The following is a 144,179-nucleotide window of genomic DNA, read 5'->3' as shown; positions in this document are numbered from 1 at the left end:
ATGGCCGCGCCCATGGACCGGAGGACAGCGCTTCCTGGAGGTAGTCAGCGGGGGCCAGCGGTGAGCAGGAGCCGGCGTGGGAGCAGCACAGCAGCGGGACCCTCCAGAGGACAACAGCGTACAGCGCGGGAGCCGGAAGACAGCGCGGGTCAGCGCCCGCACAGGTAAGCGACGGGGTCTGATTCTGGGGTCTCCAGGCCGGCGTGTGACAGTACCCCCTTCTTCAAGAGTGGCCACCGGACACTTCCTTGGTTTATGAGGAAATTTCACATGGAACGCTTTGACCAGACTGGGTGCATGGACATCGGAGGCATTTATCCAGATTCGTTCCTCCGGACCATAATTCTTCCAGTCGATAAGGTATTGAAGACGGTTGTATCGACAACGGGAATCTAAGATTCTGTCAACTTCGAACTCCTCTCCCTGCTGTGTTTGAACACTAGAAGCTTTAGGCAGGACCTTCTGAAATCGGTTTAAGACTAGTGGTTTTAAAAGAGAAATATGGAAGGAACTTGGAATGCGAAGAAATGGAGGAAGCTTTAACTTGTAAGCCACAGGATTCAGGACTTTGATGATTGGGAATGGACCAATGAATCGCGGAGCAAATTTCATCGAGGGTACTCGGAGTCTTAGGTTTCGGGTAGAGAGCCAGACCATATCCCCAGGTCGGAAATTTGGAATCGCTCGTCTTTGGCGGTCAGCAAATCTCTTGTACCGGGCTGACGTTTTAGTCAGAGAGGAACGAACCTTTTCCCAGATGTTGGAGAATCGTTGAAGGGACATTTTGGCCGCAGGCACATCTAATGTGGGAAGAAGAGGGAAATCTGGCACTCGAGGATGTTGACCAAAAACTGTAAAAAAAGGAGTTGAGCTGGTGGATGTGTGATAATGATTATTGTGGGCAAATTCGGCCCAAGGAAGAAGTTCAATCCAGTCATCTTGGGAGGAGGAGACAAAAGTGCGCAGGAACTGTTCCAGGTCTTGATTGACCCTTTCGGTCTGACCGTTGGTCTGGGGATGATAAGCGGTAGAAAATTTGAGTTTTACCTGAAGGGCTGAGCAGAGTGACCTCCAGAACTTCGCTACGAACTGTACTCCCCTGTCGGAGATGATCTCTTGAGGAAGGCCGTGGAGCTTGAAGATCTCTTTTATAAAGCTCTGGGCGAGTAGAGGTGCAGACGGAAGCCCAGTAAGTGGTACGAAATGAGCCATTTTAGAAAAACGATCCACGATAACCCAAATTGTGTTGTGGCCCCGAGATGGAGGAAGATCAGAGATGAAATCCATAGATAGGTGAGTCCATGGCTTAGATGGAATTGCAAGAGGTTGGAGTTGACCGTGTGGAACCCGCCAAGGTATCTTGTGTTGGGCACATTTGATGCATGAAGACACATAAGACCTGACGTCCTTTTTCATCGCAGACCACCAATAGGACCGCTGGATAAATTCTAGGGTTTTATCCATACCCAGGTGACCAGAGAACCGGGAAGCATGAGCCCAATGCAGTAACCTCTTGCGGAGTTCCGGAGCGACGAAAGTCTTCCCAACCGGGGGTATAGAAGATAGTTGAGTAGAGGCGAAGGAAGCGGAATTCAAGATTGGTTGGGGCTGCTCCATGGGTAGATCAGGGTTGCTCGTCATGGAACGGGAGAGTGTGTCGGCTTTGAGGTTTTGTGAACCGGGGCGATAGGAGACTTTGAAATTAAATCTGGAGAAAAACATTGCCCACCGGGCTTGACGAGGGTTCAAGCAATTTGCAGATTTAAGATAAAGGAGGTTCTTATGGTCAGTAAAAATGGTAATGGGGTAATGAAGATATCGCCATTCTTCGAGGGCTAGTTTCATGGCGAGTAACTCTTGATCTCCAATGGTGTAGTTCTTCTCTGCAGGCAAAAACTTCCGGGAAAAGAAACCACAGGGATGAAGTTTTTCATCTTTAAATCGCTGGGAAAGCACTGCACCGACACCTTCAAAGGATGCGTCCACCTCCAGGATAAAGGGCCGGGTGGAGTCTGGTTGCTTTTAAGATGGGAGCGGAGATTAAGGCTTGCTTAAGAAGTTGAAATGCAGAGGTAGCTTCGACGGGCCATATAGTTGGATCTGCTCCCTTGCGGGTGAGGGCTGTAATCGGAGCTACCAGAGTCGAGAAACCTTTTACAAACTTGCGATAGTAATTGGCAAATCCTAGGATTCTTTGTATGGATTTTAAGGAAGAAGGAAGAGACCAATCAAGAATGGCTTGTAGTTTTGACGAATCCATTTGAAGGCCTGTTCCGGAGATAATGTATCCCAGGAATGGTACACTTGAGACCTCAAACAGACACTTCTCTAATTTGCAAAACAGTTGATTGGACCGCAACCTCAGAAGGACTTGTTTGACCTGGTCTCGATGAGTTTGGAGGTCTTGAGAAAAAATCAAAATGTCGTCTAAGTAAACGACCACACACTTGTACAAGAGGTCCCGGAAGATTTCATTGACGAAAAACTGGAAGACGGCCGGAGCATTACAGAGGCCGAAGGGCATAACGAGATACTCGTAGTGCCCATCCCTGGTGTTGAAGGCCGTTTTCCATTCATCGCCTGGACGGATACGAATTAAATTATAGGCTCCTCTTAGGTCGAGTTTGGAAAAAACTGTGGCTCCCTTGACTCTATCAAATAACTCTGTAATGAGAGGAAGAGGGTAGCGATTCTTAATAGTTATTTCATTAAGACCCCGGTAGTCAATACACGGGCGCAAGCCACCATCTTTTTTTTTTACGAAGAAAAATCCAGCCCCTGCTGGAGACGTGGAAGGTCGAATGAAGCCTTTATTTAAGTTTTCCGTAATGTACTCCGACATGGCCTGAGTCTCAGGGAGAGATAGAGGATAGGTTCGGCCCCTAGGAGCATTCTTCCCGGGAATCAGATCTATGGGACAGTCCCAATCACGATGGGGAGGTAACAGGTCTGCGCTCTGTTTGCAAAAGACGTCCTGAAACCCATCGTAGGCTTTGGGCAGGTCTGTAAAATCCTGTACAACGGAAGATCTGATAGGTATTACCCGCTGAAGGCAACCTTTGAAGCAATTGGAACCCCAGGAGATTATTTGCATGGTGGTCCAATTGATTTGAGGTGAATGTCTCTGTAGCCAGGGTAATCCGAGGACTAAAGAATTAGAGGCTTTGGGAATCACTAGGAAGGATAGTTGTTCGGAATGGAGCACCCCAATGGTAAGTTTAAGTGGTGTTGTACGATGGGTGATGGTTCCACTAGAAATGCGACTACCATCGATGGCGGTTAAAGTGATGACTCGATGCAACGCTTCCATGGGGATTTGATGCTTCTGGACAAATTCAGTAGTGACAAAGTTCTCTGCCGCTCCGGAATCCAGGAGAGCTAATACAGCTTTGGAACCTCGAGGACACTTTAAATGAGCCTGGATGGTGGAATCAGACTTCCTTTGTGATTCAATGGCAACTCCTAACTTAACCTCTCTTTCATAAGTTAGGAGGAGGCATTTCCCGGACGAATGGGACAAGTTTTAACTAAATGTTGAGGAGATCCGCAGTACATACAGAGGTTCTGCCTCCGCCTTTTCTGACGCTCCTCAGCCGATAAATGAGAGCGGTTGACCTGCATGGGTTCTTCGCCCAGAGGAGGAGAGGGTAAGCGGGAAACTGGACGTGGCCTTCCACGATCAAATCTGCCTCTTTCCAAGGCATGCTCCCTGTGACGGAGATCCACCTTGTTGCAGAGGGAGATTAACCCATCCAAACTGGTTGGAAGGTCACGGGAAGCCAGGTCGTCTTTGAGCCTTTCAGAAAGGCCACTCCAGAAGGCAGCGATGAGGGCATCCTCGTTCCAATTGAGTTCTGAAGCCAGAGTCTGGAACTGGACTACGTATTGGCCGACGGTCCTGCTGCCCTGACGGAGGCGTAGAATATCAGCTGATGTGGAGGTGGTTCTTCCGGGTTCATCAAAGATTTTGCGAAATGTAGCAACAAATTCGGGGTAGTTGGAGAGCAGGGGATCCGACTTCTCCCAAAGGGGCGAGACCCAATCGAGTGCTTGGCCAGAGAGTAGAGAGATGATATATGCCACCCTGGTTCTGGCCGTCGGAAAGTTGGCGGATTGTAGCTCGAATTGGATTTCGCATTGATTTAAAAAACCCCTGCATAATTTGGGGTTGCCATCGAACTTGCTCGGAGGGGAGAGCTGAAGACGAGCAGGAGGTAGAACCGGAGGAGCAGGTGACACCACAGGAGGAGAGGCGGCTTGGGAGCCAGCGGGAGCGGGATGAGCCAGTAAGGACTGGATGTTGTCCAGGCGTGACGACATATCTTGGATAAATTGGATCAGCTGAGCCTGAGAGGTCTCCTGTCTTTCCAGATGGGATAGTACATCCTGCGAGGCTTCTATCCCAGATCCTTGACCACTTGCCGAGTCCATCTGGCCAGTGCAAACTGTCACAAACGTGGAATTTGGGAGCTGTGTTCCCGGACTGGGCCTTGGATCTGTATTATTTGGCGCAGACGCTCGCTGGAGGAGGCTTGGCTTAATGAAGTTTCTCCGCATGAGAGGGTGCAGCGAACTGACAGGAGTTTGAGGAATGCGGCAGTAACGAGATAGCTAGGAAGCTACGTGGAGCGGCTGGATAGCCTAGGGTAGACGTTGGTAGCTGAGTGGCTATGTGGCGCGGCTGGTTAGCCGTGGGTAGACGTTGGTAGCTGAGTGGCTACGTGGAGCGGCTGGATAGCCGTGTGTAGACGTTGGTAGCTGAGAGGCTACGTGGAGCGGCTGGATAGCCGTGGGTAGACGTTGGTAGCTGAGTGGCTACGTGGAGCGGCTGGATAGCCGTGGGTAGACGTTGGTAGCTGAGAGGCTACGTGGAGCGGCTGGATAGCCTTGGGTAGACGTTGGTAGCTGAGCGGCTACGTTGAGCGGCTGGATAGCCGTGGGTAGACGTTGGTAGCTGAGCGGCTACGTGGAGCGGCTGGAGCGCAGTGGGAAGGCTACTTAGCTAAACTAAGAAACTAGTTGCACTGGCAACTTGTGTGAGCATTGGGGATCCTTTTATAGTGGACACTGGGAGCTGACAGGCTGAGAGAGAAGGAGAAGGCTCCTCATTGGTGGAAGTGGGGTCACATGGGCAATCCAAGATGGCCGCGCCCATGGACCGGAGGACAGCGCTTCCTGGAGGTAGTCAGCGGGGACCAGCAGTGAGCAGGAGCCGGCGTGGGAGCAGCACAGCAGCGGGACCCTCCAGAGGACAACAGCGCGGGAGCCGGAAGACATCGCGGGTCAGCGCCCGCACAGGTAAGCGACGGGGTCTGATTCTGGGGTCTCCAGGCCGGCGTGTGACAGTCACGTTTCTTGGGTACGTTATTTCCCCCCACGAGTTTGCTATGGAACCAGAGAAGGTTAAGGCCATTCTAGACTGGGTCCAGCCAACCACATTTGAAGGTCATTCAGCATTTCCTCGGCTTCGCCAAATATTACAGGAGATTCATTGGCTCCTTCTCCGCTATCGTGGCTCCCATCATTGAGCTCACTAAGAAAGGCATGGACATCGCTCACTGATCGGACAAAGCAGCACACTCATTTGTAGACCTTTTTAAGAATGCTTTTATCAGTGCTCCAGTACTTCGTCATCCAGATCCGTACCTCCCTTTCTTGGTTGAGGTAGACGCTTCTGAGGTCGGAACAGGAGTAGTTTTATCCCAGAAGGATCTCAATGATGGCAAGGTCCATCCGTGCGCCGCCTTCTCACGAAAATTCTCCTCGGCTGAGAGAAACTACGACGTGGGGCACCATAAACTATTGGCCATCAAGTGGGCCTTTGAAGATCGGAGACATTGGCTGGAGGGGGCTAAGCACCAGATCTCAGTCTACACTGGTCACAAAAATCTGGCATACATCGGGGCAGCCAAGAGACTTAGGGCTTTATTCAGAGGTGGCCGTACGGTCTACGACCGCACAGCCGCCTCGATGTTTGTCTAGTGCGCATGCGCATGAGGGAGCCGGCTCCTTCGTGCGCATGCGTGAGACCCACTATGACCGACAGCGCCGGTTGTAGCGGGTCTCTTTCCAAAGGGGGCGAGCTGTCGATGTTGATTGACAGCTAGCCCCGTTTAGGGGGCGGGCCGGGGGGGGTGGCAGCCCAAACTGATGCATTCCCATGGGAACCCCTGCCGTTTGGGGGAGGCCCCACTGACATCACTAGCCAGAAGCTCTCCAGGGCTTACGACAAGTGAGATCCTACCCTAGGGTCTCGTCGTAATCCCCGATGGTCGCGATGGTCAATGACCATCGCAACCATCACCCTAGTGGTCTTTAGAGCTGTGGGTGTTAGGCTGTTGATTAACGACCAAAACAGAGGCGGCCGGTCTGGATGCAAGCGGCCGCCCTGTTTCTGAGCGACCGCTTGCATCCTCCGACCGCCTCTGAATGAGGGCCTTAATACCAGACAAGCTAATTGGGCACTATTCTTCACTTGTTTTAACTATACCATCTCCTTTAGACCTGGGTCCAAAAATGTTAAAGCAGATGCTCTCTCCAGGAGTTTCTCCTCCATACAGCAGGATGAGGGTCATCTTGAACCTATTCTGCCCAACTCTTCTTCACTTGGCAATTACCCGAGGTTTAGCGGAAATTATCCGTGCTCATCAAATATGAATCACCTGCTGACAAACCTCCACACCTGCTCTTTGTGCCCGAGAGACTCAGGCGACAGGTTCTTCTGGACTTTCATGACCGACGAGCCTTTGGACACCCGGGTATCCTCAAGACCACGGAATTTCTGTCCCGGTCCGTGTGGTGGCCTACCCTTCCCGCCGATACCCGTGAATTTGTCCTCACTTGTGAGACATGTGCCTGTAATAAAACTCCTCGCACCGCTCCTTCGGGCTTCCTGCTGCCATCTGTTCCCAAAAGGCCATGGTCCCACATTGCCATGGACTTCATTGTGGATCTTCCCATTTTTCGGCAGGTTGTTCCATGATTTGGACAGTGGTGGATAGGTTCAGCAAGATGGTTCATTGTATTCCGCTGCCAAAGCTTCCATCTGCTAAAGAACTGGTGAACTTGTCAGTCGATACAACAACATGTCAGTCGATGTGGTTTCCGACCGAGGGTCGCAATTCATTGCAGTTTTCTGGAAACATTTCTGTTCTGCCCTGGGGATACATCTTAGCCTGTCATCTAGATATTGCCCACAATCTAATGGGCAAACAGAGAACCAATCAGACCCTAGAGTAATATCTGCAGTGCCAAAATGACTGGGTGTCACATTTGCCTTTAGCGGAATTTGTCTATAACTCCTGCCATTCTGCTTCTGCGGTGTCACCATTCTTCTGCATTATGGGTCAACACCCTAGGGATAATTCATTTGATGACAGCTTCTCTTCATCCACGGACCCTCCTGTGGTCTCCAAATTACGGTGCATTTTTTTGTAAGGTCCATGCGAATTTGATCAGACTCAGCCTGGGCCAAGAGGATCGTGGACAAACTTAGAAAGCCCTGTACTTTTCAGAGAGGAGATCTGGTCTGGCTTTCTACCAGGGACATCAGACTTTGTCAACCCACTAAGAAGCTCGGTCCCAAGTTCATTGGTCCTTTTTGGATCATCACACAGGTCAACCCAGTGACTTTCAGACTTCAGTTACCAGCTTCCCTCAGAATCAACAACTCCTTCCACTGCTTCCTTCTCAAGGCTGTTTCCACCTCTGCCAAGTTTGGGACTCCTCGGGTATCCAGACACGGACCAGTGGAGGTTCAAGGCCAACAAGAATTCATTGTTGAAAGAATCCTGGATTCCAGGGTTTTCAGGGGTCGCCTCCAGTTTCTGGTGCATTAGAAGGGTTATGGGCCTGAAGAGCGGTCATGGGTGGCAGAAGACTCCTTACACGCTCCAGGCTGAAGAAGGCATTTTTCCGGGACTTCCCATTTAAACCAGGCTCTAGGGGTTTTTCAACCCAGCGTCAACAGGGGGTACTGTTCCAAGTCCAGTCCAGGACTTGTACATGGCTCAAGATCCTCTTGCTCCTGTTCCTGTTCCCACTGGACCTGCCTCCAGGAGATCCAGACATCTGAGACCTGGGCTGGGTTCCTCCCATGTCACCTGATGAGTCCTTCCTCTATTTAAACACACTGGACTTTGTGCTCTGCTGCACGGTCAGCTTTTCTCCTGCCTCCCAGCTACTTCACCGTGGACTGCTTCCTGGACTCCAGCAGCCATTCTTCTACGTCTGCACTCCTGGCTTCCAAGTCATTCCAGCAGCCGTTCTTCTACTGCCGGCCTCCTAGCCATTCCAGCAGCCGTGCCTCACAGCCTGCATCATTGGCTCAGTAACAGCTACATCGGCCTCAGGCAGCTCCACTCAGCCAAATCTCTGGCAACTTGCCACACCATAGACCCACGAGTCGGACCATCGGCTCAATGGCCACTACATCGGCCTCAAGCCACTCCACTCAGCTACTCTGCCAAATCTTCGGCAACTTGCTGCATCGACTCCCAAGCCGCAACATCGGCCTCAGCCATAACATCTGACTTAAACCACAACATCGGCCACAGCCGCAACATTAGCCTCAGCCACAATATCAGCTCAGTAGCCGCTACATCAGCCTCAAGCCGCTTCGCTCAGTTACTCAAACGTTTCTGCCTGCGGTTAGTTGTGTGGCATTCAGCCAGTTGTCCGGGACAATAATTTAACAATTTTTTCCACCTTGCCTGTTCCTCTCTCCCACAGGGATTTCGGGGTGTCTGATCCCTGACATTCATAACAAGTGCCCTGGAGAGGGAAACACCTTTATTGGAGGGGTGTCCAACTCCCCAGGGATCCCTGGCTTGGGCGGACTAGTGGTCAGGGCTGATGCTGGGGGTGCCTGGTGATGGGGGTCCCCCCCATCACCATTGGTCCCCCGTTAGAAAGGGTCCAGGGCTGGTTCTGTGAATTACAGGGAAACCCCACGCAAATTTTTCCCTGTAATTCCAGAACCAGCCCTGGGTACCATAACCCAGTGCTTGTTGTACTGAGTACAGGGAGACCCTATGCAATTTTTTCCCTGTACTTGGCAAACCCAGGTCTAGTTGACTAAGTCCGGGGCTGATTCTGTTGTGAGGTCCCCCATTCCCCCCATCCCCCCCGACCCCAAAATCATTTTTTTTTTTTTTTTGTTTATAACGATTTGGTTGCTTGTTAGTCACATGCAGGCATCTCACTGATGTCTGCATGTATCTGTGTGAGAACGAACTGCTCATGCTGAAAGTGAAAGCATGAAGAGTTCTATGCTGTCTGGGATTTGCAGTTCGTTTTGAATTGCCATTTCGATTTGTACATGAACATGCCAAATCGAACAGCAAATCACTGTTCAAAACCGACTCAAATCAAATTTGTTTTGCAAATTGCAAAACAAATCGAATACGTAGTAGTAAATCTGGCAAAATCACTGGTTTTGCAACATTCGATTTGAGTCTGTTTGAGAAGAGCTATATCACTTTTCAAATCGACCTGCAAATCGACCTTTGATAAATTTTACCCCTGTGACACCCAAACTAGTCAAAATCTAAGTTTTTAGTTTGTTATAGTCCTTGGCATCAGTAAGGTTTAAGTCAAATATGCCTTTTGCAGTTCTCCTGAGAGGAATGGTGCCAAAAGGCCTGCTCATAGATTTGTAGGCAAACTTTCTCTCCATTGGTTTTTCAAAAGTTGACGATGACACCAACAGGAATTTCAGAACATAACAAAACATTGGGTGTATTTCGCTTTACAGTTTTCACATACATTTTTTTTTGGCTACAATTTAGGTGCAATGCTTGCATTTTGCACCGTGTGGCAAGATCAGGGTAAGGGTGCTGTCTTCTGGGTTAAACTGTTTCACCTGTCATTCAGCAGTTAACCAGGGCCTTGGTACAAGTGTCCACAGCTAAGTTTATTAGCAGCACAAAAATGAACTAAACATAAAAGTAAATCCTGGCCTGCCCAACTCTTACTAAACAAGATGATTCCCTCTCTGAGTGATGTTACCTAACATACCTCTCACAGAACAGAAGTCTTTAGCACAGCACTTGCATTCAGTAATCACATTGTCTCTTAACAAGCCTCTGACCTGTTCCCCAGGCAGGGAGAGATTGACTACAAAGATTGGCACACCTTTTATCAGCCTCTCACATGTGGTCCGGCAATCAATGCTGCTAATCAGCTTCCTTGTACCAGTCAGAATAATATATATCTCCCCTTGACAACCCTTTCAGTGTTTTTGTCACTTTAAGGTATATTTCCAGATGTCTTGATTTGTGTTTAATTCCATCCGGTATCTCCTATCCACTGTTTAAACTCGATGCTGTGTCAATGGTGTAAGACAGTGGTTCTCAAACTCTGTCCTCAGGACCCCACACAGGTCACGTTTTCCAGGTCACCCCACAGGTGTAGTCATTACTCACTGACACATTTTAAAATATCCACAGGTGGAGCTAATTTCACTTGTGGTTCTGTCAGGAGATCTGCAAAACATGCACCGTTTGGGGTCCCGAGGACCGAGTTTGAGAACCTGTGGTGTAAGAATAAGTCCCACCTTCTAAAAGTCAGTGGAATAGGTTCTGGCAATCATTTGTTACACAAGTAGACATTGGTCCTCATTCAGAGCCACTCGCTATTTGCGGTCGTTCGTTCTAAAACAAGGGGTGGCTATTCAAATGAACCGTTCGCTGTTTGCGGTCTGTTCACGCCTCTAGGTCTGAACGAGCGAACAAAACTTGCGTTCGTTTTTTGGAAAAATACGCCCCCTGGCCGCTCGCATCCTACGTCATGTCCGCTATTTATTAGATTAATCGAGTACATCGACCAGGGTATGAACTGCTCGCTATTCTTGTGGTTGGTTTTTGCTACCACAATTTTGCGAGCAGTTCTGGCTATAAAAGAACCCTGTGACGTGGTCAATGACGCTGCTGTTTTAAATATGCACACCCATAAAACGCCCGTTTTGACCTTTAAGCACGCCTGCGATCGGATCTCCACTCCCCGTTTCAAGCACCTTCCCCTGTTACCACCCACATACGCCTCTTTCTGTCACTCAAATTATCAGGCATTCGCTATTTTGCGAGCACATGAATTTCGGCCGCACTGAGTGGTTCGCGCATGCGTATTACGATCCGTACGCATGCGCAGTTGGGCAAACATCGCTCGGAGCGAACGAGCAACCACTTGCATCCGGCTCTGAATCAGGGCCCTTGTTTTAAGACTTGATGGTATTGGGTCCTGTTACCATTATATTTTTCAGGAAGCTAAATCAGCAGTTCTGTCTTGTTTATTAATAGGCAAAATAGGTACTATCGATACTGCCTGGGCCTGAACCACATGAGCTGCTTGTGCTTTCTCAACTTTAATTTGCATTGTGTTGCTTTCTAAGTTTGAACCAGAGGCACTTTAGTTGTTTGGGGTGAAGCTTCAGCACTGTGCATTATTTAATCTAGGTGATTTTGTCACATGAAAGTGGTAGTGATGCTACCTAGTATATCTGGGGAAGGAGCTAAATGACCAGAGCACCCTTTTTATATTAGGCTCGAGGTATAATGTTGTAAGCAGATGATGTAAACAGACAGATCTTACTTGTCACACATTTTTTTATAAAATTAACATATTGCCCCAGGAATAAGATGAAGCAGGTATGATCTATATCAACACCTAAAGACAAAGGGTAAAATTTACTAAGCGGCGAGTTCTAAACCCCGGCGGTTTGACGGCGGGTTCTAAACCCCGGCGGTTTAGTGGTGGTTTTTGACGGTGGTTTCTAAAATTACACCAAAACCACTGACTAGTAATTTTAGCCCTAGCCATTTTCTATTGTATTCTAAAATGTGTTTTGACAGAGGTTTTGCTGCGATTTTGGCCTTAGTTAATCTACAGATGGCAAAACCGCCACCAAACCGCCGAGGTGTAGATCCCGCCGCTTAGTAAATTTTGCCAAAAAACTTAGGCAGTGTCCACAGATCAGGCAACTTAGGCTACAATCCAAGAGTCTGATACAATTGCTGGCTATAGTTGTTAAACTTGGATGTAGCATAGTATAATTCTAGCTGACAGTTTTGTATTTGCAGGTAACAGTGAAAACACAAAGGTGTAAATGTACTAAGAATCATGTTGGCCCCGAGTTGCATTCTCAGGCAAAAATATAACTTTTTTGCATATCGGGCATTTACTATCATTAAAGTCGGGTGATTTCTTCATCTTTTGGGATTGAAATCGGGTGGTTTAATGGCGCAAATTCGGCAGTTTTGAACAATAGAAATTGTCACCATCGGCTCAATTTCAGAAGTACTTTTTCACTTATTTCTACCTAAATCGGGAATTTACCATTATTCGTTTTGCTAAAGTCGGCAATTTTATACTCAAATCGGGGACTCAATAGAAGCTTTAAATGTACCACCTCCAGAGCTGTGAGTTGCCATCCAACATACACAAATCAGTGTCAATTGTGTATTTTTATGAATGGAAAGTGTGTTGTAAGGGTTAATGTTTTTTTTTAAATATGACGTATCTGGCTCCTGACAGTTCCCCCGTACCCACCGCTCCAGGAGTGCGGGGAAGAGCCCCTGGCTTCAGACTAGCCTGGGGTTTGGGAGAGGGGGGACCCCTTTTTATTATCTGGATAATATGTAACTATTTGGTGTGTAAAAGGTAAGAGGGGGACCCAGAGATACATGCTCCCCTTAATCTGGTTGGCGGCAGCCAGCCCTGTTTGTGCTGTGACGTCACGTTGCACCTTCCCGCATGGTGCAGCTGTGTCACAGTGACAGTCTGCCCGCGGCCTGGCTTGTGTGTAGAAATAATAAATTGGCATGGACACAGCCAGGGCACGCTCCACTATGTGGTGCCGTACTCTGGTGCATACCATCGTAATTCTAGATCCTGCCCTGCCTGTGAGTCTAATATTAGTCATTCACACTGATCAGAAAAAAAACTAGCTAGACAAGAACTATTTCTTTTTTAGCTTCTGTTATCCCTCTGTTTGCTTCCCTTTCTGAAAAATTAGATATGTCTTCCCAGGATGTGGGTTTATGTGTGCTTGCTTAATATGAGAGGTGTACATATTGTTTACCCTTTCTGAACATCCTACTTCTTTCACGTTTCTTGGTAGTTTGTTCTCATCCATAGTGCCCCAACTGTATACTGAATTCAATTATTTGCTATCATTACAGTAATTCTGTTAATATATGAAGTCCATATTTTAATAATATCATGGGGCAGATGTAACCATAAATCTCATTCTCTCATATGGGATGTTATCTTCTGTGATATGAGATTGATTTAGGGGATTGTCAGATCTTGGTTATTTATGTTCCTAGACTGAGGTCTAGAGTAAGAGTTGGGGTAAAGGCTGTAGGCAGGAAGCTGGACGGTCTAATGAAATTCCTGCACATGGAAGGTGAGTGTGAATTGCTAGGGTAATGCTAAAGGGGGAATGGGTATGAAATACCGCTGGCCGCATGGCCGGCGGTTCGATTCCCATCAGCGGCAGCCCGACAAGAGCAGAGTTAGAAGCAGCGGAAGCCCGACAGCGCTGGAAATCCCGATCGTGGATAGGTAAGTATCTACTAACCTAACCCCCCTAACCCTAACCCTCCTTAGGGGTGCCTAACCCTAACTTCCCCCCAAGTGCCTAACCCTAACCACCCCCTACTCACTGCCTAAACCTAAGTTCCCCGGGGGGGTGCCTAACCCTAAGTCCCCCCCCGGGGGTGCCTAAAGGTAGGCACTGGCGGAAATGTAGGATCTGGAGACAATAGACTGTAAGGAACTAGGGGCCTGATTCACTACGGATCGCAATATTGCATACACACGCAGTTCAACTGCGATGCCAAGCACTGCGATCGCAATGCAAACTCAGCAACACATAAGGATGCCCACATCCATAATGTTTTAGCAGAATAGTGAAACCATCGGTACAATCTAGTACCATCAGACCCATACGCACACTTGCACAAGCCCTGACCTTACTCAGAATTGCTAACAGACCTCACACTGCATATGGCTTTGCATTGGATAATTTATGCATGCCCCTGTAGCGGTATGCGAATGCAGTGGCATGCCTGCGTTCAGCCAACCCCATCTCCCATCACCAACCACAAACTGCACTTCCTGTCAATCACTCTGCGATGGGTCTGCGTATCCTCTGTGTCAAAGCCGGATAATTAGCTGAGACAGGACCAGTTAAAAATTAGATCGGAGCAACACCATCTTGCGAATGGTGACAAGACTCCTTCTTAAAAATGAGATCTGCACGACTCCATCTTGTGAATGGCCGCCCAGCGCCATTTTAGCAAAACTCACACTTAAGTACATATGGCGATGCTATTATTAGCATCGTGCGATCACATATCTCATCATACCCCATATACACATTAAATACACACAGTTGCGCTGTTAACACAATACGCACATTAGCGACTGCATAATACCCTGCATACGAATGCTGTTTATTAGTTTCATGCGTCCGCAAGTGCCCCAAGTTAAAAGTCTTCACTACATAAATACAGACGGTCACTAAAAAATACAAAGGGATAAACCCTGCAAAACACGTACCATGGTGAACTCTAACTAGCGTCCTTTCCCGAACCCCTAATACTTACACTCTGCACACTTACATAAAAGGTTCCATGGCTCCAAAGTGTAATATGCAAGGTTTATTCATTTATTCCTAATGTTGCGAAATAAAGATTATTTGATATCTAAGGTTTAGTACATGATAAGCAGACCGTGTTTGGTGTTGTACTGATCTACTCTGTGTCAACAGCTTCCCGGTGTCATCGGTGAGAAGATCGCAACATGCGTCCGCAACTTATGGACTATAGAGAGTTAAAACACTAAAATGTACTATGCAATGTTAGCAGCTTAGATTTGTATGCAGTGGGAAAAAGGACACAAAAGGCTGTCGGAGGCTGACCTGTGTCCATTTGAATTGACCTGTTAACTGACCTGTAACAAAAGCATCGTGACGGAGAACCAATGGAATCATGCCAAACTTGCCTATTGTATTGCCTATCCCTGTAAGAGTAATATATGTGCACTCTCTGACCCCAATCGGGAGTCTTCTTGCTGATGCTGTTGACGGAGGTTTCTAGCTGATGCCGGTATCTGGTCCCAGAGCGCGTGCGTATGTAACAACTGTACCTTGGGTCTGTATGATATATTTGCGCTAATTGTCTTTAGATCACAGCGTGTAACCTTCTGTTTTATGTTGAATAATAACCTTTTGTGCGTTGGAAATGCATTCAAAGTCTGAAGACATTTATTTACTGTATGACTCATTATGCTAATAGCGATAATTTTTGAAGGTATAGGCAGGATCGTATAAAGATGTAGAAGGTATAGGCAGGATTGCATAGAGGTTTTTATGAGGTATCGATAGTTGCGATCGCAGTGGCCATCTAGCGCATGCACACTGCAATGTGTGCGCAGAATGCAACAATATGACTATTGCGTGCGTATTATCAACTGAGATCCAAGCTGAATCAGGCCCTAGAGATTAAGAATTTGACTTGGACCGGTAATACATATCTCTGGAACCGGGCTAGGATCAGTAATGTATAACTCTGGAACCGGACTACGATCGGTAATGCGTATCTCTGAAACCAGGCTGGAACCGGTAATGCATATCTCTGGAACCAGTCTGGGACTAGTAACATGTATCTCTAGAACCAGGCTGGGACCGATAATGCATATCTCTGGAGCGGGACTGGTAATGTGTATCTCTGCAACCGGGTTGCATCTGGTAAAACATAATACTAGAACTGAGTTGGAAGCAATGTCCCAAAGGATCAGTGGTACTGGTAACTTAGCTGAAACTAGACTTGCTAACTGGTTTGGAACTGGTGATGCTATAGACTAGGCTGGATCTGGTGGATTTGTTTACCGGACTGGGACTGGTGACACTGGAGACCTGCCTGGAATCAGTGGACTTGTTAACCGGACTGAATTCTGTGACGCTGGGAACTGGACTGGAACCGATGAACTGTGGTGAAAAAAACAGTTAGGACACAGTAAAGCACAATCCTGAGCCACACACTGCTGATAAGGAGCGACATTGTACTGGCAATCAACCAGCCCTTTAGGAAGTCTTCTTATGGGGCTAGTAGTTGTTGATTGGCCATTGGAGTTAGGTGTCCTGGGAACAATATTGCATTGGTGGTGCAGTCACCATATGACTGGACTGAACATGGCAGCGCCCAGAGACCGGAGCTGGTGGGAGCTGCATAATGGAAGATGCTGGAGTTGTCTGCAACTTCACTATGCAGGTACTGGCAGGAATCAGAGCTGGAGAGGGCAACAGCAGAGATGGAATGGTGGACCCCCCCAGAGATCCCTGCAGCAGCCGCGATTAGTAAGTAATGTGGTCTGGGACTGCGTTGGCCTGTGACAGGGATACTCTGGGCCAAATGTAATTTAGTGAGACTTCAGAAAATGTAAGGGTTTTCTCACACTTTTTAAACTCTCCCAATGTAATAGGGTCCGAGAACAAAGCAACAGAGCAAACTCGCAAGTTTTTCATACTCAGAAAACTCTCACAAATTAAATTCTCATCCAGATGTTTCCCATTTTGAAGATAAAACTCGACCAATGTGAGTTTACTGCTAAACTTTCACATTCTCTAAACTCTCCCCCTATTACATTTGGCCCTATGTCTTTATATGTATGAATTTGTGCACAGCAAACCGCAACATTATTTCTTGGTGAGACTGAATGATAAACAGTTACATTTATATTACAAACTTTTATACAATTGTCCCCATTCTTTAATGATAACCAATGCAACATTAATTTTGGGGCTTGTATATAAATACTGTATGTGTGAAAATCCAATAATTATTAACTATGCTTTTTTTGCTATATGGCAAGTTATCATCTGCATTATGTGATATGATACCTTGCCATGGCTGGAGGCTTAGCATATGTTTACAACTGTATATAACTGAGGGCCTGATGCAGCACTGATTGCAAGTGCTAAGACGCACACACTTGGCCGATTTTCGCGATCTAAGCATGCGTATATAACAGTGCGCATGCGCGAACCAGGTGCTGCGATCAGGAATGCGATCACAGGCAGTACGCAGACCCATTACCTGAATGACAGGAAGTGACGTTTGTGGGTGGTGATGGGGGGGGGGGTCGTACGAACATAGGGTTGTCAGTGCATTCGAACGCCATTGCAGAGGCGTGCATAAATTATTCACAGTGAACCCATACAGAACCTGAGTGCTCACTGCGTGCAGGAAGTTTAGCAATTCCTGCAGGATGGTCAGGTCAACCATTATTCTGCGTATTGATCCGATGGTTCTCGATTGTACCAATGGTTTCGCTATCTTGTACATTATTATGGATGTCAGTGAAGGTAAGGAGGCATCTTTATGAAGTGCTGGGCGTCTTCATTTTATCGTGTGGTGGCAGTGCGTATGCATTAATTAGCATATTTTCGCAGTGGCCAGGTACGTGCCATTGCAGACTTGCGATCCATGCTGAATCAGGCCCTGAGATCTCTGCATTGCTATTAATATGTAGGATGTAAAGCTCATTTGCTTGTCTATTGCAGTGTGCTGAGGGAACTTGTTTTTACTTGCCTAAGATTAGCCCCTTCCTTACATACACCTGTGATTTCCCAGGAAATTGATAGAACAACTGCCATTTTGTGTATCACCTTTCCTTTATAGCCAGCATTACCTATTTAGTACTTTTTGCAACAGTAGCTCTTCTGTGGGATCGTCGCAGATGGGCTAACCTTCGCTTCCCACATGCCTGGTTCAACAGTTATCCATCCTTGGACAATTTTTTTGTAGGTACTAACCACTGCATAATAGGAACATCCCACAAAACTGCCATTTTGGAAATGCTCTGACCCAGTCAGAGATGCTCTGATGGAATCGGTATGACATACCACCGAACTAAATCCCGGCGGATGTAATACCGATGCTGGAAGGCAGAAGAATGAAGATTCCAACAGGGGAAGTGTTTAAGCTATACCTAACCCTTCCCTCCACTAACCCTCCCTTAGGGGTGCCTAACCCTAACCTCCTCCCTAGTGCCTAACCCTAACCTCCCGCCAGGGGTTACTAAACCTTACCCCTCCTCCCCTAACCCTCCCAGGTGGTTGCCTAGCCCTAACCTCCCCTCGCGGGTGCCTAACCCTAACCACCCCTTCCACTAGCATAACCCTCCTGGGGGGCTGCCTGACCATAAATCCCCCCAGGAGCCCCTAACCCCCTCCCCTGTGGATATCCGCTCCTGACGCCCGGCTTACCTTCATTCGGTATGCCAGGCATCAGGATTTCGGCATAGAGATAATGATGGGCGCTGGGATTTCCACGCCTATCATTAGTCCCATGCCGGGATTTCAGTCGGGAATCCGGCGGTCGGAATTTCGACTGCTGGCTTCCTCACCGCATACTGCTCTGACCTAGCCATCACAATTTGGTTCTTGTCAAAGTCCCTTGTCAAAAGTCACTCAAATGCTTATGTTTGCCTATTTTTCCTGCTTTGACAACATCAACTTCAAGAAAGTGTTCAGTTGCTACCTCATATATCCAACCCCTTGACAGATGCCAGTGTAACAAGGTAATCAATAACATCTACTTTATCGGTCTGTGGTTTTAATGTTATTGAATACTCTTACTGAAATGTATTTAATACTTCATACAAAAGCCTTTGTTGGTAATGACAACTTCAAGATGCCTCCTGTATTGGAGAAACTAGTTGCATGCATTGCTCAAGTGTGATTTTGGCCCATTCTTCCACACAGTCTTCAAATCTTGAAGGTTCCATGGGCCTCTTTTATGAACTCTGGGCCCGATTCAGACCCGCTCGCTAGATGTGTTCGCACGCAGCCAAAGTCTGCAAATCCCGTGATCGCAATCCAATAGCATGCCCACTGTCTTGGCGTGCGATCGCGTTGTGTATTTAGATTCCCACCAGCCTGTCTTAAGATGCCCACTTTCCCTTAGTGATGCACATCATCTCCAGGAAGTGTATGCAACAATTGGTAACATCGAACCCATACGCAACACTTGTGGCTGACCATACCCTACCGCAAGCATTGCGAGTGCTCCAGTGTGAAATTCAGCCATGTGACGTGTATTACGATGCTGCGTCTTAATTATGCACGCCTCTGAAATGGCGTTAAGATGCTCAGACACGCCTGCGGTTGCACCACCACTCCCGTTTCCATCGACCAACCTGTTACCACTCACAAACTGCTCATCCTGTCACTCAAGCTAGCGAGGCTTCTGTGTACAAGGGGCGATCGCTTCCAGATAGCATGGACTGGTTTGCACACGCGCGTAGCATTTTATGCACAGATGGCAAACATCGACAGGCTATGTTCGAATGCAGCCTAGCGAACGGGTCTGAATCAGGCCCTCTGATCTTTAGTTCTTGGATTCAAGTCAGGTGATTGGCTGGGCCATTCTAGCAGCTTTATTTTCTGTCTCTGAAACCAATTGAGTGTCCTTGGCTGTGTGTTTGGGATCATTGTCTTGCTGAAATATCCACCCTAGTTTCATCTTCAGCATCCTGGTAGATGGCAGTAGATTTTTATCAAGAATGTCTTGGTACATTTTTCCATTCCTCCTTCCTTCAATCACATGATGTTTGCCAGTACCGTATGCTGAAAAACAGCCCCACACTATGATGTTCCCACCTCCAAATTTCACTGTTGGTTTGGTATTTTTGGGGTGATGTGCAGTGTTATTTCTCCTCCAAACATGGTGTGTATTATGGCATCCAAAGAGTTAAAGTTTGGTCTCATCTGACCAGACTATGGCCCTCATTCAGAGGCACTCGCAAGAAGCGAGCGCTCATTCTGAATGAGGGTGACTGCTTCATTTTTGAAGTGCGGCCTCCTGGTCATTAGGTAAGCTGTGGGTTACCACCCACAGCTTAACGACCGACCAGGTTGTTGGTCGCAATGGTGAACATTATCGTGACCATCGGGGCTTGTGACGAGACCCTAAGGTTGGGTCTCAGCAGCCGCAAGCCCCAGGGAGCTTCCTGCTCTGAAACAGCCGCCCACAAAACAGCCTCCATTTTGGAAACCACTCCCGGCCCACCTACAAAACGGGGCGAGCTGTCGATCAACATCGACAGCTGCCCCTTTTGTAGAGATCTCTGGAGCGAGAGTTTCTCTCTCGCTCCAGGGATTGCGCACGTGCAGTGTGGCCGCTGCGCATGCGCAGGGCTAACTATCGACCCGGTTGTGAGCAACCGGAGGGGAATGGGATTGAGACACAGTGGCAAGGAAGTGTCCTTGCAGGACTTGCCAGGGTCAACAGAATGATGGGAACTTGATAAATGCATTTGAAAATGTTGTAGAGATAAATGGTAGAGTAATCATGGCTTTACCAGCAGACTGTGTACCATACTTTGCATTCAAAAATGATTTGTTATATTGTGTAACCTATTTGCAGGGTAAGAGTAGACCAATTGTTGGTTCCCCGGAAACACTAGCAGTTGGTGTTCAGGGCGGCTCATACACACCTGTGGGGTGGCCATTTGGGGGTGGAGAAAACTCTCCAGGGTATTCAGTTAAGATTCTTCTGGCCCGGCATTCATGCGGCAGTAAACAGGTATTGTAAGGAATGTCCAGTGTGTCAGAAGTCTGCACCCCGGCCAGGGTTTAGGACACCCTTGTTTTCACTCCCTGTCATTTCTGTACCTTTTTGAGAGAATTGGTATGGATCTGATGGGGCAGTGGAAAAATCTGCTTGTGTGCATCAATACATATTAGTGGTGGTAGATTATGCCACAAGGTACCCGGAGGCCATCCCCGCTACGTAACATGAAATCTAGCACTATTGCCCGGGAATTGTTGATGCTATATACCGGCTTGGGAATACCAAAGGAGGTCTTAACGGACCAAGGTACCCCTTTTTGTCTCTAAACTTATGAAAGATGTGCCGACTGTTAAAGGTGGATAGGATTACTACCTCAGTTTACCACCCGCAAAAAGATGGGCTTGTTGAACGATTTAACCAGACCCTTAAACAAATGATAAAAAGGGCAGTGTCTGAGGAAAGCGAGATTGGGACTTACTCCTACCCTATTTAATGTTTGCAATGCGAGAGGTGCCCCAATCCTCTATGGGATTTAGGGCCTGATTCAGAACCGGACGCTATTTGCGGTCGTTCGTCCAGAAAATAGGGGTGGCTATTCAAATGAACCGTTCGCTCTTTGCGGTCTGTTCACGCCTCTATGTCTGAACGAGCGAACAAAACTAGCGGTCGTTTTTTAAAAAAATACGCCCCCTGGCCGCTCGCATCCTACGTCATGTCCGCTATTTATTAGATTAATCGAGTACATCGACCAGCTTATGAACTGCTCGCTATTCTTGTGGTTGGTTTTTGCTACCACAATCTTGCGAGCAGTTCTGGCTATAAAATAACCCAGTGACGTGGTCAATGACGCTGCTGTATTAATTATGCACACCCTTAAAATGCCCGTTTTGACCTTTAAGCACGCCTGCGTTCGGATCTCCACTCCCCGTTTTCAAGCACCTTCCCCTGTTACCACCCACATACGCCTCATTCTGTCACTCAAAATAGCAGGCATTCGCTATTTAGCGAACAAACGATTTTCAGCCGCATTGACTGGTTCGCACATGCGTATTACAATCCATGCGCAATTGGGCAAACATCGCTCGGAGCGAACGAGCGGCTCTGAATCAGGCCCTTAGTCCCTTTTGAACTCTTCTATGGGAGGCAACCTAGAGGGATTTTAGATCTGTTGAAAGAAGGGTGGGAACAACATTCATGCCAAAAGCCTAACATCGTTCAGTTTGTGACCAAATTGTATGACCGTTTCAAGGCAAATTGCACCACTCGTGAACAAGCGCATGGATAGGGCACAACAGCGGCAAAAAACGCTGATCTGACATGACTGTGGTTAATCAGTCTTTTTAAACCGGGAGACAAGGTACTGGTTCTGGTACCCACCACTGAAGGCAAAATGTATGCCCAGTGTTATGAGATCATAGAGGCAATGGGACCTGTTAATTATAAGGTTTGACAGTAGGGTAGAAGGAAAGAAGTGCAAATTTACCATGTAAACCTGATTAAAACCCTGGAAAGAGTGCTGGCCAGCCCTTTTTGGTTGCCAAGAAAACCCCAGAATGTCAGGTACCCATTGAAGTTACCCTTAATCCCCACCAGAAACAGGAGGCAGTGAGTTTAGTAGCATGGCACCAAGATGTGTTCTCTGTCATTCCGGGAAAAACCCAAATTATCCAGCATGACAAAGTTACTCCTCCCAGGGTGGTAATATAGTCGAGGTCACTGTATACCCGAGGCAAAGCAGGCAGCGGTTAAATAGGAAGTAGAGGAAATGCTGCACCTAGGGGTCATAGAGTATTAAATAGCGAGTGGAATAATCCCATAGTTTTAATGCCTAAGCCTTCAGGTGCTTTAAGATTCTGCAATGATTTTCGCAAATTAAATAAAGTGTCACAGGTTGATTCTTATCAGATGCCCCGGGTGGACGAGCTAGTGGAAAATTTAGCAAACAGCCAGTATCTTACCACACTAGATTTGACAAAAGGGTCTAGGCAGATTCCTTTAACTGAGGCTGCTAAGACCAAAACAGCCTTCTCTAGCCCAGAAGGTTTGTTTCAGTATAAAATGCTGCAGTTTGGTCTGCATGGGGCTCCGACAACCTTACAGAGGGCTATGAACAGGTTGCTGCGACCTCACAAGGAATATGCAGCTGCATATCCAGATGACATAGCCCTCTTTAGCCCCGACTGGGAGTCACACCTAGCAAGAGTAGAAGCAGTGTTGCAATCTTTACGGGCACATGGGTTCACTGCTAATCCTGAGAAGTGTGCCATTGGAATGGTGGAGGCAAAATATTTGGGATATATTGTAGGCAGAGGGCAGGTAAAACCTCAGCCCAGTAAGGTGTAGACGGTCCTCACATGGCCTAAACCCAAATGTGAATCCCAGCTCAGAACATTCCTTGGCCTAGTGGGTTACTGCAGATTCATTCGTGATTTCGCCACTAGGGCAGCACCATTAATGGAGTGTATTAAAAAACAGTCATCAGACAAGATACTGTGGTTTAGAGCAGTAGAAGCTGCATGGCTTGTGTGCAGAAACTGTTTTGCAGGCTCCTAACTTTAAAAAGCAGTTTATATTGCAGACAGACTCCTCAGGTACAGGATTGGTGGCAGTCCATTCCCAAATGGTAGAAGGGGAAGAGAAACCCATCCTTTACCTCAGCCGGAAATTTTGCCTAAGGAGCGCAAGTACTCCACTGTGGAGCAAGAGCGCTTGGCAATCAAGTGGGCAGTAGACTCGTTAAAATATTATTTGTTGAGGCGGGAGTTTGTGTTTGGTTACAGATCATGCCCCTTTACAATGGATGCACATGAACAAAGAAGTGAATGCTCATGTAACCCGCTGGTTTTTGTCTTTGCAGCCATTTGAGGGTCAGCATTGTCCGGGCACACAGCACCTCAATGATTATGCCCTATCCAGGAAGTTTGTTGGGCCCGATCCTCCAAGCAACCCTATGGTGAAGCTAGAGGAGGAGGAAGAGGGTGAGGATAGCGAACTGTGGAAATGGCAGAGAGCTGTGTACCTGGACGGATGGCTCAAATAGATGTGGGCGAGGCAGATAGATCGCCTGAAAGTGTTTTAGCTTCACCAGGGTGGTTGAAGCTAAGGGGGAAGGAGTGTGACAGGGTCAGCATAATGCCACATTAAGTAAATGTGGAATATCCAGATCTCCCAGTTTTGGCAGAGCAAAGGCAATAGGATTGTGTATATGTCCAGTTCAGGTGTTGCCTCAATCAGTGCCTGGAAAGGCAGCTGATTAAAGACACATGTGAGAAGCTGGTTTAAGAACTGCAGAGACACTGGGGAAACTGAGCCTGATGGTGAAATAGTTGCCCAGCCTCTAGGCCTGGGGGTGACTAGTGTTAGGGTTCCTGGACCTGTGAATCCACTGAAGAAATATTGCTGTATTGGAAGACTTTGTATGCCATCTTGCCTGTGAAACTGCCTTTTCATGTGTACTTGCCTGTGGTGAGCAATAAAAGCTACTGATTGATTTTACCTGGTCTATGTGATTCTTGATATAGATATATAATATATATGTCTCTGAATCTAAAAAAAACGTCATTCCCCCATAGAGAACTCCCGAGGGGGGAGGCATGGTGTTTAAGAGTCTACACCTCAATTTGGCATGGTGCTGCATGCCAAATTTCAGGGCAAAACCATAAAAATTAGGATTTGGGAGTAATCTAAAGCTCCAAATGTCAGTTTTTTGTTTTTTTCCTGACACTCAGGAATACTTTTCTGCTGTTCTCTATAAAGGAGTTTGGGAAGGCATAACTCAGGGTAGGGGGTGAATTTAGACTTGAGGTTTGTTTTATTAGGTAGCGATTGTTCCAGGGTAGGTGCTTTTGGGGTCCAGGTAATTGAGAAATTTATAGTTTTTAAACTATTACCTCACTAATCCGTCATTATAGAGATAGGAAGTCAACTTGTTGTTGTGCAGCCTCAGTAGGTGTCTCCAGCAAGTGGTGTATGTACTGTGGCTTCATTTGGGAGCACAAACATAGCTGCATTTTAGTTATTAGGCAGCCACACATACCTGAGCACACAAAGACATAGAGTGACCAAAGCGATCCAGGGAGGCTCCATTGCGCTACCGTGACACCTCCTGTGAGCCGCTGGTGAAGAGGAGACTAGAGGGGCCCGCCAGCCGAAACCGTCGGCTTGCGGGAGTACGGCAATTCCAACGCGATCTGGCTTGTGGGGCAGCTGGAAGATATCGGAGAGGCAGCCAAGGTTGGCCAGCAGCAGCGGGAATCTGACAGTACAGCCAGGCGTGAGCAGATCGAGGGTGGCAGCCCATCGCAGACAAGGAATCGTGCTTCGGGGCATCAACCTAGGAGCTGGTAATTACAGCGCCCCACTTACCCTTGCTCTTCCCCCTCGGTCACCCAACGCCCAGTGCCAGCTCCCAAGGGCCTCCTCCCACCTCCGGTCCCTCTGTTCCGGCCGCAGACTGGGACATCCAGTGGCAAGACTCCCCAACCCCCCCAGCTGCTCCTGGCTTCCAGCTTGCATATACAACCACCTGTCATGATCCAGCAGTTGCTCGTATATACATCCCAGACCCTCTCTGCTTAGCAAGCCTCCGCTTCCTTTGCCCAGCTGGCCCCCGCTTCTTATCAGCAGCTGGTGTGGCTGTGTCTTCTTCCCCACCCCCCCCTGGTGCCGGCTGCGCCCCTCCACCAGGAGCAGCCCCAGGGTGATTATTTCCACTACCAACAGGCGGCCTACCCACAATGGCCTTCTGCCCAGCAGCTCCCTGCCCCCTACCCTCCCAGATTTCCGCCTACCAACAGCAGGCTCCCCCCCCCCCCACCCCTCGCAGGCTCCCACCTTCTAGCTTCAGCAGACCTCCCTTCCTACCCCCTACAAGATCAGTCACCCTAACGGCAGCTAGCGTCAGCCTCCTATATGTGTGTGACAGGCCGCCTCCCAACCCCCCTGTGTGTGGCAGGTTGCCTCCCTCCTGCATGTCACATCACGTTTGGTGCGTGTCCCTTTAAATTCTTCTGCACCTAGGGGAGCTGCGACTGTTTGCAGCCGCAGCACAGCCTTCGATGGAGCCGGAAGCAGGTACTCAGGCAGTGGTCCCTGGGAACTTCCTGCCCGCAGCCTATTGCTGCACGGGACTTCAATGTTGCCGGTCCCAGTAAGTGGCTGCCAGTGTCCGGCACAGTGTGACATGTTGTAACGACATTCCCCTCCCTCACCTGTATAGAAATACAATCCCTCCCTCATACCTGTAGTAACTTACTCCAGAGGTGAGGAAGGGGTATAAAACATGCCCCTCCCTCACACCTGCAGTAACACATTATCACTGCTCACCCCTGTAGTAAAACTTTCCCCTCTCGCCCATGTTGTAACACATTCCTTTTGACACCTCGTAGTAACACATTTGACATTTCTCTCCCTCACCTGTGTAGTAACACATTTCCTTCCCTGACTATTCAAATAGTGGAGCCACACCCACTGCCAGTGATGCACTTGGGATGACAGGTAGTGGTTGAATTCTGCACTGTTCTGCAGCCACAATGAGTCAGTCAGACAGGACAAATATCTTTTTATTTTAGTTTTCAGACAAGAAGAAAATACAAAAAGGTAACAAAATACTCGAGTAAGTATAACAAAAATAAGCCATTAAATATGACTGAGTAAATACAAACATACTGCTCAAAGATATAAAGACATAAAAGTCGACCAGGAAACAAACAGTCATTACCAAGTATCTCAGACTGAATACAAATGAGTTCGAACAATGTAGAAATAAGGAACTCTAAAAAAAAAAAAAAAAAAGCTCCCATTTCAAAAATCACATAAAAACTGTAACGATTGAGAACTTCAAGGCTCCAGATTCTGGTATTCTATCAGATAAAACACTTCATATCCTTAGCCAACTAATACAAAATAATACAATAATATAAAGAAAAACTAAAATAAATAAATAGACAATATGCATAATGAAGAAGAAAGAGAGGGAATAGAATAGGGGGGGGGGAGAGATAAGTATGTTTAGGAGTTTCTAGGACTGAATCTTCTATAGTAGAGACCTTTTTAATAATTTAATACCGAAAATTTGCACAAAAGTCTTCCAAAATCCTCAAGGAAAACAGACATAATATATGAGTTAAACCAATTTTTGGTGTAGGTACCATGAAGTGGTTTCAAAAATGTTGTTAATATGGGTTTGAGTGGAGTTATCCAAGTGAGATATATATAAAAGCCCCATTTTCTCTGGAAACGTTCCACCCCCTTCTCTATATCCGGGAGAGTATCTCGCCGGTCAAAATAAAGCACTTGAAGTATCATACGTTTGACATCACCAAGAAAAGGAGGGGTCCTTACTGTCCAATTCATGAGAATCACTTTCTTAGCGATCGTCACTATTGTCGCAAGGAGTGGAATAACTGTTTTCTTATTATGAGGGAATACATTCCAATTACTAAAATTCGCAAGAATTAAAGCTAAGGGATCTTTTAGTAGATGTAGTGATAACAAATCATTTATAAAGCACATAAGTTTATCCCAGAATTTGCGGATGCGTCCACATTCCCATATATTGTGCCAGAAGGTGGCTTTAGAGGCTTTGCACTTCACACATTGTCCAGTCTCCTCTACTACCATATGAGCTCTGCTACTCTGTGAAATATAAGCCCTGTGTAAAATCTTCACATGGACTTCCTGTAGGCGTGCTGAGTGTAACATTTTCAGGGTGGATTCATAATAACTTAAAAGAATTTCAGGAGAATCTATTGTGGGGATATCTACGGCCCATCTCATCGCGCATTTATGCCATAGAGATTTTGCTTTAGAAGAAGTGAATTCAGTCGTCAAAAATTTAGTTTTGTAATTATTTTGCATTGTGAATGTAAATATGGAATCTAATGCATCTTTTGCATTTGGGTCCGTCAAAGCAGGAGATATGTGTTTGAATAAAATGTCTGACTTGGAGATACATAAAAAATTGGGAGTTAGGAAGATTGAATTTATCCTTAAGAATTTGAAAAGAAAGAAGGGTGCCCCTTGGGTCAAAAACATCTTTGATTTTTGCAAGGCCTTTAGCCTTCCAAATGAGGAAGTGGGAATTATCTAAACTTGGGCTAAACATCGGATTACCCCAGAGAGTGATGTATTTAGTAGAGCAGGCGTTTCGGTTGAGTCTCTGGTTAATGTTCCACCATGCCTTGCAAGTGTCACAAAAAATTATATTACCTAAAATGAGATTAGGGAGTTTGGGTTTAGGTGTGTGTAAAAGGGCACTTGGAGCAAAAGGAGAAAGTAGTTCTGTCTCCAGAGACAGATCCGTATAGATACTACGTCCAAGACACCAATCCAACACATATCTATAAAATACAGCTTCAGATCTGGAATGCCCAAGCCACCTCTCCCTCTGTCACCCTGAAGCTTAGCAAGAGCTATTCTGGTCTTCCCACCCCGCCATAAAAACTTGGAGGTAGCCTTCGAGTAAGCATTAATATAATTTTGAGTAAGAGCAATAGGAAGCATTTGAATCAGATAGGACACAGTGTACCAGGGTCTTTTAATGGAAGCAGACACTGTTCTTTAGCAAATACAGATAATAGCCTGGAATAGCAGGCCTAGAAATCAAATAAACAGGTGTACTCAAATAACCCAGCACCAAAGTCTCTAGAGTTCAGTCTGCTGCCATGCTTTCCAGCACAGCTATTCAGTCGGTCCCTGGCACTAATCACACTCTGGCCCACTCGCTGGCCACTATTTGGCATCAGTGGCCAGAGCACTGGGTGAATAGAAGTTTTAAACTCTTCCTGTCTTTAGTAACGACTTGCAGCTGGGCTTGTGCAACCTTGAAAACCCATAGTTCCAAATCTCCATTTCTGCTGCAAACTGCACAGGCTTTGCTTTAGAGGGTGCTGATCCCACCAGAATGTGGGTAATTCAGGTGAGAGACAACCACTCTGACCACAATATATAATGTTTGTTCCTTGAAATGGGTAAATGAGTCGAGATAAGCTGCTAGGTTGTGGCCTAGGATCGGCTGTTACTCACGTCAGCGCCGGCTTCCCCTGACCTCTCGAGCGGTCAGACGCCAGGTGCGGCGGTGAGTGACTCGCTGAGGATTATACCTGGGGTCTGCTAGGACATCCATGTGCTCTCTCTGTGATTTGGTTTCTGTGGTTACTGTCATGTACGCAGCCATGACAATTTACATTACCTGATTAGCCTTTTACCCAACGGTAGCATTGGTTGCTGTCAGCTGACACTATCCTCCAACAGACTGCTACCTTAGGGTATTTAACCGGGCTTTGGACAACAGGTTTTTCTTTTTTGCTCCTCTCCCTGATGTCACACTGAGATAATACATACCTCAGTTTCTTTCTGGGTGACTAAGATATACAATATTGAAAACGTATCCAAATTCATCCCGTAGTTTTTGCATGATGTCTGCATGAACAGACAAACAAAAATTCAGAATTTTTTTTTTCGTCTCCACAGTTCATGCACAGTCCCAAAGAGTACATTTCTGCAGAAAAAAAATCTATATACAGACACAACCATTACAACTTCATTATAAGTACAGATAGAAGATATATACTGCAGCAGTTGGACTGTTTTCTACTGAACTCCCTGATTGAAGCTCTAGAATTTATTCAAAGCTTAGGGATCTATTTACTAAGCAGTGTTATGGTGCATACACACGGTCAGATTTTTCATCAGATTTGAACGAGAACGATTTTAAAAATCGTTCAAATCTGATGAAAAAATCGTTCATGTATACATACATGGACGATGAACGATGCGCGTTCACGTTTGTCAGAGAACGATATCTGAGATCTGACATGTTTGCAGTCAGATTTGTCAGATATCGTTCTTTTTCTTCAGATATCGTTCAAATTGTTCACTGTTGCTTGTTTTGAACGATTTAAACAATTTTTTTCATTGGTGGCCACTCCCCAAGGTTCCATTTTGTGATCAGCGCGACGCAGAGCCAGCAGTACAAGCCGGTGGCGCAGAAGAAGACGCCCAAGACACTCAAAATAAGGTAAGTGTATTTTTTTTTTTTTTTTTAGGAGCAGCATTTGAAAGCACTGGGGGCCGGCAGCATGGGGGTTTAATAAGGATACCAGCGGGCCATCAGCAGCGGGGGGGAAGGGGGGGCTGGAATGGAGGACACACGCGGGGACATTGATTTCGATATGACCTGCGGGCCATCAGCTGCGGGGGGGCTGGAATGGAGGACACACACAGGGACATTGTTTTCGATATGACCTGCGGGCCATCAGCAATGGGGGCAGTGCTGGGGGGGCTGGAGTGGAGGACACACAAGCGGGGACATTGTCTTCGATATGACCTGCGGGCCATCAGCTGCGGGGGGGGAGGGGGGGCTGGAATGGAGGACACACAAGCGGGGACATTGTTTGGGATATGAGCTGCGGGGGCAGTGCGGGGAGGGGGGCTGGAATGGAGGACACACAAGCGGGGACATTGTTTGGGATATGAGCTACGGGCCATCAGCTGCGGGGGGGGCTGGAATGGAGGACACACAAGAGGGGACATTGTTTGGGATATGAGCTGCCAGCCATCAGCAGCGGGGGCAGTGCGGGGGGCGTGGCTAGAATGGAGGACACACAAGTGGGGACATTGTTTGGCATATGAGCTGCGGGCCATCAGCAGCGGGGGCAGTGCGGAGGGGGAGGGGGGGCTGGAATGGAGGACACACGCAGGAACATTGTCTTCGATATGACCTGCGGGCCATCAGCTGCGGGGGGGGGGAGGGGGGGCTGGAATGGAGGACACACAAGCGGGGACATTGTTTGGGATATGAGCTGCGGGCCGTCAGCAGCGGGGGCAGTGCGGGGGGGTAAATGTTGGACACACCAGCGGGGACATTGTTTTTTATATCAACAGCGGGGGCTGGGCGGGGTGATGGGGGACATGGAGGCGACACCAGTTGTGGACAATGTATTCAGCGGGGCATCAGCGTTGCCACTGCTGCAAAACCTGGCATGTTGTTATTTTATCATCTGCGATGTTATGGGAAAACCTGGCATGTCATATAGGACCTGCCATACTGCAGCAAAACCTGGCATGTTGTTACTTTATCATCTGTGGTGTAATGGGAAAACCTGGCATGTCATATAGGACCTGCCATGCTGCTGCAAAACCTGGCATGTTGGTTATGTGACAGAAGCCCTCACAGGTATCACGGGTAGAGGCACAGCACGTGCTAGCGCATAAATGGATCTCAGCGACATAGGATATAGTATTTTTGATGGGCCAGCTTTTTTTTTAATATTAAGATAATTGATATACGTGTTTTTTTGAATGTCTCTTTGAATCTTTGTATTTCAGACATGCCTGGTAACAAGGAATACTGGACAGGATTTCTTGAAATCTACCAAGCCAATGAGTGTCTGTGGAATATGCAATTGAAAGATCGGGGCTTGAAACACAAGGCCTATGTGAAACTGCAGGAGTATTGCAAGGCCCTGAACAAAAATGTAACCATTGACTGGGTAAAGCAGAAGATCAATAATTTCCGAACAACCTTTATGCGGGAGCACACAAAATATGAGAATGCCAAACGTTCGGGAGCTGGGGCAGATGAGGTGAAGAAACCAACATTATGGTATTACGACATCCTGTCCTTCGTCCTGACGAAAGAGGCGGAGACACAGTCAGTTAGCTCACTGGAGGTGAATCCTCCTATTGAAGTAGCGGAGAATCAGGATTCTGTAAGTTCATGGACTATATAGTTTTTTAAAATATTCTAGAACCTGTTAAATATAGTTTTCCAATACTATGTAGTGATGTAGGTGTTTTTTTATTTTTTTTATTTTATACATTATTTTGATTTAATTTTTTAAATTTTTTGTTTTTTTAATAATAATTTGAAATTAATTCATATTTTCTTTCCTTGCTTCGTCCTACGGAGGAAGTGGATCCTGAGCCTCCAACCAGTGAGCTAATGGAACTTGAGGCAAGCATTGTGGAGGCGCCACCAACAACACCGCAGCCCCAGCCAGCGGCGAAGAGGCGGAGGTTGGCAGCCAAGGGGGCGCAAGCCTCAAGTTCCAGACCTGATCGGGCTGAAAGATTTTTAACACGTACTGAGGAGGTTCTTCAGACAAATTCGGATGACTTAACAGTTTTCGGTATCAACATGGGCAATGAGTTGAGGAAAATGAAGCCCCGAACCCAATTTCTTTGCCGGTGGCTTATATATGGGCTTATTTATCATGGTATGACAGATGAGGTGGATGAAACCACGACGATAAGCCCATACATACCCCAGCAAAGTCTTCCCACGGAAATAAGTACCAGTCACCTCCATGCGCCAATTCCCCCAATTCCTCCTCCACAAATGTCTCCCCGTTCTGCGTCGGGATCCCCTCCGTCACCGTCAAACCTTCCTGGGCCGTCCTCAATTGCCCTTCACTCTGCTGTTGGGAGTGCATTGGCCACTCTTGCCCATGAGGATATTTTGGATACCTAATTTTTGTAGACACGTTTTTTTATGGCATGTTTGTTCATTTTTTTTCTGCCCGATTTCTCCTTCTCTTTCGTCTGGATGTTGGACACTTGCTCATAATACCATAATGTTGGACTCTCTTCACCTTATCGTTGCCCTTCCTTTGGAATGTTTGGCATTCCATATTTTTTGTTGACTTCCGCTGACATTGTTCGGAATATTTTTTGATCTTCTGCTTTACCCAGTTTGGGTTGCATTTGTTTTTTGGCCCATGCAATACTTCTGCAGCAGCTGATGAAGCCTTGTAGCCCCGATCTGAGTATTCTTTATTTTCAAGGCACTCATTGGCTTGGCACTACCCAGAATATCCTGTCCAGAATTCCTGGACGATTTTTTTTTTTTGGATAATAAAAATTAAAAATTATATTTATTTTAAAATTCAAAATTCGTCTGTCTTTATTTAAAAATGTATTTTAATTAAATATTATTAAGCAAAACAATTAATGTCTTTAGTATTTGCAATTTATAACTATTGTTTTAAATCTGTGACTAGACAGTGGGGCCGATTTAGTCCCCCCTTGCACGCGCAGAATGCCTACAAGTGGGTCGATGTTCAATCATCCTGGACGCTTGCTAAAGCTGTGGGTGGTCACCCACAAGTTAATGAGCGGCCAGGAGTATGGTTTTAATAAACACATTTTCCACCCTGATTCCGAACATTTGTAGATGATTAAAAACAATGTTTTTGGACATATTTTACAAAATACCCAAATTGGCTCTGGGGGGCTGGCTTTGCGAAAAAGGGCCCTAGATATTTTAATAATTGCGTATATTTGCAGTAGGGGGGAAATCCACACTTATTTAACTATTTATTTTACAGTGAACTGACAGGTGCCACATAGCTGCTAGCACTTGTAGTTCCACAAGAGCATAATGACAGGCATGCTGGAACTTGTAGTTCAACTGTAAGAAAAATTAAGATAATTTGCCCAACACATTATACCCATACACAACACTGAAAGGGATAGGGAGAAGAGTGCAAGGCTTCAGCGTAAGCCGGGGGTGCTGGGGAGGGGGGTAAACTTCTTTGAGGGGTTCCCCACTCCCCCAAAATCCCTGGCTTACCCTAAGTGATTTAGGGTGGTAATGCTTTGGACCTAGAGGCCAGGAGTTTGGGTCTCTGAAGCTTTGGAGTTACTACCAGGTCTGTATAATTTTGTAATGTACAAGAACAAAAAAAGTAAAGCGACAACTTAAAAAAGCCAACACAGGAAAACATACAACAAAGAAGGGTTCAATTTATTTTTCCTGGTAAATACAAATTGTATGTCATGTAATTTTTTCCAAACTTTTAAGCACGGTCTGCCAGCCAGGGAACGGCACCTTCACCATTAAAATAAGAGACGTATCGGTCCCTGATTTGCTTGGCCCCTGCTGTGACACCTTGGGGAAACAAGGGAGGATTGACAGAGGACCAGTTTGGAAGTGCCAGTTCAGTGGAAACTCCTGTTGTCAAACTGGGTTGTCCTTGGGTTTTACGCAGCAAAAGGTTATGTAAGACACATGCTGACAGAAACACCCAATTTATCATATCCACACGCAGATTTATAGCCGTGTGGAAAACTCTAAAATGATTACTCAAAATCCCAAAGGCATTCTCCACTGTTCTTCTGGCTCTGGATAGACGATAGTTGAAAATTCGCCTTTCTGGTATCAATGTTCTTCGGGCAAATGGCTTAAGGACATGTTTGTGCAAGGCAAATGCCTCATCACCCACAAATACAAATGATAACCCATGTGAACAATCATTAGCAGTAGGAAGTTGTAACATGTTCTTCTCCATCCTTTCATAAAATGTTGTGTTTTTAAATGATCCACCATCGGAGGCTTGACTATTCTTTCCTACATCAATGAAGATAAATTCATATTTGGTAGAAACTATTGCCATTAGGACGATACTGAAGTAGCCCTTGTAATTAAAGTACAAGGAGCCAGTATTGCTGGGTTGGGTAATCCGGATGTGCTTGCCATCAATGGCACCACCGCAATTTGGAAAATCCCATCTCCTTTCAAATTCCGCAGCAATGTTCTGCCAATCGGCAACTGTAGCAGGGAACTGAAATTAAAAACATAAAATATGTTTCAGCACATTTAATTCTTAATTTGATGATCAAAAAATAACAGTATTTACAAGGGTCAATTTACTATGCAGTGTTTTCAGAGACAGAGTGAAACAACAATAAAGGTGACGGGCAATTGGGGTGTTTGTGAAAAGACAATGTGAAACTGTTGAAATGCCATCCTTACATAAAATCAAACTTGGTGTCCAAAATAATACATCCTAAAAAAACAACTTAGCAAGGCCGGTTTAATGGGGAGGGAGGGTTAAAATGAGTGTTTGTACAATGGCCCACAATCACATGGGTTTACCAAAACTACTGGCCCATGTCTCAACCTGCCGCTGGTGTGCCCTCTGCTTGCGTCGTGTAAACTGCAGGGAGCGCAGGATGAAAAAAAAAACTACATACATCCAGCCACCAGCTGCCCCACAATCCATTTTCTCAAGGGAACGGCAAATGAAGAAAGACGTGATGACTTATACTGCAGTGCAATAGAAGAGTTGAGTCTTGGCGAAGGGTAAATTACGTTTGTGTCAGGTGCGTGAATTAAGCTATTTTTCTGACCATTATTTTTGATGTATGTCATAGGGGCACTGTCAATGCATTAGAGTGGTGCAAAAACAGGCATTACAGTATACGGTGGCCACTATAGGGAGAACCATATAGGGGGGCCACTTCATGGGGACACAGCATAGGGTGTACTAATATCGACGACAGAACTTATTAGTTTTCAACCATGCAGGGCCGGTGCTTGCACTAGGCAAGCTTAGGCATTTTCCTAGGGGCGGCCCCCAGTAGAGAGCGGCCAGCCCACGGATAACCCACTCCACCAAATTGACGGCTGCCCACTGACATTGTGTTACCATCGGGCACCTGGCTCCTCCTCTACCCCCCCCTGCCCCCCGCGCCGCCGCCAGCAAAAGCCGGAGAAGGGAGCTCACTCCTGAGCTCCGTTTTCTAGGTTGCACAGTGCACTATGGGAGTGACATCACCCATGATGTAACTTCCGTATTGCCGAGGAACGGACGCCGTGGATGGACGGCAAGTCTGGAGTGTGTTTTTTTTTTTTTTTTTTTTGGATGTGTGTGTGCGCCCGGCTGGGGAGGGGTGGTTACTACAGGGGGCATTCCTTTTGGGGGCACTACAGGAGGCCAAAGTGCAGGGAGCATTACTACATAGGGCACTAATAGGGCATTAGAACTGCCATCACTACAGGGGCCTTTACTACTGGGGCCACTGCAGGGGGCATTACTACTGGGGGCACTAATACAGAGGGCATTATTACTACTGGGTGCACTGTATAATGGCCACCATTACAGTGGGCAATGCATATTGACAATTGACATTGTCATATTGCAAATTGACATTTCCCACATGACAGTGCCCATCTGACATTACCCATGTGGTAAATGTCTTATGCGGTAGACAAACAGTGGGTCTGATTCAGAGCCGGACGCTGTGACCAGAGCGCTCGCTCTGAATCAGGGCCATCCTACCTATTATTGGAGCGGGCTCCTGGCCGCTCGCATAGCTGACCACCCACAGCTTATGCGAGTGGCCAAAAAGATGGTCGCGATGGTCAAGACCATCGGGCTTGCAACGAGACCCTTGCGGTAGGGTCTCATCTGCCGCAAGGGTGGAGTGCTTTTGGCTCTATCATAACCAAAAGCACTCCCACTGACATCGCTTGTGATGTCAGTGGGGCCGGCCCCAGGCAGTAGGCGTTCCCATGGGAACACCTCCATCTGGGCAGCCACGCACCCGGCACGCCCACCAAAGGGGGCATACTGACAATCACCATGGACAGCACGCCCCCTTTGGTGCGAGACCCATAGCGACGGCTTGGCCATCGCTATTTGGGTCTCGCGCATGCGCACGACGGAGCTCCTTCCGTCGTGCGCATGCTCACTAGGGCAACATCGACACGCTTGCCAGCGCTCGCGAGCGGGTCTGAATCAGGCACAGTGTCCGCTGTACAGTCAGTGCGGACGCTGATGGGCTGGCGGAACGTGCCAGCTACGTGCTTGGCCCATCAGCTGGCATTCGCAAGCTATCGGTATGTGTGGTAACACACATACAGATAGTGAGTCCGTCTGGACGGCATTCTTTTTTTTGGTTGTCAAAGTTCCTGGGGATGGTGCGCAGACCAGCGCCAGGATATAGGTGAGTATATTTTATTTCACTTGCAGGGGCAATCATTAAGGATTCTACTAGAGAAGAGAACAGACCGGCTGGTATAGGTAAGTATGTGTGAGTGCAGGGCCGTAGCTAGGGTGGTGCGGCCGGTGCCGTCGCACAGAGTGCAGTAGCTCTGGGGGTGGAACCAGCCACCCACAATTACTATACGCCGGACGCCGCTGCTATATATATTAATTGCGGTAGGGACGGATTGCACTGCTGGGCCGGCCTCCTCTCTCCTCAGCAGCCGCTGTCACACACACACTGACAGCTGCGCTTAGGGCACGGCTCTCTCTATGAGCAGCAGCGGAGGCAAGGGCCAGAGATGTCAGTCTCTGGTCACTGTGACTTACGGCATTAGCGCTGCGCAGTCTCTATAGCTACAACGCATGGCCTCGCCCCCTACCTATCTCACTAGAGGTGGTGTGTCTTCTAACAATGAATACAGCGGAAGCACTACGGGACACGCGCCGCCCCTCCTTCTATGGCGCTCACGTGGGTGTGAGCCTGTGGTGCTCACAAAATCAAATGCACAGGGCAGGGCACCACACATATCGGGGCTGAACTTACCACCAGTCTCAAAGTGTGCTGTGCAAATCAGCCCTCCTCTACATCATGACCTGCACCTCGCCTGAATCACTGTTGTTTTTACAGAAGAAAAAAAAAAAAAAGGTACCATGAGGGCACTGTGCGTATTGAGGGGAAACTTGGGGACATTGTGTGTACTGGGGGGTAATATGGGGGCACTATGTATACTGGGTGGTAATATGGAGTTGCTGTGTGTATTGGGGGTGAAATAGGGGTGCTGTGTGCACTGGGGTGAAATGGGGGCAGTGTGCTGTGGGTGAAAAGGGGGTACTCTGTATACTGGGGAGTAATATGTAGGCACTGTGTGTACTGGGGCAATACGTGGGCACTGGGGATAATACGGGGCCATTGTGTATTGGGGGCTATACGAGGGCACTGTGTACTGGGGCAATACATGAGCACTGTGTACTGGGGCCATACGTGGGCACTGTACTGGGGGGTAATACGGGGGAACTGTGTGTACTGGGGGGTATTTTGGAGTTGCTGTGTGTACTGAGGGGTAATAGAAATAGAGACACATATTGAGGGGTAATAGAAATGTTTTGGGTGATCCTGGGCAGCTACAGGGGGCTGGATAATCAGACCCACGTGTAACATAGTAAGGCTGTGTTATTGGAGTGACACAGGTGTGTTGCTGAAAGTGGTTGCTCACAGAAATGCTGAATTGCTCACATTGGAGGCCATACTCAGACGATGATCTGCACCTTGCATAGGGCTGGGGCAAGTTTAAATGATCCGACCGCTGGTGGCATCTGAAGACACAAAAGCATGATTGCAGTGTCTGTAGACGCGAAGGGGTATATTTACTAATGTATGGGTTTTTACAAGTGGAGATGTTGCCCATAGCAACCAATTAAATTCTAGCTTTTATCCTCTAGAAGCTCCCTAAATCATATCAGGAATTATTATTTATTTATTTTTGGGGGGGGGGAGCACCGATGCTCCTTCTCGCACAGGGCACCAAAATGTCTAGCTACGGCTCTGTGTGAGTGGGTAGGGGTATGAAATAAAGTTATACTTGTCACGGTGTGTATGTTTTGTCTTTATTTAACAATGTATTTTACAGTGGGGTACAGGTGCTGCATGCCTGCTAGCACTTGTAGTTCCACAAATGCAAAAAACAGACATTCTGGAACATGTAGTCCCACTGTACAGTACAAAAGTTTTACATTCTTTGCCCCCCCTTATTACCCCCATAGCCTATTAGTCCCTGCAGCCTTGGTTTGATTTCTAAAATACGGTTGACCCCTACACATTTTGTTCACCTTATTTTTAGAAACCACCCCTGGCTGCACCCCTAAACACCAAAATCTGCATTTTTTTTAACCTGCTAAAGGCTGGCAAAAATGTATCCCCCTATTTTACATTGACTTTTCACCAGCTAAAAAAAGTTTAATTAAATGTAATTCAATTAAATTGAATACGGGGATAATGAAAATCGGCAAACATATAACGTCATCGCCGATATTTTTGAGCCGATTCCAACCTTTTCCCTACAAATTTAGTACCCCAGTCACTTGGTTAAAAAAAAAAAAAAACAAAGTATGTCATTACATGCAAATAAAAATAATAATTTTAAATACCTTTACGTACTGGGGCTGGAGGGCTTGGTATATGGCCTTGCACGTCTCCGGTATGATGACGCCCAATGCCTGAGGTGAAATGAGGGAACCAAATTTCAGGTCAGCCAAGGATCTTCCGGTAGCCAAATATAGTAAGGTAACACCAGCCTCTCCTCAGCCGATATGGCCCTCCTCATATTCGTCGCTGAATAACAGGAGTCACAAGCTGCAGCAACTCCTGAAAGACGAAGTCGTCCATCCTCAAGAAATTCCGGATTATTCTCACGGATTTCCATGAGCAAAGGCATATGGGACATGGTATCCCTCCGCAAAAGCCACTCCTTTGTCCAGCAAGAGCAAGGCCTCGTCCTCCTCTCAGCCCTCTCCCTCCCAGACAAAATTGCGACTCCTGCGTAGGCCACCAACATTCGCTGACGAATGGGATCCATGTCACTATAGCACAATAAACACACTTTGTAAAAGGCAAGCCAAAAACAAAGCGGAGCAAATTAGCAATGCAACGACGTTTAGCTGGTATAAACCGAACCAAACTAGCCACAGAGCAAGAAATGTAAAGCTTTAAAATGGCCCCTAGCTTTTTATTCCCTCATGCTAGTCACACCCAGCATTTCCCTGTCAATCATTAACTTTGGACCAATCTTACTCATTTGAATTTCCACCATTTTTTTCTGTCAGATTTGTCCAATATCGTTTAACTCGTCCATCGTTTATAAAAATCGTTCAAATCGTTTACTACATCGTTACAAAAATCGTTCAAATCGTTTTAAAAAAAAAAAAATTGTTCGAACGATATCGTTAAAAAAAAATCTGACCGTGTCTATGCTCCATTAGGAAACAGAGTGAAAAGTGATAAGGTGCCAGCCAATCAGCTCCTAACTGCCATCTCACAGGCTGTGTTTGAAAAATGACAGTTGGGAGCTAATTGCCTGGCATCTTATCATTTTCTTATCACTTTTCACTCTGTCTCCTAACACTGCTTAGTAAATAGACCCCTTAATCCTATACAAAGAATCTAACCCCCTTTTGAATCCTGGATCCATTTTAAGAACAAGTTCACACTACATGAGAATTGACATTTAAGAACTTGATTACCCCTGAAGAAGTCCGGTGCGGATGAAATGCGTAGGGTTTTTATATTCAACGTGATTGCTGCTATTTAAAATGTCTTTTGGAAAAGCCTTAAAAAAAATTATACGGCATCTTCTTATTAGTGGCATCACAACAATATTATATTTTATATAAGCTGTATTTTAAGTTATGTGAATTTTATAAAATCATTATTTGATTTCATTTTGGCATTGGCCATTTGTTGGGTGATCATCTTCACGAACTGTGGAGTTTTTATACATATTGATTGGTACAAAGATCAGTGTATTTTATAAGATTGTTGTACAAATTATGGTGTTTTGGCATCTTCGAAGGTACCCTCTTCCCTATAAACATTTTACTTTTGGGTCCCACTAACAGGAGATCCTCCTCCGAGGTGCAGCTGATATTAGTAACGGGCGCAAAAAGAGTTTGTGTGTGTGTGTGTATATATATATATATGTATGTATGTATATATACAGTCAGGTCCATAAATATTGGGACATTGACAGAATTTTCATTTTTTGGCCTCTTTTCACCACCACAATGGCTTTGAAATGAAACATACAAGATGTGCTTTAACTGCAGACTTTTAGATTCAATTTGAGGGTAATTACATCCAAATCAAGGTGAACGGTGTAGGAATCTCAACGGTTTCTATATGTGCCTCCCACTTTTTAAGGGGCCAAAAGTAATGGGACTATCAACTCAAAAGCTATTTCATGGACAGGTGTGGGCTATTCCCTCGTTATTTAATTCTCAATTAAGCAGGTAAAAGGTCTGGAGTTGATTCTAGGTGTGACATTTGCATTTGGAATCAATTGCTGTCGACTCTCAATATGAGATCCAAAGAGCTGTCACCATCGGTGAAGCAAGCCATCATTAGGCTGAAAAATCAAAACAAACCCATCAGAGAGATAGCAAAAACATTAGGTGTGGCCAAATCAACTGTTTGGAACATTCTTAAAAAGAAAGAACGCACCGGAGAGCTCAGCAACACCAAAAGAACCGGAAGACCACGGAAAACAACTGTGGTGGATGACAGAAGAATTATTTCCCTGGTGAAGAAAAACCCCTTCACAACAGTTGGCCAAATCAAGAATACTCTCCAGGAGGTAGGTGTAATAGGTGTCAAAGTCAACAATCAAGAGAAGACTTCACAAGAGTGAATATAGAGGGTTCACCACAAGATGTAAACCATTGGTGAGCCTCAAAAACAGGAAGACCAGATTAGAGTTTGCCAAACAACATCTAAAAAAAGCCATTACAGTTCTGGAACAACATCCTATGGACAGCTGAGACAAAGATCAACTTGTACCAGAGTGATGGGGAGAGAAGAGTATGGAGAAAGAAAGGAACTGCTCATGATCCAAAACATACCACCTCATCAGTGAAGCATGGTGGTGGTAGTCCCATGGCGTGGGCATGTGTGGCTGCCAATGGAACTGGTTCCCTTGTATTTATTGATGATGTGACTGCTGACAAAAGCAGCAGAATGAATTCTGAAGTGTTTCGGCCAATATTACATGCTCATATTCAGTCAAATGCTTCAGAACTCATTGGACGGCGCTTCACAGTGCAGATGGACAATGACCCGAAGCATACTGCAAAAGCAACCAAAGAGTTTTTTATGGCTAAAAAGTGGAATGTTATTCAATGGCCAAATCAATCCCCTGACCTGAATCCGATTGAGCATGCATTTCACTTGATGAAGACAAAACTGAAGGGAAAATGCCCCAAGAACAAGCAGGAACTGAAGACATTTACAGTAGAGGCCTGGCAAAGCATCACCAGGGATGAAACCCAGCGTCTGGTGATGTCTATGCGTTCCAGACTTCAGGCTGTAATTGCCTGCAAAGGATTTGCAACAAAGTATTAAAAAGTAAAAGTTAGATTTAGGATTGTTTAGTTTGTCCCATTACTTTTGGCCCCTTTAAAAAGTGGGAGGCACATATAGAAACCGTTGTAATTCCTACACCGTTCACCTGATTTGGATGTAATTTCCCTCAAATTAAATCTGAAAGTCTGCAGTTAAAGCACATCTTGTTTGTTTCATTTCAAAGCCATTGTGGTGGTGAATAGAGGCCAAAATATGAAAATTCTGTCAATGTCCCAATATTTATGCACCTGACTGTATATATATATATATATATATATATATATATATATATATATTCCAGCTGGCACTCCACAAATTAAACATCCATACTCGCCCTGGTGCCATCCGAGGTGTAGTGACCTTACATGCAGGGAAAAGAAACAGCAGCACTCACGGGATTTACAAATAAGACACGTAACACAGCAGTGTAGTACGTTTGTTTCAGTCAGTGAAGACTTTTATCAAGAATGCTGTTACACACACACACACACACACACACACACACACACACACACATACACATATATATACCTGTATATATATATCTCTATCCGTAGCAGAGATTAGAAAGGCTCTCTCAGACGTATATGCAAATAAACCATCAACACTGCATGTGTATGCCAACGTTTCAGAGGATTTTAACCTCTTTTATCAAGAGGTTAAATAAAAGAGGTTAAAATCCTCTGAAACGTTGGCATACACATGCAGTGTTGATGGTGTATTTCCATATACGTCTGAGAGTGCCTTTCTAATCTCTGCTACAGATATTGTTACAGTCTCAGGACTGTTGGAAGGAGCACCCAGCATCTATACATTTAATAGGAGTGCTGGGCAAAGGACTGCATATATATATATTATAGTGTGTGGACAGCGCCCAGAAAATTTTCCCTGTAGTGAATAATAATGTAAATATTTAAATAAAATGATGAGTGAGCAATAAATATAAAATGCAATTAAAGTCAAATGAAAGGTCACTGATTCTTATGACCACAGTCAATGATCCTTGAAATAAAGGCGGCAGCAGCCATCTTGGGGTCCCGTTTGGCCAAAGGTTAGGGTAATTCTGAAAAGAGGGTTAAAAAGACATGCGCCTGATAGTGTAATATTGTTGATAACCGTGAAGGTAGGTGCTCGAGATAATTGTGCGTACCAAAAGAAAAATCTTCATAGCTTATCTGAATCCCAGCGGTACAGGGGCTTCACACTGGATGGGGTGGACAGGATGTCATCTGCTGGATCACCTTTAAAAAGAGCTCATTCAAGCCCAGGGGGAAAGGGGTGACATTGGCCCTGATTCAGAGCCGGACGCTCTGACCAGAGCGCTCGCTCTGAATCAGGGCCCACCTCCATTAAAATGGAGCGTCCTCCTGGACGCTCGTATAGTTGTGGGTCACCACCCACAGCATATACGAGCGTCCAACAAGATGGTCGCGATGGTCAAGACCATCGCGACCATCGGACTTGCGAGTGAAACCCTGTGGTCGGGTTTCTCAATCGCAAGCCCTGGAGTGATTTTGGCTCTATCAGAGCCAAAATCACTCCCACTGACATCACTAGTGATGTCAGTGGGGCCGGCTTCAGACGGTAGACGTTCCCATAAGAACGCCTCCGTCTGGCAGGCACGCCCCCGGCACGCCCAAAGGGGGCGTGCTGTCAATCAACATCGACAGCACGCCCCCTTTGATGCGAGACTCCGAGCGAAGGAAAGTCCTTCGCTCGCCGGGTCTCGCGCATGCGCACGACGGAGCTCCCTCCGTCGTGCGCATGCGCAGTGGGGAACATCGACCCACTTGCGAGCGTACTGCCGCTCGCGAGTGGGTCTGAATGACCCCCATAGTGTAGTATTTCTTAAAAAGTAGCTGGACAGGACTACAAAGAACTGCATACCAGATATCGCTGTATAGATAGCCTGTAGTGAGTGCTTCTGAATAATCTCCTAGTATCCCTTTTTCCTCAGTAGTTTTTGGGAGTGTGTGTAGTAATTATACATGCTGTGGAGCTGAAAGAGAGTGTATGTGTATGTATGCTGGCACAGTGTGTTTGTGCCTCACAGGTAGCTGAACGTGGGGTTACACTGGGGACACGCTGCACGGCTGATCTGGAGTTTTACTCAATAAGCCGCTGATTGTACAGGTGTGTACCCAGCTTTAGTAACCACGTCACCAGAACGATTTGATAAAGCTGCACAGGACAGCAACGAAACGCATCTGTTCATCCCCACTTACCTCAAGAACCTACCCACTGTGGAATCGCTTGAACCAGCACTGGACTTTACGTTACAGCACCTTAATTGACACTACCTTCTGATCATTGTGAAATATTCCTTTGCCGATGGATGAGGCCCCACTTCGCAATACTGGTGAGGACGTACTGATTCTATTTATACCAACTTTTATGGGACATTACCCTCCAGCGGTGTATTTGTGAGAAGTACCATCTCTGTGGATTATGCCCCCACGAAAAGAGGAGCCCTTAGTATCAATTTACGTTGTTTCAATCTGGCCCAGTGTTATAAATAGGAACAAGCAAGACTGATTTATATATATATATATATATATATATATCTATATATTATATATATATATACCCCACCTCTTGGTTCCGAGGTTTTACAGCTGATTATTTTTTATAAAACTGAATATTCTTTTATATATATTTACTGATTTTATTATTATTTTTTTGGATTATGAATTTGTATGTATCATGACCATTACTTAGTGCATTTGTTTGTTAATTAAGTCGAAGTTCAGAGCTGCTATTTTCTCTACAATTGTTGTTTCTGTTTTATATTGGAGCTGACTACTCCACTTTTTAGTAGCTGTTTAGAACGAATACCCATTCTAGCGCCTAATTATACCTTAATTGGTTAATTCCCCTTGATTCCCCTCCCATAATGTCGACAAGCATGCTATACATTCATTGGGCTGTTATTTCAAGAGCGAGAGAAGTCGTTGGATTGTATAGGTGTGTATGCTGTCCCAATGCAGGAGTGTTAGCCGATAAACAGCTTATAACTCTCCTGTAACGGTCGGGATCGGGTGGTTGAAACTCATGTGTTGTTTAATATTCATCCGGCCGACCACCAGATAAATATTAAACAGCACATGAGATTCAACCAGCTGATCCCAGAGAGGCCCGTATACACAGTGGGGTAGATGTATGATAGCGGCACTTAACGTGCCGCTATACCACTTCCTGCTTCGCCTCTTTACCGAGGTGAAGCAGGAAGCACTACCGATGAGATGTCAGAACATCTCATCGGCCGGAGAGGGGGAGCGTTAACTCCCCCCTCCGGCGCTACCCGTTAGAGACAGCAGCGTATCAGCCTAGTGCTGATGCGCTGTGTCTCTTCCCGGCCGGCTCCACTGAGCATGCGCGGGATCTCGCAAATATCGCGAGATCACCGCGTGGAGCCGGCAGCAGGGACAGCGCTGTCCCTGCTGTGGAGATAGGCTATCGCCAGGCTGTAGCTGTCAATAACGACAGCTACAGCCGGCCGAACGGTCATGCGTTATGACCGTTCATACATGGCCCTGCCACTCGGCGCTGCTATCTTGTAGATAGCAGCGCCGATAATGACAGGGGCGCATAGCGCCCCTGTCATTTACCGCCCAGACCCCCGATCATACATCGGCGAGAAGCGGTATCAGCGCACATAACGTGCGCTGATACCGTTTCTGGGCTTCGTACATCTCCCCCACTGTGCTATATCTGCACAGTGTGTATGTGCCTCACAGATAGCTGAACGTGGGGTTACACTGGGGACACGCTGCACGGCTGATCTGGAGTTTTACCCAATCAGCCGCTGATTGTACAGGTGTATACAAGCTTTAGTAACCATATGTGATCAGAACGATTATCATCTGACCCCAACTATGGTGCTTATGAAATATGGACATTTGGCTTTAAACGTGCAAGAACAAATGTCAGAAGTGTCCCTACCCTGAGAGAGGAGATCAGAACAATGTAATGTATATATCCCTTTACAATTACCATGGTAACCGTCTGGGCTAGGCAAGCGATCTGCCTCACCTATCATGGCGGCACGTATAGTACGTGACGTGCTTACGTCTGCTCAGCGGAGAGGGGCGGCACGCGCTGTGGTGAAACCGCATTGTTTGTTTCAAAGGAAGAGTCTGGGCCGAGCCGTGGCCGCCGTGCACCCGGGGCTGAGCCAGGCGAGCATACCGACAGGAAGAAGTAGAGGCCGCGGGGGACTCCGGGACTCCTCCCTCTCCCACCGCCCAGCAGAGGGCGTCCGAACCGGAAGACCTAGAGAGGAGGGGAAGCCTATTGTGATCGGTCCGTGGCGGTGGCCGCAGGTAGCGGCCAGGTCGTTGCAGCGATCATTCTCATCTAACTTAACGAGTCAGCAGGCTCCGCTACCAGTAGGTAAGGGCCCGGCTCCCAGCTCCATTCCGTCCTTCGTACCTGTGGCTGCGCAGAGCCCCTGCTCTCTCTCCTCCCCCATCTGCTGCCGGCGTCAGGGTAGGAGGATCGCTGCTCCCCGTCCCTCCTGTGTGTGTACTCTGCTTTGTGCTGTTGTGTTGTCGGACGCCATGTTTGCAGCGCTCGGGGTCGGGCCACAGGGTGTCTGGGCTGGGCGAGCTGGTGACACAGAGCGGGCCTGCCCTCCTCCTCCTCTCCCGGGGCCCGCAACGGCCACCCATTGATTTGAACGGGCCCGGGAAAGGGGTTTGGTGCAGTGACGTCATGGCGCTGGATGTGTTTATGGGGGGAATGGAACCACGTACTGGCCGTGGCAGGGAGGCCGAGATGCGGTGCTAAGGCCCTCTCCAGAGCCCGCACAGCAGCGCACTACTGTATACCTCTCCGTGTTGTCATCGGGGTTTCCGGAGGCAGCACAACTTTCTTGTAAAGGAGACTTCGTGCCTCACACTAGCTGCGCTGTCTTCATGCACTGCTGCTTCTATCAGTGGCAGTGCTGATATCCTTGTAATTGTGCAGCATCTCGTCAATAGTAATGACACAACTGCTGCCAGTTATTTATACACTCTGACAGTCAGTATCACCTTTGTGTCTGTGATGACTTGCTAGTTGTAAATGACTTAAACAGATTGACTGTATGATCATCGATCCACACCTGACACCGTGACACCTGCCTTCATTATGTTCTGCTTACTACCAGTTTCATGTAATGCACCTATGTTACAAGCCACCTATTTGAAAATGTAATAGACATGCATGCTATGCAGATGCAGCTTATAACCAAACCTCGCCTAAATCAGTGGTTCTCAAACTTTTTTTAATCATTGCGCCCTATGGTATCTGCATTTTTTTCACAGCAACTACTAGGCCAAAAGTTTGTTATTGAGAAATAAAGCAAAAAATATTAAATTGTGGTTACCTGTCATCCTTAGGTTCTGTAGTGGTGACAGTGTTGCACTTCTGTTTGTCCACATTTTATGATTTGAAGCCACCAACACAGGTTTTGCCCATACATAATATGATTTGGTCCTGGACCAACTACCTATTGCACCCAGTTTGGAAACCATTAACCTAAATTATTTTTAAAAGGAAAAAAACACTTTGATGTTAAATGAATGAAACAAGTGACATTTCATGGGAATCTGCTCAAAATTAGTACTTTTTTTTTTGTTTCACTTTCCTGCCATTGCCATCTGTATGCTCATTATTGAGGCAGTGACCTCAAAATGTTACGGATAACGCAAACTGCTAGGGAATGTATTGTATACATGCAGTACTGTAACTGACATACATTCTCTATTACTGGTGTGTTCTGAGGCTGTAGTAATGGATGTATACAATGGCAGCAGCACGGTATAGTGTTTGAAATTGTTTCAAACCTCTTTAAGGCACAGGTTCTCAAACTCCGTATACAGGACCCCAAACAGTGCATGTTTCTATGTCTCCTCACAGAATAACAAGTGAAATTAGCTCACCTGTGGACTTTTTAAACTGTCTGTGAGTGATGAATGCACCTGCTAGATTACCTGGAAGTTATGACCTGTGTGCGGTCCTGAGGACAGAGTTTGAGAACCATGGTTTTAAGCTATGCTGTCACTCCTGTTTTGTTTGTATAGCATTTTATGAAAAATTTCTTATTTGCTTGTATATGTTGTAATTTAGATTTCTTTTCTTGGTGCAAGGCAAATGTTGTAACAACTATGAACGTAGCTAACTCCTGTACTGAATAAATGGAATGTTCAATACAGTTTATTGCTAAAACCTGCCCTAATGCTAGTGCTATAGAAAATGTTTTTGACAGATTGCTACAGTTATAATGCGGGGAGGGGTGGAGTTACATGCAGTAGCTATATTTTAGCTGATCTAGCTAATTAGTTCCACCTGAAAGTTGGTAATCTCTAAATCTAAAGCTGGGTACACACCTAAAAGATAAATCTGCAAATTGAGTGATCTTTAAGGCCCCCATACATCAGCAATCGATTGTGGCAATCTAGCAATTTGCAACCGATTGTGTATAAAAATTTTGCAATGTATGGGCATCACAGATCGCAGATTGCAACCAAAAAGTGATTGGAATTGTAAAATCTGATTGTCCAACATGTTGGATTTCACAGATGGATTCGGTCTGTAAATTGCTAGTGTATGGACATGATCAGCAGATTTGCAGACCGTTACCAGTAAAATGATGGGCCTTTCAAGATTGTCCGATCTGTGTTTTCTGCAATCGATCTGCAAATCACTTAAAAAGATTGTAATGTATGGGTGCAGATTGCTAGATTGGGAAATCCTAAAATTGGGCAATAAATCTTCAAATTGTTCAATTGTGGTTTTCAGATTGCTGATGTATGGGGGCCTTTAGATACATATGCAGATTATTATTGTTCATACACACTGCGGGTTCCGCTGGCAGTGGGTCGTGTCGCACCACGCTCTCCGCGGCCTCAACTGCAGGTTTACGGACGTTCGGCTGACCTCCTGTATCTGTCCCATCGTGCTATGTGTACATCTGCCATCGGCTGTGCTGCACAGTTGACGCGATATGTCTGCGAACAACGTCTTTCACAGACATATCGCTGGTACAGACTGGCACACGATATTTTGGCCGATCAATTTTTTTAGTTCATCGATGATGAGGTGAAAAGGACGTTAGCATAGGGTTTCATGCAATTGTTTGCACGAACAGCCCCATGCTAGTTGTGTTGGATGCATTATCTATTTCATGCATATTGATTGCATAGTCTAATGCACAGTCTTAGCAGTGTTATGTGGCTGCTCCTGTGCTAAGTGTCAGGCGTGCTGCAGTTAAGGCGCACTTGTGACAAGCCCCAAACCCCTTCTGTACGTTTATTTCAGCTTGCAGCTCAGGAGAGTGTGAGCAGAAATCCATGTTAAGTGCATCCTTGGGGCTCATCGGCCAAAACAATTGAATTAGCTCTTGGCAACTTTAGATGGGAGCTAATTCTCTGAAACAATTGAATGATTCCCTATATGTCAAATGTTTATAAGGTGGGCAGTTTTCCTATATACATTAATGTTGCTGTGGCACCTAAAATGTCATTTTATGTTTTTTCAGATGGAAACCAAATTATTTCTCTTAAGCCACAAATGCACTTCTGTAGCTTAGAGTGCCACATTTTTGTTTTTTAATATTTTTGGTTATGTTCTCTTGATGCTATTTTTAAACAGGATGTAGTTATGAGACATTGGAATCCCGGCAAGGGAATTAAGATAGGTGTCAAAATACGCCTATCTTCATCCTAACGCCGGGGACGCCATCCCGAATGAAGGTAAGTCTGGGGCACCCTTAGCTTTAGCAGCGGGGGGAGGAGTGGAGTTAGGATTAGGGGCGGTTAGGTTTGGGGGGATGGGATTAGTGTTAGGCACCCCCAGGGAGAGATTAGTGTTAGGCACCCCCGGGGGGGAGGTTAGGGTTAGGCACCACTAAGGGAGGATCAGGGTCCTTGCCTGCCGCAGTCGGGATCTTCATCCTGTCGGGCATCCGCTGTCGGGATTTGAACCGACGGTATTTCAATCCCGTTACTTTTAAACTAGCTACCATAACTGTGTATTAAATATAAATAAGTGCTTGAACTGGACATGAAATCTTACTGGAAGATGCAACTTATATGAAAACCAATATTTTTCTGTCGTCTAGTGTCGGTTGATAGGAAATATTTTAATGGAAGCCATACAATTGTACCTTAAGGGACTGATTTAGAGTTGGTTCAAAGTCTACTTGAGGGACATTAAAATAAGTTCACATACTAAAAAATCTGTTTATTTAGTAATATATAGCTTGTATTTACCACCCATATATGCCTTTTAAAGATGAATCCAGGTGAATACAAGAGCAAGTTGAGTACAGTAAAGCTGGGTTCAAATTTGTCGATGTATATTATTTGTTCATTCGATGAACGATATATTGTGAGTGCATTGGCAGGTGAGTGCATACACCAGATATGTCTGTGAACGACGTAGTTTACAGACATATCAGGTTTTCCCTGCAACACAGTCGATCCTACATAACTTTACGACCGACCTGTACACTGGCATCATAACTGAGCGGGCAAATTTAAATGTCAGGCCACACATATCGAGCGGCCGATTGGTAAGTGTATAGCTTACAAATCAGCCACTCAGACGGTGGATCGGTCTGCTGACCGATCTGTCTTTTCAGTGTGTAAAGAGCATAAGGGTGTGCACATGTTAATTGTGCTTCCCGAAGGTGCAGCCTGAGTACTAAATTGTTATTAGCACCATACAGTGCAGATGGTTTAATTGTTGGCATTACTGCCTCAGCGCTGAGGTCGTGGGTTTACTTCCTACTACGGCCCTAACTGTTTGGAGTTTGTATATTTTCCCTATGCTTGCGTAGTTTTTCTCTGGGTATTCCGTGTTCCTTAGGTAAGAGGGCCCTGCTTGAAAGGACTTGCTTTCTATAGGTACACTACATATTAATTTACAGTACATCTAATTGTAGGCCTATTCTGTATTGTGGGAGTTAATTTGTGGCAACCTTAGCCTGTTTGTGCACTGATTGGTGGTTTATCCTTTCCTTTTAGCATAGCACTAACTGGCTCTGTGATAGAACTGGTAAATATTCCTTTATTAGAGATTTAGAGATTGTATGTATAATTTTTTTTTTTTCATTCTAGTACCCTGCACCTGCCACCACACATGCAGTTCCTCTTTCCTGCCTGGGGTGTTGCTCTGGTGCTTCGAACGCACTCAGGTGATGCAACAAACTTCTGATATACAGACCAGTGTGCTAGAAGCACCAGAGCAGAGAGCAAACACCCCAGGCAGGAAAGAGAAACTGCATGGTGTGTGACAGGTGCAATATTTAGTGTTTCTGTAATTTTCAGTATTAAGTTTCCTCTATATTCAAGGCATAAAGGCCCCCATACACTGCATGATATACGTGCCGATCTGATGGATCCGCACGATATAGGTCATATCGTGCTGCGTGCTCCCACGGGCTCGTACATCGCATCCCCAGATCTTCCTGCAGAACCATCTGATCTGGGATGCGATGTACGATCCCATTCATATGGAGGAGGGGGGAGCTGGCATATCGTGCTGTCAGCGGGGACCGCATGATTGCCAGCGGTGACCACACAATCTGTCTGCCAACGGATCGGCAGTCGCCCTACTTGGTGCATGTCAACGTGTATGGGCACCTTAAGTTGCTATATAGGTTTTGTTTATATATTAGTCATCCCTACCTTACACTTAAAAGGTCAGGCATACTTTTTTTTTTTTTTCCCCCCACACTATTCCGGTGTGCGTAATAATCTTCTGACCAGGCTAAGATAACAGGCCCTAGTAACACCAGAAGTTTTATTATCCACACATGGATCAGCCTGTCACTTAGCTTGTGCATGAAGACCCATTTCCAGATATTCTAAAGAATATAAAGATGTGATTTTTTAATAGTATGTATGCCATCCATGTCGGAGTGTCGTTGGGTAGACATTTGATAAGCATATTTTACTTAATGTAGTGATCATAATGACTTATCTTAAGCTCATCCTAAGTTGCAAATTGTGTTGAATGTTCACATTTGCTTAGATATTCGTTTTAGAAAGTAGTCTTCTTTTAAATGTTAACCCTTTTTTAATATGGTGTATTTTTTTTTTTTTTCTTTTCTTAGTTCATCGATGATGAGGCGAAAAGGACGTTGGCATAGGGTTTCTGCCCCCAGATCATCTACTTCACCGTGTAGTATTAAACATTCTCCTACAAGAGAGACCTTGACTTATGCCCAAGCACAGAGAATGGTTGAGATTGAAATAGAAGGCCGATTGCACAGAATAAGTATATTTGATCCTATAGATATTATTTCTGATGATGACCCTACTGCTCAAGAGATAACTGAATGCAATAGCAATAAAGAAAACAGTGAGCAACCACCCCAGGTTTGTCTACGGTCTAAAAGGTATAAAGCAAGTAATGGGAAAAAGAAAAGTGAAGTTCTTCCAACCACTCATGGACATGCTACTACCAGCACTCTCCCAGAGCCCAAAGTCCGTATCGTAGAATGTAGTCCTCCATCTGCTCCCAATAGGCCTGCTGCATACTATACATTTCAGGAAAAGTCCTCAGAAGAGCTGGATAAGGAAGTGGAGTACGACATGGATGAAGAAGATTATGCATGGCTGGAAATAATAAACGAGAAGCGAAAAAGTGATGGTTTCTCTGTAGTGTCCCAAGACATATTTGAATTCCTTATGGACCGATTTGAAAAAGAATCTTATTGTGAAAACCAAAAGCAGGGAGATCAGCAGTCATTAATTGATGAGGATGCAGTATGTTGCATTTGCATGGATGGAGAATGTCAAAATAGTAATGTTATCTTGTTTTGTGATATGTGTAATTTAGCAGTACATCAAGAGTGTTATGGTGTGCCATACATACCGGAAGGACAGTGGCTCTGCAGGCATTGTCTTCAATCACGGACTACAGCTGTTGATTGCGTGTTGTGCCCAAACAAGGGAGGTGCCTTTAAAAAGACTGATGATGATCGATGGGGTCATGTCGTCTGTGCTCTCTGGATACCCGAAGTGGGATTTGCAAATACTGTTTTTATTGAACCAATTGATGGTGTACGTAACATTCCCCAAGCGAGATGGAAACTAACTTGCTACCTCTGTAAGCAAAAAGGTGTTGGTGCCTGCATTCAGTGCCATAAGGCTAACTGTTATACAGCTTTTCATGTAACCTGTGCCCAAAAGGCTGGATTGTACATGAAAATGGAGCCTGTGAAGGAAGTGACTGTCAGTGGCACAACGTTCTCTGTAAAAAAGACAGCATACTGTGATGCACATACTCCATCAGGGTGTGTAAGGAGGCCACTAAATATTTATGAAGAGCCTGAATCTAAAAATGGTATTTGTAGGAAAGGCTCTGATAGACCCATCAGATCAACATCTAAAGTTAGGAAAAAAGCTAAGAAAACAAAAAAAGCTTTGACTGAAACTTGTACAGTAATACCAACAGTCAGTGTCCCTGATATTCCACCTCAAAGGTAAGAAAGTAAATTGTACCTAGATGCTAGTAAAATGTGTTCTCTTTTGGTAATTAACTTTAAATTTGCAACCACATTCAATACTTATTCATAGGAGGGTGGTTCAATAAATAAAGTAACAAGACTACCTCATTGCATAAATTTGTTCAACTCGTACATAAACCTATAATCAATAGTATGGCCGTGGTACAGATTATTTTTCCACATAGTCCCCATATTTTTTTTAAGCATTTGTTCCAACGGTACACCAAGGGATCAATTCCAGCATAGAAGAAATAAGTGTCAAGTGCCTGAAGCCTGTACATGACTGCTTGCTGAACTTCACCGTCAGTTGCGAATCGCTTTCCACCCGGGTGCTTCTTCAGTTGTCCAAAGATATGGAAATCACTCTGCCAGGTCAGGGCTTTAGGGAGGATGGTCCGGTACTTCCCAATGGTAGCGCTGTAACAACTTGCACGTGTAGTTGGCTAAATGTGAATTGGCATTATCATGCAGCAGTATGACGCCTGTTTGTAGCAACCCAGGTTGTTTTCTATGATTTGTCATCCGCAACTGGCTCAATTGTACCACAGTATCTCCGTTGTTGAGGAAGTCAAGAAGAAGCATGCCCTTGTGGTCCCAAAACACTGTCTCCTTTGCTGATGGAGTTATTTTTGAATTACTTTAAAAGTGGGAACGATGCGTGTTTTCATGTCATGGATGCATTGCTGTCTCGTCACATAATGCACCCATCTCCTGTAACAACAATACGCTGGAGGAACTGCACTACCTCCTCATAGTACCGCGTCAAGTGCATGATAGACAATCCAATCCTGTTGGTTTTGTGAACTTCTGTGAATTGCACTGGCACCCAGCGTAAACACTTTTTTTCCTGTACTTCAGTTGCTCCTGAACGATGTGCACAGTACCCACTGAGATGTTCAGTAAATCAGTAATATCACTCGAATGCATCTGTCCTCTTGAATCAGACGTTCAGTGCTGCACAAATTGTCATCTGTGGTGGATGTGCTTGGCTGGCCGGATTGCTGCTCATCTTGAACGTCTGTCTTGCCGTTATCAAAGGCAGCGCACTAAACCTGATTCCATGACATTATCACTGTATACTTTGATAAACTGGCGATGAATTTCAGCTGCTGATATGCCCTTTAGACACACAGATCTGATCACTCTACGCATCTTAATGTTTGTCCATGTTTTTGCCAGCCCCGCCATCTTACAACTGATGATGTGCCCATATGACTGATATTGAGGCGCAGTCTAATGGCCATGAGCGGAAGCAGTGGTCTACCTGCTCTGGCATGGCGGGAAATTAGAATGAAATAGAGAACATTACACACGTGAGAGGTATTGTTACCTTACTTATTGAACCACCCTTGTAAATGCCTGACTGTCTTAATATATATAAAACTATTGTATGTTCTGCTTTTGATAAACGCTGAGGTCACCAAATGGTGTTAGGTGTGTATTTTGCTTGACTTAATGAAAGTAGATGGAGGGGGAATTTTTTAAAAAAAAAAAATTGCATCAAAGTTTTCTGGGTAGTATAAAGAAAAAAAAAAAATCCTGCTGCAAACCATCATTGCAAGAAAAGGTAAAAAATAAATAAATATTGGCACCATCTGAGTTGCAATTTGGTACAGGTCTTTGGTAACTAAATGGTGATTTGTGTCCAAAAATGTAGAGGTAATTGAATAGGTGAAAATTGTATTTTTTTTTCGCTCAAGTTTTAATTGGTTGAGGAATGTTAGTCCACCTTTGTACTACTATTCTTCTTTTTACTTTCGTTAGTTTGTCTGCTTTCTTCTGTAAATTACTTGCTAGTGATGGTCATCAATGGGTTCATTGATGGTGCCATCAGTGATTAACATCGATGGCATGTAGCCATCAACAGTGAATCATGGGTGGTTTGCTGCCATCAATGGATATCTCTGCAGAGTCTATATATACGAAAAAAAGTACTGAATCTGCGCAAACAGACTGCAGCCAATGGAAACTCGAGAGGCTCCTTACCACTCTTTTATACAAAACTAATAATCATATATAGAGTCCCATTCGGCGCTGTCAGTGACAGCAGAGGGCAATGGCAGTTGGCAGGCCAATCATTGAATAGCGGCCGGGCTTAGTGGCGCAACGGCCAGTATAAAATTATATATATATATATATATTTATTTATTTTCTCCCCATCACTAATACCAACCTTAAAAATGTCTTGACATATACTCCACAACTGCATTATAAATTACATAAAGTAATAAGTATCAATTAGTGTGTCATGTTAATTATAATGCTGTGATGTTAGTAATGCTTATGCATAGTATCTGCGATTGGTGTATGTCCTCTGGCAACCAAAAGGAGCTACTCAAAATGAATCTTTGAGGCAGGCTTCCACAAAGGGACACTGATATAGCTTTCCTTGCAGGGGACCATAGATGCTCAAAACTGCGTCACAGGGATATTCTCTCTTGGCATACAGTGCCATCTACCTACACACAATGTTCTAGCAGACACAAAAAACTACAATAAAGACCACATTTTAATTGGGAAGACTTTTTTTTTTTTTTTTTCTATTTAAAGATAACAGAATGAGCATCACTCAGCTTATTATGGTATTGACATGTATTCTGTACAAAGTTTTTAAACCTCTAAGCATTATTTGTAAAGTAACTGAACAGTCACATAACTGTTATTACCAACTGTAGGTCATGTAAGCCAGTCACTGATTGCATAGAGTTGGTTAAAAGTAAAGGCATACGTTATTTTTTTTTTTGGACATGCCCCGTTTAAAACCAAACTTTTTAAGAGCATTTTCTTCTTCAGGGTCCATGGGGATATTCTGGTTGGAGACCAGGCACCAAACAGCAAAATCTTCAGCTCCCAGGATGCCTCTGGTCCTCCTCCATATATACCCAGCCCCTAGCCATAGGACTTCAGTTGTTCGTTTGGTGCGGCAGGATTAAAACGCACCTTTGCAATAGGGGCCTGCTCTACTCAGTCCTAAGCTTTTTATTTTATGTTTTTGGGTTGGCAGTACGAAGCGTCTGAATTAAGACGCATATACTGCGACCCCATCTACCTTCGCCGGGCCGCAACACCAGTAACTGGGCTGGTAATTTTGGCAGGTCGCGACTAAGCTTGCTAGCCGCAATGCTGTGACCTGGACTGCAACCATACGCACACAGAGATGTCAGGTAAGGCGAGTCTTCGCTTACAGGGAATCGTGCGCGGCAGTCCTTGGTTCTGGTGTCATATGCACCAGAAGCCGCTGCTGTCAGCGCCCGGGAATGTCCACGTTCTCGCTACACCATCGGGGCCTTATCGTCTGACGCCGGGGATCGGTAACCGATTTCTGCTGCCATGAGGCCAGCGTACCTGGCTGGTTAACGCAGCTTAGGGGAGGTTAGGCGATCCCTCGGCAGGTTCGACCCAGACGCAGTCCCTACAGAGGGTTTCGCTTGTCTAGGTTGCTTCGCCTACCCTCTGTGTGTATGAGATGCTCACGGTCCACGCTCAGTGCGCCCTGTATCTGTTGGTCTCAGGAGGGTTTGGGTCAGTCTCCATGTATACCTATCCCTTGGTTAAGGTGTATATAGTGCTCTATATCCTACCATTCCTTTGTGTAGTTGATTTACAGTTGATTGTAATTATATTACATATGCATTGTATGTGACGGTTTGCTAGCTGCTGTATTGACACGATCTTATAATTGACAGAGAGAAATAACTCCGTTTTTTTTTTCTCTCATCCTCTTGGGGTGGAGGTTTTTCTCTTTTCTCTGAGTACTTCACATTCATTTAAAGTTTGAAGGCTGTCACATAACATTGCAATTATTGCCTTTACTGAACATGTCAAAATATAAAGGGATACAGGAGGGGGAGCCCTCTGGTTTCATATAAATTATGTATGGCTTATTTGTCCCCTCAGGACATTAAGGATGGTTTGTGTGTTGTCTGTCATAAAGAGCCACCTAACCAGTCCAGTTTACATGTTCCTGGATAAGAGCCTTCTTGGGTATCCTCTTTGTCCCAGGTAATGAAGCAGTTTGTGGATTGTATGGGTGCTCCCACTATGCCTCTTTGGGTGGGGTGTCCACAACATGCTATGTTTGCACCTCCAATGCATTTTTTGATTGAAGCATGTCTTAAAACGATCTTATCTGGAGCAGTTACTCGTCCAGCTATGGCTGTAGCCTGGGTAGTCAAAGCTGTTGAAGAATTGATGGGAGTATTGGCAAATTCTCTACCAAATGCTACCAGAGAGCAGATTATGTAAATCTCCCATATACGGGAAGCGGCTTCCTATCTGGTAGGAGCTGCTGTAGCTGCTCTAATTTTAGCTTCTAAAGCTTCAGCAGCTTCAATAGTGGCATGCAGGGCCCTTTGGTTAAAATCCTGGAAAGCTGATACAGGATCAAAGAAGGCTCTGGAAGTTATAACTTTCTATGGAAAAGTATTTTTTGGAGCAGAGTTGGATAAAATAGCTACTCTGGCAGCTTCAAAGTCAGCAGGTCTGCTATCTACGGCAACTATAAAGTCTAGGCAGGTTTCTTTTTGGTCCTTCCATCCTCAGGGACGAGCAGGGGGAACAGCCTTCCCCTGACGTCTAGTTTTCTCAAAATATCAAGGCGACAGACTAAAAGGTCTTGCCAGACAAGACGTCCAGCTTCTAAACCGGACGACAAACCCTCTGCCTGATCGGCCGGGCGTCCTCCTGGGGGATCCCAGGGTGGGAGGCCGACTTCTTCAGTTAGCGGTTTGTTGGTGTCAAACAGCAGATGCCTGGGTCTTTTTTTTGCACAGATCCTCCAGCAAATGTGGTAAAGGCTTTGGCCCTTCAGTAAGCCATTCACTCCCTGCTGCAGGCGGGGGTAATAGTCCCGGTTCCTGTGCTTCAACAGTGAAGGGGTTGTTATTCTAATCTATGTTCAGAATCTGAACAGGGTTATCGCCCTATACTAAATCTGTAAACCCTTAACAGGTTTATCAATGTAACCAAGTTTCGTATGGAAACTCTTTGATCAATTATTTTGACAATGGAGCCTGGGGATTACATGGCTTCCCTGGAAATTCAGGATGCATATCTGCATGTTTCTATTATACCATCCCACCAGCAATTTTTATGGTTTGCTGTCCTTCAGCAACATTACCAATTTCAGGCTCTACTCTTTGGCCTATTTACGGCTCCCTGGGTATTTGCCGAAATAATGGCAGTCATGACAACCTATCTCAGGCATCAGTGAGTCAGAATTCTGCCATATGGATGACTTTCTGATAATGGCACAAAACCATCTTCATCTGACCATAGCCTGCTTACAAAAGCACGGCTGGATCATCAATTGGAAGAAATCATCACTTTCTCCAACACAGCAGATGGTACATTTGGTAGCTCTTCTGGATTCTCTGGCACAGACAGTGTTTCTGCCAGAGGACAAGATGGTGGCCCTAGCGTTGCGAATATGCCAGCTGCTTTGCAAGCGAAGGGTATCCATTCTGTTAGCAGTGCAGTTCCTGGGATCAATAGCATCCACCTTCGACATGGTGGGGTATGCTCCGTTCCATTCCAGGCCTCTGCAAAGATTGATACACTCAAAGTGGAATTGACAGTATCATCGAATAAAGTCCCAGAGAATCCTTCTTACTCCAGAGGTTTGTCACTCCCTTCTGTGGTGGTTGAGAAAGGATCATCTGAACAAAGGGTGCCCATTCTGGATTCCAAATTGGGTTCTGCTCACCATAGATGCCAGTCTTCGCGGATAGGCAGCAGTGACAGGTTATCACACCTTTCAGGGAAGATGGACAGAGAGCTCTCATGGCGTCACGTCACAACCACAAGGTCCCCAGGTATAGGTCCAAAGCCCCATCAACAACCATCGTGGATGCACTGGCAGTAAAAAGAGACTTCAAGATGGTGTATCTCTTTTCTCCGATCTCCCTCCTCCCAAGAGTTCTCAGGAAATGCCAGCAGGAAGATGGAACAATAATACTGGTGGCTCTGGCTTGGCCCAGACGTCATTGGTTCACCGACATACAGAATCTGTCAGACAGTCGTATCCTCTTCCTGGATGGCAGGGTCCCTGCCGGCATCCGGACTTTCCTCGTCTGGCTTTGACGGCATGGCTCTTGAATCTTCCATCCTAAGAGCAAAAGGTTTTTCCAATTCTTTAATTCAAACAATGCTTAGGGCACGGAAGGCCTGCCTCTGCCCTCATATATTAGAGTTTGGCATTCTTTTGGTCAATGGTGTTCCCACAGAAAGTATGATTCTAAGTTGTTTAGGATTTCCAGGATACTGGCTTTTCTCCAGGCAGGTCTAGACCATGGTCTCCGCCTGGCTACTTTTGAGAATGCAGGTTTCTGCTCTGTCAGTCTGGTTCCAGAGGAAGATTGCCTCATTACCAGATGTTAGACTTTTTTTTTTTTTCCAAGGAGTTCTGCTCTTCTCGCTATCGCTTCTGCTCGCAGAGTCTCTGATTTGGCAGCGCTTTCTTGTTGCCCTCTCCATTTTAGATTTTTCACCAGGATAAAGTTCTGCGTAAGAGGGAGGGTTACCTTCCTAAGGTAGTGTCCAGTTTTCATGTAAATGAAGTTGTGGTTCCAGCTTTTCAGGCTCCAGAACTTTCTGTAGATGAAGCCTCCTTGGATGTATTTTGTGCTCTCTTATCTATGTGGAGCGCACAAACTCTGGGCCTAATTCAGACCCGCTCGCGCTTTGGTGGGCGTGCCTGCCCAGACGGAGGCGTTCTCATGACCTATCGCACATTTGTCATGTCTGAGGGTAAAGGTGAGAAGGGTGAGCCTCCTGTGCTCAAGTCATGTAAAGCCTGTTTGGCAGGCCTGTCTGAACAGGATTTTTTGCAGGATGGATTGTGTAGTGCCTGTTGTAAACAGCCACCTTTCTTATCCGGAACACCTTCACCTATACAAGAGCCATTGTGGGTAGCGTCTTAGTAGCAGGTTTTGTCACATACGGTGGATTCAATCGCAGCGTTGTGTGCTCTTACCACAATATTGCCTCCTACTGTGGGATACCCACAGCAGTTGCATCCTTCTATGTACATGTCCCCTATGAATCCCTGTTGGTTTGATTCTTCTGCTCACTCTAGTCAGAGTATGCTGCCGTCTATAGCCCCATAGCAGGTGATGCAGGCGGATAGACCAGTGGCAGTAACGAAGCTGGGGCATAAGAGAGGTTCTCTTCAGATGTTGCCTCAGGATACTGACCCACCCTCTTCATCGCACTCTGATACTCAAAGTTCTGGGTCTTACTCAGTGGAAGAAGGACAATCAATCCTCTGTGGGTGTCCCATCTCTGGTGAGAGCGGTTAGCTCTGTCCTCAGTATAGAGCGGTGGTTCTCAAACAGTCCTCAGGACCCCACAAAGGTCATGTTTTACAGGTCACCCAGCAGATGCATAGGTGTAGTAATTACTCCGACACATTTTAAAAGATCCACAGGTGGAGCTAATTTTACTTGCGTTTCTGTGTGGAGACCTGGAAAACATGCACTGTTTGGGGTTCTGAGGACTGAGTTTGAGAACGTGTGGTATAGAGGAAGAAGAGGTACCGCCGAAAGCTAAGATTCCGGTCTTTAGGCATCAAAATTTGGCTAGAGATTATTTTCCTCAGTCTGAGCAACTGACAATCTCATGTCTGAAGCATGGTCCACTCCAAATAAGCATTTCCATACTACAAGGAATTTAACCTCTCGATATCAATTTGCTCAGGGTGAATGTAGCAAATGGGAAGTTCCTTCATCAGTAGATGCTTATGTGACTAGATTTATCAAGAGCTCTATTTTACCTATTCCTGCAGCATATTCTTTGAAGGAGGTTACAGATAGAATACTTGAAAACTGTGATTTTTAATAGTTAATATTATCTGGAGCTATTACCAGGCCAGCTATGGCTGTAGCCTGGGTAGCCAAGGCTGTGGAAGAATGGACAAAGTCTCTGGGGGATAGCATGCCTAATGCTACCAGAGAACAGCTGTCTTCCCTCTGTCAGATGCGAGAAGCAGGTATCTTGGCTTCTAGGGTATCTGCAGCATCAGTTGCAGCTCGAAGAACCCTTTGGCTAAAAACCTGGAAGGCTGTTACATGTTCCAAGAAAGCTCTGGAATCCTTGCCTTTTGTGGGGAAGGTATGGTTTGGGCCAGAGCTGGATGACCTAGTGTCTTCTCTGACGACATCTAAATCTGCGGGCTTGCCATCTACGACTTCCCCTAAGTATAGGCAGCCGTCTGCTTGGTCCTTTCGTCCACAAGGTAGAGCAAAGGGACAGTCTTCCTCTAGACAGGATAATTCCCACAGGAGACGGCAGACCAAGAAATCCACGTCAGCCAAGCTTCCTATTTCCAAACCAGATGGTAAGCCCACTGTCTGATGGGGCAGGCCTCCCCCTGGGGGGTCTCAGGGTTGGAGGTCGACTCCTGCAGTTTTCTCAGGCCTGGCATCAGACCACGACAGATGCCTGGGTTCGAGAGCAACATTACCAATTTCAGGCTCTACCCTTCGGACTGGCCACAGCCCCTCGGGTATTTACCAAGATAATGGCAGTGATGACTGCTCATCTCAGACGATAAGTGGTCAGGATACTGCCATATTTGGACAACCTCCTGATATTCGCACAATCGCAGTAGTAATTACAATCTCATCTGCAGATGACCATTGTCTGCACGGCTGGATAATAAATTGGAATGCACCTGGCCTCAGTTAGGATCTGTTCTTTGCTTTTTTGTATCACTGATTCACTCTTCGTATTTTGAGTGTTTATTGGGTACATTGTACTTCCTTCTCGACTTTCCGTCTCTTGCCGTTAGGCTTGTTTACAAACTGCCTGTGGCTGGAGGCGGGCTATATAGGGAGGAGGACCAGTGCACGCTGGGAGCTTTAAAGCTGTAGCTGTTTGGTGCAATGGATCTCTACAACTACATACCCCAAGGTAGATAACTTTTTCTTCGAGGCTCATAGGGTCCACAGAATCTAAGGCAGTGCTTGACGAGTCCTGGGGGCCAGGTTACCATGGTGACCAAACTTTGCAGGGAGGGGGCGGAAGCAGACCCCTGTCAGCTCTAGTGCAGGTTAGTGTCTGTAGTATTGCAGAGGTCATTTCATGCACAGGAGTACATGTTCTGAGAGTCGCCTGCGGTGACTATTGTCTGTCCATCCTGGCCTGCGCTGGCTTCTCCTGTACGTCCCATCCTGCACTGACGACTCCTCTCCATCCCATGCCTGCGCTTGACTCATCCTCTCCATCCTGGGCCTGCTGTGATTCCTGCTGTCTGCCCCTCTGTGCTTATCCTCCTGTACGTCCCAGCTGTCTGCTGTATCCTAACTCCGGCTACATAGAGCTCTCTGGTAAGAGGGTCTGTGTGGCCAGGGATTGCGTAGCGGCTTCAGTGGGATAGTGGTGTGACCACTAGGGGGGGGCATGGCTGCAGAGGAGTGGTTTGCTGGCAGGTACCCCCCTAGTTGTTTCTATTGAGGGGGGGGGGGTTGGCCGAAGATAATGCACATGCACTGCCATGCCATTACTAGAGAATGATCCGATGATTCCCTCTTTGAAAATGTTGTGATATTGTAGGCTTCAGGCTTTGATGGCTATTCCCTTCAAAAGATGACATTAACTTTCAGGTCTTAAGCTCTGAGAAGATGAGCTTTTATGGAGCTTGATACATCTGTTCAAATCATAGTCCCCATAGACACCTATGCGGATTTCTCTGCCGAATGAGAATCGGGAGTGCAGCTGATATCGCCATTATATTTTGCGGATGGTCATACATGTTGGAAATGTGCAAAGTCTTTATTAAGTTATTCAAATAGCGACAGCATTTGTCTTTGTTATACAAGTGGGAACAGAACCATAATAAAACGAGCATGGGTAATAAGAAAAGGGGGAATTCAATTAAGAGAGGGGATGTAGCTACCGGGATCAGTGCCTGGAGCTATTCAATTGTAAACCCACTCAAGCTGGGAGCTGCAGTTAAGTGCGATTAATGCATGTTCAGACTTAAGTGCACGGCGCAGTGCTGTTACAACACGCAATAACATGCGGCAACACCGCGACTAGCCCTGAGGCACTAGTTAGTGTGGATTTCTACTCGCACCTTAGGAGGGTGCCAGCAGAAATTGCTAGTCGCTGGATTATAGCATGGGCAGTTGAATAGCTCTTGGCACTTGAGGTAAGAGGGCCTTGCTTGCAAGCTTGCAATCTATAGGGAAACTTAAGTTATTTTCCACAAATGTGTGTTAATGCATCTGTCCCCTGACTTTTGTGGCTTTTGGTTTTGCTCCAAAATAATAGGTAGCACAGTTAAGTTGACCATAGTCGAAGATTTGGTTCACTTGGCGTGATCATTGATGCCAGGTATGTGCACAAATATGCTGGACAGTACTGTACAAATTTGGGTATGTTGGCAATCATTTGACACTACTGTCCTGTTAGCTTGGAAGAAGAGCTAATGGATCTGCACGGTCTTTGCACATCTGTTGAAATTGGGAGAAAATACTTGATTTCTAAAGCTGCATACACACACAACGATTTTGTTACCAACGATTTTCTGTCAGATTTTTTAAAGTGTAATGAACGAATTTTTCAACTACAAACGATTTTTGCAACTTCCCTCAATGAAAATGGTTCATTTGGTCAGTCGGAATGAACTACAAACGGGAACGCACATGAACGATAATCATTCATTGTTATAACTCCGAAACTGAACGATTTTTTTCAACGATTGAACAATAATGACGTTATAGTTAAATCGTTCAAAAAATCGACAAGTGTGTATGCTCCTTTAGTTCTGTAATGGGTATTAGACGCTTCGACAAAAAAGGCTAATCTTTGGGTGAAAATGGGTAGGTTGTACATTTTATGGGGGCCATGGGTAGGCAGCCTCCTGAAGTGGCAAACAGGAATGTGCTATAAGTTATCATTATGGCTGCCCAAAGCAGTGATTTAGACTGGTTTAGCTGCTTAGCGTGGCTAAACCTGGTGGTGTGTGTGTAAACACGCAACATGGGTCCCATAATGGAGCAACAATTGAATTGCTCAGTCAGATGGCCATTAGTTAAGGCGCCCAATAAAATAATTGAATCGCTCCCTTGGGTGCACACAGAGGCGCCGAGAGGGGGTGGCGGGTACTGATTGCCTGGGCTGCTGAAGGGGCCTGGCGCCGCTCCCCCTCCTTAAATCACAGCAGCCCGGCTGCAGTGGGAGATTGCTTGTGCCACAGCAGTCTCCTATGCTTGTCTCCCTGCAGTTATGTGCCAGGCGTGGCTACGGGGGTGTGGCTACGCCTCTTGCAAATAGGCCACACCACTTTCTTTCACCTGGGCCCGGTGGCTTCTCTATGCCCAATATAGCATGTGCCCGTCCAGTGATCGCGCTGAGCAAAAAAATGTGTGGGTCCCAGGGCCCCTCACTTTAAAAAATATTGGGGTCCTACTCCACTGTTTCTGGGTCCCATCACAAATTACGGGGGTGAGGGCAGGCAGCAGTTGGGGCAGTGCTGGGGGGAGGAAGCAGTTTGGGTAGAGCTGGGGGTAGAGGCAGGGAGAAGTGGTGGATAAGGGCAGGCAGTGCTGGGGGCAGGGAGGAGGTAAATGCAGACAGCAGTTGGGAAAGTGCTGGGGGGCTAGGATAAAGCTAGGGGCAGAGTGCTAGGGGTAGGGGGGCAAGAGTAGAAATCAGCTGTGGCAGCATTAGAGCAAGGAGGGTGTTAGGGGCAGGCACAACTAGGGATAGTGTTTCTCACTCCCTCTTCCTCTCCCTCTCAATCCGCGCTATAGCGCATTTTTACGTGTTACAGGCTGATGGGGACCCAGTTTTGAAAACTAAGAGCATCCTGCAGGATGCGCTGTGTGCAGTGTCACAGCAGCCAATCGTCTCTGTCCTCACAACTAATAGCCGCCAGCTGTGTTTCCTCATCTAATGCCCTCCCCTCCGATCCTCACCCGATCTCCAGGCATCTCCGAAAAGCCAGACAACGGGAATGCCAGGCTCCACCCACTCCCTAGGAGAAGCAGCAGCGCCTCCAGCCAATCACTAGCTACCTGTTTCCCCAGCCAATCAGCAGTCTGCAGTGTCTTCCCCCCTCTCAGCCCACCAGCACAGCTCTTTGATCTGCTTAGGGCTCTTTCCTCCAGCTCAGGTCAGTGAGTCTCCACAACGGTGCCTCTGCATCCTCTACAGGGCGCACTGGCCCAGGGACCTGCTGGCAGCAGCATGTACCTATGCCGCAGAGACTGGCTTGACTCACCCAGTGCAGTGCAGCCACTCTCCTCCTTTGCAAAGGTAAGTGGTAGTCTCTGTCACTGCCCCATGATGTGTGCTCTGTGTATGGGCAGTGAACCACCGTGACACCCCATGACTGCCTACACTTCCCTGCCTTGCATCTGTTCCCGGAGAGACTGTTAGACTTATGGCTGTGACCCTGTAAGGTAGAGAAGTCTCTCACCCCTGCAGCAGTGTGTGTCCCCTGTGCCTGCAGTGCCTTAGAACCTACCCCCAGTACTGCCTGTCCCTAAGCACCTGCTCGCCCCCCAGTCTTGCCCCAGCTGCTATCTACCCTTGCCCCCTCCCTACCCTCAGTACTGCCTGCCCCCAATTCTATCCCTGCCCACCAGTAATATCCTAGCTGCTATCTACTTCCTCCCTACCCCCACAGCACTGTCCCTAGTGGTGCCTGCCCCTAACAACCTCCTTGCTCTAATGCTGCCACAGCTGATTTCTACTCTTGCCCCCCCTAGCTCTCTGCCCCTAGCTCTATCCTAGCCCCCCCAGCACTTTCCCAACTGCTGTCTGTATTTACCTCCTCCCTGCCCCCAGCACTGCCTGCCCTTATTTTGCCCTTATCCACCACTTCTCCCTGCCCCTACCTCCACCCGAACTACTGCTTACCCTTAACCCCCTCTACCCCAACTGCTACCTGCCCCCAGCATTGTACTATAATATGTGGCAGGACACACAGTGTAATAGGACCCCCATTTTTTTAAAGTGAGGGGTCCCTGGGACACACACACTTTTTTGCTAAGTGTGAATATATATATATATATATATATATATATATATAACAGAGGGGTGACATTAGGGGTTAACACTCCTCTCATCACAATGGTACATAGCGTTCCCGCTAGGCTGTTTTAGCGGGGCGCGGCGCCCTGCCCTCCTTCTGGAGGGCAAAAAGCACCCTGCCCTCCAGGAGGAGGGCAAAAAGCGCCCTGCCCTCACAGCCTGCGGGAGCCGTTCTCACCCGCGGGACGCAGTGTCCCGCGGGTGGAGAAACATGCGGTGACCCGGCGTCTATTCTCCCTGTCTGCAGGGCTTGGGGGCTGCCCGGCGTGTCTGTAAGTGCCGGGCACGCCCCCAAAAGTGACGAAAAGGGGACGCGTCTTATAGACACGCCCCCTTCTCGCCTTCGGCGCGCGCGTGCTTTCCCTCTAGCTCCGGCGCCCTCCCTCCCGCCGGAGCTAGAAGGAACCCTAGGTACACACTAGTCCCTCGCTTCTCACTGGTCCCTTCACTCACAGCACACACATGGCTAGTGAGTACGGGGTGAGAAGATATTACCTCTATCCTGTGTCGCCTGCAAATACCCTAGCCGCACCGCTCCTCTTTAGCCCAGGCAGCTTGTTACGTACTCTCCAATCTGCCTCCATTTTAATCTCCACCTCCCCAGACAACTGCAGTCAGGACATGAGAGCACATGCTCCGGCCTCTGTCTCTCTGGGTTGGCTCCAGGCTCCTCATGCACAGTCCTCTGCTCCCCTTCCCTTCCGGCGGCTGCTGTGTGCTGTACAATCCAGGGTCGGCTCTGCTCGTTGTGTCCTGCAAATAGCTAGGGGGCGGCGAGCCGCGGGCGTCATCCTCATTGGATAAAGAGATTCAACCGCCCGAAGCCGATTCCAGACATATTGCATTGCTGTGTTGCACAGCCGATGGCAGATATATCTGTCCATCGTGCTGTGCATACGGGCAGTCAGCCGACCACCCGTACACTTGCCGCAAAAGCCGTGGGAGGGGGCCAGATGACAGATAATGGTTGTTCAGTGTGCATGAACATCCATAATCTGCAAATCTCTCGATCTGCAGAAATAGCTTTGGGTGTGTACCCAGCTTAAGATGTGTTTGCAGTTCATATACTTCTGAAAAGGCATTTTAAAAAGAATGTGTACAAAATATATACATAATTGAAGATTTTTAATGTAAGTTATTTTTGGTAAAGTGTTATGCATCTTCCTGCGGGATACCAGGACATATGGGAAAGATTCCTGGACTGCACACCCTGAAAATAAATATCTATCCTATCTATCTATCTATCTATCTATCTATCTATCTATCTATCTATCTATCTATCTATCTATATTATGGAGGTGCTACCTGATGAGACTAGTTGCACTCACAAAAACAGACAAAATCTCAGGTGCACAACTCCAAATCACTGATATTATATAAATGCAATAAAATGTTGCAATCAATAGAGGTTTTTAGCATAATCATGGACAAGGTTATGGGCCTACCCACCATATCCAGGTAACTTCTTTAGGGTAGGTCCCTAACATACTAGGATTCAAATCCATAGCGCAGGACACCCCAAACTGGCCCAGCCAAGCTGCCCAAGGGCACCGCCACAGTAAGAAAAGTGAAGGGTAAAAGAGCTAGTTAAGAGCAGCCACTGCATATAAAGAATGAAAATAAAAAAGTGAAGTACATGTATAATAAACAAACAGTGAAGGGTTAATTGTGTTATAAAAGAAAAATGTGTTTTAATGCGGTGCCCTGAAACAGATCAACCAAAGCAATCCAGGGGGACCCACGCCCCAAAAATGAACCAAAGTTGCACTACAGTATATAACTTGTAGGACTTACCTAGAATTGTGCCTATTACCAGTGTGCATATACAATACCAGACTCCATGCTTTTAAGCTAATAAGGTAGGGGTGCTAATCCAGACTGAGGACGTCTCCTTTCCCTCAGGTGTGCAATAAAGCACATTAAATGGAGTATAGGGGAAAGATTCCTGGACTGCACACCCGGAATATATATAATAGGAGGTGCTACCTGATGAGACTAATTGCAGGCACAAAAGCAGACAAAATCTCAGGTGCACAACTCCAAATCACTGATATTATATAAATGCAATAAAATGTTGCAATCAATAGAGGTTTTTAGCATAATCTTGGCCAAGGTTATGGGCCTACCCACCATATCCAGGTAACCTCTTTAGGGTAGGTCCCTAACATACTAGGATTCAAATCCAGAGCGCAGGACACCCCCAATCTGGCCCAGCCAAGCTGCCCCAGGGCACCACCACAGTAAGAAAAGTGCAGTGTAAAAGAGATGACTAGAATAACATGTGAATGTCACATGTTCATTGTAATTTATATGCATTAAGAGCTACATTTTATGATCAGAAATACATTTTGATGTACGTTTCATCTTTGCAGTTGTTAATGAAGTAAATATGTAAAAATTCCACTACCTCCAAGAGTATGAACCCAACTCGTGGACTTGCATGATCTTGTGCTTTTGTCTTTAACTTTTTTATCAAGGTGTCAACTGCAGCATAAATGATTGATTTATTAAGGTGGTAGTGCCTGTTCAGACGCTAATGAAAGGCATGTTAAGGCACCTTGCCCTCTTTCTTTAAAACATGAACTATTTCTCTCTTGAATTAGTATTTATTCTCCCTCACTGATGATGCTCTGATCCTAAATCATTCTACTTTCCTTGTAGAGTACATGTGTGTACTTGTGGGTTTTGGCTGGGTGCTCATGTTTCCTTCTGCAGTGCAAATACAAACCGGAAGATAATTGGTTTGTCACTAAACTGGCCTCAGTGTATTAATGCGTTTCTGTTTTGTGGATGGGAGTTTAGCTTTTAAGCGTCACAGCAGCAGGGAGTGACTGTATTACTATGATTTTAGTACTGCAGCATATGCTGGCACAGCAGATTAAAGCCTCTGTACCTTTTGATGTAGTACTGCCATGTCATGCCAGCTGTGGCTTTTCAAAACTTCCTAGCCGGTATCCTGCTGCTATCCAGTTAAAATTATCATTTTTTTTTTTTTTTTTTTATAATGTTGCAGAATATTTTCTCTTCCTTCCCTGTAATAAAACTTGTTCTCCCTCCCACACTTGTCTCCTATAAAGGAAATTTCCAGTGAATTATTTAAATGTGTATGTTACTGCTACTGCCGGTTTTACATTTTTAATTTGAGAATGTTTTGGGATTAGTTTATCCTATTGCGGAAAAACAGATTTTGTTTTTAGACAATAGTTGAAGTTTAGTGCTCAGCAACTACTTCATTCCGATGATCCCATCAGGTGTTACTGTCACAAAAAAGTAACAATAATTTTGCCTTTATATCCTATTATACAACAATCTGCAATATAGAAATGTGAATTGCTAAATCAATTCATAAATTCATAGCAGGTGATAGTTATCTTGAACTGAAGAAAACAATCTGCACACTTCTGTGACCCATTAATAATCTGCTGTTCTAGTTCTGTATAACATGAATGACTCTAAACCATCATACGTTCAAATAGTATAGCAGCTTTTTACTGGTTCACGGGAGTGTGCTGAGTGATGTTTTTCTTTCTCTACATTTACCACATAATCTATGCAAATAGTTGCTGTAGCGCACATTAATTTTGTAGCAAATCAAGACACTGCAAACTTTAGTTACAGGGGTCAATCCAATTAGGTGTGAGTTGCTGTTTTCTCAGCGAATTCACATTGTGAATTATTTTTGCAATCCAATTATCAACTCGCATTGAACCAGTCAGAGTAAATTTGCATATTTCAGTTTGCACCTCCCTGTGGGTGAGAAGTTAGGGAAGATCCTTATTTTAAGGTTAAAGTGTCGGGATACTGTGCACAATTCTTTTGGACACCTCCCCTAATGACTAATTAGGCAATTGGAAGTTTCCAGTTGGATTAATTAGTCAAATAATTACAAGTAATTTTTGGGGGGTTTAAAGAAAACCCCACATTTACATGCACTTCTCACACATTGCATTTGGCTAACAATTCACAACCCCCTGCTGCGAGTCCTACAAGTGGGCATTTTTAATTGGGTTGGAGAATTCTTGGGTGCGAAGTCTGTGGGTTTCATGAAACTAGCAAGTGGCACTTGGATTGACCCCGCAGATTAAAAACGTATCTGCATATGATTGTCTATATTTGTACATACAAAGGTGCTAGTTGCTTTACATGTGGGAATGTGATGGTGCATACACACGGTCAGATTTTGTGTCAGATCTGAACGATAACTATTTTAAAAATCGTTCATATCTGAAAGAAAATCTGACATGTCAGCCTGCAACGATGAACAATGTTTGCAGTCAATCTTGGACGATTCCATTCATTTTCAAATCGTTGGCGAAATCGTTCATCGTTCATCTGACAGATCTGACTGTGTATGCACCATGATACTGATTTCTTGGGTATCCGTTTTAGGTGGAATCCGTATGATGGTATGGGTCACTTGTGCTGGACATCTTGGAAGAGAATGTGGAATTGGTGGCTTGAGGCTTGTTGTTCTTATTCATTGTTGTGGCTGTTGCTATGACCCTGCACCTATCCAAGAAAAATAAACTAAGCAGTGAAGGGAGAATATTTACCTGTCATGGAAGCAGTTGTAAAGGTGTCTTAGGGACAATATGAAATGCTTCCAATAAGAAATAATAAACCATCAAGTTCCAGTGAAGTTTTATGTATGAATCTATGCCTATGATCCTGCTAGACCAGGATACTTTTGGACCTAGTGTCCACTGCCGTACTCCTGTAGTTAGAGTATTTTATACTAGTAATAACCTGTATCTATAATGTCTGTAGCCATAGCACTCTGCCCACACAGCATACATCACATCCACAACACACAACTACAACACGAACGCATGAACCCACGTTACACACCGCAAACTTTATTTCATCCACCTCTTAGGTCTTTAGCTTATACAGCTCCATCTAGAAGTACTGGGAGGAAAAGATAAGTCCGGTTCATGGGGTTCAGATACATATCCTTTCATTGCAGCACATTCCCCGGCTTCCCGGAAGGAGCCGACTTATTTCCGCCGCAATCCGCCTGAGGTGGTGGTGGGTTGCTGATAGGGCCATCACGTTATTGTTCGCCATTGCAAACTGAAGCAAATATGGTGGCTGCCTCACCGGAGAACAGGAAGTAATGCCTGCCTCTCACTGCTGCGGCTTCATCCGACACATTTTAATCTTTATAATATTGAAACCTTGAGATTGCTTCCTCCATTCCCAGGACTAAAATTCCAGACTCTTTGGGCTCGATTAAGTTCAGCGCGAATTGATTAGCGCCGGGAAGTAGTTCCTGGAGCTATTCAATTCGGCGCGCGGCTTAGCCCGACTTGTCGGAATTCTGCTCGCATCCCAGGAGGAATGTGAGAAGAAAGCTTTAAAGTACAGACGCGATGATACCCTTAGGGCACAGAAATAAATAGCTCCAGGAGCTCCTTCCCGGCGCTATTCAATTTGCGTTTAATTCAATAGAGCCCTTTGAGGCTAAATCCCGGATTTTGGCTTTTCTACTTGTAAGCGCTACTGGGTCAGGGACTGATGAGAATGACTACATTTTTTCTGTAAAATGCTGTATAATGCGAGTGCTTTATGAATAACTGTTAATAATAATTTTAAATGTTTGGTAATTAGAATTTTGATAGTATCTGGTATTTGCAGTAATTGAATCAACCAAGCTGCAATGTTCCCTGGTTAACTTCTGAGGATACAACTACACTCTTATTCAAAGGTTTGCTCCTTGGAAATTTTTATTCAGCAATGCTCTTTATACTACTTGAAATACATGGGGAGCACTTGACAACATGGGGTTTATTTACTAAGTGAAGGCATATCAAAGCCACAACGTTCCCAGCATGTTTAAGCCCTAAATTTAAAGAGACAATCCTGTTAATTCACAAAAAAAAAATAAAGCTAAATGATTTCCTGTTTACTTCCCTCAGTCATTGTGAAGTGCATTTCTTAACGATTTAATGAGAAAGGGAATACCATGGAGATTGTATATAGTAGAAATTGTTTCAAATTACAGAGACAGATCCCTAACTGGAAAACTCTATTCTGGATGATTATGTACTATACCGGCTGTCATGTAAATAGATTTTGGTCCTTCTTTCCCTGAAGATTTTTAATATATGCAATGACCCTATATGTTTGGCCTAGTTTTACCGGTAGTATGAGTAATGTAAGTGGCTGGAGTTTTTTTTTAAAAGGTAAGTTAATTATTTATCTTGCGTTTGCATTACCATGAAAATGAACAGCCTTTAAAGTAATTCATGAGAAGAACAAAACAGGCCTGCCTTCAATTAAACCAGTAATGGGCATCCTGATAGTTTGCAGGTGAAGTCTCAGTGGGCCATTTGAAGCCGATCGCTGAGGTAAACTCATCATAAAGACATACATGCTGCCTGGAAAGTGAAGACCCACTGACCCAAAACCTGCTTAAAGTAAAATTTGAGTAAATGGGGGAGATTCAGTTCAGCTCGATTCTGATTCCTGGAGCTGTTGGAGAGACCGTGCCGCTAAGTCCGACTACAGGATTTCTTCTTGCATCCTCCTAAGGTGCGAGCAGAAATCAGACTTAAGTGCTGAAGCAATGCTGTTTTCCGGCTTAGTGCGGCGCTAACAGCCTTGCGGCTGGAACTTAAGTCGGAGAATGCCCAATGGTAGGACTAAGCACCCAGCTTAAAGTGTAGTAACTGGCATTCTCCGACTTAAGTGGTTCTAGTCAGACTTCGAAGCGCAGTTAATTGAATAGCCCTGGGACATCCTTTCCAGGGCTATTCAGCATCATGCTGAATTAAATCGCCCCCAATGAAAAGCAGTGTAACACTGGGTGACTAGTTGAAACCAGAAGTGCGAATTAAAGGATTACTGCTATTGTTTTGAATTATTTATAAAGCTTATTCCTAAATTGCATCAGCGGCTTCCTGATTTTCAATATCCTAACCCTCCCCCTAACCTTAACAGCATCTCTGTGTTTGTGTGTGTGTCTCTCTCTCTCTCTCATCTGTTTGAGAAATTATACCTGTGACTGCTTTTTTGTGAAATCTGTGTGAACTGTTTTTTTTTCTCTCCTTTTAGAGTGAATAAAATAACAAACCAGGTGTCTATTCAGCGAAAGAAGCAGTTTGTGGAGAGAGTGCACAGTTACTGGCTACTGAAGAGACTTTCAAGAAATGGTATTCCTTTACTGAGACGATTGCAATCCAGTTTGCAGTCGCAGAGAAATATCCAACAGGTGTGTGTGGGTTCTTTTTTTTTTTTTTTTTTTCATTGGCATTTGGGAAATATCCATTGTAAAAATTGGGGGAAATATTTTCAGAATTCAACAAAGATTTTAAATTTACATTAATTGTGTGGCTGATTAAAACTTTGGTTGCAAGTTTGTTTTGTTCTTGCATTGTATCTATTGCTTCTCTAATGCTGGGTACACACTGGCTGATATATAGGGCGTTCAGTTGAACGGCCGATATATTGTATGTGCGTCGGCCAGTGTGTACAGCCGATATGTCTCTGAATGACATCGTTCAGACATATTGCGTCAGCTGTACAGCACAGCCCGATGCCCAATATATTTGCAGATATATTGGTGCATCGTGCTGTGGGTGGTTTTAAATTGTGTTAGCGTGCCAGATCTCCTAAAGTGATGGGTGATCCCGGGCTATATTCAATTGAAGCAGGTTATCATGCCCAAAGAGGTCGGGTTTAGCCGAGTATATCGGCTACCCCCCAGCCACAGTGCTGGGCGCGATCGCGAATAGTGCCGTTTGGGTGCCCAAACGGGTCCCTTTTTCGTCCATTTCAGCTCTCACCCCCTGGAGTGCGAGCTGAAATGGTGCGCCAGCAGCTAATCACGCCCGACAGGAGCAACAATTGAATATCTCCCATTGTGTAAAGGCGGTCAGCGGACTGCCCGTACACTTGCTGCAGAGGCCATCTGTGACTGACATCACAACTAGATGGGCACATGTGACAGACTTCAAAACAAAGCGGGCATTTACAACACATCTGGCAGATGATTGGTATATGTGTATGGACTAGCCAATTGTCCTGAGGTGTATCCAGCTTTAAATGGCACTATATGTAATGCTCTTTCAATTTTAGGGCAACTTTTTTTTTTTTTTATATATATATTTTTTTGAAAGGTGTAATCATTACTTGCAGGTTATAAAACCAGATTTTCCAAAATATGTTGCAATTAAACCAAATATCAAAATTGTTCAATATGAAATTAAATTTTAGATATCTTAAATATATTTAAGGGTCTGAAGTCCAGTCTGGAGGATTGAAGTGCTTTGCGTTGTATCTGCCTCACTATGTAGGGAAGCCCAATGTTCTGACAGCAGTTTTAGCTTTTGAGGTGTTCCTTATTTTTAAAACAAAAGCCAGTTGCAGTTATATCCCTAGCTATATGATTCCTCTTATGTGCTCTATGAATAGAAACATAAACATAGAATTTGACGGCAGATAAGTACCACTTGGCCCATCTAGTTTGCCCTTAATATTACCCAACTACTTACGTGTTTATCATCTGGATGAATAAGGGAAGTTACATTTTGATATATAGCAAATCTATGAAAACATTTTACATTCTGGATAACTAAAACAGTCTCCGTTTATTCCTTATTTGACTCAGAGAGAAGATGATGAAGAAGTTCAGTCCTTGAAAAAGAAATTAAAGTACTGGCAACGGTTAAGACATGACCTTGAAAGAGCAAGATTATTAATTGAACTTATCCGAAAACGGGAAAAGTTAAAACGTGAACAGGTATTTATTTATTTTTTTTCTTCATTCATGTGTTGTACAACCAAATGTTATCATAGTTTGCAGGAAAATAGATAGCTACCAATGGCCAGATGAACTGTGAACAATTTGTAATCCCTTGAACATGTAGTATTTGATTTCAGTGATAGTATTATGAAAACAAATTTGGTTGTGGTTTTGTCATCAGTCACATAAATTACACACAAGCTACAAATAGAGATTGATGGATTATCTTCAAAACCCCAATATCTGTCCTTCCTACCTTAAATTAAATGCCCATCTCATTGCGTCTTTATGAGGAAAAACTTTGCACATTGTCAATTTATTCAGTGGCTGGGCACTGCGCAACAGCAGTGTCACTGGTAGCCACTGGATCTATTGTATTGGTCAGGAGTTATTTTAGAATGTTTCTGGCAGCTCGCTATGTATGTTACATATATCTTAGTAATATTAGATTACAAAGGGACTCCGTCATTGCACATGAAGGTAGGAATGACTCTTGAAACAATTACTAGTTTTGCAAAGTCCTGTTTGTCCATTTATCTACCCTTGATAGTGTATTTCTGTATTATAAGGGGCCCGCAGCACCTTACAAGATACATAGACAGAACCAATATGAACAATAGTCACTTACAGTATAGAACATTGCAGGACATGGTTTATAAACATTGCTGCATCAGCAGTCACAATACCAAGGGAAAGGTGCTGTTGTAGGCAGTGGGGAGTAGATGATGATATAAGTGAGGGAAGACACAGCATATGAAGAGGGCCCTGCTCGTGATAGCTTACAGCATGTACGTTAAGGATAAAAACACTTGAATGTATTCAACTCCCACAAACAACTTGCTCTTGTGTATTACAAGAAACTATTATAAGGACACCTGTCTTTACCAGGGAGGAATTAAAGATACTGGGAGTTCCATTCCAGTGAGGTCACCATTTATATGGCGTTTGGATGTTTGCCATGTTAGTGTGGATTAGCTCTAATTCCAGAGACAAAAACCTAGTGATTCGTTGTTGATTGAGATCTGGTGAAATTTAGTGTTTCTTCACTGGGGACACTGGACCATGGGTGGTAGCTGGGACTGCAGGAGCTGGCACCTAAACTAAAGTAGTAACAGGCTCGCGTGGCTGCCGCACCTGTTTCTGCCATACTGAATGCTGGACCGGTGGCTGCTTCTGGTGTGGTCCCCCTGCTGGGGTCCGACCTACCTTGGCTCCGTACCATGGAGCGCACTGTGGCGGGATTTGACAGCTTCCTCTTATAGGGATAGCTTCTTTGAGGTTTCTAAACTGCGCGAGGCGCATAAGCGTCTTCTTCTACCAGGGGCTGCTAGACTTTTCAGAGTCCAAGGAGTTGGAAGATGAACTACCGGAACAGCAGGTTCTCCCCAAGGGGGAGGACCCGGACCCACCTTTTCGGGAAGGTGTGGAAGACGTCATTACTGCGGTGCGGCAGTCTTTGGACTGCCTGGACTTGGATACCCAAGCACAAGCGGTGGGACCATTCAAGTGTAGGCGCAAAAGGATTGTTACTTTACCTGCTTTTTCGGAAAAAGGCATTGAGGGCCCCAGATGAGTTCTGTTCTTCGCAAGTTTGCGCCCCTTTACCCGCTTTTGCTGGACCATGTCACCAAGTGGGAGCAACCTCCCAAGGTGGATGCAGCAGTGGCACATTTGGCTAAGCACACTGCACTTTCAGTTCAGGGTTCGGTATCCTTCAAGAATCCGCTGGGTAAGAAGTTGGAAGGTTGCCTGATGTCCATTTTTATTGGCTTGGGGGTCGTTCTTTGCCCTTTGCTGGCCTCTGCGTGGGTCGCTCGGGCCATGGAGTCATGGGCCGACAAACTTGTTGTTGGACTTCAGGATGACTTGTCCAGAGATCCTTTGCCGGACTTGGCAAAACAGCTTTCCGGGGTGGCTGATTGTGCATAAGGCCGTCCAGGACGGCACTCAGGTGGCCTCCAGGGTTTTGGCTACAGCCGCTCTGGCTCCGCGCCCGGGATGCTGACGCTGAATATAGGCATTCTTTGTAATCTCTCCCCTTTGGTGGGGGGCTTTCTGTTTGGCACGGAGTTGGACACCATTATTGCCCAGGGGAAAGTACTTTTCCCCTTCGCTCCTCCTTTTGAGGGGGAGCATTTACTAGAGGCTGGCTTTTCCCCAGCAAGGGTTCAGCTCCTTGGGGCAGGTTTTCTGGTACCTACCTGCGCTCGGGAGTCAAGACTCCTGAGAAGCCTAGCTCCTGAAGGGGTCTCTGCCCACAGTGTCCGCCCAGGAGTAGGCTGACGCCTCCTCCAGTTCAGGGACTGTTTGGTAGCGTCAACGGTCGATGCCTGGGGGCCGGGCATCATTTCCCGAGGATATGTCATCAACCTCAGGGGTCAGCCACTGCAACGGTTTTTCGCAACTGCTCTTCTCCGGGACATGGAGAAGTGGATGGCCTTGGACCTGGCTATCCTTTCAGAAGGCGTTTTTATTCCAGTTCCAGCGTTGGAGAGGAGACAGGGATTCTACTTCCAACCACTTCCTTGTTCGGAAGCCCAATGGCACCAATCTTCCGATCTTTATTCTACAGGCCTTGAAAACCAGACACTGGGTGGACCATTTCCACATGGAATCTCTGATTGGTCATCAAGGGAATATTTGCCAACAAATTTTTGGTCCCACTCTACGTCAGGGACACGTACCTACATGTTCCTATTTGGGCAGATCATCACTCTTTCTTCCGGTTCACAGTCGCCCCGGCACACTATCAGTTCCAGACCCTGCCATTCTGCCTGGCTACAGCCGCACGCGATTTCACGAAGATCATGGCTATGGAATGTAAGCTCTTGCGAGTGCGTCTCCTTACTTTATGTTCATCTACTTCTTACTCACCACTAGGACACCTAGCACTTGGTGCCTATGCTTTGTTGCTTAATTGGGTGTTATGGCCACCTATGTATCAATGTATATTATCCATGTCCTTGTCCTTCATTGTTTTGTATTTTACTGCAAGTCACTTTTTGGTTATGTACCTTGTAAGGCGCTGCGGAACACTTGTGGCGCCATATAAATAAACGATGATAATAATAATAATAATGGTAAGCCTGCTGCACAAGGGTGGAATAACGGTCCTTCTCTATTTGGATGATCTGGTAATGAAAGCAGATTTGGCTTCCCAATTGCAGCTCCATCTGGACCACAAGTTGCACCTCTGTTGTCTTGCAAGCGTCTGATGTTCCTGGGAGTGATCTTCGCCACCTCCCTCCAGCGAGTCTTCCAGCCAGAGTCTTAGCCCAGGCACTCCAGGATTTGGTCACGACCATGCTGTTGGTGCCTCACCTGTCCATCTGGCTGGTTCTGTCGGACATCACTCAGCAATCCCTCCATTAGTGGCTGGTTTTCGATTACCTGCTCCGCGGGTGGTTCCTTGGTAACTTTAAGCTGGCTCATTGTGACCACAGACGCGAGTTGGGGCGCTGTGATGTTGAGTCTTCATTTTCAGGTTCTTTGGTCGTCATCGGAGACTGCCCTACCGATCAATGTGCTGGAGCTCCGTGCCATCTATCTGGCTCTTTTGGGAGCCCAGTTCATCCTGGCCGGCTGGTGCGGATCCAATCTGACAACGCCACGACAGTGGCATACGTGAACCAGGGCGGCACCAAGAGCGCGAGAGCTATGACAGAGACATCCCGCATTCTAGCTTGAGTGGAAGCTATTGTTCTGGCACTCTCGGCAGTGTGCATCCCAGGCGTGGAAAATTGGGAGGCGGACTTCCTCAGCAGGACCACCTTACTGCCGAGGGAGTGGTCTCTATCCGGAGGTCTTCCAGCAGTTGGTTGGGAAGTTTGGTCTTCCAGAGTTAGACCTGATGGCGTCTTGGCACAACTGCAAAGTTCCCCGATTTTGTGGGAGGTCCAGGGACCCACAGTGGATGCCATGACCATTCTGTGGAGCTTTCGTCTGGAATGCCTTTCTCCTCTGATTCCCATGTTACCTCGGGTACTCCGGATGAAAGAGCAACAGGTACCGGAGATCCTCGTAGCTTCGAACTGTCCGCGAAGGTTGTGGTACGCTGCCGTTCTTAAACTGGCACTAGGGCCAGTTTAGCGCCTGCCGCTGCAACCAGTTCTGCTTCTGCAGGGTCCGTTTCGCCATGTGGACCTTCCTTGATTGTCTTTAACGTCCTGGATTTTGAGGCCGATCTCTTGAGGTTAAGGGGTTTTCTCCTTCCGTTGTCCGTACTATGTTGTGGGCCCGGAAACTGGTTTTGTTGCGCAACTACTACAGGGTCTGGAAGATCTACATCTTGTGGCGCGAGGTTCACACTTCCCGGTTTCACCTTCTCTTGTTTTTAGCTTTCCTTCAGGGAGGTTTGGAGACCGGTTTGTGGCTTCGCTCTTTGAAAGTGCAGATTTTGGCTGGCTATTTAATTTCAGCGGTGTCTGGCCCTTTTGACAGAGGTTCGGACCTTTTTTCAAGGGGTGTTGCGGGTTCAATCTCAGTTTCAGCCGCTGGTGGCTCTATGGGATCTTGCCTTACTCCTCTCAGCTCTTCAGCAAGCTCCCTCATGAGCCTTTGGATTCCTTGGACTTAAATTTGTCACGTGAAACTGGTTTTCCTTTATGGCCGTTGCCTCAGCTCGGCGTGTTTCCGAGTTGGGGGCCTTGTCTTGCAAACCGTCATTCCTCATATTCCACGAGGATCGGGCGGTCCTCCGCACAGTGCCCTCATTCCAACCGAGGGTTGTTTTGGCTTTCCACTTGAACCAGGAAATTCTTTCGGGTGTTTTCCCCATATCTTACCGAGTTGATTTGGCACTGTTGGACTTTGTTCCGGCCCTGCGGAACTGCTTGGCCAGGACTTTTGCCCTCTGTTGTATGGATTCCCTACGGCTCTCGACGACGCTCAGAAACGTGACTGGCCGGCTACGAAGCAGACCATTGCGTGTTGGGTACACTGTCTTCTCTCAGGCCTATTCTGATGCCGGGCGACCGGCACCTGCCTCATTCTACTCGGGCGGTGGCAACCTCCTGGGCAGCAAGCCACGGGGCCTCTGCTGAACAGGTCTGCTGTGCATGTTTTTGCCTCTGGCGACGCCCACTTTGGGTGTACAGTTCTCCGGTCAGGCAGCCTGAGCTGAGCGTTCCCTCCCCTGGAACGTCCCATGGTTCAGTGTCCCCCCAGCATTGAAGTAAGAGAGGATTTTTGGGGTACTTACCGTTGAATCCTTTTCTCTGATTCATGCTAGGGGACAGTGCATTCCCTCCCTCACGCTCAGTCGTGTTGCGTGTCTTTTTTTTTTTTTTGTTTGTTTGTTATTTTTGACAGGTTGGTCCCTGTGGTTTTGTTTTTATGATGGATATAACAGTTTCACTAGGTTTCTGTTTCTCCTTTCTAGGGCACTTTTGAAGTTGTACTGGTATGATAGGGTTGCAGAGGGGAGAAGCTTAGGGTTAAAGCTACAAGTTCACTTTTTAGTTTAAGTGCCAGCTCTGGCAATCCCAGCTACAACCCCATGGTCCAGTGTCTCCCAGCATGAATCAGAGAAAAGGATTCAACGGCAAGTACCCAAAAATTCGCTTTTCTGTAGTATAGAATTTATAGTCCACACATCACGCAAGCAGTGCAGCTATAAAGAATGTTTTCTGTAAAGCACAGGCAGTGTAAAACTCACTGGAGAGAATCTGTTTTCGCCGGCAGCTCGCTCTGACTAATGGGCGCTCGTCAGAGTAATTCAATTGTTGCTCCGTTTAGGCGCGATAGGCGCCAGAATTTTTGCTTCCAGCCTCCTGAGGAGTCGAGTAGAAATTTATAGTTTTGGGAGCCCAATTTGCTGTTTGGGCGCCCTAACCAGGACTTTAGATGGTTTTAGCTAAACCTGGTCTACCGTATATACTCGAGTATAAGCCGAGTTTTTCAGCACAAAAAATGTGCTGAAAAAGTACCCCTTCGGCTTATACTCGAGTCAAGTGTAGCGCTGACCGGGCGGAGTTCGGTCAGCGCTACACACTGCCAAACACACAGCCTCCGGAGCCGGCAGCTGCGTGTTTGGTGTAATCAGCAGCCGCTGAGAGTCTGTCAGACTCTCAGCTGCTGCTGCTCCCACTGCCATCTTCCGGCTCCCGTAGTGGGTGATGGGAGACACGTTGTCATGACGACGTCTCTCCCATGTAAAGCGGCCGGAGGAGCGGACAGCGGCGGGACCAGGAGTTTCAGGTAAGTGATATATTTTTTTTAATTCTTGTCACGTCTCTCTATTGGGGGGGGGGACTACAGGGGGCACTACCAGGGGGCGATTACTACAGGGGGCACTAAAAGGGGGGATTACCACTAGGGGAACTACCAGGGGGGGATTACTACAGGGGGCACTACCAGGGGGGGATTACTACAGGGGGGTTTACCACTGGGAGCACTAAAAGGGGGGTTTACCACTGGGGGCACTACCAGGGGGGGATTACTACAGGGGGCACTACCAGGGGGGGATTACTACTGGGGGCTCTACCAGCTGCTGCCATTTCCCACACTAGGCTTATACTCGAGTCAATAAGTTTTCCCAGTTTTTTGTGGTAAAAGTAGGTACCTCGGCTTATATTTGGGTCGGCTTATACTCGAGTATATACGGTAATTGTGCTTGACAAACTTGATGATTAATTTACGCACAAAAACAATTGAATTGCAACATTGGGCACCTGTTAGTGGGTGCGATTCAATTGTTTTAAGGCGCGCTAAGTGTTTGTTTTTTTTTTTCCCTGACACAAGTGAGATTATATGTAACAATTTTATATTGTTGTTGTAGCATATGTAGAGGTATAGCGTTCACTCTGTCCGGCATCGGGCCGGGCACGAGACCAAGACAGGGCACTGTGGCGTGCATCCGAAAAGGGGATATGGCCACAAAAAGGGATCTTTAAGACACGCCCCCTTTCATCACTCTTGGGGGTGTGCCCTTCACTTACGGACATGTTGGGCTGCCCCCAAGCGCTCGTCTCTCTGAATCGATGCTGGGCGCATTCACCGCATTGATTTAGACAGGTTAGATAAATAGGTGAAATTGGGAAGCAAAACCTCGAGTTGGATAACCATGTGAAACCTTCATGTAACTCATGGTACCAAAGCATGATGTGGTTTGGAAGCCCTTTCTGTGCACAAAAGGACAGTTCCTAATGTATGTTTTTGGGGAAAATAAGGGTATCATGGGCTTGGAGGTAGTTTGAATAATGCAGTATAATGCTCAGGAATTCACTATTGGGAAGGGAATTTTTGGAATGTTACGTTAAATATCAGGAGGGAGCAAGTGATGTGCAACAAATTATGTTCCATAAACTGGAGGAAAATGTGTGCTTTGTCAAATAATGCCGTCTATTCTGAACAATTATCTCCCTTCAGTGTATGGAAGGTTTACAGTTCCCATTTCAACAGTAAAAAGGTTGTCACGGAGAATGCAGACACCGTCGAACAGTTGCTGACTTGCTAATAATGATTGACAGCATTTTAAGTGTCTGCTTTAGAGCTTCAGACATGATGTGAAATCCTCATGTTTGACGTTTTAAAGCAGTCATTGTTAAAATACTGTAAATTACAATATTAGCAGGTCATCATCATGTGCTTGACCTAAGTGTCTTAATTCTGTGTCAACCTTTTAATTGGCTAACTCGCATACTGGTCTTTGTATGTAAAGATATTAGGGTGTATTACTGGATGACTGGGCATGCTACAGGCAATGTGCATGTAGAGCCTCAGGGAAGGAGGTATAATCTGTGAGGATTTGTGATTGAGTGCAGTAAATGCATATTGATGTGTAGCCATGATAAATTATACCTTTTATTCATAAAGGAGGATTAAGAAAAATTGTGCTGGTGTCCAAATGCTTTGCTACTAAAATTTGTAGTAAATTTATATGGTCTTTCTATTAGATACAGTGGGAGCAACTGCAACATGTTTTTTTTTTTGCATTTGGGAATTTGTTCCTAAGTTTATTGATGAACCAATTTATTTTGTTACATATGTTTTAAAAAAGATCTTGTAATGTATTATTTTAAACGGTGTACAAAAGGATGTTATATGTTTTTTCCAACAATCAGTCTGATTTATTACCTGTGTGAAGTCAGTTCTGTATGTTTTGTTGATAGGTAAAAGTTGAGCAGGTTGCTATGGAGCTGCAGCTGACACCACTGACTGTACTCCTACGATCGCTTCTAGAACAACTACAGGAAAAGGATCCTGCCCATATATTTGCTCATCCTGTTAATCTTTCAGAGGTGAGATTTATAATTAATTGCTAAAAAGCTATTTCTTTACAGCAATATCCATCTTTTACTGCATGTTAAAATGAGGGGCTAAAGTAGTTGCACTCTCACTTTCAAAGTTATTGCTTTCTAAGGGCAACTTTTGTCACTTAGTCATCCTATATATTTATTCCTATTTAGGTTCCCGATTACTTAGACCACATAAAACATCCCATGGATTTCTCTACAATGAAAAAACGGTTAGAAGATCAAAGATACAGAAATCTGAATGAGTTTGAAGAAGACTTCAATCTTATCATTGAAAACTGCATGAAGTATAACGCCAAGGATACGATTTTCTTTCGAGCAGCAATTCGGTTGCGAGATCAGGGAGGAGTAGTATTAAGGCAAGCTAGACGTGATGCTAATGCCATTGGGTTTGATGATCAAACGGGAATGCATTTGCCAGAGCCACCAAAAATTGAAACTCCCCCACAGTTTTCATGGGAAGATGGTAAGTAGTATATTTTGAAAGACTTCCATTAATGTGTTTAATCTTATGTGTAGAATGTGAGTCCTTTGATGCTGAAAATTGACAGCAATGCTTCCTTAAGGGTTGATTCAGTAATAAGCACAATTTACAATAGGCTGATCTCTGCTCACACCTTCATAGCCGGCAAGCATAAATCTGCCTTTATGAAGCCGCCAGAAACCATTCTAGCTGCATGTGCGGGTTATTGATTCGGTCTCAAAGTCTGTCCATCAATTCATGGATTAAAGATCGATGGGAGTCTAGCCTCAATACACCATGCGGCACGAGATGCCTGGCGCTCATGAGCTGTGCTGAATGATTTTTCGTGCTTTTTTAATTTTATTTATTTTTTTGCTTAAATGTGCATCTTGGTTGCGCTGTGATGCAACAAAACCCTGCTTAATTCCTATGCAACAGTTGTATATCTCTATGCGGCCGCTACTTTGTATACAGATTCAGACTGTCGTTTACAGTTCAATTCAGTGTCACATATTAAATTAGTACGGTTTTGTTGCATCGTGTTGCAACATTCAAGCAAAAAAGCTTGACGCAAGCTGAGTCGCAAGGGAGCTGGCGCGCCGATAAATGGTGTTAGGTGTGACTGCCGCAATAGTTTGCGGACACATCTGCATCATTGCAGGCTCATAAAGCCTTGGTGAGATCATGTTCAAAATATACATGGTTCGGGAGGAATATGCATGAACCTGTCCGGCGGTTGGAGTCCCGACAGCGGCAGCCCGACATGGGTGAAAATCCCGATCGTGCCTAAGGTAAGTATTCACTAACCTAATTCCCTCCCCTAACCCTCCTTAGGGGTGCCTAACCCTAACCTCCCCCCCCCCCCCCCCCCAGTGCCTAACCCTAACCCCCCTCTTCCCCGCCACCTAAACCTAAGTCCCCCGGGGGGGTGCCTAACCCTCCCTCTCCCTAGCCTAACCCTAACCTCCCGGGGTGGATGGGGGGGGGGTGCAATTAAAAAAACACCTGGGACATACTTGGGGACCCCCCTGGAGCCTATTTCGCTAGTTTTTAACTTTGTCCCCCAGCTTTGGTTTTTTTTCCGCCCCCAAATTGAAAGTACTTTTTTGGGGTATTAAGTGTTTTAAAAAAAAAAAAAATTTACGCAGTTTACCTTTGGGGGACTGTCATAAGGCTGCACAGGGGTTCCCGCAACGTTGCACCCCCAAACCCCAATTCTGCACTTTTTTCCGCCTGCTATTCATAGACGGAACTTTTCCGCCGGGTCATTGCGTTGACTTTCCTGCTTAGGCGAAAAGTTTCCGCCTGGCGAAATGACGTCACTTGCGATATTTTCGCCGAAATGGACTTTTCACCTCAAATTGAATACAGCCCTTAGTGTATGTGCATTTATGCACATTTGAAGCATAATTGATGCTACATCAAATCAAAAATAACTTAAGTTAATAGCTGGCCTTTTGCCTGGGGTGTGAAACATGTAATAATAATTGAGCATTTTAAAGCTTTTAAGACTGTAACAGCAGCAGCCCAGCGAACTGTCCATTTGCGTAATTTTTATAACTTTTTTCATTTTGCAAGCAATAGTAATTGGTGATTGCACAAAAATAAAGCATTCAATAGATACACTATAAGATTCTGTCCAATCTGGATGGGTAGGGAAGAAAATCTGGTAATGTATGGGAGCAAATGACAATTGACCAATGCCAGAAAATAGACAAAAACTGTTGTTCGGACAAACTGATTTAACCAATTTTTCTGTTTTCCAGTGTTTGGTAATGTATGGGGAGCAAATGACAAATCGACAACCAGCCATATTGGACAGATAGGGGGAATTCAATTTGTTGTTGTGCCCCATCTGAGCTATTCAATTGTTTGATAACAGAAATTGCAGAGATGCAAAAAGAGTACTCCTGTAATTGGGGCACACCTCCCAAAAGAATTTTGTAAAAGATACATCTTTAATACATACATACATTTAAAATACTGGAATCAAAAGACAGTGTATACAAGCAAAAAATCTGGAAAGAATCATTATTCCAGAGTGAAACGTATAGATATACAATACAACCTAGAAAGACAGTGTATATATTGTGCTATGAAATTGTGATACGTGTTGACCATTACCAAGAGGGCAATTATTGGTGAAAATATATGCAAGATTCAATAGATAAAGGTGAAAAGTACATGCACCAAGACCACAAAAATTCAATCAATTGTACATATCTATCATAATATAAATGTACTAATATTTCTGAGGCTATCCTTGATGAGCTGGGATTTTAGTTAACACAGAATTGGGTATCTGGTCTCCCCAAAAAAGAGTACATCTTAAAACAAGATAAATATAGTGCCTGTGTTTTTATACAATAGAATCTACTTTTGCCAATCTTGCTTTAGCATAGTATTGGGAATGAGCGTTCCAAAGTAGAGAGACAGTGACGTAAATAAAGCGGCTGCTTCTGCTGCCGGCGCTAATCTGTGGATACACACTGTTGCCTAGCAGCGCAGTGTGTCAGTGCTGAGCCGCTGCTGCTTAAAATATACACTGTCTTTCTAGGTTGTATTGTATATTTATATGTTTCACTCTGGAATAATGATTCTTTCCAGATTTTTCGCTTGCATACACTGTCTTTTGATTCCAGTATTTTAAATGTATGAATTAAAGATTTCTTTTACAAAATTCTTTTGGGAGGTGTGCCCCAATTATGGGAGTACTCTTAGCGTCTCTGCAATTTTTATCTTCTAGTTTCTGGTCTGTGGGTGCACCCTCCTGGGGACCTTGATGTCCGATTAAATTGTTTAGGAATCATTGTGAGCCATCGATGGCTCACAAGATATATTTATCTTGATTTGTCATTTATTTTCTGTGCGGTAGACCCTCCCTTTTGTTATTTGTTCATTTATGCACTATTCATTTTTTTTGCCCTCCCCTTTTTCTCCCATACCCCTCTTTTCCCTTTCCTTAATTTGTAAGCTATTCAATTGTTTATCAATGGGTGTGAATGCATGATTTTTGCTTGCACCCTCCTGAGGTGAGCAAAAATCGGCAAAAAGTCCCTGTGTTGGGCACCCAAGCTGCTGTTTGGGTGTGCTGAGAAGGACTTTAGACTGCTTTAGCCACTTTACGAGGCAAACCCCAGTCTATTTGGATGTGACATGCGCAAAAATCTACATCAATTGAATATTGACCTGGCAGGACAATTGAGTGTGCAAATACATTTGAATCCCCCCAATATCTTTAGTGTGTACGTAGCTTTATACTAGTTATTGTTCCTATTAAAAAAAAAAAGGCAGCATGGCTAGCCGTAGCGTCTTTATTATATATTTTTTTGCTCACTTCAGTCTCATTACTTTGAGCTCACTGAATTTTAAGGTTGGTCATTTTCTAAACAAATGTTACTACTTTTCATTATATTTTGCAAAGGAAAATAAGCATTAAAAAAGTGCATATTCTGCAAAATTGTTTAAAAACTATTTTGGTATAAAGGTTCTTTGACCTTTTAACCATTAGACTTTTTCGGTATTATTTTAAAATCGCATTTAGACCATTGCAGTGCTTACTTAAACTAGATGTAAAAAAACATTTTTATTTGATTGGCCAATGCCTGACTTGTGCGTTATACAGTCCTGTAAATGATTCGTATGTTAACGAAGAACTTGCGTGATTATTTATTGGTTGCTTTATCATTCCTGTAGCTCAGAAAATTGACGATTATATTATAAATGCAGACTTCTAATCAGTAGAAATGTTATAATCCTTCTCTCTTTTTTTTTTTTTTTTTTTGTCTCAACAGTTGATAAACTACTGAATCCTAATAACCGTGTACATATGGCTTTGGAAGAACAGCTGAAAGAGTTGTTGGAGAAACTAGATTTGACTTTTGCTATGAAATCAAGTGGATCTAGAAGTAAACGATTAAAGCTGTTAAAAAGAGAGATCAACAACATCCGTCAGTTGCTTTCACAACAGCACGTCCAGCCGCCACAAATAGAATCTGGTATTGGAAGCTTTGAAGAGGAGAATGGATCAATAGTGGAGAATGATGGTGAAGAAGATGATGGTAAGATGACTGCTCTGCATGTGTGTTAACGTTTGTGTAGGAACCAGTCTGTTTAACCTGTATCTATATGGGAAGCGAGACTGAACCTATATTTACCACTATTAATAAAACAAATATGCAGAAATAGGTTAGAGTATAACTACCATGGGGTCGATGCAATTCGACTCGGATACCCTTGAAGCACACATAATTGTGCCTATGTGCCACACTACTCTACCTCCAGATTTGCGGATTTTTTGTTTGCAGCCTCATAGGGCTTCGTTCACAAATTCGGGAGTTCATTAAGAGAGCGGGCCATGAGGAGTACGAGTTGCGGTGGCGTTTCCAAGCCGTTACAACGGCAACTGGCTCCTCTCATCTAATTGTAAGAATGTGTAAGTTCATGTTCATCAAAATATTAAGTTGTAAACTATCAAATTATATAACTACTCTGTAAAAGTCTTAACCTGGCCAAACATCTAAAGATTATCTGTCCAACCAGCCAACTAGTTGATTGGTTGGAATGAAAATCTGGTAAGGAATACAATCAGCAATTTGCTCCCAAACACTGGAAAATGGACCAAAACTGTTGTTTGAACAAATAGTTTAGATCAAACATTTAACAAACTTGTTTGAACGACCATTTTCATCTGTTTTCTGGCATTTAGGAGCAAATTGCTGATCATTATTTACTCCCATACGTTACCAGATTTTCATTCCAACCAATCAACAAGTTGGCTGGTTGGATGTAAGTTGGTCTAGTGTGTGGCCAGCTTTACTGTTATTGGATCTGTCACCATATTCCCATAAACCCATTACTAGCCAGTGCTGCCGTCAATGATAAATATCAGTCTTTGATTCCAGATGATGATCTGTATGTTAGTAGCACTCTGTATTTCTATAGCATCCAGACAAGTTTCTTTATCTGTGAAATGGTTATTATGGAGGTTGTGTACTCTTAGGGCTGAATTTACTATGCAGAGCTTTTAAAAGTTTCCGCAGTTTTGGGCCCCCATTAAAAGGGACAATTATATTCAATACAAAATATGCCCAGTAAATTGATTTGCTATATAAACCGTTTTGCACTCATGAACCCAAATATAACCTGCAAGTTTTAGGCACTCTTGTGATTTCTTTGATTTAGCCACTGGATTTAAAGTGTTAATAATTTGTAACGTTAAAATTGACCTTGTTTTGCATTTTAAGCTATTGCCACCTTGAAAAGCACCACATAGTAAATGTAGCCCTACGAATTGGGAAGTCTGCACAACCTCCTTAATAACCATTTGACAGGTAGAGACACTTGTCTCCATCATGCAGCTCAGATGGGCAGTCTCTAATAACTAGAAGTAGTGGAATGCTATTACAAATAGCACATCATCTCAAGATTTCAGTCCTACAATATGAGCTCATTGTATATGTAGGTCACAGAATACATGGTTCTAGTTGATTTGTGTTATTTGTAGGCTACTTGTGCACATCCATATGCACATGTTCAATATAGCTTGTAAAGGTACAACACGAGATTGACTTATGCATGTTTTGTAAATATATCTATTTTTAATGTTTACTTTTAGGCCAATTGCAAGCCTTAATCCTTTTCTATGTTAGCTTTGTTTTAATATGCTTGACCATATCTGTCTCGCATAATGTAATGAAATAGATTTTACAGTGCTGATATCCAACTTCCCTTTTTCTTGTGATTGCTTATTGGCTGCTGCAATCTAGAGCTTTTGTAAAGCTATTATATTTAGCCCCATTATGTGTAATACTGTGTGTTTGCTGTAGTGAGTGTGTATTCTCCATTGTGCTACTTTGCTGTTGTCACTTAGACCGTTCCACTATTGAATCAGTCTCTTTTTACTGAGTAACCGAACTGAAGCACTGACCTTTCTGTCCTTGGAAGAGGGCTCTTGTGCTCTGTCTTGCCGTTTTCTACTATCACAGGGAGTTGTCATATTGGCAACAATTCAGTTATTTTTGCAGCCAATAATCAGTAAATCATAAAATTTTTCCCAGAGTTTAAAAAACCTAGATTAACATTAGGCACAATAAGTTACTGTCATTAATTTCATGCATTTGAGAGACGTGTCATGCTGCTTTTATTCATTTCAGTGAAGTACAAATATGTAAAAGCTTCGGTCACTGATACCTGACAGTAGTAATAGTAGCAGGAATTGTCACATTTGCAAAGGTTGCTGTGCTTCTATTATTCCATCTCCTATAAACACCTTTGTTGCTGGTGAGTCATCTAAGGCTGATTTCTGAAGTTTGTGCTCTTTACATTCCAACATCAGTATTGCTATTTTTTTTGCTTATGCAATATCCACACAAATTAGTGTCCTTTTTTTTTTTTAATTAACCATCCTGCTTCCTTTATCTGGAGGACACTGACCATAGGATAGAGGGGTCTATTCATGTATGATGAAATGGCTACCGGTAATTACCACTATATATCACATAATATCAATGCGATATATACTAGTGTTTAGCCATTCATGAATACTCACCTGTCGGGCAAAGTGATGTGTAATCCAGGTCTTCTGCGGTCCTGGCTTCAGATGCGGTCCTCCGAGATATTGTAATCTCGGGAAGCAAGAACTGTCTGCTCTGTCCATTGAGGGGGCGGCAGCAGGGTGGGGTGGCGGGGGTTTGAGCAAAGCAAGAGAGGGCAGGGGGGACTCAGTAGTGTGTGTGTAAATAAAATTAGATAGAGATAGATAGAGATAGATAGATAGAGATAGATAGATAGAGATAGATAGAGATAGATAGAGATAGATAGAGATAGATAGAGATAGATAGAGATATATATATACATGCACAGGTGATCGGCACTCGCAGAAAAATCATCCAATGTACTTGCTCCGGTGCCCTCCTGACAGGGACCGGCGTCCCCGATACATACAACACACAGAGGCGGTACTCGGAGAACTTTATAGAATGTAAGCGTGGCAAAGAACTTCAATGCAAAAGCATCAACGTTTCGGGACCACACGTCCCTTCCTCAGGATGCACAATATAAAATGACATCCTGAGGAAGGGACTTCTTCTGCATTAAACTTCTTCGCCACGCTTACATTCTACGAAGCTCTCCGAGTGCCACCTCTGTTGTGTGTGTGTGTGTGTGTGTGTGTGTGTGTGTGTATATATATAATGTGTGTGTGTGTGTGTGTATATATATATATATATATATATATGTGTGTGTGTGTGTGTGTGTATTTGAAGTGGCCTGGCCGGCATATTCCGTGTCACTTCTATATAGACTGCGGGAAACCTCTCCATCAGGGCTGTGTTTTTCTCTGCCACTGTCTCAGTGGGCCTCTCTGAGTGGCTGCTGTAGCAGTCGTGCCTCCTGCTCTTCTCCCCTCAGGAGGCACATTAAGCCATCCTGAGATGGAGAGAGAATTTTTAGAAGTGAAATGGAAAGCTGAGCTTCTATGAATTGCGATGTGTATACTAATCGGGGGCACTGCTGGAGAAATCTCAGATTCTCCACGGTGACCCCTTTTTCGAATTGGAGAAAGCAGTGAAAAGCCCTTTTATAACTGATAAAGGGCTTTTCGCTGCTATGTGAATAGACCCCGTAGTGAGGGTTCAGGAGCTAGAACCGAACTGGTGAAGTTTTCTGGTACGAGAAGCTCCTTCCTCAGTTTAAAATTCAATGTGGAAGTAGTAGGTCAGCGCTATGTTAGCTAGTATACTTTTATTTTTTTACCTTTTATTTCCTGCTCCCTATTCCAGGTGCTGCCTCCTTAACGGAAGGCTCAAGGCGCGTGTCCACTAGACGAGAAAAGCGAGTGATTAAGTTATCGTTAAATCGCTCATTAATCATGCAGAAAAATGTCGACAACGACCAGTGATGCGCGTTCCCGCTGGTCGTTGTCTGCATCACTCATCGCCCGAACATGACGGTCAACTTGACGATATCGTCAGGTTGAGCATATTCGGGGAAGAGGGAGGGTGCCTGCACTGAACAACATATCTTTCAGTGTGGGCACTGCACATCAGACTGGAGGGTCAAGCATTTTAATATCAATTTATGTAGCTGTAGGGTCAGCTTTTGAGGTCCAGTTTTTCTTTGGCTTGGGTAGTTAACTCAATGGAATAGTGGGTTGACTTTTTGGTGGAAGGTATTCTATCAGACATATCCAAATCTCCTCTATTATTTATTGCTGAACAGATTAAGATTATTTGGGTGAAGCTGCTTTAGATTTATCTTTGTCAGCGTAGAAGAATTCTGGATTAGTGAATGTGCATACTTTTGTTAAAATCATGTAATGTGGGTTCTGAGACCAAGATATTTTTGGGAGCTTACCGTTTTACCTGTGCATTACTTATCCGTGCTGCGTTGTCCAACGCAGCATTGGATAATCTGCGTAAAATCGTCCGGCTTCGGTGACCCGTGGGGTCCTGCAACCGGTCGCCGTAGTTTAGAGGAAGAGGCCAGGGAATCTCCGTCAGTCGACGGAGATCCTGACTACTTCCCCCGCAACGGTGGCGACACTCCTCCATTCCAGGTAACTGAGGGCATCACTGCCCCCTCCTCGCCCACAGACAGTAGATTGTCAATCACTCAGTCTGCGAGTTAGCATGACCCATTCTGCGCACTCGCAGAATGGATTCTGCGCAGATTCCCAAACATTGGGAATCTGTGCAGCAGTGCACTTGCGTGCACTGCAGAATCAGGCCCTAATGGAGCGTACACACGGTCAGATTTGTCAGATTTGTCAGATGAACGATTAAACGATTTGAACGATTTGGACGATTTGAACGATTGAACGATTTTTACCTGCATTAAAATGAATGGAATCGTCCATGTCTGACTGCAAACCCATCAGATGTCAGATATCGTTATTTAAATACAAAAACTGCAGGTAGGCAGATTCAGGATGTTTATTGGTAAGACCAGTCATAAACTGAATGGCGTTAAACAAGTTTTTGACTTGTATAGACATCAAAGATGCCTACCTCCACATGCTCATTTGGGAAGGGCATCAATGTCTTTTAAAGTTTGTTGTCAAAGGAAGACCATTTCAATTCAGGGCTTTCTGTTTTGGCCACAGCCTATCATATTTTTACAAAGGTTATGGCAGTCATGACAGGTTTTCTAAGATCTATGGAAGTAAGGTTTGTTCCTTATTTAGATCTGCTTTTCAAAGCAGTTTCAGGAAATATTATTCAAGTAGATCTTCTAAGTGTAGTGCACTACACTTATCAACTGGCTAAAGTCCAGTATGATTCCTAGGCAGCGCATGAAGTATTTAGGTCTTGTTTTCAATACCCACTTAGTAAGGGTCTTTTTGCAAAAAGCTACTAAAAAGCCTGCTGCGTGCAGCTGGAGGACCAGCCTCCAGTCATAAAAGAATCATATTGAAGATAACTTATAAGGTGATACAGTGATACAAGAAACAGAACAGAGGAGCTGTACTCAAGAAAAGGAACAAGGAAAATAAAGAAAAAAAGAGGGCAAAGAAGAAAGACAATCGCAGGAGTAAAGGAGAAGAGAAGGGGTTGAAGAAGTAGCGAGGTACAGATGTGTCCACATACCTTTATCCTCCTTGCGCTACACAGCGTGGGAGCTCTGTGACTCGGTAGCGCTGAGTGTCTTTTTGTGACCTTTTTCCCTTAAAATGCGTTTTATTTGCACAGGGATGAGAATATTTTGCACAAGCAGCTTCCGATTAAAATGATATACAAGATGCCTTTATTCTGTGTGCAGGTGCATCTGCATGCAAAATGCTGCGTTAGTGTTACAGACGCTGACACTGTAATGGTGCATACACACGGTCAGATTTTTCTTCAGATCTGAACGATAACGATTTTAAAAATCGTTCAATCATTCATATCTGAAGGAAAATCTGACATGCCTGAACGATGCGCGTTCCCGATGGTCAGATAACGATATCTGACATCTGATGTGTTTGCAGTCAGACTTGGACGATTCCATTTATTTTAATGCAGTCAAAAATCGTTCAAATCTTTGGTAAAATTGTTCAGTCGTTCATCTGACAAATCTGACAGTGTGTATGCACCATTATGTAGCGTCTCGCATGCAGATACACCCGCAGTCGCTCACAGACTATAGGCATGCTGCATATCATTTTAATCAGCAGAAGCTGCTTGAGCTAACTATTTGCATCCCTGTGCAAATGAGACACATTTTAAGTGAAAAAGTCGCACAAAAAGCTTAGTGCTACAGAGTCATGGCATGACTAGAAGGAGGCTAGATTTATGAGGACACATCTGTAGATGGAGGGGGAGTGTTACGGGAGATGGGAGGGGCTGAGGGATAAGGGGGAAAAAAAAAAAGGGTGGGAAGGAATTGCTTGTAGGCCAAAAACTTTGGAGAGTGACAATGAGCCAACAAATCAGCTGGAAGAAGAGGAGGAAGTGGCCTTGTTGTAAAAAAAATAATCCATGGAGCCCAAATATCAAATTTGTCAGGATGTTCATATAAAATTCTTTATTTGTATTCAAAGTAGTATGCATTTCAGATCTAGTTGTGCAGAGTAGATAGAGAGGGGAGTACCCGGATCGTTCCAGTGAGCAGCAATTGTACAATTGGCAGTGTTGAGAACATGACTGCATAAAATACGTGGACAAACAGAAGTGCAATACTGTCCACCGCCACAAAATTGACCCTAAGGATGACACGAGCACAATTAACTTCATTTCATAATTATTGAATTTCTCAATTCAAAACTTTTGGCCTTGGAGTGCTGTGAAAAATTACGATACTGTAGGGCCCCGTGATTTAAAACCACTGCCATAGAGCCTTGGGATCTAAATCTTGTGTTGTCAGCACTTCAGTTAGCACCTTTGTACCTTTGCAGGAGGTGGACTTGACTATTGTAATTTAGAAATTGTTTTCTTTTAGCTATATCATCCGCTAGAAAAGTTACGGAATTAAGATCTTTATCATGTAAACCTCTGTTTCTAGTGATTCATGAAGATAGGGGTAGTATTACACATTCTACCATCCTTTCAACCTAAAGTGGTGGTGGCCTTTCATTTTACTAAAGAAATTGTAACACCGACTTTTGTTAAATTAAGACAACTGAAAAGTGTCAAAAAGATGATGCGCTTATATACAGTACATCAGCTGCCCATTAATTAGTGTGGTAATAAAAACTATTGGATCGCCCCCCTTAGAGAGAGAGAACTGAAATAACAAGTACACCACTACAATTGTAAATTAATGAATAAAAAAAAATGAGGAACTGAAAGTCCCAATAAGTGTTCACAGATTTATCACATGTGCAGGGTCCACTTTACCAGTATGATCTGGCTTTATTCAGTGGGGTCCCGTGGTGTGTTCAGTAAACGATGGCTACTGTGCAAGATAAATGCGGCTGACGACCACATCTGGTCTCTGCTCTTACTTCATACAGCTGCTTACAGCAAAGACAGATTATCCTGATTTTAACAGTCACAACAGTATCAGTTGCAAGTGCAAAAAATGGGGTACCATCTCTGACCGGTTTCACCTAGTTCCTGGATGCTTTATTATAGATCGGGATCAGTTGTCTGTCAGACGTGGTGAGTTTTAAGAATTTAGCAGGAGAGGACGGACAGCCTGTATAAGGAAAACTGATAGTTTATCCTTCATGGTGCTACAAACAGAGGTTGGCCATCATGCAAGCAGATTATAGCCATATGGATTAGGACCATAATCCAGCATGCATATCGGGGACCTGAACGTCCTGTTCCATCTAGGATTTCGTCTCATTCTACTCTCTGTTGGGACTTCGTGGGCTGCATGGCATGGAGCTTCTGCAGAGGGGATATGTAGAGCAGCTACATTGTCTTCTGTTCATATATTCTTACATTTTTACAGATTTCATAATTTTGGTTCCAGGTATGCTTATATTGGATGGAAAGTATGGCATTCAGCCAAGGCTGAGCATACCTTCTCCTAGGGGCAGCTTCTGTACATCCCCATGGTTAAGCAGTGCCCCCCAAATCTAGATAGGAGAATATTTACATTTTTGGTGCTTACTTTTTAATCTATTTCTCATCCATCTTGGGGACACTTGTTGTTTTGAGCGAAAATGGTGGGACATCTGTCCTTATATTCTTCTCCTGAACCCTCGCTATATTCCATGGTCAAGCAGTGTCCCCTGATGGACTATGAAAAAGAGATTTAACAGTATTCATCAGTCTTGTCGTTTTTTTTTTTGTTCCAGGCAATGTTGCGTTTTCATAAAATACCATTAGTCCCTTTGTTTCATCTAACACTTCAAATAAACGTTAACCAAAATGGGAAAATTAAATGTATATTTATTTTAGATTAATAAACACCACTGATTAGTACTTTGTGATTCCTGCCGTATTAATCCACCATTTTCCTTTCACAATAAAATCTGCTCTTATTTTATCTATTTTTTATAATTTTCATGGTCTAGTTTTGAACCAAAGGGTTCTGAATAAATTCCCTTCATTTGCACCCCAAAATAGAGATTTTGTACTTTTTTCCTCCTGCCAGTCATTGGAGAAACTCTTCCACCTGTTTCAGTGCATTGAGTTTCCGCTTAGGTGAAAACGTCCTGGAATTGAATTTGGAGATGAGGCGCAAACAGGTGAACAGCGGCAAGAGGCAAAACTTTTTCGGCTTTTCGCGTCTTAATTGAATACGGCCCTGTCCGAAAAATTGCAGGAGCTTATTGATACTTTATATCCATTCACTTTATCTCCAAGATATAGTACATAAACCCCCTAATCTTTTACCAGTAAAAGGAAACCTCATGGTGTGTACACACAGAATCAGTATGTATTACCGCCGGTTCAAAGCCCGACGCTGGAAGCCTGCAGGGGTGAAGATCCCAACAGCGGTGTTAGGTTAGTAATGCTAACCCTCCCTTAGGGGTTAGGGTACCTAGCCCAACCAACCTGGGGGGGGGGGGGGGCGGGAGGTGGGTGGTTGCCTAACTCTAAGTCAACCCCGGGAGCCCGCGCCTGGCTTACCTTCGTTTGTTATGCCGGGCGTCGGGCTCCCGGCGTAGGTCTATTAACATGCGTTGGGATTTTGACGCCTGTCATTAGTACCCTACCGGGATTTGACAGTCGGGAAGCCGGCGGTCGGCATTTCGACTGTCTGCTTCCTGACTGCATCCTGTAAACACGTAGCAATATAAATGAGCGATTTTAACGATTTTTTGGTCCCTACCAACTCGCCATCGACCAGCGTTGCGTGGCCACATATGGACAATTGCGTCCATCGGCCGTGCATGCAGGCCAACTTGCTTGATATCGAGCAGGTTACTGTAGGGACCCGCGATCGCTAAAGTAGTCGGTGACTTGATGGTGTGCTGGATGATTGATATCGATCATCCAGCACACCAGGGAAGGTGCAAGTCTATCAGCCAGCTATATCGTATAGCTGGCTGATCGCTACGTGTGTTTGCACCATTAGGATAAGAGTCTGTCTGATTTTTGTATGTGTTCTTCATTTTCTTGGTGTCAGAACATTCTCTGGGAAACTTACAAACACATTATGTTCTTTGTTTTTGAATATCATGATGCCTATACTCAACAGCTGTTCCTTTGTATCTTATTGTTCACAATTTATTGTCCTCACATCTTAAGCCAGTAATGAATGAGAGCCATATGGTTTACTCTTGAATTCTACCTAGGCAAACCACCAAGGGTCCCGAAGCTGAACCCTTTTTTTTTTTTTTCTTTTCTTTATATCTTTCAATTTTTCTTTTTTAATCTGTAACCTTTGTCATCTGCATTGTGTATCGAATTTAGTATGTGTCCTGTGTTGTAATCATTGACGAAACCTGATGATGGTTACTCCTATTTTTACTCCTATTAATGTGACATTTCCATAACAATCAGTATAGTGGTATCAGGTTTCTAATGTTCATGGTAAGTCACAGCGAGGACCATACTGAAAGGTTATGATATTGTACAGACATTTGTAACCAATAGATGTGTAATTTTGTATAATGAATGGAAATATTAACCCTTTTGTACAATCCTGGCTCTTTGGTTTCATCAGAATCTTGGTATCTGGTGATTGTTACAGAACTAGTCATATACCAGGAACTGGTAAGCTAAATCTGGGTACACATCACGGGTGACGGGACCCGGCTAATCATCTGGTTAGCGCACATCTCTGAATAAGCCCCAAAGTTCACGTTTGTTGAAGTTGTGATTTTTAAGGGAGGCCTTTTTTTTTGAGTAAAATATTACTAGGCCTTTACTTTTTTTTTTTTTTATAAGAAGTTAATTTGTCTTGATTTGCATGTTTTATTTTGTTCTGTTACATAGTAATCCTGCCAGATGGGGGGTGGTGTAGGGTGCTGTGTGGGTAGGGATTTACTGTGCACGCCGAAGGTGCGCGCGCTCCCGAAATGGGGAGGGGAAATGTCCGCGTAACACGTCCCCAATCCGTCACACTTAGGGGCTAGCCCAGCATTAGATGAAAACTGTGACTATGTAGCACTTTGTAGGGGCTGGTATAAGCAATGTACGGTAGTTGTACTTAAGGTGGTTATGCAGCTTTTAATATTTGAAGATGCTGAGGGCGGTATTCAATTATTTTAACATGCCTGATCTCCCGTCTGAAGTGACAGCAGATCGCGGGACACTATTCATTTGATGCCGGTTATCGTGCGGATCGTGCCCATAGAGGTCGACTTTAGTAGCGTAAAACGGCTATCCCCGCCGGGCGCGATTGCAAAAAATTTGAAGTTTGAATGTCCTACTCTGGCTGGTAAATAATCCTCCTGCTTAGTAGTTGTGGGCATTACATCCTTAAACGCTGTCGTGTTTCAATTAGGTGCTCTTTTTCAAGGCAATATGTACCCAAGCACATGTGATAATCCTGACACACTGTCATGTTCCTCAAACCACTCCTGAACAATTTTTATATAGTGGCAGGGTGCATTAGCCTGCTGAAAGGGGCCCCTGCTATCAAGGAAAGGGTGTCATGAAAGGGTGTACTTGGTCTGCAACAATGTTTAGGTGGGTGGTACCTACCTAAAATTAAACCCACAAATGCCAGTAGAACCAGAGCATCACACTGCCTCTTCCAGCTTACCTTCTTTCCATCGTGCATCCTGGTACCATCTCTTCCACAGGTGAAGAATTCACATGCACACGGCCATGCATATGATGTAAAAGCTAACCATGATTCATCAGACCAGGCCACCTTTTTCCATTGCTCCATGGTCCAGTCCTGATGCTCATGTGCCCATTTTAGGTACTTTTGGCGCTGGACAGGGGTCAGCATGGGTACTCTGACTAGACAGCTCCGTACTTGGCAAGCTGTGATGCATTGTGTACTGAACTTTGTCATAGCCAGTATTAACTTTTTTTTTTCCAGCAGTATGTGCTGAAGTAGCTCTACTGTGCGATAGGACCAGACAGGCTAGCCTTAGCTCCCCATGCACATCAATGAGCCTTGTGTGCCCTTGACCATGTATCCAGTTCAGTTTGTCCCTTCCTTGAACCACTTTTGGTAGGTACTAACCACTGCATACTGGGAACACCTCACAAGACCTGCCGTTTTGGAGATGCTCTGACCCAGTCATCTAGCCGTCACAATTTGGCCCTTGTCAAAGTCGCCCATATCCTTTACACTTGACCATTTGTCTTTCAACATATCAACTTCAAGAACTCACTTTTCACTTGCTGCCTAATATATATACCACCCCTTGGCTGGTGAGACAATCCATGTTCACTTCAAATGTCTGGTGTTAAATGTGATGGCTGATCAGTGTATATATTCATGTGTGTAGCTATATCTACCAATTCCTTTTGTGATGCTGATAGCTTCCATCTTGTAAAGCAATTTGCATATAAAGCTGGTTTCCTACTGTAAAGCTAATAAGTATATACACCAATAGGCTGGCCTAAAAAAATTTAATTGTGCAGTATTTATGTAGTCAATGGGTGGCAGTTCTAAGACAGTTTTTGTTTACTTCTGAATATCATGGCACCGTGTACAAAACAGCTGATCTTTTTTGGAGGAATTGCACGGTTTGTGTTCCCATGGTGTGTTATTTTGTTAAATATTATAGACTTATGTCATCCAGTTGATATTGCTTTTCACAAAGGCAGCGGGTGACTTTTTTTTAGTCTATTGTATGTTATCTAGCCAGTGTATTTTGGTTATCTTTCTAATGGCAGAATTTAATTCTAAGCAATGAATATGATGCGCCATTCCTGAATGCCGTTCAGCATCAAAAGTTTTCTCTCGCACCTCTTGATGTTAGCACTACTGTAAATGGCAGATATGTACGCAGCTGGGCATATCAGGTTTTGTAACTGAAATTTGCCTCACATATTAATATTACATATGCCAGCAAATTGGAATAAGCTGGCGTGAGTAAAAAGTTTTAATCAATAAAACCTGCCTATATTGGAGCTGAAGCATTTTGCAAAAATACCCTTCAGATATTTCTGTGATGCAAGTACCTCCTGCTATATGTACACAGCCAAAAGTATCACACCCATACATGTTTGTGGATTGTATAATTCCAAAACCATGGGCAGTAATATGGAATTGGTCCACTGTTGAAACTATAACAGCTTCAACGCAGCTTGGACGGGTTTCCAGTTATCTTTCCAGATAATTTTGCTAGGCTGGTGGCATCAGGATATAGCCGGGTGGGGGCCTTCTTGGTAATAAAATATATAAAAATCTTGTCCCTATATTGATACAGGTTAGCATTTTATATATTCATTCCTCTCTTCTTAGAGGCCCAGTTATCTGCAGCTATTTCATAATCCAAAGTCTGTAGGATCTGGTCCTTCTAGCTAAATCAGCTTCAGATTATTTAGTGTTCTCTGCTTCATGTGTTTCATTAAACAGGTTTTAATTATAAAATCCCTTTTCACATTCACCTCTTTCTACAGGTGTAGTCAGCCCAATATCAGCTAGTTTTGCTAAATTTGGGAAAGCTTTTTTGAGCTCAGTTGCTGTTGAAAATGTATTTGTTTTGACTTGTTCAAGCAATTTTGATGCATCTGCCCATTCTAGTACTATATTCATAGTTTAACATTGCAGGACTTAAATTTTTAGAATAATGTTCAAAAAGAATGTCACAAGCCTCATTTTGAGTATTGCGCTCTGTATTGAAGTCTTGAAAGACAGGATATGATCTGCGTATATGGAAATCTTCAAATGCTGGGCATACACAGCCAGATAAAATGTCTGTCAGACCGACAGACATTGTATCTGGCCGGCTGCCAGCCGCAGATGTCGCCGGCATACACTGTGAGAGAAATCTCAGTGTATAGCCCGACATCTGCGCTCCGCCCCCGGGGGAGGAGACATTTCCCTGTTCCTTCCATAGGAAGGAACACGGGAAATGTCTGTCTGTCGGCCGCGCTGGGCATACACTGTCCGATGCGGCCACAAGTTACTGGGTAAATATCGCATCGGACGGGCATGCTCTAGAATCCTACATGCCCGACCGAGCAATATTTAACCCTCGGTCGCCCGCACACACGCTACAATTATCGGGGCGATCTGCCGATATCAGGCGGATCGCCCCGATAATTGTAGCGTGTATGGCCAGCATAAGTGGTTAATAACTGTCTGGATTTACCATAGATATTTGTCTTAAAAGCAGTAGCATTAACATCAGACCAATTTATTGAAATATCTGACCATTCACCAGCAAGATGTAGATGGATTGTTTTTAAATGATTAGCAAGCCTGTGTTAGGCATTATGGGATTTGAAACCAAGTTGGCTAGTTTAAACCAAATGGTTTTTTAAAAACAAAACACCACTCTGTTTTTTTTTTTATTATGCTGTCACTAAAGGCGTGGTGCTGTGGATTCTTAAATAAAACCTATTATAAGAGAATCCCCCCTACTCTTATTCGACATTCTTGTTGCTTGTAGTCTTCATTTGAGTGAGCAGTACCAATAAATTAAATTCACACACAACTATGAAATAGGGTGGGTGAACCGGGTCAGAGGTACTAAGTCTGCTTAGCAACAGCTAAAAAGGTGCCTACACGCATAGCGATGTACTTACTATCCGCCCTTAGGCACGATTTCCCCTGAACTCTCCCCAGCAGTCGTGGTCACGATTTGGAGTAAAAAATGTTCAATCTGACTTAAGATCTATCGTGCATCCAGTGCAAGTCAGATTGGACATTTTTTACTCCAAATCATGACCATGACTGGAGAGAGGGGAAATCGTACCTCAGGTCGGATAGTGAGCACATCGCTATGTGTGTAGGCACCTTAAGACTCCACAAACTCCCCTCCTAACGATCCTTTAGGACAGGAGAAAACTACAACTAACATTCTCAATATTAAAGGGTAAACAACTGCAACACATTAAAGAGGCAATACACAGAGAAACACTTCATGGTTTAATCTCCTTCATATTTCTTTCAATTCAAAACCTTCAGTCCTACTGATATAAGTGGGAGGAAGGAAGACATAGGGGTCAATCCACTGACAACCAAGCAGATAAAGTGCCCCACTTGATGGCTACACAGAAGGCCCCCTAGTTACAAATACGGCTGCTGAAACGCATTGTGTGTTCGCAGGAGGAACACTCTTCACTATTCGCCGGCACCCGTGCCCTTCCTTTTATGTAGAGTGAGGTATTGTCTCTGCACTCCAGTCTGACTACGCCCAGCACTGTGACGCAGCCGAAAGTCGCATTTCGCCTATGTTTCTATATGATATGTCAATGCAGCGCAGCTTTCGTCCATGTCACAGTGCCAGGTTTGTGGCAGGGGTCAGTGCAGCGTGTCTTTTAACTTCATCACAGTGCCTGGCAGCAGGGTTTTTTTGCTGGGCGGACCGTCTGACAGTGTGGGGAGAACACTGGTTTCCACTAGATTGTGGAACATGACTGCGCGGATACACATCTATTTAGCCAAAAGAAGATTAGTTGATGTCAAGTGATCAGGTGCTTCATTGGTTGGATTCAGGCATTAAATTCTTGTACTAACATTTAGGGGAATTCAATTGGATTGCGAAATTGTTAAGCTCTGGGAATGAGTGCCCTGAGCTAATCAATTAGATACACTGTAAACACACGACTAGACTAAATCTGACTCAACTAAGTACTGCAATGCTAGTTGTGGGATTATTGCATGCACTAACAGCCTTGCACCCTACGCTTACATTGGAAAATTGTGTTTTAGTGTGACTAAACCCAGTCGTTAGTCACCGTAAACTGCACCTCCTGACTTAAGTGCAGGGCACGATGTGGACAATTGAATAGCTCTGGGCACTCATCCTGGGAGCTACGTCGCCACACTGGGAATTGAATTTCCCCCATTGCTTTCAGAGACAGTTTGTAACTTGGTAGTGAATGTTGCAGACAGACTATTTTTATGCACTTCAGAACTTGCAGGCCCATTCTATGAGTTTGTGTGACCTACCGCTGTGTGTTTGAACAGTTGCTCCGAAGCTTTTTACTCTGCAATAACAGTAACTGGAACATCTCTTAACAAGGCAGTGAATTTGATGAACTGACTTAAAGGAAAAGTGACATCCTATGACAATGCTACATTGAAAGTAGCTGAGGTATTTGGTACTAAGCACTCTGCTAATGTTTGACTATGGAGATTGCACGTCTGTATTCTTGATTTTGTGCACCTGCTAATGTGTGTGGTAGACATGGACAAACACACTAAGAAGAGTTATTCAGAATTTAACTCCCTTGGAGTTGATGCTGCACATCAAACCTGACAATATCTCTTGCGGCTTCATGTATGTTAATTAAGGACTTAATTAGAACAATGTGTTTATTAATGTGTATATATAGTCCTCCATAGTGTTCTGATACACTGTCTCAGTGTGTACCCAGCATTACATTTCAATGTCTGTCATTTTTTTTGTGCTAGAGTCTAGATGCATCTATAAATAAGTAGCTTTTAAACATAGTGTTTTGAAAATTCTACACAAAGCACATTTATATAGGGTATAGTGTGTGGTCATAAACAATTCTGTTTCGGCATATGAAGTTAAGAGTTCTACAGATATTGTTATGGTTTTTTTACTATGTACTTTGTTTCTTTCACTATGAAATCCTAGTAAGGTAGTACTACACCTGTCGTGGCTTCCATGCACTGACAGTTTTGCTCCTATCATCTCATTTTGTGTGCAGTGTACCATACCTTCTAGACCCCTTTATGTTGGCAATCAAAGTAATTGGTATTAAGAGAAGATATTAAGTTGACTTTGAGGTTTCTATAGACGTGAAATAGATTTTTAAAAGTGATACTTTTATCGAAACTGGTTTTGTGTGATGTTGGATGGACTTGAGGCAACATCTTGCACCTAAGTCAGGGCTACACAAATGTTTCTATAATCTAGGAGCCAGGATGAAAGTGAAGGATCCAGACCACTGTTCTAAAAAACCACAGGTGGTAATTTACTAAATCAGCCCTGCCGTGCTGGGATACAGGGAGCCGAGCTCCCAGTCCCCAACATAGGGCTTTCAGCTCTGCAGCCTGGGACCATACCCCAGCTGCAGCAGCTGTACCTTTACTCTCAGAAGCACTCAGCTGCTGTTCCCCTTCTTAGTGCGGGGGGTACAGGGAGCTGGCTGGCTCTCCCTGTCCCCCTAGCCCCTGCCTCCCCGTACAGGGAGCCGGATTGTCCGGTCTTCCTGTGTGCAGCTCTCAGTCCTGCTGCGCTGGGACACTCGTGCCAGCAACAGCGGTTTCCTGCCGCCTTCCACGCTGGGGATCGGGGAAGCAGGCTCTCCCTTTCCCCCAGCATGTGCACAACCGGCCCTATGGAGCTGTGGGTGTCGGGAGCTGGGCTCCCGGTACCCAGTTGGGAGCGCAGTGCGGCTTCGTGCGCCCGGTTCCCACTCAATTTGGCCGCCCTTTAATGCTGTGCAATTTTGTGCACTGTTGCAATATGTAAAACACTTCTTAGTGGAGATATGTCTTTTCTATTTTGTATCATTACGGAACTGGGAACAAACAAGTGACTGCCTTCCGTTCTATTCACAATTTTAAAAGTTAATTTGTGTTTTATTGCTTTAATATAAGTGAACACTTTGATGGGAAATATGTATTCTTGCTGTTTTGGTTTTGGCCCATAAATTGTAATACACCAGTCATACTGCAGTGTATTCTATCTTTCCAAATCTAGATAGCTGAAAAAAATAGACAATTGGGTATGTGCACCTCACTGTACCCATATATAGGGTATATGTGCTTTCTATTATGTTTAATACCCTCATTTTTTGTTACGGTGGCATTATCGGTGGAAGAGTTTTAACATTTTCACAAGGTAGTAACTAGGTGAAAGTATGTATTTACCATTTATAAACCAGGAATTAAATATAATATTCAACCAAGCAATAAAAACTGGTAATTTACGAGGTGTGAATCTGGCCCTTTAGATAGTCAAAGCATTTTTAAATAGGAAATACCCACACACAGATGTGTTTTTTTTTTTTTTTTTTTAGGGTTGGGGGGTGGGGAGGAATGGACAACACTACTAAACACAATACATTATACATAACAAAACTTTAGTGTTCACTTACTGTGTCAGAATAAAGAAAATATGGAATCTGTCATACTGAGTACTTTTCAGTTGTGGCTGTCATCTATTTTTTTTTATTATTTTTTTTATAATTTTGTAGAGCCAATTTTATTTTTGGGTTTAACTGTTTATATAAAATGTGTTACTTTGTTTAAGTAAAACCTAATTAGTTTTGTTTCATAGAAAGTTTATAATTTCATACAGTTTTCAAAAATGGTACTTTATTTATAATTTTTTCAGGAGATAAATCTCCCCCTAAACTTGAACCATCTGATGCATTACCTCTACCTTCAAACTCGGAGACTAATTCAGAACCACCAACCCTCAAACCAATAGAACTCAATCCAGAGCAGAGTAAGCTATACAAAAGAGTCACATTTGATAATGAATTACATAGTACTACTGTTCAGGATGAAATGGTAAATGGATACAATTCAGAACATTTACTTAAGGACAGTAATCTCAATGATTCTTCAGATTGTGAAGTAGCGGAATCATCAACTGATGTAAACAGACGTACATCTATTCTCTTCCGCAAATCAAAAAGTGTAAGCCCCCAAAAGCCTGCAAAGAACAATGAAACACAGCCAACTTCACCACAGCTAGGGACCAAAACCTTTTTGTCTGTAGTCCTTCCAAGGTTGGAAACCCTTCTGCAACCAAGAAAGAGGTCAAGGAGCACATGCGGAGATTCAGAGCTTGACGAGGAGTCCCCTGTGAAACGTTTGGATACAGGTAATTACATTTATTTATTTCTGCCAAGTTAAATATGATATAGATACTATAGTACAAACTAGAATTATGTAATTTTATTTTAAGATTTTATATAACCTTGATTTTATTGTTGAGCATCCATGATATCATTCACTTTGTCTTGCATTTTTACCTGCTTGTTTATTGCAGTGTATCATTTTGCTGTGATTTGTGTCAAGCTTTCTTTAACTTACCTTCACCAATCTGTCCCTTAAAGGAATAATGGTACATACACACGGTACGATTAAAATGGACGATATGAACAATATCGATCACATCGTGCATTTTTCGGTGGCCAAAGACCGGCGATGAGCGGGTATGTATGAACGATAACTATATCGTCCATCGCCTGTGCATGCAGGCCAACCTGGTCGATATCGATCAGGTTACTATAGGGGCTGTGATCGTTGATCGCGGGTCGTTGGTGGAATCATGGTATGCTAGATGTTCGATATCGAACATCCAGCACACCCGGGAGATCGTACAACGATATCGTTATCGATCGTCCCGTGTTATGCACCATTAGAAAGCAGCCATAAAACCTTTGCATGAGTTGATGCATCAATCCATATATTGTCAGTGAATTTCATTATTTTACATATTGTAACTTTTCTGCTACATAATTAGCACATTTGATTCCAAACAGGAGTACATCAGTCTCACATTTTACATTGAAATTATCCGTTCTAAAACACTGGTTCGGTGCTTTGTTAGAATTTTGTACACGATAATTGGTTTCTGGGAGAGAACTTTTGGTGATTTTGAATTTTTCTCCGTTACAATTCAGCAAACTGCTTTATAAGACACAACTCAATAGAACTGATTTTTTTTTTCTTTTGACATCTCAATCTTCCCATCACTTCCCTTATTACTACTTCTATAGGATTGAATTAATTTGTTTGTATTCAGCACCCCATCTAAAGTGACAGAAGCTATCCAATTGTGCTGCTGGGCGCCCATTATTTCTGCTTGCACCCTTCTGAGGCAGCAAGCAGAAAGTAATCTGTCAAGTCAGGCTTTTTGGCACCCACACTCATTGTGCCCAATAGTTTGCATGAGTTTAGCCACTGTACGTGTGTGTGTGTGTAGACATGAATATCACACCACAGGGCTGGCACTCCTCCAATAAATTGAAAATCACTTGCCCTGGTGCCATCAGAGGTAAGGAACACCTTTTCGATAAAGTACACAAAGCAGAGGCACTCTCACGGGTCTTGTAAATGAAGAATTGGACAACAAGCTAAGTTGTTTGTTCGACGTTTCAGTCACCAAAGACTTTTATCAAGAACTTATCAAGTCTTTGGTGTCTGAAACATCGAGCAATTGGATATTACCCGTCTGGCACCCAAAAACAATTTAACCTGTTCTTAGTTGACTTTGTTTGCTCTTGTCCTTCACCCCATGAAGTCAAGTACTAAATGTATTGATGGTTAAGATGTTCAATTTTCAGTATGCTTCTGATAATAAACAAATAATAAAATTTCAGATTATTATTTTAAGTACCCAAAATGTATTATTGTGTAACAAAATTTAAATTGTTCTGGCTCTTACCTTTGTTGGAAGACTACTTCATACACAGGTCGTCCCCTTAGTTCCAGATGCCAACACCGATAAACATCCCATCCTTTTTTTTTTTTTTTTTTCATTTCATCATTCTTATGGAGCGTACACACGGTCAGATTTGTCAGACTTGTCAGATTTGTCAGATGAATGAACGATTAAACGATTTGAACGATGTGAACGATTTGACCAAAGTTTTGAACGATTTGAACGATGTGAACGATTGAACGATTTTTGACTGCATTAAAATGAATGGAATCGTCCAAGTCTGACTGCAAACCTATCAGATGTCAGATATCGTTATCTGACAAACGGGAACGCGCATCGTTGATCGTCCATCGTTCAGGCATGTCAGATATGAACGATTTTCCTTCAGATATGAACGACTGAACGATTTTTAAATCGTTATCGTTCATATCTGAAGGAAAAATCTGATCGTGTGTATGCACCATAAAGCTATGCATACAATTTCTAGCCAATTACATTGTAGAATGTGGGCAGCACAACTTTTTGGTGCAGATTGGAATGTGACAACTTTATTATGTACTTATTTGTATGTAGGTGCCCCCGAACAGGGAGTTCTTTGTTCCATTGATTCATCAAAGTACTGAAAATATTCCTTTGGTTCCGGGGCGTAATAACACCTTAGAGGACCCATGTGCAGCTGATCCCCGTCCTCTCAGCAGCGCCCCAATAACCCAGCATCTTACCTTGCTTCAGTTGGCAAGTGAATCTCCCTCTTCTGCGCTATCTTCCCTGTGATGTTCAGGAAGATGGCAAAGGCTCTGACACTGTGCTTTAGAGTCTTTGCTTTCACTGCGTAGCGCCATCTTCCCGAAGAGGTCTCTGAGAAGATGGTGCTGCGAAGGGGGATTAGATTCGCTTGCCAGAGCACAATAAGTATAATTTGGGCGCAGGTGTGATAGGCTGCACCCCATGTGCTGTGCGTTCCGATATGTTCTTCTACATTACACTGGTGTAGTGCATGGTGCTTTTTTGCATTATTGTCTCCTTCCTTTTCGGCTTGAACCAGTCTGGCCTTTCTCCTATTGCCTCTTTCGTTATCATGGTGTTTTCCCTCACAGAACTGCTACTTACTGGATATGTTGTCTTATAATCCAGTCTATAGCTTGCAAGCAGGACCCCCTAACCTTTGTCTGTTATCCTTGTCTCTTCTTTTTACTGTTTTGTTTACAATTGTAAAGTGCAACTGAATATGCTGGGGCTATATAAATATCTTAATAAATACATTCTCATTAACCTCTAAAGACGGTTGTGTGAAATACAAAGCTGTTCAGCAGTTTCTCAGATATTCAAACCAACTATCTGGCACTGACCATTATTCCACGTCGTTAGGATCACATTTCTTCCCGATTTCCGGTGTTCGGTCTGAAAAACTGTTACCATGTCTGCATGCTTTTTTGCGTTGAGTTGCAGTTTTCTGGTGCGCCTAGTCACATTGCATTGCGATTTAGATACATTTTCAGCAAATAAGACGCCCAGGGCTAGCGGAGTCTTATGGGACCAGGTGTGCCGAGGGGGGCTATTTGGCGCGACTGCAGCAAAGATTAGGAGGACACCTTTAACAACAAATTTAAATGGGTATTATAGTGGAATGAATTATTTCCAATGACCCTGCCCACTTGCATTGCAACACGTGCTTGGCTGCATTGCAGTATTGTGGCACTTTTCTGAAAGCTACTCTGTTCATTCAAGTTAAAAAATAATTGCAATGTATAAGGCACATGTGTTTGCCATGTGTTTAACTAGCATAAAATTAGTGCTTGGGTTTTCTTTTAATGCTGAACAAAACTCCAGTGGGAAGCCTTACTGTTCTAAGAATTAATCCCCATGACAAAAGGAAAATTAGATTGGAATATAAAAATTTAACTAACAAGAAAAACTCATCTGAGCTTTCACTGCAGAATACTTAAATTGACTCAGACTCCCCTTAGCTCCTCTGTTAATAACACGTAGTTCCCCATGTTAGCGGACTTGTTGTTGGCTTGAGGGGTATCTGGTATACTTCCTGTTTACTTCATACACCGTTAATTTTTAAATCTCTAAAAAATAAAAAGTAGTTTGGTTGGAGTGAGTGGGGGTGCACATGCAGATACAAGCTTTGCAATAAACATGCATATCCATTTCTGCATTTAAGTGCCAGTGGATAAAGCGTCCGTATACTGGTTCTCTGGTAGAGTGATGAGGAGAATAAAATTTAGCATATCATGTAATTCTGATTTTGCTGCAACAGATTCTGAACCATAAAACATTACAAAAATCGATGAAGAATGTTGGCTAAATTGATATCTACTAATATTTATAAAGTTATGATATTGACATGTATACAATATAAATATATATCATGCGGCCTACTATTGTTGTAGCTGCTTAAACTGCAACAAAACGGAGCGTTATCACCTGTCTTATACACAGAAAATAGTCAAGTTCTGCTTCTGTATCAATGTTTCTGATCTTTAATCTAGTAACTAAGGTTGCAAATTCAGAAACCCTTGCAGAGGTACACCAAAACTGTTAAGGACTTATGCTGCCCATGCATTAGCAGTTATTTGGGGCAATTCCTTGTTCGGCCATTGACTGGGTCGTGTGATCGTCAAAATCTAACATGTTGAACAATCTCGATTTGCCAATTCTGACCGAATACAGAATTTTAATTGGCGAGTAGAGGTTTTGTAACATGTTTTGTTTCACCAATCTCCAGAGAGATCCAAAATCATAGTCTACTGATAGGCTTTGAGGAATCGCCCCTGCTAGATGTATGGCTTGCATTAATCTGCATGTAGCTGTGAGTAAAATGCGTTCTTTCCTGTCAGTGACTGTGTTGCTCCACGGAAACCACTACTTTTGGTGGTTTTTCTGTTGTTCAGGTGTTGCTGCTAAGCTGTGATTTTTGGGCATAACTTTATAGTAGCTATATGTTCTGTAACATAAACATTAACTTGGAACTATCCTCTACTATTGTATTGACCTGAAACCATTAGATCTGCTTCTCAACATCAGAACATCCTAGGTATAGCATTTTCTCTAATGCATCGCTGTTACTACAGCTGTAGCACTGTTCCTGTGCAAAGATCTTGGAATGTGAAAATAGTTCAAATAACTTAGTTTATTCCAGCTATGACTAATCTACTGTACTCTTGGCTAAACTAGCATGGTTTTGTGATGATGATTATTGTTTCAGTTGCATTCAAGTTTGTAAAATATTGGGAGATTTGTGCAACAATTGTGCCCGTGTTTGAAAAAGGGCAAAAGTTAAAATATTCTCTCGTAAAAGAAAAATCTTATGTGATTTCATCAGCCGTTAATGGTTCTGAAAGTCTGTGTAGTGGTGTTCTATAGTCTTACAGATGTGGTGTGCATAAAATACAAGCTTGTTTCACCACAGTCACATTATAAGCCTATGCAGGGAAGTTAGGTACAACGGATCACAACTGTGTGCTATAATTCATAAGAAAATGGTGAAGACAAAGGTTTGAAAGATCTTGAGCAAGTTGTGACGGTGAATGCAATATGAGCTAGCTTGAGTGCTTTAGGAACCCAACTTTCTTTTTGTTTTCATGCACAACAGTGCCACAGGTCTATCAAGAAGGAGCCAGCATCGCTCCTGGGGCTGGAAACATTTGATGAAAGGGCCTGATGGAGGCTGATGGGACTTGTACAGAAAGACCAGCTGCAGTCAGTAAACTAACTGCATAAATCAGTGGTACCTAAAGAGGCTAATGAGAATGCACATATCATACCTTGGCATGGATGGTTTATGGCAGCTGACGACCCAGCAAATTTCTGCTCCTGATGATGAAAATCAAAAATATGCAGTTGTAATGAGCTGAGGAACACAGACACTTGAGGTTTGGTGTGAAAATTTGTCCAGTCATATGAATCCTGGGTTCAAGGTTACAAGCTGTTGAGAGGACCAGAATATAGCAAAATTCACAACTCCATGGATCCATGATGTTGTGAGTTACTGACTGAAGATAGAGCTGTAATAATGTTGGCTTCGGCCCACATTTAATCCCTTAATGAAAATGTTTAAATGCTACAGGATATTTTAAGCTTGTTTTTATTTTTCATAAAGTGGTCAGTCATCATGTTTGTATGTCAGTGAAAGATACCAACACCACCCCAAGCGTGATTTAGATGGGTACACCTATTCAAAAATGTTTCCACATATTCACAATATAAATTATTTTTTCTATATGTTTGAGTGGTGAGCTTCAAACACAAGAGACCTACTTATATTTTTGCTGTACCTAATATAACATTTCACCATAAACACCCAAGAGGCTAATATGGCAAAATAAGTTATATATTGCATACCAAAGTAGTAATAGACTAAATACTGTACCTAGTGAATAATGGCAAATATTACATTATGGTTTGTTAAAAGCATGAACTCCACAGTGGAACCCAGAGGCGTTTGCAAGATACCAGTTTTCGCTTGACCACTTTGTATATGTAAGGAAAAGGAAGTCCTAAATGACACAATGTGAAGGGTGTTTAGAGTACCCTTTTTCATTAGGTCTTCTATTACTACTTTTTCCTTGTGTTTACTGTTACCTATGTGTGCACCACCATTCATAAATGTACTGTTATTTTTGTTATTAACATTCATAGTTCTGTCCTCATCTTACTATGGGCGGTATTGAATTGTTACAGCGCGCCCCATCTCCCATCTAAATTGACGGGAGATTACGGGGTGCTATTCAATTGTTGCTGTTTTACGTGCTGGTCGCGCCCAAAGTGGTCAGGTTTAGCCGCATAAAACGGCTACCCCTGACCAAAGTGCTGGGCGCTATCGTGAAAAGTGCTGTTTGGGTGCCCAAACAGGTCACTTTTTGCCCATTTCAGCTCGCACCCCCCTGGGGCTGCGAGCTGAAATGGTTTGCTGGCAGCTGATCGCGCCCAACAGGAGCAACAAATTAATAGCTCCTGTCAGGCGCGTAACGGGCGAAACAATTGAATACCGCCCTTTATGACCTTTTGCAGTTAAGAAACCCTCCTGTATACATCTAGATTATGTATTTGTGTAAATGGTATTTTAATTTAAATTGTCAACTGAGATTTTCACTTTATATGGAAGGAGCATCAGATCAGAACGATGCTGCTGTGCTGCCACCGCTATTAACTGCCAGCAGCAGTGGGGATGGGGTCATCATAACCAGCAGCCTTAAGACCAGAACGTGATGTACTGTAGTTTGTAATACTTCAGTGTCGTCACTCTCTAAATTTGGGTTATTCTTAAATTTATTTTATTTTAGTTCAAGTGGCCTCCCAGACAGTATTATCACATGCTTAAAATATAGCAGTTAAACATGGTGTGATCTCTCTCTCTCTCTCTCTCTCTCTCTCTCTCTATCTATCTATCTATATCTATTCTCTATCTCAATATAAGAACCCCCGAATCCAGCCGGGAGCAACACTAAAAAGGAAACGTATAAAGGGGGCGCCACATCGTGCTTAAAAGCATATCTATATGTTATTGCAATCTTTAAAAATGACAATGCGCGTATCAGCGGTCAGGCAGTCACCCGGTCTGTAACCTGGACTTCTCTGGGAACTGGTTCCTCTGCACAATCCAAAACGCCAAGCCACGCCACTACATGTTTCATCGTAACACTTCGTCAGGAGGCTGGCTGGCGTTATACAGTCATCCTTTAAATAGCATCAATGCTCTCACATCTCTAAATTCATAACAACACTTAATTATTCACAGCTGTAGCTTGTTGCAATTCTTTCAGTCTGTTCAAATGGCAACATACAAATATAAATTGTCTCATAGAAAACACATTAAAGCTAATACAATACCAAAATGGCTAGCTGCTATATTAAACAAGCATTTATACATCTGGATCTCAGAATAATAATGCATACAGTGTTAATATATTACATAAAATGTGAAAAACAACATTAATACACCTTAGATATAAATGCATATCAGTTGCAGTCTTGCAAGAAAAAATACATTTTAAAAGAATATATTTAAAGACTCATGCACATAAGTGATATAAATGCTATAACAATCATCAAAAATACATAACAAAAGAGATACATAAAAAAAAAGATAGGAAATATAAGGACACAAGATGAATGGAGATCACCTTTCATCTTGTGTCCTTATATTACTTTTTCTTTTTATTGTGTGTATGTGTGTGTATGTATGTATGTGTGTGTGTATATATATACATACATACATACATACATACATACATATACACACACAGTCAGGTGCATAAATATTGGGACATTGACAGAATTTTCATATTTTGGCCTCTATTCACAACCACAATGGCTTTGAAATGAAACAAACAAGATGTACTTTAACTGCAGACTTTCAGATTTAATTTGAGGGTAATTACATCCAAATCAGGTGCCTCCCACTTTTTAAGGGGCCAAAAATAATGGGACAAACTAAACAATCCTAAATCTAACTTTCACTTTTTAATACTTTGTTGCAAATCCTTTGCAGGCAATTACAGCCTGAAGTCTGGATTGCATAGACATCACCAGACGCTGGGTTTCATCCCTGGTGATGCTCTGCCAGGCCTCTACTGCAGATGTCTTCAGTTCCTGCTTGTTCTTGGGGCATTTTCCCTTCAGTTTTGTCTTCATCAAGTGAAATGCATGCTCAATCGGATTCAGGTCAGGGGATTGACTTGGCCATTGCATAACATTCCACTTTTTAGCATTAAAAAACTCTTTGGTTGCTTTTGCAGTATGCTTCGGGTCATTGTCTATCTGCGCTGTGAAGCGCCGTCCAATGAGTTCTGAAGCATTTGACTGAATATGAGCATATAATATTGCCCAAAACACTCCAGAATTCATTTGGCTGCTTTTGTCAGCAGTCACATCATCAATAAATACAAGGGAACCAGTTCCATTGGCAGCCATACATGCCCACGCCTTGACACTACCACCACCATGCTTCACTGATGAGGTGGTATGTTTTGGATCATGAGCAGTTCCTTTCCTTCTCCATACTCTTCTCTTCCCATAACTCTGGTACAAGTTGATGTCTCATCTGTCCATAGGATGTTGTTCCAGAACTGTAATGGCTTTTTTAGATGTTGTTTGGCAAACTCTAATCTGGTCTTCCTGTTTTTGAGGCTCACCAATGGTTTACATCTTGTGGTGAACCCTCTATATTCACTCTTGTGAAGTCATCTCTTGATTGTTGACTTTGACACATATACACCTACCTCCTGGAGAGGGTTCTTGATTTGGCCAACTGTTGTGAAGGGGTTTTTCTTCCGTAGGGAAATAATTCTTCTGTCGTCCACCTCAGTTGTTTTCCGTGGTCTTCCGGGTCTTTTGGTGTTGCTGAGCTCTCCGGTGCATTCTTTCTTTTTAAGAATGTTCCAAACAGTTGATTTGGCCACACCTAATGTTTTTGCTATCTCTCTGATGGGTTTGTTTTGATTTTTCAGCCTAATGATGGCTTGCTTCACTGATAGTGACAGCTCTTTGGATCTCATATTGAGAGTCGACAGCAACTGATTCCAAATGCAAATGTCACACCTAGAATCAACTCAGACCTTTTACCTGTTTAATTGATGATTAAATAATGAGGGAATAGCCCACACCTGTCCATGAAATACCTTTTGAGTTGATAGTCCCATTACTTTTGGCCCCTTAAAAAGTGGGAGGCACATATAGAAACCATTGTAATTCCTACACCGTTCACCTGATTTGGATGTGATTACCCTCAAATTAAATCTGAAAGTCTGCAGTTAAAGCACATCTTGTATGTTTAATTTCAAAGCCATTGTGGTGGTGAAAAGAGGCCAAAATATGCAAATTCTATCAATGTCCCAATATTTATGCACCTGAGATAGAGAGATATATATATATATATATATATGTGTTGTGTGTGTGTGTGTGTGCGCTGTTTGTTAGTTTCGGAGGTCGAACCCCCTTTCTCGAGACACTAACATGAGTGATATCTGTCTATATGTAATATGAGAGAGAGATATATAAAAATTATTATGGGAGGAATGATTGTAGGTTGGAGGTAAGGTTCAGGATAGGCATATAAGGATTCATTTTTACTAGGTAATGTTTTACTACAATATTGTCAGGTATTCTGTGACCTATGCTTATAGAAGGCTTGCTTGACTAACTTGGTTAGACAGATGGGCTATCACTACACAATTATGGATTTCTGCATTGCAAGTGGCTCCAATGCATTGTGGCCAACACACACACACATTATTAATAGAGAGTTAAGTTTACATATATACAGATGAGTGCTGATAGTACTAACTAATTTCCCAGAATTATGTTGATAAATCCATACTGCGGAATGGATTTTAGAATTGAGGTGCATATCTGGAGAAGTCTGGATTACAACCACTTGACAGTATTTTCAATATAGATTTAAGAAAAGAACAGTAAACTTTGCCCTACTCCTAGTCAAGACACATCACTTGTAATCATATCCTCAAACAAAGTATGCACTATCTGCTATATTGTATATTTTAACACTATTTACTGTTTTTTTTGGTTTTTTTTTTAGTTGTGAGTGCAAAATGACTAGAAGGTAATCCTTTTGCGGTCCTGAGCCACTGCTGCAAGGGTGTGGTATAGTTTGTCGATATTCATATTTTCGATATGGTCTTAATGTTGACGCGCTTGAAATGCCTGCATTTATCATGTTGATATTCATAATATTGAAATTAAGAATGTCTATGTCGACAAAATATTCTTTGTAGTCCAGTGGCACAGTGTGTCCAGCAGCTCTGGCGGTGTCTTCTGGGTTAAGCGGTCAAGTGATGACTTCCAATGGTTAGAATTTCCTAGCGTTCCCGCTAGGCTGTTTTAGTTGGGCACCGCACCCTGCCCGATTTCAAAGGGCAGAATGCACCCTGCCCCTTTTGGAGGCACCCCGCTAAGACAGCCTGCCGGGTGCCGTACCCACCCGCGGGCCGATAAGATTGCGGTGTCGTGATCACCGCCAGTGAATAGAAGGCTGGCGCTTGCCATCTATTCACAGAAGTTTCGTAAGTGCCGGCCACGCCCTCTTTTTGATGCGCGCCAGAGTGCCCTTTCTTTATGTCCTGTGCCAGACCTAGAGTGAACACTAATTTCCCTTACCTCTAACCTCCCCCTAGTGTCTCGCCCTAACCCTCTGCTGCCTGTCCCTGCAGAATGTCTACATTTCACTTATTTCTAAATCTTAAATGTTGACATTGGGATGTCGACATTATGAATGTCATTAATAATTAATTATGAATGTCGACATTGTAAAAGTCAAAGATATAACTACATCCCCTGCTGCTCATAGAAATAAAGTATGCAGTGTGAATTTATCAACCTATTTTTGGTGCATTAGTCACTATACAAGTTTGAGCGTTTGTTGTTTCCCATAACTACAGATTAATCCTTTGAGTATTGAGGATTAAATGAGTGACCACTTCTGTTGAATTTATATCTTTCTTTATACATATTTGATATGTTTCAAATATATATATATATATATATATATATATATATATATATATATATATTTTAGTAATTTAAAACAGTGGTGCAATTCACTATTTGCAGCCTCACTTTTGTATCCTTTGCTGTTACGAAGACCCTTGCAGTCTCCTGCCCGCTTGTCATTCAGCTATTCAATGTAGTCTGTCCGGGAAGCCTACGGACGGAATCCTGACAGTCTGCTTCCTGACTGTCTTGTCTAATCCTGGCAAGGGGTTAAATGACAGGCGTTGAAATTCCAACGCCTGTCATTTTACCTACGCCGGGAGCTAGACACCCGGCTTAACGATCGAAGGTAAGCCGGGCGCGGACAGCCGCGGGGGAGGGGGGAGGCTTAGGTTTAGCGTTCCCGGAGGGGACTTGGAGTTAGGCACCCCCCCGGGAGTTTAGGGTTAGGATGGGGAATGGAGGGTTAGCATCCCCCCCCCCGGGGGACTTAGGTTTAAGCGGCAAGGGAAGGGGGGGGGGTTAGGTTTAGGCACTTAAAGGGGGGATTAGGGTTAGGGAGTAGAATAGGGTAGGAAATACTTACCTTGGAACGATCGGGATTTTCGCTCCTGCCGCTGTCAGGATTTGGTGGTCAATCCTGTGGCCCGGCGGTCAATCATGCTGAATCAGTCTGTCCTGAATGTTGTCACAACTAATCAAACCCTATTGATGATCCTCTTCTGCTGTCCCTTATTATGCCAAGCCGTTCACTAGTTCCCTATTCCCACTAAAACACTATTGAAGCTGCTTACCCTCTGCTATAAAGCCTTGTAGAGCAACTTCCAGATCTACATTTTTAACATGGTCTACAAATACATACCCTTTTGCTTCTCTTCCTGTCACCACTTCACACTCCTGCCTTCGGGACTTTGCCCGTGCTGCTCTCCACCTTTGGAACTCTGTGCTGTCTGACCAGACTCTCACTCAACCTTTAATCTTTGAAGTACTCCCTTCTTCATATATGCTTAACCCAAACCCATCCTATGTCAACTTCCACGTGTTTCTTACCCATATCCCCACAAGCAAGACCCTGTATTTTTATTTGCTGTCCTAACCTCCTTGTCAACACACAATGTTTTTATGCTTCATTATGTTTTCTAATGTAATTGCTTTTTCTTATGTTTTGTACTGATGCACATATTTGTATGTGTACAGTACACTTATTGCTGAATGGAACCTTTGGTGCCTTTTTAAGTGTTTATATATGAGAGCTTTCCGAAAAGGAATTGCACTGCTGCTGTTTAAGGAATTTGTTTTCCTCATTACATTGTTATGGAAGTTGCATGTGTTAAAGCATCACCATTTATATTTTCCTATAGCAGTCACTGTTATATGAAGGAAACAGCAATGTTTGTGTGAGTGGGGGGGATAATCCTGCCCATCATCTACCTCTTTCTAAATCTCTAGATTTTCATCTTGGAAAATTGTTAGTATATTTAATGTGAACATATGTCAAGTAAACTGTAAATAAAGGTTTTAAACATCTACCATTTTGTTTAAAAGTGAAATCCTTTCAGAAAAATGTCAGCTATAATGAGAATACAAGCTGTGGCAAACTCCTGTCCCCATCCAACGGTTTAAAAATGTAAGGAACTGTGTAAAATGCGAGGACCAGTCTACAAACAAAAAGGCGTAGATTGAAATCGGCAGTTTTCTCTAGGCCCAGCTTGACTAAGGTGTACTTTTTTTTCTTTCAATATGAATTTTAAAATTTCTGCAATTAGTTTATCAAACACCTTTAATCCAGAGGTTCTCAAATTCTGCCATTACAGTGCACGTTTTATGGATGTCCATGCTTGAGCACAGGTGACTTAATTAGTACCTCGGTCAATTTGATTTACCCATCTGGACTCAAGTATGAATATCCTTAAAACCTGGACTTAATGGTGGAGTTTGGAAATCTCTGCTTTAACCCCTTCACTGCTGAGGGTTTTTACCCTTTTACTGAGGCTTTTTTTTCCACATTGGTGTTCATCACATTCTAACATCAATATCACAGATTATTTTTATGTGGTACCCACACAAATTACAGATGTGTCCTCATACATCTAGCCTCCTTGCGCGTTAAACAGCCATTCTAATCGCGCCATGCCGTGGGGTGACTCTGAAACGCTGAGCGTCTTTTTTTTTTTTTTTGTTCGACTTTTTACCTTCAAATTAGTCTTATTCACACAGTGATGCGAATAGCTAACACAAGCAGCTTCTGCTGATTAAAATGATATGCAGCATGCCTATGTTCTCTGTGCATCTGCGGGTGTATCTGCATGCGAAATGCTACGTTAGTGTTACAGCCGCTGACAATGTAACGTAGCATTTCACATGCAGATACACCCGCAGATGCACAGAGAACATAGGCATGCTGCATATCATTTTAATCAGCAGAAGCTGCTTGTGCTAGCTATTCGCATCACTGAGAGGAAGACGCATTGAAGGTATAAATTGGCACGAAAAACATTCAACGCTACCAAGGCATGCGGAGCTCACGCGTTGTGTGGCGCGACTCGTAGCGCATAGATGCATGTGGACACATCTTTATACCTTATTTTTCAGAAAATATGATTATTCTTTTTACTCAATCTAACACGTTCCAAAATGTTTTACCCAAAAGGCCAAAAAAGTTATTGCAGTTTAAAAGCAAATGTGATTATTTTTTTTATTTTATAAGTACCAATAGTTCATAATTCCAAAATAGTAAAAAACTGGATTGTGTGTAGGTTTTCACAAACAAATCTACACTTTAAATGAAGATGCATTGTTTTCAGATTTTCACTGTCTTGCTTTAAATGCCTCCTATGTCTATGAAGAATATGGTGGCCAAACTAGACCTCCTACTGAATTACTTTAGGGACCACTTTGTTTGACCCAAGATGGGGTAGATATAGGTTTTAGATCCCCCCCCTCAATAGGTGGATAATTTTTTCTTTTTTGCGTATGGTTTCAGTTTTTGTCTGGTGATCGCCAGACAGTAAGTGCTAAGTAGATTCCCCTGTTTCAATACAGTGTGTCCTTGTGTCTGTTAGCCAGTATGGGGGAGATGGGGCAGAATGTGCCCTTCCCCCATCTATGAAAAACTTTTTTTTTTTTTTTTTTATATTTCCCACATGTCTCTGGGCAACAATACAATAGCTGCTAGTGAGCCAAATAATTTGAAAGAGCATACTCCCAAATAATGGGTACGCAGAGAGTAACCACTTATGGGTGTGACAGGGTAGATGGTGAACACCATTACCCTGGTTTACAAGCCCTGGAGCAGAAGGGCAAAGTTCTCACTTAAACTTGATATTAATGCTTTCTTGTTATGTTGCCAACTTCTGAAATACAGATGTGTCCTCATACATCAAGCGTCTATACACCATACAGACTGAGATTCCAAGAGGAGTAGTTCCTTTAACTTTTGCGTCATCGCAAATGCAGCAAAACACCATTTGGTGTACTAGAGATGTTGGGCTGCAACTTTAACTGCAATAATTAGTTTTAAACACGTGCAAAGTCGCAGATGACAGCACTTAGGCCCTGATTCAGAGCCGGACGCTCTGACCAGAGCGCTCGCTCTGAATCAGGGCCCACCTCCATAAAAAAGGAGCGTCCTCCTGGACGCTCGTATAGCTGTGGGTCACCACCCACTGCCTATACGAGCGTGCAGGATGATGGTCGCGATGGTCTTGACCATCGCGACCATCGCCAGTGCGAGCAGAAGCCTGCGGTTGAGTTTCTCAACCGCAAGGCCAGGAGTGATTTTGGCTCTATCAGAGCCAAAATCACTCCCACTGACATCACTAGTGATGTCAGTGGGGCCGGCTTCTGACGGTAGGCGTTCCCTTGGGAACGCCTCCGTCTGGCAGGCACGCCCACCAAAGGGGGCGTGCTGTCAATCAACATCGACAGCACGCCCCCTTTGACCAGACACGAGCGAAGGAAAGTCCTTTGCTCGTCGCGTCTCGCGCATGCGCACGACGGAGCTCCCTCCGTCGTGTGCATGCGCAGTGCACACCATCGACCCATTTGCAAGCGGACAGCCGCTCGCGAGTGGGTCTGAATCAGGCCCTTAGTCTGAATCTGTATGCAAAGTCTACAATACTGCAACTTTTTTCACACACATGTACACATGTGCATCAAATTGTTCAATGCACTCTAGTTTTATAATTTCATATTTTTTTTTTTTGCGAATAAGATGCAGAATTTGAGTGACAAAGGTGCTCGGCGCGGCCAATAAGCCTGCGCCGAGAAAGGCTATTGGCTGCGAATTTAGCAACAGTGTATGAGGACAGATCTGTTTTGTAACTGCTGGAATAATTTCTAGAAAAGGTGTTGCTGATGCAACAGGAAATGTTATGATCTTCCCACTAAGATATAGACGTGGTGGAGGGCTCTTATGGGGTTTCCCTTTTTGTTAGTATATTGTAATCTAGACCTGTTTTGTTAATTCTTTACATCGGAGTAGACCAGTGTTTTAACGGATTTGGTTTTTGTAGTTAATATAAAGTGTATGTTCACTTGAGTTTTTCAAGTTCACTTTATGAACAGGAATGTTAGTCTACAGAATGACTATCTTTTATTGAATTCACTGACAAATGTTTTGTTTAGCCTAACAGAGGGTATTGTGTTTTTTTTTTTTTTTTTTTAAAGCTGTGTTTAGTAAACAAAGGCAATGTGACACCCCAAGGTTTAATGTATGTTTATTATTTTAAAAATATGATGGGATGCGGCCATCATGGTCTCATGACAGCTGCTCATTGCTGACAACTTCCGTACATTTTCTAAGTGCAATTTTTTTTAAAATGTAAGGATTTGCAGATTTTTTTTTTTATTTAACTGCCATTTAAATGGTGTCATCATTTTAGCATATTGTCCACCCGATCACTGTTCACTTAGGAAAAAATGTTAATAAAAAAACTTATATTCTGCTAAATTTTATACTTTTAGGACTTAATAATAGGGATCGTCAAATATCTAATTTTTGCATAGTAAAAATAAGCCATGATTTATCTAATGCATTACCCAGTGTGGGCAGCTGCGCATTGTGTCATGGTTCAATAGCTTGCAAGCTCATTGAATCTGTGTGTGTGTGTGTGTGTTGTAATCAAGAATATGACCATAGTCCTTCGGGATGCTGGAGGTCAGAAGACAGACAGCGGCTTCCTGATTTTCAATATCCTAACCCTCCCCCTAACCTTAACAGCATCTCTGTGTTTGTGTGTGTCTCTTACGCTCTCTCTTGCGCTCTCTCTCTTGCGCTCTCTCTCTTGCGCTCTCTCTCTTGCGCTCTCTCTCTTGCGCTCTCTCTCTTGCGCTCTCTCTCTTGCGCTCTCTCTCTTGCGCTCTCTCTCTTGCGCTCTCTCTCTTGCGCTCTCTCTCTTGCGCTCTCTCTCTTGCGCTCTCTCTCTTGCGCTCTCTCTCTTGCGCTCTCTCTCTTGCGCTCTCTCTTGCGCTCTCTCTCTTGCGCTCTCTCTCTTGCGCTCTCTCTCTTGCGCTCTCTCGCTCGCTGTGGGGTGTTACAGATATGCAGTGGTTAGTACCTACAAAAAATGGTTTAAGGAAGAACTGGTGAACCAACTACATGGTCGTGTCTTATTGATGTGCATTGGGAGCGAGGGCTAATCCCTTCCTTCTACTCCGATTCCACAGTAGAGCTGAAGATGTGTCCTTGCTAATTTAGCCTCAATACACCATGCAGAGCGATGTTTTGCATGGTGATTTAGAGACTGTCGCACATCAAATTAATCAGCACAGTCACCTGCTGCGTCCTAGTCTCATTACGGCTTATGGGAGCGTACACACGGTCAGATTTGTCAGACTTGTCAGATTTGTCAGATGAACGACTGAACGATTAAACGATTTGAACGATTGAACGATTTTTGACTGCATTAAAAATGAATGGAATCGTCCAAGTCTGACTGCAAACACATCAGATGTCAGATATCGTTATCTGACAAACGGGAACGCGCATCGTTGATCGTCCATCGTTCAGGCATGTCAGATATGAACGATTTTCCATCAGATATGAACGACTGAACGATTTTTAAATCGTTATCGTCCATATCTGAAGAAAAAATCTGATCGTGTGTATGCACCATTAGACACATTTTCTGCCAAAAAAAGATGCAAAAGAGACGTCCAGTGCTAGCAGAGTCTCATGGTACCAAGCACTCTGAGAGGGGCTGTTTGGCGTGACTGTAGCAAAGGCAAGTGAGAACACATTTGTACTTGGCACAAATTGTTTAAAAAGATACTGCTGGCTATGATTGAAAGGTGTCAGAACACACGGTGCATCATAGCTTGCTGCATTTGGGTCAGTGTAGCCGCAGACCATTCATAGTGCCCATGCTGATGCCTGTTCACCACTGAAAGCGCCTACATTGGGTATGTGAGCTTCAGAATTGGACCAGGGAGCAAAGGAAGAAGGTGACCTGGTCTGATGAGTCATGTTTTCTTTTACATCATGTGGATGGCTAGGTGTGTGCTTCGTGTACCTAGGGAAGAAATAGTACCAGGATGCACAATAGGAAGAAGGCAAGCTGGCAAAGGAAATGTGTTGCTCTAGGCAAAGTTCATCTGGAAATCCTTGGTTCCTGGCATTCGTATGGATGTTACTTTGACACGTACCACCTACCTAAGCATTTTGCAGCAAAGTACACTCCTACATAGCAACGGTATTCCCTGATGGCAGTGGCCTCTTTCAGCAGGGTAATGTGTCCTGCCACTCTGCAAATACTGTTCAGGAATGGTTTGAGAAACATGAGAGTTGAAAGTGTTGACTTGGCCTCTAAATTCCCCAGATCTCAATACGATTGAGCATATCTGGGATGTGCTGGAATAGCAAGCCTGAGCCATGGAGGCCTTACCTTTCAACTTACAGAACCTAAAGGATCTGCTGCTAACGTCTTGGTGCCAGATACCACAGGACACCTTCAGAGGTCTTGTGGAGTCCATTCCTCAAAGGGTCAGAGCTGTTTGGCATCATGAGAGGGAGCTACACAGTGCTAGGAAGGTGTTTTTTTTTTTGTTTTTTTTTAATGTAATGGCTGATCTGTGTAAAATAAACTATCGCACATGTACGTACAATGTCCTGCACTCACTATGTATATATTCATATACTCGCCAGGGTGCCTTCCGCCATAAACCAAATGCTGGAGCATGCAAAATACAGATATCTAGTGGCAGCACTCCAGGGCTTAGAATAGAATAATCATAGACTACCCTCTGTTGTACAATGTGACTGATTTTGAGTTTGCTGTGTACCGTGAGACATGATGAGTATACAGCATTTCTGCACTTTTTTTGTGTGACTGATTGCATGATATATTAATACATGGTTTTTCATTGTGGCAAATATAGGGGAGATTTAAATGTTTGAATCGGCCGCTGTCCGTGCCGGGCGCCTGACACACCAATTCAGTTGTTGCGCTGTATGGGCACAGCATTTCTGCTCTCCCCCTCCTGAGGAGGTGAGCATAAATGTGTGAAAAGTCTGGTTTAGTCTTATCAGAGCTTTAGACCGGTTTAGCGGCTAAACCCTGTCTAATTAGGTGTGGCAAGTGTGATATTTGGTGCCCAAAACTATTGAATTGCTACACTGGGTGTCCAGTAATTGTCACGGCTCCCAAAACAATTGAATCTCTCCCATGGTGTATTGGCTATTTCTTGAATATGCTTGCTAATTATCTATTATAACTAGGCACCCAGTGATTTAATTCAATGTGCATTACTTGCTCTTTCTATAGAGAGATATATAGATATATATATAGATATATATATATATATATATATATATATATATATATATATACACACACACACACGTGTATGTATGTATATATATATATGTATATATATATATATATATATATATATATATATATATATATATATATATACACAATATTCATTATGTAATTATGTATAAATTTATTTTCTTACATCCTTTTTTGCAAAACTGTAGAGTCCCTCTCATCTTTCTCACAGCTGTTCAGGGCATAATGATCACCTAGACCAGGTCTTTTTTTTGTAAGCATGTGAAAAAACACAACTAAGTTGATGGGGTCATTATATTTTCAACAACAAAAGGCCTTCATAAAAAAGCCATGTGTGAAAAAGTATCCTGTATAACTACTTTTTAAAGGCAATTTCCTGAATAACAAATCATTCAGTTTCACATTATATTTGAAGGTGTTTAGCATTCTCTTACAACACTTGTTTAATTATTAGATGTGTCAAACAGGATATTTGTTACATTTTAGGACTTGAAGACTATATGATGGGGGCATCCATCAGAAACCAATAGTTGACCACTATCGATGTTCCTGATCCAAAGGAAATGCTTTTTCCTTCTAATGCCAGGAATGTGATGGTTACCAACCATCACGTGCTTTTTATGATGCTTATCATATTGCTTCTGGGTGCCATTCTGCTGCAGACGGCAGGAGGGATGGTCTCCAACAAAGCTTCTCTGTGTATGTGCAAACGCTAGTGTCGACCATGATTACAATGGTTTCCATGCGATGGCAACACAACTATATGGCCATCCCTACTATATGATAATTGTCATAATATGAACAATGATTGTTCCACATGAGATATATATAATAGTATGAATAAATAAAATTGGTAGAAAACTGTATGGTTAAACAGCGTATTCTACTTTGACCTTTTAGTTTGACAGCTTCATTTGCAAAGTGTTTGCATGCAATTTAATGTGTAATGCAAAAAAATTTTTGGAAAATGGTACCATTGTGTTTGGAAATATCTTTCCAGATTATTAACAGAAAATATTAAAGTAAATGAGCTGTATCATGCTAAACAAAAATTTGTGCTACACTAGGGGATCGATCCAATTGTGTGCATATTACTCTCACCCATGGGTAAGTTCATCTGTATGCCACACTTATGGTACTTCTGGACTCTCGTCCAGGGTGGCGTTGAGCCTCTGTGAAGGGGGGAGGTTACTGTGCTGTTATATTCCTAAAACTAAAAATACAATTTGGAGCTGAGACATGAATTTTGTATTTTCTATGTCTACCCCTGAACAGTTCATATTTTCTACATATGACTTTGTTTCTCAAAGCATCCTTATTTTGAGATGTGAAATTTCTGTTTTAACACTAAGCCTGGAATTTTCATGCAATTTGGTTCAATGAGATAGCTATTGGCTGTCTGCATAATAGGGCCTATTAAAAAACATAAAATGTTTTTAAATTAAGATTAGTGTGCTATTATCCATGCTACAAAATGTCTTACTGTGTGAAATACGTTTAGGTAGGTCATTTTGTACAACAGTAAGGTCTTACCCAGTGATGTTTCTTGGTCCAGAAGACGACAAGCCTTGTACATTTACACACACACTGTATGTTCAGTCAAATTAACGAATTTGCCCTGTAGCAGAGTGTGTGTCCCCAAAAGGAGCCTCCTGATCTTAAATTGATCCAATTCACGCACTTGAATGTATGTAAATGTCCTACGCGTCACACAGAGAATCACCCTTTTAGCTGGCCATACTATGCACAATAATTTTGCAAACTAGCGAACTGAATGACTGGTTTGAACGTTGTTCATTGTATGGTCCTGAACAATTATAGTTCACTGCCTAAGAATGGCTGAAAAAAAATTCAGCATTTTTCGGTTTGGCTTTCAAACCTGTCCGATCCACAGACCGTTCACCTAAATTCGGGCTATCAATGGGGGTGCTCCAACTATGGGGCATTTGGCTCCTTCCCGGTCCCTGTAGTCTGGCCTGCTGCAGTGTATTGTCAACTTTACGTGTACAAAAGAGATGGTAGGATTATATTTCAATTAAAATTTCTTTAAATGAAAGAGATTACATTATGAATCAAAAGGCTGGCAGGTTAGCTAGAGCTTTCCTTTTATTATTATTATTATTTTTTTTTTTTTACAGCTTTCATTTTTTTTTTTTTTTTTAAATTGGAGTACTGACCTTTTTGAGTTTTTTAATTTTAATGTCTGCAATGTATTTTTTCTATTTATACTTATGTGTTTGGTTGGTAATGCATGCGATATTCTCTAAATTTTTTTCGCTGATATTCTAAGGTTTGACTATTTTGATTATTCTTTTTTCTTGGATGATTTGTCCTAGGACTTCCAAATGGCTTCGCAGAAGGGGACAAAGAGAAAGGTATAGAAGTAGCTACAGTAAGAAAAGTGGAACCTCGCAGAAGGTGCGCTTCAGAGTCCAGTATCTCCTCCAATAACAGCATGTTGTGCCACGCAAGGTAAGAGATTTTATTATGATTACTTGAGGGATACTAGTTTGTCAATAAATAGAATAGCGTATTTAAAAGTAAAACATTTAACAACCCCTTAAAATTTTTTGTGGTAATTAGTATTCTACAATATACTATTGGCATGTATACATACCAATGTGTCTAACGTGTGTGTGTGTGTATATCACTTTCTGACCTGTGGAGAGAGGTTTAATTTGAGGATTGCTGCTTAGAATACACCAATATATTATTAGATAAATTATTTTACTATTGTGGCTTAGCACATAATTGGAAATTGTTAATAAAATATATACAGACATTTTTCTTTTTTTTGACAGTTTTCCGTTACCAAAATGCGGTAAAGGTAAACCTGCTCTTGTGCGTCGTCATACTTTAGAAGATCGAAGTGAACTTATATCTTGCATAGAGAATGGAAATTACGCCAGAGCAGCAAGAATTGCGGCAGGTATATAGATGTGTTTTATGTATTGCCTTTTGCATGTGTTTTAAAACTAAGAACTACTATCTTCTATGTAAACTATAATTGAGTGCACCTGCAATAAATGGGTGAATTTATATAATTATCTGAAGGGAAGACGTTGTGTCTAATGCCTTTGCTATTGATGACTAAAGCCGCAGAACACATCTTATAAATAGACGCCTCTTGCCAGCTTCTGTTAGGACGCAGCCATCGGATCACTTGGGTGAAAATTTGAATTTACAATACAAAAACCTTTTTATTGTTCATATTCTTATTTTTTTGGAACTGCATATATTCATAGGATAGTTATGTAGTTAAAATGTTTTTTTCTTTTTCCTTATCTGACATTCTATTTCTGTTATTTAGAATAAATGAAAGCTGTTTCAGTAGTGTAATTGCTATTGCTAGATGTAGATTTTACATATTTTCTTAAATAATGAGTTACATATTGTTTCAGGTTCCCCAACCTTTCCAAATAGAATAAAACTCAATCACTAATTTATAGAACCAAGATCACTAACAAGCACACATTTCAATGGCTGTTAAGGGAGTGAAATAGGATATTAAATCCACAATCAGGGATTTCATAAATTGTCATAAAAGGTTAAATTGGCATTAATAGACACTGGCTGTTTCACACCAACTCTCTTATATAGAGATTGCATGTCTGTTACTTACCTTATGGTGAGATGTCTAAAATGTGCTTTGTACATTACAAACCTGTGTTTTATTTCTTAGAAGTTGGCCAAACAAATATGTGGGTATCTGCAAGTTCATCTTCATCCTTTCTTGAGCCTTTAAAAGTGGTCTGGGCTAAATGTAGTGGCTATCCTTCTTATCCAGCATTGGTGAGTAAGCTTTGTTTCATGTTGCGACCAATACTAAAGACTGTAAAGAAGTTTGTATTTTTCAGATCTGAAAAAATAAGATCTTCCATTAAGGGGGATATTTCAGTTAGCTCCGATTTTTTTTGGGTGCAAAAAACTTCACTTTCCCCATCTTTAGGCTTCAGGCAATTCTACTAGAGCTAGCTTTGCACTTGGCGAAAACACATTGGGGGTGATTCAATTCCACGAGATGCTGAATAGCCACGGGAAGGAGGTCCTGGAGCTATTTCATTGACTGTGCTGTTAAGACTAACTACAGGATTTCTGCTTGCACCAATAGTGCTGGACGCGATGCTTTTTTCTGGCTTAGCACTTCCCTAACAGCCTCGCGGCCGGCAATTTAGTTGGAGAATGCTGGTTACCGCGACTTAGCACCCAGTTTAAGGCGCAGTAACTGGCATTCTCTGACTTAAGTGGTTCTAGTCTGATTTAACAGCAAGGTCAGTTGAATAGCTCTGGGAACTCCTGTCAGGGGCAATCCAGCATCATTATCTGTGTTTTCGCGGACAGCTTTCCGAAAACATGCTAATTATCTGGGATTTTTTTCGGAGCCTGCTGAGGTCCCCAAAAAATTCCAAATGCGAATTGGATATCCCCGGGGAATCAATTGGCACGCAGAAATTTACTGTGGCTAATTACATTCCCCCCCTAAGTAGTAATGCTTTGTCATTTATTTTGTTTAAAGATGCATTCTTTTTTTATTTGGCTTTTCAGAATATAATTAATTTGTCTGGCATGCAGATGTTGGTGTGATTACTAATGTGCAGGACCTCTGTAGACAGCAGTGTATTGACCCTTGTAGTCTCTAGCTTTGACAATATGTTGCACAGCAGTTAAACATTCTTCTTCAGGGTCCATAGGGATCCACAGGGATACCATGGGGTAATGTGGTTGGAGAGATCCAGGCATTAAACAGTTAAAGCTTTCAACTTGGGATGCCTCGGGTCCTCCCTCATATGTACCCCGCATGCAGCCACAGGCCTTCAGTTGTTCTTTTGGTGCTGCAGGATTCAGATTCACCTTTGTAACAGGGGACTGCTCAGGCAGTCCTCGGCTTTTATTTTATGTCTTATATTCTATGTGTTTGGGTTGGCAGTACTGAGCGACTGAATTAATATGCATGTACTGCAACTCCATCTGCCTCTGCCGGGCCCTAACACCAGTAACAGAATTGATGATTTCAGCAGGACATGGCTGAGCTTGCTAACAGTGAAGCTGGCACCAGAACTACAACCAGACGCACGGAGAGGTCAGGTAAGGTGAATCCTCGCTTACGGGGAATCGCGCGCAGCAGTCATTGTGTCCAGTGTCGGAGATGCACCAGAAGCAGCTGCAGTCAGGGCCTGGAGTGTCCGCGTCCTCACTAGACCGCCGGGGTCTTATCATCTGACACCGGGGATCAGCAGCATACGCTTCTGCTGCCACGAGGCCAGCGTACCCGGCCGGTTGATGCAGCTTAGGGGAGGTAGGCGCTCCCCCGGCAGCTCCTACCCACACGCAGATCCATCAAAGGTTTTCGTGCGTCTGGGTCGCTCCGCCTACCCTCCTCGTGTATATGAGACGCTCACAGTCCACTATCGGTGCGCTGCTGTAGCTGTTGGTCTCAGGAGAGTTTGGGTCAGTCTCCCTGTATACCTCTCCATTGGATCAGGTATATAGTGCTCTATATCCTACCATTCCTTGTGTTTGGGTAGTTGATGCAAGAAAGATTGAAACTATATTACATATGCATTGTATGTGACTGTTTGCTAGCTGGGATGTTTTCTGGGTACTTCACATTTACTAATACTTGTGAAGGCTGTCACATAGTATTGCATTTGTTGCCTTTTACTTTTGAATATATCAAAAGGTACATGTAAACAGGAGGTGGAGGTGCTGGTTTCATGTAAATCCTGTCTGGCCAGTTTGTCCCCACAGGATATTATAAAGGATGATTTGTGTTTTGTCCGTTATAAAGAGCCACCTTATCAGTCCAGTTTACCTCTTTGAGTACTTCACATTCATTAAGTTTTTGTGAAGGCTGTAACATTACAATGCGTTTATTGCCTTTATTTTGAACATGTCAAAAGATAAAGGAAAACAGGAGGGGGGAACCCTCTATGCTGGTTTCATGTAAATCCTGTATGGCCTGATTGTCCCCTCAGGGCGTAAAGCATGGTTTGTGTGCTGTCTGTTATAAGGAGCCACAACACCAGTCCAGTTTACCTGTTCCTGAACAAGAACCATCGTGGATGTCCTCCTTGTCTCAGGTAATGAAGCAGTTTGTGGATCGTATGGCTACTCCCATCCTGCCCATGATGCGCAGGGTTCTTCTCCAGGGTCTAGCTCGGGAGAGGTGGACCAGCCGTCCATGGTGGATGTTCCTTTTTTGGCGAGGGTGGTTAAATCAATCCTAGATATTCAGGATGATGAACTAGCCCCTAGCAAAAAGGCTCCAGTGTTTAAACACTGAAAGGTTTTCAAAACGGAGTTTCCTAAATCCGAGCAGCTCACTGAGCTTATGGAAGAGGCATGGGCTAACCCGGATAAACTGTTTTATGTGAATAAAAGGTTAACATCGTTGTATCTTTTCCCAGCTTCTGAATGTACTAAGTGGGAAGTACCTCCTACTGTGGATACTCACGGGACGCACTTAGTCAGAAATGCTACATTGCCTATTCCATCAGCATCTTTTCTTAAGGATTCGACAGATAGGAAAAGTGAAACATGTCTTAAGACAATATTTTAATCATCAGGAGCTGTTACTCGTCCAGCTATGGCTGGAGCCTGTGTAGCCAAAGCTGTTGAAGAATGGACGGGGGCATTGGAAGACTCCTTGCTACCAGAGAACAGATGATGTATATCTCCCACACACAGGAAACTGCCTCCTGTTTTGGAGGAGCTACAGTGGATGCTGGAATTTTAGCTTCTAAAGCATAAGCAGCTTCAGTAGTGGCGCGCAGGGTCCTTTGGTTAAGATTCTGGATAGCTAATACAGGATCAAAGAAGGCTCCGGAATCCTCATCTTTCTATTGAAATATAAATTTTGGAGCAGAGTTAGATAAGATGATAATTACTCTGGTGGCTTAAAAGTCTGCAGGTCTGCCATCTACGGTTACAATAAAATCTAGGCAGTTTGTTTTCGGTCCTTTCGCCCTCAGGGATGAGCAAAGGAACAGTCTAACTCCAAGCCATCTAGTTTTCGTAGGACATCCATGTGACAAACTAAGAGGTCTGGGCCAGCCAGGTGTCCAGCTTCTTAACCAGATGACAAACCCTTGACCTGATGGGGTGGGCTGCCTCCTGGGGGATCCCAGGGTGGGAGGCGGACTTCTTTAATTTGCGGATTACTGGCATCAAACAGATGCCTGGGTCCGAGAAGTGGTCTCAGGGGTATGCCCTCACTTTCTGGAGGCATCCTTCCCAGAAGTTTTTTTGCACAGATCCTACATCTGGTGCGGTTAAGGCCTTGGCCCTTCTGGATGCCATTCACTCCCTGCTGTAGGCGGGGGTAATAATCTCGGTTCCTGTGTTGCAACAAGGAAGTGGTTATTCCAATCTATTTTTGGTTCAGAAACCTAATGAGTCTCATTGCACTATTCTAAATCTAAAAATCCTCAACAGGTTTATCCATGTACCCAAGTTCCGTATGGAAACTCTCTAGTCAATTATTTTGGCAATGGAGCCTGGGGATTTTATGGGGTCCCTTGACATTCAGGATGCGTATCTGCATGTTCCTATTATGCCATCCCACCAACAATTTGTACGGTTTGCTGTCCAACAACATTACCAATTTCAGGCACTGCCCTTTGGCCTATCTATGGCCCCTCGGGTATTTACCAAGATAATGGCATGTCATGATGGCCTATCTCTGGCGTCAGGGAATCGGAATACTACCACACCATCTTCAAATGACCATAACCTGTCTACAAAAGCACGGCTGGATCATCAATTGGAGGAAATCCTCTTTCTCCAACACAGCAGATGGTACATCTGAGAGCACTTTTGGATTCTCAGGTACAAAGAGTGTTTCTACCAGAAAACAAGATTGCCGCCCTATCATTGCGAGTATGTAAACTGCTACGCAAGCGAAAGGTTACTATTCAATCAGCGATGCAGGTCCTGGGAGCAATCCACCTTCGACATGATGCTCAGTTTCATTCCAGGGCCTCTGCAAAGATTGATTCTCCCCAGGTGGAACGGACAGTATCGGCTAATAAGGTCCCAGAGCATCCTTCTCACTCCAGAAGTTCATCTCTACCTCCTGTGATGGCTGAAAAAGGATCATCTGGACAAAGGGCGCCCATTCTGGATTCCAAATTGGCTGCTTCTCACCACGGACACCAGTTTTCGTGGATGGGGGGCAGTGACAGGTCATCACACCTTTCAAGGAAGATGGATAAATCAGGAAAGTCATCTGCCAATAAATATTCTGGAGCTGTGAGCAGTATACTGAGCACTTATCATGGCACAGGACCTGCTCCACGGCAGACCGGTCCAGATCCAGTCTGACAATATGACTTCAGTGACCTACCGCATTCATGAGGGAGGCGCGTGAAGTTATGCAGCCATGAAGGAAGTGACAAAGGTTCTGATTTGAGCAGAACGCCATCTTCCGGCCATCTCGGAAATATTCATACCAGGAGTCCTCAATTGGGAAGCAGACTTCCTAAGTCGTCAGGACATACACAGCGAAAAGTGGTCTCTCCACCCGGGAATGTTTCAGCTCTTGGTGAACAAATGGGGTCTACCAGACATAGACCTCATGGCATCATGTCACAACCACAAGGTCCCCAGGTATGGGTCCAGGTCCAGAGACCCGTCCACAGCATTTGTGGACGCACTTGCAGTAAGATGGGACTTCAAGCTGGTGTATCTCTTTCCTTCAGTTTCCCTCCTCTGAAGAGTCCTCAGGAAATTCAAGCAGGAAGGCGGAACAGTAATACTAGTGGCTCCGGCTTGGCCCAGGCGTCATTGGTTCACCGACATACAGAATCTATCCATAGACAGTCCGTATCAGAATATCTGATGTAAAAGTGGGTGAAAACCTGGGATCCAGTGATCATCAGCAGTATGGTTCAGAATAAAGGCAGATACTGACTTACCCCATACAAAAACAAAGGTGTTAGATTTTAGGAAGGCTTTGGCAGAGTGGAGGAACTTGAAAGGAGTGCAGGAGAGGTGGGAAAATTTAAAAAGTGCAATATTAAAGGCAACAGACCTTTTGTATCAATAGGGTTAGGAAAACCACAAGGAAAAGGAAGCCAGTGTGGTTCGGGAAAGAGGTAGCAAGTATTGTGAAAGCAAAAAAGATGGCGTTTAGGAAATATAAGCAGACGCAACATAATGAAGACATGTAATAAAGAGGTGTATCTTTTAAAACAGAAGGAGGCTAAGAAAGTTAATCAGATGTGCAAAGGCAAAAGCTGAGGAGAAAATGGCAGTCAGTGGGTGAAGGGGGCAAAACTTTTAAGTATATAAGAGAAAGGAGAAAAACAAAAGGTGGAATAAAAAGACTAAAGACAATTTTTTGTATAGCTTTATTGTATGTTATACCAAATCTCACAGGATATTTTTTTTATCTTATTGTGTATAAGCTAGAATACTCATCCAATTTGGTAGAGCAGTGTTTTGTCACGATTGTAATTTTGATGTTCAATGCTTTGAATGACAATAAAAAAAAAAAAAAACTTAAAAAAAAGACAGAAACAGGGAGTCTTGTAGAAGGAGACAATGTAATAGCTGATCATCTTAATATTTTTGTTCAGTACTGAGAGAGAGGGCAATGGGCCACAGATACGTTGCAGGTGTAATCAGAAAAATGAGGTAGGAACAAGCACATTTACAGAGAAGATCCTAACAGAACTCTCAAAACTGAAAGTGGGTAAATCAGTGGGGCCAGATGGGATACATCCAAGGATACTAAAAGAGCTTAAAGGGGTGCTGGTAATACCATTAACAGAATTATTCAACCAGTCACTAGCTACTGGAGTAATTCCAGAGGACTGGAAAAGAGCAAACATCCCACTGTACAATAGTGGATGCAAGGAAAAGGCAAGCAACTACCAACCAGTGAGCCTTACATCAGTAGTAGGGAAATTGATGGAAACACTCTTAATGGAGCGTACACACGGTCAGATTTGTCAGACTTGTCAGATTTGTCAGATGAACGATTAAACGATTTGGACGATTTGACCAAAGTTTTGAACGATTGAACGATTTTTGACTGCATTAAAATGAATGGAATCGTCCAAGTCTGACTGCAAACCCATCAGATGTCAGATATCGTTATCTGACAAACGGGAACGCGCATCGTTGATCGTCCATCGTTCAGGCATGTCAGATATGAACGATTTTCCATCAGATATGAACGACTGAACGATTTTTAAATCGTTATCGTCCATATCTGAAGAAAAAATCTGATCGTGTGTATGCACCATTAGAGTCGTAGATTATCTCAAATCCAGCAATTTGCAAGACCCCAAACAGCATGGATTTACTGGGGGAGATCATGTCAAACAAATCTTATTGACTTTTTTTGACTGGGTGACTAAGGAAATAGATAAAGGGGGGGCCGTAGATATAGCTTATCTAGTAAGGCTTTTGACACTGTTCCACATCGCAGATTGTTAAATAAACTGGAAAGCATGGGAATGGATACAAAGATAGTTGCATGGATAAGATCATGGCTGCAGCATAGGAAACAAAGTTGTAGTAAACAGAGTGCAGTCTCATGAAGGAAATGTTACCAGTGGAGTACCTCAGGGATCTGTACTTGGACCAGTGCTTTTTAATATCTTTATTTTTGACATTGCAAATGGTATTGAAGGGAAACTATGCCTTTTTGCAGATGACACAAAGGTATGCAACAAGGGTAGACACACAAGGAGGGGTAAAATAAATGAATGATGATCTAGGTAGACTAGAGGGATGGTCAAGAACGTTGACAACTACAGTTTAATGCCAATAAATGCAAGATCGTGCACTTGGGCCTCAAAAATCCAAATGTTAAATATAGTATTACTGGCACTATACTGGAAACTACTGAAGAGGAAAGGGATCTAGGAGTCACTATTTCAGGTGACTTAAAGGCAATCAAACATTGTAACAAAGCAATGAGGTAGGCGAGTTAGATGCATAGGGAGAGGAATTAGTAGCAGAAAGAAAGTGATAATACCACTGTATAGGTCATTGGTACGTCCTCATCTCGAATACTGTGTTCACTTCTGGAGGCCATATCTACAGAAGGATATTAATACATTAGAGTGTTTAAAAATGGGGCAGACTAGATGGGCCAAGTGGTTCTTATCTGCTGTCAAATTCTATGTTTCTCTTCCTCTATGGTAGCATCTGTTAACTCAGGGTCCCTGCCGGCATCCGGACTTGCCTCGTCTGGCTTTGGCGGCATGGCTCTTGAATCTTCCATCTTAAGAGCCAAAGGTTTCTCTAGCTCTGTGATTCAAACGATGCTTAGGGTACGAAAGCCTGCCACTGGCCGCTTCTATTACAGGGTTAGACCTTTGTCACCTGGCCACTTTGAGAGTGCAGGTTTCTGCATTGTCAGTCTGGTTCCAGAGAAAGATTGCTTCGTTACCATATATTAGAATTTTATTTCAGGGAGTTCTGCGAGTTCAGCCTCCTTTTGTCCCATCGGTAGCACCGTGGGATCTGTCTTTGGTTCTTAAGTTGGCCATACACGGTGCGATGCACCGTCTAGGGAGACTGCTGATCCGTCGGCAGACGGATCGTGCTGTCACCGCCGGCAATCGTGCGGTCCCCGCAGACTGCACGATATGCCGGCTTCCCCCTCCTTCATCTGAATGGGATCGTACATTGCATCCCAGGTCAGATGGTTTTGCAGGAAGACCTGGGAATGCGATGTACGACCCCGTGGGAGTGCGCAGCACAATATCAGGTACGATATCGTGCCCATACATGGCACGATATAGTACCTATAGGGCTATTTCACACATGCTGGTTTTGACCGGGCAGCAAAAAGCGCATGGCCAATAGGAGAAAAAAAAAACCCTCACACTGCTTATGAAAGGCACTGAGTGCCTGAAAAAAGCCGGCCGGCTACCGCCCAGTTCTTGCCTGCCGGCCAAAACCGGCATGTGTGAAATAGCCCATATTGTGCCATGTATGGGGGGCCTTTAACCACTTAACTGACACATTTTTTTTCCAAAAACTGCTCCGAAATAGTCGGGCTTTATTATGACTGAATTGGGTCAAGAGCAGCTTTTTAAAACTAGTCCAATGCAATTTTTATTTTATTTTTAATCACCATATACCATAAAAATAAACATTTTTATGGTATACTTTAGTTCTGGTCATTGACAGCTGTACCAACTATGTCCGATTGGTTCAACCACCAATAGAAATAAATCGATTGTTTGATATCGGTTGGGGGGACAGTATATTGTGTATATACAGTATATGTATATATTGTGTATATTTTACACGTGTGCATACATACATACATACATACATACATACATACATACATACATACATGTTGAGTCTCCCATATACGAAATAGTCCGAAATACGGAATAATTTTGGCATGACTGAGATAATGAAACCTATGATTTTTGATGGTTCAATGTACACAAACTTTGTCTAAGGCACAAATTATTAAATATTGTCTAAAATTACATTCAGGCTCTATGTATAAGGTGTATATGAAACACAAATGAATTTCATTTCTGTACACAAACTTTGCTTGAACCACAAAATTATTGAAAATATTGTATAAAATTACCTGCAGGCTGTGTGTATAAGGTGTATATAACACACAAATGCATCGTGTGTGTATATTGGGGTCCTATTCCCAAGATATTTCATTATGGTATGCAATTATTCCAAAATTTGGAATATTCCGCTTATATAGGGCTTGCAAAAATGGAGGAGGGAGAGGAGGGGTTTGTCTTTGGCCAGCGGCTGCTCCCTCTACTATTTGCAGCAGGAGGGGGGCGGTGGAGAAAAGTTTAGCGCTGATAGCGCTACCTCCTATTTGCCCGGTGGCTGCTCTGTCTAGTTTGTAGCCGCTGGGCTGCTGCTAGCGGGGGTGGAGAGAGAGAGGACAATGGGGTGTTTGACTGGGGCGGTACACCTGTCAAACCGTAACAAAGGGTCCTAAGGCAAGCTCAGGGAGGACAGAAACCTCCCGTGGAGCAGAAGCGCTGTCCTTCTCTGCCCGGCGGCTGCTCTGCTCTGCCAGCAGCCAATGGGCTGCTGCTAGCCAGAGGAGGAGGGAGAGAAAAACAGCGCTGCCTTGTCTGCCCTGTCAGCAGCCGCCGGGCTCCTGCTAGCCGGAGGGGGAGGGAGAGAAGGACAGCGCTGCATTCTTTGCCCTGTCAGAAGCCGCCGGGCTGCTGCTATTGCCATCACCGCTGCTGTTGCTATTTACCCGGCGGCTGCTCTGTCCCCTTGACAGCTGCCGGGGGTGGGTGCGCTGGGCTGTCCGATTGCTTTCTAGCAGCCGCCCACAGAGCTTTTCTGACTGGTCGTAAAGGGAAAGCCCAGTCTGGTATGGTTGTATCTGATACGACCATGCCAGGCAAGTGGTTAAGGGGCTACAAGCTCCCCAATTTGAACCTCTGGACTCTGTAGACTTAAAATGGTTGACAGCTAGGACACTTTCTCCTTGTTATCTCTTCTCTGATTTGGTAGCGCTCTCGTCGCTCCCCATTTTTTATTTTTCACAAGGATAGAGCTGTTCTTTGTACAAGGGAGGCTTACCTTCCTAAGGTAGTGTCCCATTTTCATGTAAATGAAGAAGTTGTACTTCCAGCTTTTCAGGCTCCAGACCTCTGTAGGTGAAGCCTCCATGGATGTAGTTTGTGCTCTCCGTATATATGTGGAGCATACAAACTCCATTAGAAAATCAGATGCGCTTTTTATATTATATGGTTTTCACAAACGATGGCCAGCTAACAAGCAGACCCTGGCTCGATTGTTTCGTATGACTGATCTCCCTGTCCCAAACATGGTGACAGCACATTCTACTGTCTATAGGGCCATCGTGGGCATTTAGTCGTGCCTCTGCTGAACAATTGTGCAAGGCAGCCGCGTGATCTTCTGTCCACACTTTTCTTAGGTTTTATGCCTATGATACTTTTGCCTCTGAGGATGCTTCCTTTGGGGCGACAAGTTCTCCTTTCTGCTCAGGAGCGTCCCCCACCCTTAGGTGAACTGCTTTAGGACATCCCCATGGTATCCCTGGGGATCCCTATGGACCCTGAAGAAGTAAATTAGACTTATGGTAGACTTATCTTGATAACGCCTTTTCTTCGAGGTCCGCAGGGCGCCCAGCCTGACTCACCTGGTTGCATAGGTAACTTTTCCTTTCGGTCACTTATTCCCTCGTCTTGTGTAAGAATGTTTCTGATTTACGATTGCTCTTCCTTCTCCTCTTTCTCCTGCCTTGAGGCTTGTTAACAAAACTGAAGGCCTGTGGCTAGGGGTGGGGTATATATGGAGGAGGACCCAAGGCATCCTGGGAGCTGCAAGCTTTAACTGTTTGGTGCCTGAATCTCTCAATCACATTATCCCCATGGTATCCCTGTGGACCCAACCCTATGGACCTCGAAAAAAAGGAGTCATCAATGGAAGTCTACCATAACTCTAATTTTTACAGTTACGTTGATCTAAATCTAACACTGATCTTGTTTTTAAGTTGATAAACATTTTTAATGTATGTCAGAGGTTCCCAAACACTGTCCACAAAGCTCCCCAACAGGTCAGGTTTTAGAGATATCAGTGGTAAAGCACAGGTGGTTGTTAAATCACATTGACTGAGGTACTAATTAAGTCACCTATGCTTAACCATGGATCTCTCTAAAACCTGAATTGTTGGAGAGCCTTGAGGACCCATTGGTAACTTTTTTTTTTTTTTTCTCCGAAGTCCACAGGGCACCCACCCTGACGCACCTCGCTGCATTCGTATTTTTTCTTTCGGTCACAGATTTCCTCATCTTGTGTGAGTGTTTCTGGTGTACGATTTTCTTCCTTCTCTTTCCCTCTCCTGCCTTGTGGCTTGTTTACAAAACTGAAGGGCTTGGGGTGGGGTATATATGGGGGAGAACCTGAGGCTTCCTGGGATCTGAATGTTTTTAACTGTTTGGTGCCTGCATTTCTCCAACCACATTACCCCATGGTATCCCTGTGGACCTCGAAGAAAAAGTGTTATCAATGGTAAGTCTACCATAACTCTTATTTTTGTGTTTAATTCACTCATGGAGATGTTAAACCTAAGCTGTAGACACATTATTTTCGAAACTGTGATGCAACCACTTGAATAACTTTTGTATTGTTGGGTAATTAGAGATGATGTTGTGCAGTAATCCTCTTCCTTTTTTAATCTAATGCTGATAAAGCAATTATAATTTAAAAGAAACTATTAATGTAGCAGTAATAGTGAAGCTTCCTCTCATTGTTAGTTGAGCTTTGTTTTGTCTCCATTACCATAGACTTTGTTGTATAGCTTGCCTTTAGTTTATATTACTTGACTGATAGAACTACTTAGTTCCTACTTTGGTTTGCTGGCCTCTGACAAAGCACCCAGACTTTGTGTGTGACACCCTTATTTTTTTAGAATTTTTTTGCGGCACCCCTTAGCCAAGGGTCTTGCATATATTCATACATACAGGGTCATATATTCATACATACTTACATACATTCGCTCACTCACGTACATGCAGGCAGGCTCTCACACACACGCAGGCTCATACAGGTAGGGACATACAAACATACATACATACAAGCAGGGTCACACAGACAGACATACACACAGGCTGGGTCACACACACACACACACACACCGGAAGGATCACACACATACATATACTTATACAGGCAAGGTCATACACACACACACACACACACACGGGTCACATGACACATACACACGGGTCACATGACATATACACACAAGCAGAGTCACCAAGCAGACAGACACACACATACATACATACATACATACATACATCAGGGTCCCATATACATACACACTTGAAGGCAGACTGGGGTACCGCCATCACCTTGCTTGATGTGGAACCAACAGCTCCTCCCTCCTCCATGCTGCTGTAGTCCCGTCCTCTCTGCTGGGGTCAGAGGAGCATGTGCTGAGCTCCACCAATCAGGGATCAGCACGGGCTCCTCTGATCCTGAGTGTCGCCAGCACAGAGCAGCAGCAGGAATGAAGATCTGGAGCTGCCTACTGCTCTGTATCCCGACCCCCACCCAGCTCTTCCCTAATGCGGTTCTCTCAAAATCTGTACAACCGCATTTCTTAAGACTGGCTAGGGAGAACTCATTGTTCTCCCTATAGCCTGAAAAAAATAAAAATATTCGTAAACGCCCTGCTGTAGACAGGCCCGTGCGGCTCCCCTGTAATTGCGCTGCGGCACACAGTTTGGGAAACACTGCACTAAGGCATTACATATATACTGTTCAGCAAATATTAAGTTCTCTTGTTTTGGGTGTATAATTAACAGGTCTCTAATGTATCGCTAAAATTCCAATGGCATGCTAAATTCAGTGGAATCTTTTTTTTTTTTTTTTTTAATTTACATATTTTTTCCTTTCAGATTATAGACCCTAAGATGCCACGCGTTGGTTGTCATCACAATGGTGTTGCCATACCAATCCCACCAATGGATGTACTTAAAACTGGAGAGCAGATGCATATAAGAGCTGAAGAAAAGCTGTTTTTGGTTCTATTCTTTGACAATAAAAGAAGCTGGTAAGAACGTAATGTGTTTTTATTCCATTAGCTCTGTGGATCTAACCACTTTTAAAGTAATTTCTTCATGTACAAAGTTCATTTTCACTTTGTGTGTGTGTAATAGACAAGTTCCTAGTCTAATCCAATATTTTGACCTGCAAATTTGGTTCTATAGTTTTACCAGATTTATTAGTTTGTCAACTTTAGAACTTAAGTCTTCATTACTGCTTTATAAAATAATAATATAAAACAGCTTATTTAACATTGATAGTGGTATATTTCCATTTGTTCCAGGCAGTGGCTTCCAAAATCCAAAATGGTTCCTCTTGGTGTAGATGAAACAATTGACAAGTTGAAAATGATGGAAGGACGTAACTCAAGCATTCGGAAAGCTGTCAGAGTTGCTTATGATAGGGCTTTGAACCATTTAAGTAGGGTTCAAGGAGAATCCGTTAGTGACTTCAGTGATATAGACTAATGAAGGTGCTACGAAGACACATCATGCCTCATGTACTCTTAAGCTTTATTTCTAACCTCTTCCTCTGAAAGAATGTACTGAAGATACAATTCCTAATCATTGAATGGACGAAGATGCTTTTGTAAAGGAGCATGAAACTATTGCTGCCGTTTGGATGATTTTATCTAATTGTAGTTTGGAGGAGCTTACACTAAAATTGTTAAATGTTATGTTTATAGTGTTCATAATGTGTATATAATTGTATATTGGGAAACAGTTAACTTATTCTGACTTTGAGATGGTTCTTAAATTCCCTTCAGGTTTAAGCCTGTTAAAGCATTTTTTATTTGAGCTAAAACTAGATGTTTAATTTTTTTTTAATGTAAAAAAGTAGCACCACTTTACATAAAGAAGTTTTTTGTAAAACTTTGCTAGATTGAAAAAATAGCTATGTTTAAAATATATTTAAGTAATATACTGCTACCTAGTGTGTCCATTCTCCTATTTTGACTACTGTAATTATAAATATTTTAAATGATTGCCATTGAAAAGAGTACAATGTGCTATTAAATAGTTTTATTTTAACAGGGCATTGGAAAAATCCACTGGCCTTTAGGTGTTAAAGCTGAAGTCTATAACTCCTTATGCTTCCTTAGACCGCATTTGTTGTAGTCTGTGGGTTTTATTTTATTTTTCTTACATACTATGTTTGTTTAAGAAACTTTTTTCCTATGTTGATCAAGATTTTGTTCTGCTAAGTATTTCCAAAAATGTGTTTGGCAGGATATATTGGAGAAATGTCTTGTCACATTTAAAAATGGTTTATTATTGCACTCCATTGCAGCCGAAAGTTGTTGTTGTTTTCTTTTCTTGTATTCCCTTTACTATTTTTAAATGTTTCACATTTTATATATATTTTTTTTTTTAATCTTTTGGAGATAAGGGTTTTTCAGCACATAAAATCCCACTACCTTTCTCCCATAGATTTATTTTTTTTATATGCATAAATATATATACATTTAATTATGTGTGCCTGGGTTGTTTGTTTAAAATGTTCATTTTGCTTTAAACTTGAGAATTTAATTTTGTCAAATTCTATTAACATGTATTTCATTGCAGGCACATAAATGTCAACATGCGTCTGAAGAAATATGCATCAAAATCTGTTAATGACAATGAAACTGCTTTTCTGTTTTTTTTTTTTTTTCATTTTGTTATTTTGTAAGGAAAAGGGGTTTAGTTAATCTGTTTATAATTTAGAAAAGCTTGGTAGCAATAGAACCTTTGGATACATTTTGTATGGTACATGTGTTGTATATAGAATTAGTACTTTATTTTTATTTTTAAGACTTAAAGCATTATGTTAGGGACATATATGTATGATGGATCTCCAGAGCTGCATTTTTATATTAAAATAAAAAGTCAATTCAGATTTTGTTGTACTTGAGAATCCTAGTGCAATTCTGATTTAGTGATGGGGAGAACACTGTTGTCTTTTTGTAACACAAAACTTATGATACATGAGAATGAACATTAATTATAACCACTTAGGTTAGAATATATGTAACTTAGAAAACTTTTTGTATGAGAGATACGTGAAGGAAAAATTTAAATAAGGTACTTTGGTGAAGTCTTAGCCCGGTATCCAATTAGCCCCCATATATTTTCGTGGGTGAAAAAACGGATTTTTCACCAATAACCCCAGTTTTTTGACAATTTTTTATTATCATTCTATAATATTTGTTTCGGGCGAATAAATAGGATAATTCTGCCGAAAACACATAGGATCTCTGAGTAATGTCCTCTATATAAATCAAACAGCAATGGAGATTTGTTAGCAATTGCACAAAATATATATTTAACAAAATCACACACTTTCTAGAACTACAGTGCATCCGGAAAGTATTCACAACTCTTCACTTTTTCCACATTTTGTTATGTTACAGCCTTATTCCAAAATGGAATAAATTTATTTTTGTCCTCAAAATTCTGCACACAATACCCCAAAATTACAACGTGTAAAAAGTTTTCTTGCGATTTTAGTGTTTGGGTTTTTTTTTTTATTTGCTAAGAAATCACACGTACATAAGTATTCACAACCTTTGCTCAATACTTTGTTGTTGCACCTTTGGCAGCAATTACAGCCTCAAGTATTTATGAATATGATGCCACAAGCTTGGCACACCTGTCTTTGGGCAGTTTCGCCCATTCCTCTTTGCTGCACCTCTCAAGCTCCATCAGGTTGGATGGGAAGCGTCGGCCATTTTCAGATCTCTCCAGAGAAGTTCAATTGGATTCAAGTCTGGGCTCTGGCTGGGCCACTCAAGGACATTCACAGAGTTGTCCTAAAGCCACTCCTTTCATATCTTGGCTGTGTGCTTAGGGTCGTTGCCCTGCTGAAAGATGAACCGCCGCCCCAGTCTGAGGTCAAGAGCGCTCTGGAGCAGGTTTTCATCCAGGATGTCTCTGTACATTGCTGCATTAATCTTTCCCTCTATCCGGACTAGTCTCCCAGTTCCTGCTGCTGAAAAACATCCCCACAGCATGATTCTGCCACCACCATGCTTCACTGTAGGGATGGTATTGGCCGGGTGATGAGCGGTGCCTGGTTTCCTCCAAACTTAATGCCTGGCATTGAC

General features: G+C 43.7%; 2 protein-coding genes across 4 annotated transcripts; one reads left to right on the top strand and one right to left on the bottom strand.

Annotated features, from left to right (window-relative positions):
* Positions 1–33,310: 33,310 nt before the first annotated feature.
* On the bottom strand, positions 33,311–38,649 carry LOC148537942 (uncharacterized). Its single transcript, XM_088457599.1, has 2 exons — positions 38,498–38,649; positions 33,311–34,144 (listed from the first exon to the last, which is right to left on the bottom strand). The coding sequence occupies exon 2, from the start codon at positions 33,974–33,976 to the stop codon at positions 33,380–33,382; it is 597 nt and encodes a 198-aa protein (XP_088313725.1). The 5' UTR covers positions 33,977–34,144; positions 38,498–38,649; the 3' UTR covers positions 33,311–33,379.
* Positions 38,650–45,561: 6,912 nt separating this feature from the next.
* Positions 45,562–142,970, top strand: BRD1 (bromodomain containing 1). 3 transcript variants are annotated; one of them, XM_088457597.1, is made up of 13 exons: positions 45,562–45,854; positions 51,565–52,938; positions 73,060–73,216; positions 74,615–74,746; positions 82,861–82,989; positions 83,158–83,470; positions 87,262–87,528; positions 105,237–105,731; positions 126,883–127,018; positions 127,348–127,475; positions 128,229–128,338; positions 140,947–141,101; positions 141,378–142,970. In XM_088457597.1, the coding sequence occupies exons 2-13, from the start codon at positions 51,572–51,574 to the stop codon at positions 141,559–141,561; spliced, it is 3,573 nt and encodes a 1,190-aa protein (XP_088313723.1). In that variant the 5' UTR covers positions 45,562–45,854; positions 51,565–51,571; the 3' UTR covers positions 141,562–142,970. The 3 variants fall into 3 exon arrangements, 2 of the variants coding, with proteins under 2 accessions (XP_088313723.1, XP_088313724.1); XM_088457598.1 differs by lacking the exon at positions 105,237–105,731; XR_015872703.1 differs by lacking the exons at positions 127,348–127,475; positions 128,229–128,338; positions 140,947–141,101; positions 141,378–142,970 and adding an exon at positions 110,899–111,286 and having other exon boundaries at positions 126,883–126,949.
* The last annotated feature ends 1,209 nt before the right edge of the window (positions 142,971–144,179 follow it).

This window comes from Taudactylus pleione, unplaced genomic scaffold (assembly GCF_031769625.1).
Source record: "Taudactylus pleione unplaced genomic scaffold, aTauple2 ptg000041l, whole genome shotgun sequence".
In the NCBI taxonomy this organism is placed as follows: Eukaryota; Metazoa; Chordata; class Amphibia; order Anura; family Myobatrachidae; genus Taudactylus; species Taudactylus pleione.
Note: the sequence above shows the minus strand (reverse complement) of the source record. Positions and strands in the feature narration are given on the sequence as shown.

Bases quoted from the DNA above. Each gene is read 5' to 3' on its own strand.
- LOC148537942 (XM_088457599.1), bottom strand. From the start codon at position 33,976: ATGGCAATAGTTTCTACCAAATATGAATTTATCTTCATTGATGTAGGA.
- BRD1 (XM_088457597.1), top strand. From the start codon at position 51,572: ATGATGAGGCGAAAAGGACGTTGGCATAGGGTTTCTGCCCCCAGATCA. The intron at 105,732-126,882 runs GTAATTACATTT...GATTTGTCCTAG, and splicing joins TGTGAAACGTTTGGATACAG to GACTTCCAAATGGCTTCGCA. The intron at 128,339-140,946 runs GTGAGTAAGCTT...TTTTCCTTTCAG, and splicing joins ATCCTTCTTATCCAGCATTG to ATTATAGACCCTAAGATGCC.